At 34.9% G+C, this 140508-nt stretch overlaps 18 protein-coding genes across 33 annotated transcripts in view; 6 read left to right on the top strand and 12 right to left on the bottom strand.

The window, feature by feature from the left end:
• LOC133857011 (K(+) efflux antiporter 4-like) overlaps nt 1-878 on the bottom strand; it is an 8883-nt gene extending 8005 nt beyond the window's left edge. For all 3 annotated transcript variants that reach the window (XM_062292100.1, XM_062292102.1, XM_062292101.1), the window contains exon 1: nt 399-878. In XM_062292100.1, the coding sequence (XP_062148084.1) occupies nt 399-639 (241 nt within the window). In that variant the 5' untranslated portion in view covers nt 640-878. The remainder of the gene's footprint in view (nt 1-398) is intronic.
• Nucleotides 879-6664: 5786 nt separating this feature from the next.
• LOC133857014 (1-aminocyclopropane-1-carboxylate oxidase 1) lies at nt 6665-8122 on the top strand. The gene is made up of 3 exons (XM_062292104.1): nt 6665-6822; nt 6917-7137; nt 7245-8122. Exons 1-3 carry the CDS (start codon nt 6721-6723, stop codon nt 7837-7839), a joined length of 918 nt encoding a protein of 305 aa, XP_062148088.1. The 5' UTR covers nt 6665-6720; the 3' UTR covers nt 7840-8122.
• Nucleotides 8123-8169: 47 nt separating this feature from the next.
• LOC133857013 (uncharacterized) lies at nt 8170-9957 on the bottom strand. The gene is made up of 2 exons (XM_062292103.1): nt 9561-9957; nt 8170-9466 (listed from the first exon to the last, which is right to left on the bottom strand). Exons 1-2 carry the CDS (start codon nt 9773-9775, stop codon nt 8185-8187), a joined length of 1497 nt encoding a protein of 498 aa, XP_062148087.1. The 5' UTR covers nt 9776-9957; the 3' UTR covers nt 8170-8184.
• A 1514-nt stretch (nt 9958-11471) lies between these two features.
• On the top strand, nt 11472-13585 carry LOC133857207 (tetraspanin-2). 2 transcript variants are annotated; one of them, XM_062292386.1, is made up of 2 exons: nt 11472-12079; nt 12884-13585. In XM_062292386.1, the coding sequence occupies exons 1-2, from the start codon at nt 11578-11580 to the stop codon at nt 13189-13191; spliced, it is 810 nt and encodes a 269-aa protein (XP_062148370.1). In that variant the 5' UTR covers nt 11472-11577; the 3' UTR covers nt 13192-13585. The 2 variants fall into 2 exon arrangements, with proteins under 2 accessions (XP_062148370.1, XP_062148369.1); XM_062292385.1 differs by having other exon boundaries at nt 11475-12075; nt 12880-13585.
• Nucleotides 13586-14101: 516 nt separating this feature from the next.
• On the bottom strand, nt 14102-18807 carry LOC133857206 (uncharacterized). Its single transcript, XM_062292384.1, has 8 exons — nt 18443-18807; nt 17687-17754; nt 17115-17262; nt 16952-17032; nt 16390-16476; nt 15368-15453; nt 14975-15095; nt 14102-14388 (listed from the first exon to the last, which is right to left on the bottom strand). Exons 1-8 carry the CDS (start codon nt 18713-18715, stop codon nt 14311-14313), a joined length of 942 nt encoding a protein of 313 aa, XP_062148368.1. The 5' UTR covers nt 18716-18807; the 3' UTR covers nt 14102-14310.
• A 13353-nt stretch (nt 18808-32160) lies between these two features.
• On the top strand, nt 32161-33273 carry LOC133857979 (cytidine deaminase 1-like). The gene has a single exon (XM_062293377.1). The coding sequence runs from the start codon at nt 32261-32263 to the stop codon at nt 33149-33151; it is 891 nt and encodes a 296-aa protein (XP_062149361.1). The 5' UTR covers nt 32161-32260; the 3' UTR covers nt 33152-33273.
• An 8328-nt stretch (nt 33274-41601) lies between these two features.
• On the bottom strand, nt 41602-42732 carry LOC133858140 (PRA1 family protein F3). Its single transcript, XM_062293593.1, has one exon. The coding sequence runs from the start codon at nt 42343-42345 to the stop codon at nt 41731-41733; it is 615 nt and encodes a 204-aa protein (XP_062149577.1). The 5' UTR covers nt 42346-42732; the 3' UTR covers nt 41602-41730.
• Nucleotides 42733-44126: 1394 nt separating this feature from the next.
• On the bottom strand, nt 44127-45971 carry LOC133857763 (uncharacterized protein At4g29660). The gene is made up of 3 exons (XM_062293101.1): nt 45846-45971; nt 45364-45578; nt 44127-44353 (listed from the first exon to the last, which is right to left on the bottom strand). The coding sequence occupies exons 2-3, from the start codon at nt 45544-45546 to the stop codon at nt 44243-44245; spliced, it is 294 nt and encodes a 97-aa protein (XP_062149085.1). The 5' UTR covers nt 45547-45578; nt 45846-45971; the 3' UTR covers nt 44127-44242.
• Nucleotides 45972-49706: 3735 nt separating this feature from the next.
• LOC133858100 (thioredoxin-like 2, chloroplastic) lies at nt 49707-55322 on the bottom strand. 2 transcript variants are annotated; one of them, XM_062293547.1, is made up of 5 exons: nt 55164-55300; nt 54878-55125; nt 52222-52401; nt 50546-50710; nt 49707-49971 (listed from the first exon to the last, which is right to left on the bottom strand). In XM_062293547.1, exons 2-5 carry the CDS (start codon nt 55085-55087, stop codon nt 49834-49836), a joined length of 693 nt encoding a protein of 230 aa, XP_062149531.1. In that variant the 5' UTR covers nt 55088-55125; nt 55164-55300; the 3' UTR covers nt 49707-49833. The 2 variants fall into 2 exon arrangements, with proteins under 2 accessions (XP_062149531.1, XP_062149530.1); XM_062293546.1 differs by having other exon boundaries at nt 54878-55322.
• Nucleotides 55323-59550: 4228 nt separating this feature from the next.
• On the bottom strand, nt 59551-61719 carry LOC133857130 (uncharacterized). The gene has a single exon (XM_062292263.1). It carries the CDS (start codon nt 61436-61438, stop codon nt 59939-59941), a length of 1500 nt encoding a protein of 499 aa, XP_062148247.1. The 5' UTR covers nt 61439-61719; the 3' UTR covers nt 59551-59938.
• A 9091-nt stretch (nt 61720-70810) lies between these two features.
• On the top strand, nt 70811-75358 carry LOC133857311 (enhanced ethylene response protein 5). Its single transcript, XM_062292527.1, has 13 exons — nt 70811-71047; nt 71178-71314; nt 71415-71514; nt 71623-71712; nt 72238-72303; nt 72582-72671; nt 72785-72841; nt 73355-73416; nt 74028-74115; nt 74440-74516; nt 74606-74680; nt 74772-74877; nt 74993-75358. The coding sequence occupies exons 1-13, from the start codon at nt 70895-70897 to the stop codon at nt 75122-75124; spliced, it is 1233 nt and encodes a 410-aa protein (XP_062148511.1). The 5' UTR covers nt 70811-70894; the 3' UTR covers nt 75125-75358.
• A 649-nt stretch (nt 75359-76007) lies between these two features.
• LOC133858174 (protein HEAT STRESS TOLERANT DWD 1) lies at nt 76008-82195 on the bottom strand. Its single transcript, XM_062293652.1, has 13 exons — nt 82070-82195; nt 81561-81703; nt 81273-81436; nt 80501-80579; nt 79924-80106; nt 79714-79812; nt 78460-78625; nt 78214-78320; nt 77935-78074; nt 77764-77836; nt 76891-77006; nt 76641-76758; nt 76008-76529 (listed from the first exon to the last, which is right to left on the bottom strand). The coding sequence occupies exons 2-13, from the start codon at nt 81606-81608 to the stop codon at nt 76398-76400; spliced, it is 1425 nt and encodes a 474-aa protein (XP_062149636.1). The 5' UTR covers nt 81609-81703; nt 82070-82195; the 3' UTR covers nt 76008-76397.
• Nucleotides 82196-83209: 1014 nt separating this feature from the next.
• LOC133856918 (uncharacterized) lies at nt 83210-87639 on the bottom strand. 8 transcript variants are annotated; one of them, XM_062291972.1, is made up of 14 exons: nt 87497-87639; nt 87341-87397; nt 87172-87223; nt 86985-87058; nt 86772-86902; nt 86477-86600; nt 86238-86365; nt 85815-86135; nt 85663-85708; nt 85283-85564; nt 84951-85078; nt 83816-83938; nt 83658-83725; nt 83210-83289 (listed from the first exon to the last, which is right to left on the bottom strand). In XM_062291972.1, the coding sequence occupies exons 1-14, from the start codon at nt 87519-87521 to the stop codon at nt 83286-83288; spliced, it is 1563 nt and encodes a 520-aa protein (XP_062147956.1). In that variant the 5' UTR covers nt 87522-87639; the 3' UTR covers nt 83210-83285. The 8 variants fall into 8 exon arrangements, with proteins under 8 accessions (XP_062147956.1, XP_062147951.1, XP_062147955.1 ...); XM_062291967.1 differs by having other exon boundaries at nt 84951-85564; XM_062291971.1 differs by having other exon boundaries at nt 84951-85564; nt 85857-86135.
• Nucleotides 87640-89562: 1923 nt separating this feature from the next.
• Nucleotides 89563-92560, bottom strand: LOC133857819 (uncharacterized). The gene is made up of 2 exons (XM_062293169.1): nt 92299-92560; nt 89563-90115 (listed from the first exon to the last, which is right to left on the bottom strand). The coding sequence occupies exons 1-2, from the start codon at nt 92414-92416 to the stop codon at nt 89784-89786; spliced, it is 450 nt and encodes a 149-aa protein (XP_062149153.1). The 5' UTR covers nt 92417-92560; the 3' UTR covers nt 89563-89783.
• Nucleotides 92561-99070: 6510 nt separating this feature from the next.
• LOC133857700 (GATA transcription factor 21) lies at nt 99071-101241 on the bottom strand. Its single transcript, XM_062293019.1, has 3 exons — nt 100870-101241; nt 100334-100717; nt 99071-99701 (listed from the first exon to the last, which is right to left on the bottom strand). Exons 1-3 carry the CDS (start codon nt 101023-101025, stop codon nt 99360-99362), a joined length of 882 nt encoding a protein of 293 aa, XP_062149003.1. The 5' UTR covers nt 101026-101241; the 3' UTR covers nt 99071-99359.
• Nucleotides 101242-117561: 16320 nt separating this feature from the next.
• On the top strand, nt 117562-124057 carry LOC133858154 (beta-galactosidase-like). The gene is made up of 19 exons (XM_062293612.1): nt 117562-117946; nt 118114-118209; nt 118336-118448; nt 118570-118636; nt 118739-118831; nt 118971-119114; nt 119587-119675; nt 119767-119872; nt 119979-120066; nt 120737-120855; nt 120940-121104; nt 121383-121558; nt 121691-121800; nt 121879-121988; nt 122085-122195; nt 122530-122640; nt 122752-122957; nt 123037-123364; nt 123540-124057. Exons 1-19 carry the CDS (start codon nt 117764-117766, stop codon nt 123648-123650), a joined length of 2526 nt encoding a protein of 841 aa, XP_062149596.1. The 5' UTR covers nt 117562-117763; the 3' UTR covers nt 123651-124057.
• Nucleotides 124058-124821: 764 nt separating this feature from the next.
• On the bottom strand, nt 124822-128838 carry LOC133856657 (uncharacterized). The gene is made up of 6 exons (XM_062291719.1): nt 128548-128838; nt 128265-128451; nt 127886-128075; nt 127371-127574; nt 126277-126576; nt 124822-126144 (listed from the first exon to the last, which is right to left on the bottom strand). Exons 1-6 carry the CDS (start codon nt 128746-128748, stop codon nt 125139-125141), a joined length of 2088 nt encoding a protein of 695 aa, XP_062147703.1. The 5' UTR covers nt 128749-128838; the 3' UTR covers nt 124822-125138.
• Nucleotides 128839-131438: 2600 nt separating this feature from the next.
• On the top strand, nt 131439-137546 carry LOC133856942 (beta-galactosidase-like). Of its 5 annotated transcripts, none has more exons than XM_062292002.1 (18): nt 131439-131639; nt 131843-131938; nt 132030-132142; nt 132397-132463; nt 132604-132696; nt 133263-133406; nt 133596-133684; nt 133983-134088; nt 134179-134266; nt 134367-134485; nt 134638-134823; nt 135226-135374; nt 135773-135882; nt 136008-136117; nt 136217-136327; nt 136875-136985; nt 137099-137304; nt 137399-137546. In XM_062292002.1, the coding sequence occupies exons 1-18, from the start codon at nt 131445-131447 to the stop codon at nt 137505-137507; spliced, it is 2202 nt and encodes a 733-aa protein (XP_062147986.1). In that variant the 5' UTR covers nt 131439-131444; the 3' UTR covers nt 137508-137546. The 5 variants fall into 5 exon arrangements, with proteins under 5 accessions (XP_062147986.1, XP_062147988.1, XP_062147987.1 ...); XM_062292004.1 differs by having other exon boundaries at nt 131487-131639; nt 134638-134802; nt 135199-135374; XM_062292003.1 differs by lacking the exon at nt 131439-131639 and having other exon boundaries at nt 134638-134802; nt 135181-135374; nt 135773-135878; nt 135914-136117.
• The last annotated feature ends 2962 nt before the right edge of the window (nt 137547-140508 follow it).

Genomic DNA, 140508 nt, shown 5'->3' with positions numbered 1-140508 from the left:
AAATTTCCTAATTGGAAGGGGGAAAAACTAGGAACACTATGAACACTATGAACAGCTCCCAGAGCAAAAAGAGAAAACGAAAATGCACACAAAGATATAAAACAAAATTGAAAAATTGAACTGGTCAAAAGAACCAAACAAATAGTAACGAATTAAAAGAAAATTACAATGGGTAATTTTTCTGAAACTACTGCAAGGACAAGAAGAAAATGAAAATAATGCTAAGATTAACAATTAATACTCATAAATTCTAATTAAGAAAATTAGCTATTAACAAAAATTCAACACCATTTTTAAAAATCCAAAAGCCCTAGTCCAACCACCGCAAGAAGAACCCGAAGAAGCAAAATGCATAACCATTAGAACACAGATTGGGAGAGCTCAGATCTAAAACGGACCCTCGTTTTGCTCGTTCTCCGGGAACTCCCTCTCCAGAGCCCGATCGATCATGTCCGCGAAGCTGTCATCGTTAGATCTGCGCGACACGTTCGACTCGGCGCCGGTGGCATTGCTCCCCTCCACCACCGAGTCCGACTCGGAGAACTCCGTCACCAGAGAGCGAGGAGGCCCAGAACCGAAGCAGAGAAGAAGATCACAGAGCAAGAACAGCGCGGGAATCGCAGAGGATCGCACCCGCATTGCCGAGGCTCGGAGCGACCAATCGAGCCGTTAGTGCGTAGGTTAGCGCACAGGCGTCCTATAATGCGCCCTCCCTCTCTCTCTCTCTCTCTCTCTCTCACACACACACACACACAAACTGTGTAATTGTTTGCAGATAGAGAAAACGAGAGGGAAAGTTTTTGTAGTTCGCGTTAGGAACGAAGGTTGCTGAGAGTGATGAGTATTTTGCTGATCCCACACGCGACGTATCTGCGCGTGTGAACTGATACTTTGAATGTTTAGATCCTTAAGTAAATTTTAAACTTGTTTATTATATTGATTTTTCAAATATTATTTTTTATTATTTTAATATTTATTATAATTTATTAATTTTAAATACAAATATGATAAATATCTTAATTATTAAGTTTAAAATAATAGTTAACTTTTTTTCAAAAAAGATATATATATAATACATATATAATTTTTTTACAGCACTTAAATCTAAAACCGTATTAATTCATTTAAAAAAAAAAAAAAAACCGTATTAAATTAAGTTGTTGAATGAACAAAAGGTATACATTATACATAAGATTTAGGAGTAAGGAAAACAAGATACGGTTGAGGCGTAGTTATATTCCATTTAGAGTGTTTTTTTTTTCAAATTAAATTGAAAGAATTTTTAAAAATTTAATTTATAAAAATAATATACGTTATTAGAGAATGTAATTCTTATGCATTTTTAATAGAATAACAAAGCATGTGACGTGTGTCAATGTTGAACCATGTTATCTACAGAAACTGCGAGACTCACTAACAAACGATTGTTAGCCATGAGACTTAGCAAAATGTTGGAACATTTGGTGAGCTGTTGTAGTACTCACCAAATGTGAAAAGAAAAACATTAATAAATCTCTAACATTTTTTTTCCTATCAAAGAAAAGAAGAAAAAAAATGATTGAAAATGAATATTTAAATGAAATAGTTAAAGTTGATAACTAAAATAGAAAATTGAATGTATGTACTTTGAAAAAGTTAATAATTAAAATATAGATATGTGCTTTTAAAAAAAAAATATTCTAATATAGAGAATAAATTTTTTGAGTCAGTTGTGTGAGTGAAGAGTAATGCCGTACATAGGATTTATGTTTCCCTTTTATCCTCAAAAGTGACGTGACATTTAAAATTTTCATTAAATTTGTGATAGATTATCATTAAATTTTAATATAATTGTGATTTTAAAAGACACATCACATTTGAGAGATAAAAAAAGAAATGAAAAAAAAAAGAAAAGAAATGAATCCTACTTATATCATTACTCGTAAGTAGGGTTGTAAACCCGGAGCCGGTTCCCGGTTATTGGGCGAAACCGGGAACCGGCTCCGAAGTCCCCGATTACTGAATTTCAATAACCGGAACAAGAACTAGGTACCCCGGTTAACAGGGGCGGAGCCACACTATGGCTTGGGGGGCCCAAGCCAAAGGGCTCCCAAAAAAAAAAAAAAAAAAAAAATCTAAAAAAAAAAAAGAAAAAATATAATTTTTACCCCTCTTCTTTAAAAAATTTGTAGTTTTGGCCCCCCCCAAATTATTTTTTTTTCAATTTGGCCCCCCCAAAGCCTAAAAGTTGGCTCCGCCCCTGCCGATTAACCTGGGATTACCCGGTTATCCGGGGTGAAATCGGAGATTACCCGATTACCTCGGGTGAAACCGGTTATCTAGACCAGGTACTTTAAAAATAAAAAATAAAAAACAACCAAACAGCAACCAGAATTATAATTCCATTCATTTTCCACATTTTTCTCAGTAATCAAACAGCAAAAATTCACAACCAAATCCAATGTGGTAAACCGGGTGGAAGAAGACTGGTTCTTGTAGAGCACAAAGGAGGCTGCAGCGGAAGGAGCGTGGCCCATGCCGACGAAGGGCTGACTACTGCCGAAGCTGGCGTCAGAGTCTCGTTCAAACTAGCGAAAGTGCTCCAGAGAGGTTGACGGTGGTGGTGGGTTGAACGACTCATTTGGGCAGTGGCGCCCACCGCCTGTGGCTCTCATCATTTGTTAGGGGTCTAAGCAAAAAGGGAGCTTTTTTACAGTGATTTGAAAATGATCCGTTGACAAGAAGAAAGATGAAGGAAATAGACATTACATAAGAAGCTTAAGGGAGAAGAAGGAAGAAATGAAAAGTCAGAGTCAGTAAGAGATTCGTGCGTGAGTATATCGAGGTCACAGAAGGGTGAGGCTCGAGGTTAGTGTGTTTTACAGCTCTACAAGAACTCCTTATTTTGAACGATATTAGACCAGTCCTTTGCCTAGCCCAAAGAAAAAGCCCATGTTCAATATATATATATAGTCGGAGTCGGTTATCCAGTTATAACCGAGTGTCTAGGAAATAAATAATCGGCTCTGGCTCTGAGTACCCAGTTACAAATAACCGAGTACTGAACCAATTTCTTGATTTTTCAATTATTAGGAGTCAATTTTTCAACCAATTATAACCGGTACATAATTACACCACCTCTACTCGTAAGTAAATCCTCTTAAACAAAGGTTTTCTTCATGTAATCCTCCAATTGACTCTCCATTATTTACCACTAACTGCAAAAAGAATTATATTATAAAATTGGTCACTGTATTCAAAGCCTAGTCCAAGGCAAACCCCATGGCCAATTATAAGCCCAGCTTGTGGGGGAATCGACTCAAATGGGGTTTTGGACCTTCTTCATGCAGTTGGGCAGCCACATCTGATGGGCCGCTAACTTGTTTCTGTTTTTCTATTTGTTGGTTTTTCTCTAAGATTAATGCTAAATATTATATATTATCTCAATGGGCTGATTCAAGAAAATTAGATAGGAATGGATGAGAACATATATAGTATTTAATAGGAAAAAATATACATAACTTTCTTAAACGGATAAAATTTTTTTAGGTTTGTAGGAAGTTTCATACGACCCACATATAAGATTGACATGTGTCCCTTGACATGTTGTTTTAATAGAATGTGATTCTCACATGTTATTTTAATAACATTAATAGAAAAACAAATGTTTATCACATGTTTAAAGGATACATGTCACTCTTATATGTGAGTTGTACGAAATTTCCTACAAATCGATTTATAGGAAATTTCTGTCATTCTTAAATTATCATTTCATTGTCAATGTCCTCATTAAACTACCAATTGTGTCAATGTCTCCCCTAATGACAAAAATACCCTTCATAAAATTATTTTTTAAAAAAACTATAAAAACTATTAAAAAAAAAAATCTAAAATAACAAAAATTTATTCTAAAATATAAAAAATAAAGGTTTTTTTTTTCTTCGTTTTTTCATTAATTTTTTTAATATTGTTTTTTAAAGAATAATTTTTTAGTTTTTTTTTTTTTTTGAATTTATAAGGACATTTTTGTCTTATTGAAACAAAATTTAGGGTCATTTTTGTATTTTTGTTGGTCTTAGGAAAACACTGACATTTTTTTAGTAGTTTGAGGGAGACATTAACACAATTGGTAGTTTGAGAAGACATTGATAATTGAGTAGTAGTTTGATAGAGATATCTGTATTTTTTTCTATTTAATATTTTTTTTTTCTTTAATATATATTGTCACAAATAGGATTGAGATTTATTGTAATTGATTGTCCAAATTACAATTAATTCAAATAAACAATTGAGAGAGAACACCTATAGAATTCTCTGTCCCAACAAGTTCCAGGTTGCTTGAACAATGATTTTATAGACTTGACAAGCTTGTGGGGGTTCCATTCTTAAATCTTAGACCATCCTTCAAGGTTCCCTCTATGCATTATTGGGAATGATTTCAAACATTTTTTTAAGAGACAATTCAAAAGGTTAAAAATAAAATGGTAGATCTGTCTCTTTAATATGTTTTTTTTATAGAAATTTACCCCAAGTTTTTTTTTTTGGTTGGATGGACACCTTCTCCTCAGAATTGTTGCAAACTTTCACAGTTCTCACTTCTCATTGATAAAAGTGAAGTGTTGGAAGAAAAAATGTGAAACAAATTGCACAGTTAAGCATGTTATAATGAATAGCCCAGCTTGTAGATGTTCCATTTAACTCACATATAATTTAGGGCTTGTTTGAATGTGTGATGTTTTTAAAAAAATATTTTAAATTACGAATATCGAAAGAATCTATTTTTTGAAGTTATGTTTAAATGGTTTAGAAAACCTGAGACAAAATTTTTTTTTTTTTAAAAAAAAAAAAAAAAAAAAAGGATAAAACTTAAGTAGAATTTAAATTCTAAAAAATAATATTTGAAAAATAATTATTAGCCAAACTTGCCCTGCATTTCAAACAAGTGAGATATGTTTGCAATAGCAGTTTCAATGATTTATTTTCTACTTGAAGGCATCTCAAATTTTGAAAATCGTCTCTGTTATATATAGCCATATCTACTTATAATTTAAGGGAAAAATCAAATTTAGTCATTAAGTTTTTATGTGATTTTAATTTAGCACAAAGGTTTTCAACTTCGACAATTAAATCTTTAAGTGTTTCTTTAATTTTAAGTAGGTCACTCCGTCATCTTATTGTCTAATTAATTAATCACATGTCATGTCAAACCAATAAATTAATGCTTCGTAGCTCTCGTTTGACATGTCGTGTGTCAACTGTAAATGACACATGACACGATTACATTAAATTAAAGATATATTCTAAATAAAAAAAATTTAAAACTCTTCATTTATGGTAAATTTGTAATTTTAAATAATTGAGCCACATGACATGTACAGTTAGTATATTACGTATCAAACAAGAGTCATGTGGCATTAATTAATTGGTCTAACATGACATACTGTTAATTAATTGGACAATAGATTGATAGAGGAACCTATTTTAAACAAAGGAAAACCTAATGACCTGATTGTCAAAATTGAAAGTGTAATGACTAAATTAAAATCACATGTAAACCTAGGGACTGAATTTGTTTTTACCGTTTGTTAAACCATTCTCCTTCGCCTTTCTATTGTCAAAACAAAAACTTTGACAACCAACTCAAAATACAAAACGCTTAAAAGTCTTTTAACATTCACGTCATATCATAATACTTTTGTTTTTTTTTTTTAAAAAAAATACTAAACCCTGAAAAATATTAACAAACGGAGCTACTATGTTTACAATTTAGTCTTGCATATAGTTTTTTCAATTAAAGTTTGGCCAGGGGCTGAAATCTTAGACATATATAATTAAGACCACTGAGATGAATTGACATAAACCAGCAAATGCATGATGCAATCACAACTTCCAGCCAAAAGCGCCCACTGGCTAAGATTTTCGTACCTTGTTTCCATTTTTCTGTTGGAAATCAACATTTTCAGTGCCAACTGCCACACTGCCCCTAGTTTTGCGTAAACTGATGGCTCATAATACAAGAACGGCCATTGGAGTATGTTTCCCAAAAAATAATTCATAAAGTAAAGGCTAGTTGTCATTTTTCTATACACAGTGAACAAAGGGTGGTTGGGGGTTGGAGAGTCACAAAGAGAAACACGTGACGCTAATTACAAGAGGAGAAATAGAATCATCCAATCACCGAAAGTGTTTCTTAGAAGAATGAAAGAAGCAAAACTAACTTGGTTTACAAGAGAGAACTTGATTGACCAAGCAATTTAAAAATATAATAAAGCACACAGAATCACATGGTAATGGTAGTGGTAGTGGACTAGCGGTAGTGGGGGGAGTACAACTTGGACTTGTTTAGTAAACTAAGCTATTTTCAAAGCACACAAATAGTGATTTGAATCACCGACAATTTTGCTGTTTGAATTGCTAGGAAATCGGGTAGAAAATGTGAGATAGTTCATATGGAATCCATTCGTCCCAACAGGTGGGTTGGCTGTCCGAAATTTGTTAAGGCATGTGGGTCCATAGAGACTTTCACATTTACTACCTGAAAGATAAAAAAAAATTGCTGAAATCTTTATCCGCAATCAGTTTTAACTTTCAATAAGGAAATGGTTTATCAGTAACTACCATATCTTCAAATCTAACTACCTTCCAATTACAATATTGGTAAATACATCCTGTCTGAACCTATATATACCCCCCCCTTAAGTGATGTTTTGCAATCAGAACATCAGAAATAGATAGAAGGAGATGGAGATCCCTCTGATAGATTTTAATGAACTGAATGGTGAGAAGAGGAGCAAAACAATGGCGCTTCTTCATCAAGCCTGTGAAAAATGGGGCTTCTTTCAAGTAAACAGGATCTCTTCTTTTATATATTATTGTATAGTCTAAATTGAATATCTGATTTACTATTCATACTAATGAAAAAAAAATTCTTCTGCAGGTTGAGAACCATGGGATTGACAAAAAGTTGATGGAGAAAGTGAAGCATTTAATAAATACACACTATGAAGAAAACTTGAAGGAAAGCTTCTATGGGTCTGAGATAGCCAAAAGCTTAGAGAAAGGAAATACCTCTGATATAGACTGGGAAAGCAGCTTTTTCATTTGGCATCAACCAACATCTAACATCAACAAAATTGCAAACCTTTCGAAGGATCTCCGGTGAGTCAATAGTATGTCAAAGTTGCAATATGACTTGAACAATGTGGCATTTTTAATTGCATGCATGTATATATATGTATACGAACTGATATTTATGCATAATTCAGTGAAACAATGAATGAATACATAGCTCAACTGGTTGAGCTAGCAGAGAAGCTTTCTAAGCTCATGTGCGAGAATCTTGGTTTGGAGAAGGGTTACATAATGGAAGCATTCTCGGGGAGCAAAGGTCCTTCTGTGGGGACAAAAGTGGCAAAGTACCCTGAATGTCCTTATCCAGAACTTGTTAGAGGACTTCGAGAGCACACTGATGCTGGTGGAATTATACTCTTACTCCAAGATGACAAAGTCCCAGGTCTTGAATTCTTCAAAGACGGAGAATGGGTAGAGATTCCACCATCCAAGAATAACACCATCTTTGTGAACACAGGAGACCAAGTGGAAGTATTGAGTAATGGAAGGTATAGAAGTGCGTTGCACCGAGTCGTGGCTGACAAGAGTGGGAGCAGACTCTCTATTGCTACCTTCTACAATCCTGCTGGTGATGCCATTATCTCTCCAGCTTCAAAACTCTTATACCCCAATCACTTCCATTTTCAAGATTACCTGAAGCTTTATGCCACCACAAAGTTTTCAGACAAGGGTCCCAGATTCGAGTCCATGAAGAACATGGCTAATGGTCACCATAGTGTCGCTGCCTAGAAGTACCCATTACTTGGAATATATATGCATCACTCAATCATGGGCGTCTGTCGGTTTCTGTTATTGTTATGCTTTCTTCATGTTTTGTTTTTGGTCCAGCTAGCGCAAATGTTATGTTTTTCAATTCTCAAAAGAGGGAAGATATGATGCTTCTATCCCTTTACTCCACCCCATTTCCTTTCCTAGTTAGTTCTGAATGTCAACAAACCATTAATGTTGCACTGGTAAAGCAGCTATATATGCAGTTTTCTATAATAATAATAATAAGCACTCAGTTTGTATATAGTCAGAGAATGACTGAAGCTCACAGCAACAAACAAGAATACAGAGATTTTCATAGAATAGCTACAAGTTAGCCAATTTAGATAATATAGATTTGGTAACAAGAGTACTGGTTTTCTCAACAGCTTCAATCAATAAGAGCTTATGAGACTTCAACAATGGAGAACATTTGGTGACAAGACACAACAAAAAGTTTCCAAATTTTAAAGATTTGGAAAAATTTACAGCCAATTGCTGAGCTTGGTAAACAATATGATCAATGGAATCTTGAGTTAAATGAACATTATGATTTAAGATGATTTGGAACAGGTTAAACAATGATTCTGTCCATACCAACTCATTAGATAGCAAATGTCGATGGCAGGGAAGACAGATAACCCTCCTTTCATCTTTTTCTCCACAGAACAGCTTTTGGCAAAACGCGGATACATGAGCTGGGTGCAAACATTCCCTAATGATCCTCGTGATCACATCGCAGATGGGGTTGTTGATGCCTTCTCTCCGTAAAATCAATGGAAACAAGAGTGCATACACGGCTGCTTTCTGATGAAGCTTGCAATACTCTGTTATTGCAGCCACAAGCACACGAGAAGCTGGTTCTTCGAGAATCAACAACTTGGGAAGGATGACTGAGCATAGAACCTGGCTCGGCCAACTAAGCTCTTCTTCGCTTCCATTCCCAAGATGCGAAATTAAAACTGAAGCAGTCTCATCATCCGCCAGCCAAGGTTCTACGAGACCCAAAACCACAAAAGAATCTCTGCCCTTGCCCAAGCAAAGTTGGCGAAGTTCAGTAGCTAAACCCACGGCTTTTGAAGAAGATTCAAAATTCATAATCCTAGCTTTCAAACAAGTAGTCTTTTCCTGAACTTCAGGTTCAAGAGGTACATTTGCGGGCCGATCAATCTCCATTTCCTCCACAACTTCATTCAACTCTTGTCCTCCATTCTGTCCATCTTGCTTGGGAATATCTAAACTATCATCATCATTGCCAAGAAATGTTGAATCCAATTCGTCAGGCGAAATAGGAAGCCAAGGGAGAAGAATATCATTGGCACCCGCAGCCTCCTTAAGCCAACCCGGTACTGATTCAAACTCTTCAACCACGCCTTCTTCCCCAGAATCCATACCCAAGCAAGAAATCCATTCGTAATTCGACTCAGACAATGCATCGAGCAGATTGCGCGCAGCTCTCCTGACCCAAAAATCAAGGCCCTGATTCCCACTCAAAACGTTCCGAGCCAGCCTCGACAAGTCCCGCGCGCTAAACCTCTGGCGCTCATAAGCCAGAAAAGAGAGAACCCGAGCCTGAACTGTACTCGGTAAAGTCTCTATAAACATGACCCTGTTGATCAAAATTTGTAACAAGTCAAATAAAACCAAAAAAGTTCAATCAAAATGAAGATATAGGGTAATCGGGTTGTATAGATTTTGTCTACCGCTTTGTGCAGGGAGGCGAGGAAGGAGTAGAAGATGACGAGCACGCGATGACAACGGCGTCAGAGGGTTTTGTGAGCAACGAAAGGAAAGCGCTCGTGGTGATTGGGGTTGTAGACGATGAGGCGTTGAACGCTTGGTGTAACCATTGAGATGCTTCGGCCTCAGGTGCCGGGGATTTCAGGAAGATCTCGAAGAGTGCGACCCATGACTCCATTTTCGCTCTCTCTTCCTCTCAGGCGTGAGGCTGAAGGAGCTGGGTCTTAGGGAAGAGAAAACGCGGGAATGTTTTTAACTAAAAGAAATTGTTCAGAGAAGAGGATTCGGCTTTCCTTTCAAACAACATCAAAAGTTTATCAAACCAACAAAAAAATCTCCAAGAGAATGAGAGAGGAAGAGAAACATGACTCATTAATAGCTTGGGTTCGCAATTTAAAAAAGTACCGTTTAAAAATTATGATTTTAAAATTTGTGATTTTAAAAACATAATTATGCATTTTATAAAATTACAGTTTAATCTTTAAAATTATGCGTTTTAAAAAAATACACCTAGCCAATGATTTGAAAACGTAGAAAATTCCGTTTTCAAATCGTAATTTTTTTAAATGATTTTCATTTTCTACTATTTGGTTTAAAACCGTACTTTTTTACTACAAAATTGCAATCCTAAAAATGCACCCTAAGAGACGAAGATGATTGAAAAAGAAAAAAGAAAAAAGAAGCAAACTTTACATAATTTCTTAAATTGTAGCTGTTTTTGTAATTACTCTTACATTTTTTTAAAAAAATTATTCAGTGTATTCATATTTCAATTTACTTTGTAATTTTTTTTTTTTTCAGTTTTACTCTTCCATTATGATTTTTTATTAAATCATTTTTTTTAAAAAAAAAAAAATCAAAGATTCATACATCAATATTTTTACAAATTTCATTAAACCTTAATTAACGTCTAAATTTTTTTAATTTTTTTTTTTTAGAAATGTTAACACTCTTTCGTTAAGATTTAACGAGAAATTAAAAGATTGATATATTAAATTGATTTTTTTTTTAAATTTAAGAGAATAATTGAGATGTGAGTTAAACGAAGGTAAAAAAAAATAAAAATTAACAAAACAAAGTGATTCAGGGAAGGCGTGAAGCGTCAGAGAAAGAAAAAAAAAAGGACAGGTAGAGCTGTGCGAAATTGTATGGCACAACTGCACAAGGCAAGCACGGGCAGAGCTAGAATTTGAAATTTGAGGGGTCAAATGAAAAAATATATATATATATATTTGGGGCCAAAACTTAAAAATAAAAATTAAAAATTAAAAAAAAAAATGAACTTTTTTTGGGGATCACCTTGTGCCTTGGGGAATGATTTCTAGAAAAATCCCCTTGCTAAAACAGTGTCGATGATAAGTATACAGGAGGAATGCTACATATCATCTCCTTGTCTTTTTTTTGTCCTCCCAAAATTGATGTGGCTCTTAAAATCACCATTGGATCAAAATTCAACAATGATCTATCATAAATTCAATGGTGATTTTAAGAGCCACATCAATTTTGGAAGGACAAAAGGAGGACAAGGGGATGATATGTAACATTCCTCAGTATATAGATATAGGTAGGCCATAGGCGGGCGGGCAATATTATCCGTTTCCGCCTATTCATATTTCACTATCTGGCATCTGCTCATATATATGGGTTTTTGTCAAAGAAAAATGATATAAATGGGATTCACAACATAAATCTTACCCATGTAAATGAATTATAATAATTATTGTGTAAAATGTATTCCGGAAGGATCACTTCCATATGGCAGAATGGTATTGGCCGCTGGGTAGAAATCTGCCGGTAAAAAGTAGTAAAAAATATATCTTTGGTAAGAAAAAAGTTGCCCAAGCATTTTATTTTTGTAGGCTGAAAGTCAAAAGCAATCGCTTTTGTCTGCAATAGGAGCGCCCCAGCTACCTTACTTTGCACACCCACAAGATCCTCATCTATCACTCTGACTCTCAATTCCACGCCTTCCTCTGAGCCATGGGAGTGAGCAACAACGTAACAGCAATCCTCAACTTCGTGGCCTTCCTGGCCGCCATCCCCATCATCGCCTCTGGCATCTGGCTGGCCAACAAGCCCGACAACGAGTGCACCCACTACTTCCGGTGGCCCGTCGTCATCCTCGGCGCGCTTATCCTACTCGTTGCCCTGGCGGGCTTCGTCGGCGCCTATTGGAACCGCCCGGGCCTCCTCGCCTTCTACCTCTGTTGCATGGCCATCCTTATCGGCCTCCTCCTCATCCTCCTCGTCTTCGCCTTCATCGTCACGCGCCCCGACGGAGGCTACTCCGTCCCCGGCCGAGGCTACAAGGAGTACCGGCTCGACGGCTTCTCAGCGTGGCTCAGAGACCACGTCACCAACTCCGGGAACTGGGATAAGATTAGGACCTGTTTGGCTGAGTCTGACTTTTGTCCAAAGCTTAACCTCAATTACATCTCCGCTGATCAGTTCTTCGCGGCTCATATCTCTCCTCTTCAGGCAAGTCGTGTTTTTGTTCTCTGTTTCCTTCAATTGTACTTAGACCAGGCTATTTGGGTGCTGGCGTCGCCGGAAAAACCAAAAAAAAAAAAAAAAAAAAAAACAAAAATTCCAATTTAATTGTTGATTTCATAAGGAAACAATGATACCCTTTTTCTTCAATTTTGTTTCCGCGTTGAGAATTCTAAAGGGTAGCCATCAAAGAATCTCGAAGAAGTAGGATTTTGGTGTGTGTTCATCCAAACTGGGTCTTAGTTTTTCACTATACTAAAAATGCCGCGTTGTCGTTGACTGCCGCAACGACTTTCTGAGTCCCATGACATCCGTGTCTGTTCCTTATGGAGGTCTTACACTAACAAGTCTCTCGGCATGTCGGACCTTCGCTTTTGGCCTATCCGAGATGGTCGTTCGTATTCGCTCGTCAAATTTGAGTCGTGTTAAAACATAAATATAAAACATCTCGTGGTGCTGTGTGGGGTTTTCCCTGCGCTGTAATGGAAGGAAATTGTTCCCATTAGTTTTTGTGCCAATAGACAGAGGTACCTTCTAAAGCAATTATCATGAGAAATCATGGAATATAGACCTGGTTAAAGTAATAATCAACCTAGAATAATTGAGGTCACGATTTTGTCTTTGTTGCAGAAGATAAAAAGTAGAGTTGTTATGGTTGCCAGCTTTCGCATATAAAAGTGACATAGTTTGGTGGGGTGTCATCTTTTTATGCCCTTTTGTTGCTCCTTTATTGTTATCATTATTGCAATTATATTCTGCTTGAAGTGAAGTTCTGGTTCTGTTATCTTACAGTCAGGATGCTGTAAACCTCCAACAGCTTGTGGGTACGGTTATGTGAACCCAACATTGTGGGTAAACCCGGCAAACCCGGCGGTTGACCCGGACTGCCTCTTATGGAACAATGATCAAACCCTACTGTGCTACAATTGCAACTCTTGCAAGGCTGGTCTATTGGGGAACCTGAGAAAGGAATGGAGAAAAACCAATGTGATTCTCATTGTTGCAGTGGTGGTGCTCATATGGGTCTACCTCATTGCCTGCAGTGCCTTCAAGAATGCACAAACAGAGGACCTCTTCCGCCGCTACAAACAGGGCTGGGTTTGATCTTGTTACTGTCTCGTGACTTGTCACATTGGTGGTAATGGTTTGATTCGGATCTCCGGCAATTTGATGTCCGAATTACTAAGAGTTCTTTCACATTTACTGTCCGAATTGTTAGCATCTGGACAGCAAAATTACTGAAGATCTCTATCCGTATTGGTTTGCGTTCTTTTTTATCCTTTGATGGGAGTGTCTTTGTCACTAGTGTATATACATTTCTCTGTTGTTTTCTATCTAGAATGAACACAGACGGTACTTCTGAAAGCAATTGCTGCAAAAAAGGAGTTTTCGGATGCTGACTAGTGGGTAGTATTTAATTTTGTGTGAAGATGAGAATAGAGAATCCCAATAATGAGGTTTCCATCCATGAGTATAAGATTCTTCTATTTCAGTGGTAGTTGTTGCTTCCCAGACAAATCCATTTTCCTTAAATGCTTGACTTTTTCTTGCAGGCATCCTCACATGCACACCTGCACTCACACCCGTAAAAGCTTTGTTTTTATATGCGTGCTTTGGTAAAAGCCACCGACATCGCCGGCTGGGAGGAAAGAAGGAAGCACTTTCCAATGTTTCAACATCTCCCATAATCATATCTTAATACATGATTATAATACAAGAAATGATAAGCTCGGTAGTGTAAACAAGTTTTGAGTAGGTTTTTTTGGGAAACATCCACGTTTTGTTTAATATTTCAAGTTCTTGAATGACTACTGATTGTAATACAAGAAACAAGAAATCAAGCCTTTTTAACAGCTCACATGCAAATTGATGTCGGTTAATAAATCCAATCCATCTGGTCTATTAAACTGATTATTAAACTGATATCTGTCCTTAGAATATTTAATTCTCACATGCATTTTTAATAACCGGCATGCATGCTCTAAAGACATATGTCGGTTTAATAGATCCAACCTAGTTTAGAAGACACCTCTAAGCTTATTTAGACTGCAGAATTTTCAGCTCTAATACAAAAAGTGGAATCATCACCATTAAATTACATGCACATTGGGAGAAAAATGCACAATACACAATATGCTCAGTACAAAACTTACAGTATGAATCATTGCTCCCAGAATTAGGCTATTAATTAGAAGTATAGAACCACAAATCTGTTCACCTCTCTTAAGCCGTAGATAATTTTCTAGAGTATACAATGTACATAGGATCTGAGCGTCCAGGGTTGGGAGAGATATCTGCAGCCTGCAGGATGCAATGTATCAGCAAGTCTCCAGCAGTGGCTTATACTCAATCTAGGGGAATATTAAAGGGTACATAAGCGTGTGTACGAGCAGAATATATATATATATATATATACACACACACGGACACGCAAGTGTTATAACATACTACGTCCATGACAGCACAAGAGAATTCATTGATATCAGCTGAACTAAACGATATTAATTATCTTACAAATCCCCCCAAAAAGGGTTCGATTGGCAGTTCCAGCACCTTGGGGAGGTACTGAATAAATGAATACTGAATTGGGGGCTAAGATCTTTAAGTTTCTATCAATAATTGTTAAATATAATTATAAAAAACCTATGGTGTGTGTATTACACGGATAAATTGTTTGAAGACGAATATGGCTTTGGTTGCTCAGTGAAATGGCGGGCGTCCAGACCAGTTCTACGGGTAAGGAAATTTTTTTGAATATGGATGAAGAAGTCAGGAAAGAGTATTGTCTGATCAACAGGAAAGCAACGTGATGCAATTATCCAAGAATTATGGCAATTCTCCACTAACTACTTGCTTTAGAGAAAAAGAGAACTCTGAGGTCACTTACCTGAGGAGGTTCAAATCCTCCAGCATAATGGAAATACGAGCCGACAATCAAAGCATGATCAGCATCACCAGTTGATGTCCATATAGAAATGGCTTTTGTCCAAAAGCAACGGTTGGAAAAGCTGGTTTATTTAAAAAATATCACGAACTTAGAATTGCTGAAAAGATTGTAAAAAGATAGGAAAAGAAAGATGGTCTAAAGGTTTGTTTGTTTTGGTAAATGAAGCGAGATTTTTGTTCATGCTGATAGATCGGGCCATACATTAGCAAGGTTGTAAAATTATTCAACTCTATATTGTTTAAAATTTCTATGAACATGGAAACAATTATTTGCGACTGATTACAGTAATTTTAATTACTATCGCTTTTAACCCAAAACTGACAAAATTATCACCTCATTATAGCCAGTCCACCCGGCTTAAGAATCCGGCGCATCTCCTTGAAAACATCTAAAGGCTTCGTTAGATAATCAACACTGACCTGCAGAATTCAAAGAATTTAGGCACCTGAGAATGTCAGAAAATAGGGCTCGTTTGCTAATGCCATTTAGAATGTGCTTTTTGCTTTTTGGTTGTGACATAACATAAAGGTGAAAGTAGTTTCGATTTTTTTGTAAATTTTTTATGTGTTGAGTTGTTTGGCAATGCTTTTGTTTTTGTGCTAAAAAGCATTAGCAAATGAGCTAAATCTTTAACAGCATACGTACTTAGGAGTTATTTGGACATATTTCTCACTTCAAAAATTTAAAGACAAAACTTAGCACAGATTGGACAGGGACGGGGAGCAAATTTCTAAGTTGAGAAATCATAGCACAAGCATCACAAGTTCTATGCTTGAAAATAATAAAGGCCTTAAGTTGTCATTAAGATGAGGAAATTAACAAATTTGCTTCTAACCTCAGCTGCAGGAGACTGCGTTGAGATTATACAAAAAGAAACGTGCATAATAAATTCCTTAGTAAATCAAATGAGTTCATATCTAAAAAGTCATCATTTCGGGTCAATTACTGTGCTTTCAATCGGCTGATAAGGAATTCCAGATTATAAGTTTTCTAAACTTTGCACATAAAGATATTACTCTATTTTTTTAATATTACATGGAAACCACAAAATCATTACACAATTATATCATTGAAGTCTACAGTTCTTGTAGAAGTGAAGTCTGCATTCCTAATTCTAAATATCCCCAATAATTTTCAGATACAGGGAGGCCAAACACCTATAGGATCACAACTAATGAAGCCTAAGCTTTAACAAGAAGTTTGACATAATAAAAAAAAAAAAAAAAAACTTGGTTAACTGCAGAAATACTACAATCCTAAAGGAAAATTTAAAAAATGAGATGGTAAAGATGCAGACTTGCACTTGTTACAGCAGAGAATAAATAATGTGATAGATAGGAAAATGTTGTACATACCACATTAGTAATAATGTCGAAGGAATTGTCTTCAAAAGGGAGTTTAGGGTTCAGATTTAAGTCTTGAACAACATACTCAGTCAGAACCTGCAGAGTGAATAATTTAAATTATTCATGGGTCTATCTCTTCAGTGCAATGCAAGTTCATAATTAAAATTTCCACAGAAGCAAATATGAAAGGCACACAAATCAAAATTTAATATGTAAGACCTCTCACTTTTAGTCCATAAATACATGTGCATGCTTTATTTTGTATCTTACCCATGAATGCATGCTATCAATGTTTCTACGGACCATGATCATACGGGCATCTGAATTTCATACAGGGAATTACTATATAGGAGTTAGATTCAATTTCGATACTAAATCTCACCTACTAATTAAATTCAGCAATAGGACCTCTAAATTTTGGGTAGATATGTCTATCCAACTGCAGCCATCAAAGTCAGTCTATAGGGGCACAGAGTTAAAATTTTGGAAAGTTTAATTATAAGCCAGTCATTAAAAAATGTCTACACCAATGGTTACCAAAGGGATATAACAAACAAAAGTGTGATCTCACCGGATTCCGCTTCAGCTCTTCTTCATTCAAACCTGATCCAACTACTCGATCTTGCCTGTATCCTGGTGGAAAATGGCTGACCTAAATATAAGGTTGATAACAAGTTACGGTAACATACATATGCAACAGAGAGAGGCATACTAAAAATTAAGAAATTTCTTACCCAACTGCTACACATATCCAAGATGCTTACTCCTGGAGTGTTGCTAGGAGGAAAAACCTTTGAGTAATACTTGGTCAGTGCAGCAATGGCAGGATCATCAATGTGTGTCACAAAGCGTGGGCTTTCATAGAACAATGTATCTGGTGACCTACAAAAATCAATTATTATGTTTTAGGTATACACAATTTAAACATAGTTCTTAACCCAAGCAATACAAATACAGTATTGGAATTTCAATTTGGTTGCAGCTCCTTTAGAAACCAAAAACCAACTCTAACAGTCCTACTAGATTCCAATTCCTTATTATATAACTTCTACAACAAAAATAAATTGCAGCATACCATTCGCGTTACCAGGCCTACATCAGGAATTGAAAATTCTCCCAATTTAGCTCCCCTAGGTCTAGTGATTATGACATATGAGTTTTTATAGATGGTCAAGTAAATGAAGCCACTTCAGGATTTAAACAAACAACAACCAAAAGCATAAAGCAAATAAAAAACCACAAGAAATAAAAAGGAATGAAAAACAGACATAGATGTAGACAAATAAATTTAGGTTAGAGTCTTTACTCATCAAAACGCTGGAAATCCTCCTCCTTGAAGGGGAATTGCTCTGGCCATTCGACATTCTTCAATATCTTCGAGAGGGAAGTAAAACAATAGTGCGAAATGTCAATAGGAATGAAAAGTAACCAAACTTCAAGCAACAAGTGAAGCAATTCAGAATTTAGAGCACTATGGTTTGGCAAACACTGAATTGGCACTGCATAAATTTTATTTGCAAAATAGGATCCAAATAGTCGAGAGTCGAGATAACCTTTATACAATTGGGTTGACTGAAACAAATATCGATATATCTTCTGCTGAATAGAATTAAGAACTAGTTTACTTCACAATTTTTTATTTCATGTGTAGAATCCTAGTATGCATTAGCTTTTATCCCATTTATTCAGCAGAATCACTCACCATAATTCTAAAAGGGGGGGAAAAAAACCAGTACAATAACAGAACAAATAAACAATGAGCCCAAATCCACTGGATTAATGGTTTTCTCTACATGGGAATCTGTCAATTCTCAAAATAATCCAAATAATACCACTCAGAAGCTAAACAAACACAATTAATCAAATTCCCAGAACGCCAACAAAAAATGTGGATCACTCTTTGAAAATTCAAGTTTATCCTAACGTTTCACCAATATAGCAGCAACCAATCTTCAAAATTCAACATGCAAGGATACCCAGAAACTAAACCAACATTTTTTTTTAGAGAAAAACTCATGAATGTAGCTTCAAGCCTTCAAGTAATTAAGGACTGGAAGATTACCTCTTCAACAGCACCTTTTTGCCTAGCAGATGCAATGAAAGAATTCCCTCCAACTGCACCACCCATGCTCATTAACTGCGCCCAAAATGAAACACCCAGACCCAATATCAGGCGGCGAGGCGCTGTCCCTCCGATTTTCCACTTCTTCACTGCTCTTGATAGACTAGGAATGGGACCGACAGCACAAGTCACTGAATACGAGGATGAGCAAGGATATACACCAGCTAGGAGTGGCAGCTTCTGTTGGATTGTCCCTCCGAGACGATTGGCCATCTTTGACCTTCACCGTGGCATGTTAATATGTTTGCGTACGTGCTTGTACATGAACAAAGTTGTATCACCGGCTACCGTGCGATGAGCGCAAAGTTCGGTCATCGCTTGGAATCTTATCACATGTGATTGGTGATATACATGCAGTTTACGTGGCTATGTTCAGTCTCAATCGTCGTATATGGATTATGGGCTTTATAAATACAATTATACAAAATTGCTGAATTAGCATCCTACAATTGGGTCCGAATTGCAAAGTTCGATCGGCCCATAAAGGGGGGTTAGGCTGCTGGCAATCTGGATTGGTGGGTTAGGTTCTAGTTGACCCGCTTGACCCAACAATCTGTTATTGGTCAATCTGGAAACGACTTATATAGTTAAACGGGTCACAATCTTTAACCCGAACACAACACGTGAGTGACCCGACCCTACTCGCTTGACCCGTTTAGACCCAAAAGCGACATGTTTTACCCGTCATGACACGTTTGACCCGTTTCGACCTAAATATGTCATGTTTGACCGTTTCAACTTGTATTATATATATATATATATATATATATATATATATTTATGAGCTCCATTGCCTCTCTCTCCATGAGGGATACGGATCCTTTCCATTTTATTACTATCTATTTCATTGTTATAATTTAAAGTTGATGACTTAGCAGTATACATGATGCTATATTGTTTAATTTTTTTAAAATGATTTGCAAACATTGATATCATGTAAACCGTTAAAACTTAATTAGAAATATCAACTTTAAATTCTGACCATAAAATATATATTATCCATTTCATTTGAAATATAAATAACCGTCTAAGAGTTGCCTGAATTACAATGCAATTGGAACACTCCAGTTATAGAGAATTTCGATCCAAACTTGCTTGTGTTAGGATATAGTAGCTTTTAGTTTTTATGCTTTTTTGGTAAGAGATATGTTAGCTGCACAACAATCACACAACAATACTGATGTGTCCAACATTTTCATTTTTTTTTTTTTTTAAAAAAAAAAAATGTAGCATTGTTGTGTAAGAGTTGTGCAAATAACATATCTATTTTGGTAAATCAGTAAGAGATATATTAGTTGCACAACTTTTACACAACAATGCTGACGTATAAGTGAGTTTAATTTTTAATTTTTTTAAAAAAATAATAATAACAAAATGCTAGATAATATTCGGAGAGGGAAAAACTCAATTACACGTCAGTATTGTTGTGCAATTGTTGTATAAAAGTTATGCAGCTAACATATCTCAATCACTAAACTGATAAATCCCTCGCACTATGATTAAAAAAAAAAATCTATTTTTAGCAAAATATTATTTGGAACTTTGGATGCATCATTCCTCTTTTCTTTTCTTTTTTCAAAAATAACTATTACCTAAACATAATTTTTTAATTTTGATTTTATTCTTCAAACCAATCAAAATAATTCTTCTATTTTTCTTTTCTCGGTATCCGTCATTTTGAGAAAAGTTAAAAAGAATACAAAACAATTCAAAAAAATCGCAAGCCCAAACATTTCAGCTTCTCAGCATTTTCTCTTAGCATGGCTAGTAATTCGGGTAAAAAATATAAGAGAGTTTTTATAGAGTTTATCTGTCACAGAAGATGGGTGAGTTATCCAAAACTTGTTCGAACATATAGATTCTATAAGAGTTCTTTCATATTTTCTGCCCGAATAACAAAATTGTTGAATTCTCCGTCCGGCTTTTGAAGCTTTACCAACGCTCGGTTCACAAGTAATATTTATTTTAACACTTATGATACATGTACATAAAATAGATTAACGAACTAATCAGACAGTGTGAACATATTATGGTTGTCTAATTGGGTTAATTTCTAAGAGTTTGATTCCGAAACTTTCTTGGCATAAAAAAAATAAAAAATGGAAAAATGTTTAGAAAAACAATTTAAATATGACTCATCTGACCACATTTAGATTCTTACGTTTGGGATGTGCTCAAGGTCGGATCTGTATTTTCCAAGGTTTTACTTCGTATACGCAACGAAAGGCATTCACCGTGGGACACGGCACTGTGATATGACCAATTCAAATTTGTCTAATCTATATTTCGTGGTCAATCTTGCTCTTAAACCACTGCCAATTCAAGCTGCTAACCATATATTTCTTGACTATATTTTATATAGATTGTTACTGTAACACCCCAGTCCCATATTGGGAAGAGATAAATAGTTCACAGAATGAGTAGTTTATAAAGATATTCATGGGTGCTAAGTCTCACATTGCCTAGTTACTAGGTGAAACTGGGCTTTATAATGGATTCTAAGGAAGTTTCAAATTGACTATTCCTTTTGGAGTGATAGCGCAGATGTGGCTACCCACCCCAATGACACAATATTGTCCGCTTTTGGCTCCCCATACCAGACTTCCCAGGAGGTCACCCATCCTGGAATTGCTCTCGCAGAAGCACGCTTAACTGCGGAGTTCTGATAGGTTCATGACCATCACGGCTTTAAAACGCGTTGTGTCATAAATGATGCATTTATACATATAAACACATCCTCATTCCCAGGCGATGTGGGACGTCACAGTTACGTTATAATTTAGCCGTTAATGACGAACTTGGTAAGTGTCAAGTCAATATATAAGGGTGGTAAGTATCACGCAGACAGTCACATGCATGCCAAAAGAATATTATATATATATATATATATATATCCCTATCAATATTAAAAATGACAGAATTTTTCTCCAAATTGTCCCATTAAAAATACCAATTTGGTGTTCATCTGGTTAGTGCTATGAGGTCTGAGCTGTAGAGAGAAGAGTCGAGAATGACAGAGGTCTAGTCATGAATCCGAGTTAGGCTAGTTTACCTTAGTGGGAGGTGCACCACTCATCTGACAAGGCCCAATATATGGAAGTTCCTAAGATCAATGATTGAATCTTTATAACCTGTTCGAGATTGCATCGAGAAATATAACTTTTTAAGAAAAGAAAAAATCTCAATTTTAGGCATATCTCAAAACACAGTTATGAAATTTTTTAGAGAATATATATATATATATATTAAAGTTTTTTTTTACTAAACTGACCAATTTGTGCTTGACATAACTTTTTATGTACTAAAAGCATTTCTTAAGCTTCTTAAAGTAATCTCGAACAAGCTTTTAGTGATTCTGACAGGAATATCATTGACGATGCCACAAAGCTCATCCTTACGCTGATGTTTTTGTTGGCAAAGCTCATATTGCATTGTCAGCTGCTCAACTTGCAGCCTCTGGTGGGTGCAACTCCCTCATCTTAGAAGGTTCAATGATCCTTATCAATAGTCTCAACTTGTTCATAGATTGGAATTTTGCTAGCATTGCTTTGGATATTCACTTAAATATGCCTTCTTTTCAAAGTTTGCAGGCTTTGAAAACTTCTCATGCTATTAATTTTAAAGCATATTGTTAATTGTTTAACTAAGCGGGTTGCTTTCTATCTTATGTTTGCAAGCATTTTTAATTGGTCTTCAATTCTTTTTTCCATTGAAATCAAAGGTGGAAAAGTCGGAAAGACTCTCCCTTGCAGCCCTTTTCCCCTCATTGAATAGAAAAAATTAAAGAAATATATATATATATTTTCTCTTGAATTTTGAAAGGTACGAATTTATGAGCTTATAATATATTGGAATATTACTTATAAGTTTGATTTAAGTTGGAATATATATATATTTTCTAACCAACATGATGCAACTAGGATTGAGATTTGGTGAATGAAGTTATTTATTGTACCCGCTTAAGCAAGTGAATTTATAAGTGGAGCCCAAACAACCTCTCAGATGACTCGTTGCACCGGATCTCAATCCATGCAACTAAACTAACTTAGTCGTCATAGATGGGTAGGTAAGGAATGGGCAGCCATGAAAGAATAGGCTGGAGAAGGAAGTTTCATATCTAGTGACAAAGAAAGTGTATGGTACAATATTTAAGAGAATAATGAATAGCTTGCAGCAACTACATATAAAATTCCCCCTAAAAAAAAACTACATATAAAATTCGAAGCCGGTGAATGTGAATCCAATGCCATGACTGGCTGGCAGAGGCATATGTTCTGGGTTAGGTTGCATGAGGTGAGGTGGAACTTCTGTTTCCCATGTCCTTCATGGATCATATAAAAGTAATGGTAAACCTGCCACAGAAAGAGACCCAAAAGAGCACTAGCCTAGCCTAGCCTATCTTTAAAAAGTAGCCTAAAATATCTTTATCACTGTTTTACCAAAGTGCAAAGTGCTAACAACTCTTTCTAAAATAATAATAATCAAAATAATCAAAAAAAATAAATAAATAAAAAATGCAAACACACCTTTAAGAGGCGTGTGGAATGCTGTAAGAACATAAAGCTTATAAGACATGAAAGAACACATAATCTAGCAACGATATAAAAATGAGAAAAAGAGACACATAAAATTAAGGTGGTTCAGCTTATGGTATACGTTCATACGTTAATTTTTTTTTTTTTTGCTACATCTGATTAGGCAGCAAACTCGGCACAAGACCTTCTCCATTTCACGTAAAATACGAATCATCTATTTTATGGTCATGATTCAAAGAGAAAAGATAAGGAATAAAAAACCCATCATCCATCATATTCTTGAAAAACTTTGTTTTCACTCTTCCTTGATTAGATGGATCTTGCCAATGCATCTCCATACCTTCGTTTTTAGTCTTTTTGAATGGCAACCCTTGCAATAAATTCAAATCTTGCTGGGGTCTCTGTCAGGGTGATCCACTCTCCCCCTTTCTCTTTATCAATGGGGTTAAAATTTTGTCTAGACATTTCTTAAAGGAAGAACAACATTCTCAATCTGCCTTGATTCTTTTGCAGTGATCCTTGCTCTCAAGCACAACTACCTTGCTTCAGATCAGAAGATCACCATGGTGTTCAAACATCCTTGGCTCGCTTGCCTCCTTCCAAAACTGGTTAGCTTCCAAGGTTCACAAGAGCACTTACTTCCGCGCTTATAATTTAGCAAAATGAGCCACTTTAACCAAATTTTATAATAGCATATCTCTTATATTTTATTATTATTATTATTTTTTGTTTATTGGACCTTTCTCTTTATAGTGGGAGTGATCTTCTTTGTAACGTCTTTTCCTTTTTCTCATTTAAAAAAACAAAAGCTCAAGGTGGTAAACTTGCTTTAGAGAAAGTTCAATTATTCCTTCTAAAAAATAGTACGATTAACTCTGTTTGTTAATGCTTTTTAAATAATTCTTTTTTTTTTAATTTTTATTTTGCTTTGTTTAAAAAAGTGTTATGATGTGCCGTAATTATGAAGTAAGTTTTGAAAAGGGAAAACAAAAAGAATAAAAAAAAAATGTTATTGACAGAACAAAATTGAATATAAAATTGAATAAACTAATTCAATTTTCATTAGACAAATAATTGCACCACAATGAGAAAAGGAAAGTCATGCAATGATGATACAAATTATTATAGAGAAATCGCTTGGGACACTCTTGTTGGGTTGCATCTGGCATCGAAACTGACTTCACTTTTGTACCATACCAATAATTTTACATGCAAAGGAAAATGACAAAGGAGATGGATCCCCTTATAATATTTATTTTAATATAAAAAAAAAAAAATGAAGATTTGTGCAATAAGATTGTCCTTTAATTTATAATAAGGTAGGCTCACCTTTTTGAAATCTGACTATTTGAATAGGTATTCTGACTCTGTGATGGGTCAATGCTTCAAAATTTATATAATTTCAAAATCTGTGGGTTTAAATTGTTGAATTAGAACAATGTTTAGCATGCACTTAATTCAATTGTTCCCACATGTTTTAATTCAACAATTTAAATCCATAGATTTTAAGTTTTGTTGGTTAATGGTTTTTGGAGTGTCTGTTTGAAAAAGTGTTTTGATATGACGTGTAGATAATGTTAGAAATAATCAACATATTATTTAATCTAACATGCGCAGCGGAAAACAAATAAACAGGATTCAGGCTTACCTCTAGCCATGTTTGCTCAAGCGTCTCCACGATCCATCTGAAGAACAAGAAAGATTATTTGAGGGATCTTCTAACCTATGCCTATTGCTTGATGGCTGTACTGATGGTGTACACAGGCGCTCTATTTATAGGCTAGGTTAGGGACCCTCAAAAATGGTAAACACCGTATTTGTTTCCTTCCATCAAGGAAACAATATCGTTAATTGATTTTAAAATCAATTAACCGATTCCATATTTACGGTAATATAAATTAATAGAAATAACCATAATACCGATTCCATATTTACGGTAATCTAAATTAATGGAAATATCCATAATGCCGTATATGTTTATTGAAAAAATAATAAACATAGTAAATACCGTAAATGTGATATAAAGGCCACAACCAAAAAGGAATAATATATTACATTCTCCCACTTGGACTTTATAACACATGACCATATGGTATTAGGTTCTTTAGTTTTGGCCAATCTTTTATGGAATCCTCCAACTCAGTTAAGAAATGTTTCACACGAATCATGGCGGTAAAACCATTATAAAATTAGGTCGTCCCTTCCATGTATCACGATGTAAAACACTCCTTACATGAGTACCTTATGGATAATCAAGCTTTATGAATGAACTTCCTATAAGTCATTCGGGTCCAACTTTATTTATCCTCATGGATAAAATAACAAATGTGCACAAAAAATCTTTATTACAATAACTTTATGTCTATAGACCAAAAAGAGACAAACCAAGTGAAAATGAATTAATGAGTCTCATATATTCCGCATGACTTTATTCTTTCTTTACCGGTAAACTTTAAGTCATGGGATCCGCAATCATTAATCCAGTACTTATATGCTCAATAGACCCTTTATGTCTCTTAATGTTATCTCTCGTACTGAGATACTTAATGTCGATTTATTTCTGCTTCTACTCTTTATTCTTATAAAAGAAGATTATAGTAGAATTACCGCAGAGTATCTTTATGGTCTAACTGTAAAATCGACAAGATTGAGACTTTCAACAAATGTCTCAACCATCATGCCTGTGTACCAAATTCATAGCACGCTAGACTTTTAGCTTTCTTGGTAGACGTAGCAACTATAGTCTGCAAACTGCATCTCTAGGATATATCCTTCAATAAAAAGATATATACCTTAGAGTAGACTTTCTACTATCTACACAATCAGCAAACTCAAATCTGAACAACTAACCACCTTCAAATGGAAAGTGTATCCTTAGGTTAAGTTGTTCTTCTTGGTTCCTTGCATATACTGCAAGGCTTTATTTGCAGCACTTTATTGACTCAATATACTTATTGTCAGTCATATGGTTATGTATAATGCAGACGCTTAAAACTTTTCATCTGCCCTTATTCCAATACCTTTTGGGACATTAATCTGTATTTAATTAGTCCCTCTTAATTGCTACTGAAGGTACATAATCCTTCATTCTAAATCTTCCCAAAACTTTTTCAATGTAGGCCTTCCGAGACAATGTTAATATTCTTTATGTCTCTGTGAATCTCTATGCCAAAAGACATAAGAGGTTTCACCCAAATCCTTCATTTCAAAGTTTTGTGAAATGAACCTTATGTAGCAAACCTAAATCACCACTTGCAAAAACAATATCTACATATAGGATTAGAAAGATTACTGTACTCCCACTGACCTTAAGGTATACATACTAATTAACAAGGTTTTCAGTAAACAATAAAACAAATACCTTGTAAAAAGTATATCACCGGTGAGAGATCTATCACAGCCCATAAATAGAATTCTTTAATTTGCAAGTATTCTGACTGTTATTTTATAAAACGTTTAGGTTGTGTCATGTAAACCTCATCTTTAAGATCCTCATTCATAAATGTTGTTTTCGCATCAATTTGATGCAGCTCTAGATCAAAATGAGCTACTAATGCTATGATTATCTTGATGAACCATTCTTAGACACTGGAGAGAATGTTTCACGATAATCAATGCCTTCCTTATGAGTAAAACCATTGGCTACGAGTCTAGCTCGACCCTTCAGCCATGGACTTAACTCTCACTTCATGGCACTGAATCTCAATGTGGAGTTTTCTCCACTCATAGCATGTGAAAACAAATTTGGATCATCTTTATGTCCAATGTTAATATCAGACTCTGGGAGATATACAACATGATCACTAAGAATTGTTGATCTCCTTATTCTATAGGATTTTCTTAATTCTACTTCCTCTGCATTTTTGCAATGGGAGAATAGACTTTTGAACCTGTTCTGTATGAGTTGGTTGTTCTAGAAATGATTGTGGCTCAGGATAATCAATCTGATTTTCCCTGAATACAATCAATCATCCTCTATGAGAAGGAGATTTGGCCAACTCTAGTGCTTCCTCAAATTCCAATTTGTGTGAATGAGCACTCCCACTAGGTTCTACATCCTTTAGAAATTTTACAATCAACAACTCTATGATCATATGAAGGATAATTAAACATTATAACCCCTTAAAGTTTACTAGATAGCTTATAAAGATCCGCTGGTTGTCCTTGAATCTAATTTTCTAAGGTGAGGATTATAAATCCTCTCTTTAGCAAGGCAACCCCATATGTGTAAATAATGTAAACAAGCTTCCATCTATTTCATATTTTAAAAGGTGTCATAAAGACAACCTTAGATGAAATCCTGTTTAACATATACACAACGGTCTTCAAAGCTTTACTCTATAAGGGTAATAGCAGATTAGTATTACTAATCATTTCCCCTTGGTGTGTACCTACCTTAATACTCTATGCCTATATTAGATCTAATGATCTTCACATTGTTTCTCTTCTTCTTCCTTATAGATATTGAAAGCATTCAATACCCCAGCTTTAATATTTAGAAGATAGAGATACATAAACTTTATATGGTCATCACTAAAAGAGATCAAAATATCTCTGACCATTTAGGCAATGAGTATGAAAAAGTCAACACATTTTAATGTACATGATCTCAAGAATCTCAAAATGCTCTCTTTGGCACCTCTAGTGGTCTTGTTGGTATGCTTTCCCTTATGCAGCCCACACAAGAACTAAAGTCAATAAATTACCGACTTTTATTTACTGTATGGAGATATATTTCAATCTCCAAAGCCATAACCAGAGCATTTTAAATTCTCAAAGACTCTACTTTACGTCAACATCACAAAGACTCTACTTTACGTCAACATCACTATGCAGAAATAAACAAATAATTTTGTTTAAAAATTGGGACGTAGGTCAATTTTAAATAGACTTTAAATAAACCCCAACCAATATTCCACCAAAGATAAGAAAAACTTCAAGTTTAAAATAAAATTGAAATTTTTAACAAGCCAAACTAAAAAATAAATTTCTAAAAATTATGGAATATAAATCATTTTTGAGGTCAAAAATTATGACTGAATTTTAAAATTAACCTATAGATCCCAACAACCTCAAGTTATAAACACGTGTTATTTAAAAAGGACTCTGCATTTGTATTGACAACGTGGATTGTTAAACCATAATCAATCCACAACATATTTGAATGAGTCACTAAAAGAGATTCACGACATACTAAATGTATGAGATTATCTTTATTTTAAGTCATTTCTTATACTTCATGCAATCTTTCTTTATATGCCCTTAATTTTCCTTATTTCATGAGAAATAGGTATCTTGATTGCCATAATACTTTATTGGCACCTTATTCTCATGCTTTAAGTGTTGGACATGATTGCATTTATTGGTCTTTCCTTTAATATGAGTAATCATGTGAACACTTTATAAATTCTCTCATATCCTTGAACACACATGGTTAGAAGTTTATTTACTAACCATTTTTCCTTACGTGTGTTACAAGACAAAAATTCTACACTTAGAATAGAGAATTCAAAATAAAATGACCAATAATGACTTAAAAAATCTCAATCTTTAGGGACTTAAGCTAAACTATAATATCCTTCATTCCCATAATGGGATTATAAACACTTTAGAAACTGTAAAAGGTTTGTCTTTAAAGCATTTTCTATTAGGGTGCTGGCCAAGTTTTGTTTGAACTTACTAAATGTTCATAAACAACCTTTATAAAACTTTGGCTCTAAAACATTCAGGAATAAATCCCTGATGACTTTAGTGACATGAGATTTCATGAACATCTAACTTAAGTGATTAAATCACTCCCACCGTTCATGCTTAATAATCTCACGTGGCGTACTTAATTCCGCGGGAGTAGGTGGTTTGTCCACACGGAGCACCAAATTTTGAACACCCCAAATAAAAAAGCATATTAATATTTTTTTCAGTCAGAAAAAATATTACCTTAAAGTATTGGAATATAAAACTACCAAGGTAGAGTAATATGAATAGCTGCAATAACAAAAATAAAAATGCTTTAATGCTATGAAGTAACTTTATTTTAAATTGGCCAATGCCAATTTAAATAATAAATAGTAAATTTCAACCTACCTGTGGGCAAAGGTTGCATCATGCATGAAATTTACTCTTTATTAATAAGACTAAAGCAAATTTAAATATTAATAAATAAAATTCTTCGTACCTTTGGGCAACCGAAAGAAATTTTACTTTTAATACTAAATTTGTTATCTTATTCTAATTAAGTCATAAAAATAAAAACTTCCCTTTGGGGATAAGTAATTAAATTTATGAATTAACTACAAGACGATATCAACTTTATTTTAAATTAGCCAATGCCAATTTAAATAGTAAATTTCAACCTACCTTTGGGCAAAGGTTGCATCACGCATGAAATTTACTCTTTATTAATAAGACTAAAGCAAATTTAAATATTAAAAAATAAAATTCTTCGTACCTTTGGGCAACCGAAAGAAATTTTACTTTTAATACTAAATTTGTTATCTTATTCTAATTAAGTCACAAAAATAAAAAACTTCCCTTTGGGGATAGGTAATTAAATTTATGAGTTAATTACAATACGATGTTAATTTTTCTATATGAAGTTCATGTGTACGATCCTTATGCAATTATTACAAAATTAGGATGCTTTGGCTCTCCCAAAATCATAATAATCACGCTGTAATTCATGAACATCTAATAAATCTTTATGAGGTTCATGCGTGTGATCCTGATGTAATTATCATACAAAAATGGGATGCTTTGGCTCTCCCATAATTATTATGATAATTACGTGTGTGTAATCTTGATGCAATTGTCATTCAAAATTGGGATGCTGTGGCTCTCCCAAAATTATCATGATAATTGCTACTTCATTAACATCTAACAACTTTATATATGCCCCCTTAATGGCCTTAGGAATATAACAAACCAATACTTAAATGGGATAAACAACATTTTCCAAGGTGCAAGCAGATGAGCTCCCAGGAAAGTGAGGGGGGTCACACCGGACACACTTAAATCCCAAGACTTTCCTTGCCAGAACTTTCCCCGACATTGCATTCTTAGATATTACTGTAAACACACCAGTATATATGGTATTGTTAATTATTCTTAGGTCTAGGCATCAAACAATTTATATTTAAACAATATAAATTTAAAATATATATTCCTCAATTCATGTATTAAATAAACAATAATTTTAATACACAGTACTGTAAATAATAAAGGGAATAAAACTTTAATATGAAGACATAATAAAACACATGGCCTAATGGTTTAGTAAGTGGCCAAGGCTCTTTACACCTGGTGAACCCAGGTTCTAAACACCATAAAGCCTAAATTCCCCTTTTAAAAAGAACTTGATGGGTTACTGAAAAATGGTTGCTGTATTGGGCTGACCCAATTGGGTTAACCCACTTAATTTGGGTTGGGTATCTGTATTGGGCTACTATATTGGGTTGGACTTTTGGGTCACAAGACTCCAAATGGGCTACTGTATTTGGCAATTAGGTCAACCCACTTAATCGGGTCAGGCCTCTGGGTCTATGTATAGTGCTGGCCCAAACTAGGTCAGCCCACTTAAATGGCCCAAAACTGCATGGGTTTTAAAAAACCCTACCCGAAAATATATCAAACCCAAAAACTTTAATGGGTCGAAACCCTACCCAGTCACCAACCAACCCGACCCGTAATGTTCCAGATGGGTTGAAAACCCTAAAAATGGAACCCTAGCCGCCACCCCTTTATGAAAATACCCATATCAAGATTACAACTCAAAATTAGGCAGTATATCACAATATACAGAATAGTGATAAAAAAAAGTTATATCAAATATATGGGTTTTCACAAACAGTACGTGAACAACAAATATTCACAAAATAATCGCTAATGCGTTTCTATCATGTCACAAAAGACGAAATATTGCTCAAACAATATTAACAAACAGAAGTGAACAATACCAAATAGAATATACTTGATTCAATATTGATAACAAATAAAAATACTTGATTCAATATTGATAACACATAGTAAAATTATATGCTAAGCAAAATAGCATAGAGGCTGGCTCTGATACCACATGTTAGAAATAATCAACATATTATTTAATCTAACATGCGCAGCGGAAAACAAATAAACAGGATTCAGGCTTACCTCTAGCCATGTTTGCTCAAGCGTCTCCACGATCCATCTGAAGAACAAGAAAGATTATTTGAGGGATCTTCTAACCTATGCCTATTGCTTGATGGCTGTACTGATGGTGTACACAGGCGCTCTATTTATAGGCTAGGTTAGGGACCCTCAAAAATGGTAAACACCGTATTTGTTTCCTTCCATCAAGGAAACAATATCGTTAATTGATTTTAAAATCAATTAACCGATTCCATATTTACGGTAATATAAATTAATAGAAATAACCATAATACCGATTCCATATTTACGGTAATCTAAATTAATGGAAATATCCATAATGCCGTATATGTTTATTGAAAAAATAATAAACATAGTAAATACCGTAAATGTGATATAAAGGCCACAACCAAAAAGGAATAATATATTACAGATAAAATAAGTTTTAAGTGTTTACGAATATTTTGTATTTTAAGTTGTTTATTAATATTTTATTTTATTTTATTTTTTAAAAAAAAGCTTTAGCAATGTTAGCTTGTAGTTTTTGAGTTCCCTTAATATTTTTTATTTGTTTATTAGGAAAAATAGTAATGTTAGAAATTATATTTTTATCTTATAATAATCTCACAATGCTAATATGTCTGTCTCAATCAACTATTTGAAACTTATTTATTAGAGATAATCAGAACAAAAATTAATAAAAAAATAAGCTAGCTTCACGTTATCTTAATATTCATCTCTTGGTGAAAGATTTGATAATTCTAACATTTTTCAAATAAGTATGGCATAATTGTGACTAACAATTTTCTACACGACTCTTGAATTTAATATAAACAAAACACAAAATTAATAAATTAGAACAAAAAGATATGACCTATTTAATTAAATTAATCAAATTAAAATATTATATAATCTTATATTATGTAAGGATTCCACATTTTATTCGTGATGTCTGAAAACAGAGGCTCACACACAAGCCCAACTATAAATCACCCCCCGCACCCCCCCTGTCTGTTCCCCCTCCCTCCTTCCCTCTTCTCCTCGTTTCCAGGAAGAAGTCTCTCGTCCGCCTCAATCCCAAAGAATCCCCACCCCCACCAAAATGGACAAACCCAGATTCGTAATCCCAGCCTCAGAAGTCGAATCCATGGCCCAAGACTCCAAACTCACCGTCCTCCAGCTCCTCCCCACGCTCGTTCCCTCCGCCCAGCGCCTCGCCCGCCCGCCCATCTCCCGATACCACGTTGGCGCCGTGGGGCTCGGCTCCTCCGGCCGCGTCTTCTTCGGCGTCAACCTCGAGTTCCCCAACCTCCCCCTCCACCATTCCGTCCACGCCGAGCAGTTCCTACTCACCAATCTCTCCCTCAATGCCGAGCCCCGCCTACACTACCTCGCCGTGTCCTCCGCCCCCTGCGGCCACTGCCGCCAGTTTCTCCAGGAGATCCGCGACGCCCCCAACATCAACCTCCTCATAACCTCCGAACCCAACTCCGCCTCCGATCAATTTACGCCGCTGTCAAACTTTCTCTCCCACCCTTTTGGACCCCATGACTTGTTGCCGGAGGACGTGCCTTTGCTCCTAGAGCCACACCATAATAAATTGTCGTTTTTGAGCGAGACCCAGATAAAATTGTGCAATGGGGTTTGTGGGGTTGGCGGTGAATTACGATACGCGGCTCTGGAGGCTGCGAACAGGTCCCGTGCGCCGTACAGTGGGTGCCCGTCCGGCGTGGCTCTTGTGGATTGCGAAGGGAAGGTGTATCCAGGGTCGTATATGGAATCTGCGGCGTTTAACCCGAGCATGGGACCGGTGCAGGCGGCTCTGGTGGCGTATGTTGCAAACGGAGGCGGTGGTGGGTATGAGAGGATTGTTGGGGCGGTGTTGGTGGAGAAGGAGGGAGCTGTGGTGAAGCAGGAGCAGACGGCGAGGCTGCTGTTGCAGGCGATTTCGCCTAAGTGTGAGTTTAAGGTCTTCCATTGTAGATCGGCTTAGAATCAATGGCTGTAAAAAAAGAGTCGAAATCGATGCATGGATGGAGGATATTAAAAGAAGTCTCTGTTAAGCCTTTTGTAATTTGTAATTTTAATATTAATATAATCACAGGGTTTCGAATCTTTTTTCTTGTAGCATTTACTATTTAGATTCAATGCTTCTTTTTTCTATTGGACTTTTAGATTAACAGGAAGAAGACAGCTATGCTATGCAAACAGGTTTGACTGCATATTGGGTGGCATGCAAATAATTGTTATATGCAGGAAGCGGATCTTCGGCGGCATCTTCTACAATTACTTATCTGAATTTAAAAAAATTTGAATAGATAATTATGAAAGACCACTTGTGAGACTTACTTAACCAGATAAATGATTCAATAAACTAATTTTTATTTGGTTAATCAGGTCTCATAAGTGGTGTCTCACAATTACTTGAACGATTTCTTTCAAATCTGAACAGATAATTATAAAGGATCTTCATTCGTAAATCTTGGCCCATTTCCACTCTTCCCATCAATCCATTGAGATTCACATCATTAGGCCATTCAAATAATGCAAAAATTTGGATAGATTAAGCGACGGTTGTACGGGACTTACATGCTTGAGGAACATGTGAATTTCGTATTTTAGATTGTTTGAGACTGGTGTCTCAAAATTCCTTTAAACAAACTAATAATATAGAATTTAGAAATTGGAGTTAGTTAAACAGTCGACGGATTCCGTCCGGTTATCGACAATACCTCCCCCTCAACACATTTCATAATGGTTATTGTCTTTTCCTCTTTGGGCTCCTCACCTTGTCTCGTTGTCATTTGTTAACGCTTTGTGCGACCTTTAGAAAGGCTAGGATAGTTAAAGGTCTTTCTAGGATCTTTAATGAATCTATTGCTTATTGCTTCGATCTGTTTTTGATTTTTTTAAATTTTTTTTTCGTTTGGACTTTGTTATTGGGGCGGACCCTCTACAATTATTCGTACATCAATTAACTTTTATGGCTTTTTTTTTTTTTTTTTTTTTTTTTTTTAACTCCCAACTTTTCTAGTCTTTATTTTATTTGTTTATAAGCAAATACAAGGGAAAAGATGAAGAGGATTTCTCATATATACTTTTATTAATTAATGAAATCTTATGTTATCAAAAAAAAGAAAAGAAAAGTGCCTGATGAGGTCTTATTTCAGAGTTGAAGTTTTTAAGTGACGCATTGATGTGACAATGATACTGTATTAGATTGGTTGAAGTGTAGTGGGTTGATTTGACAAGGCTTTTTAAGAAAGTAATTTTTTTAAAAATAATTAGGAGGTGACATAAAGATTAATAAAATTTTAATGTTTTGAGTTAATAGTTAATATTTTTGTTAAAAAAAAAAAAAAAAAAAAATTCCCCAAAAAACGTTACCAAACAAGCCTAACTGTCCTTACTCTACTGGGAAGGCCATTCTAATTTTGAAAGTTTAGATTGCCATCAGTTTTGATATCATTTAATTTTGTTGGTCCCGACGTGTGACCCACCTGCTTGTCAGATGTCCGGACGCCTCGAAGTGCAAGATCCACCTCCTCAAGCAATAGAAGCTTGATTCCCCACCATCAAGATGATTATCAGAGGAATTGATGGTATTTAGTTGTTTTGGTTGCGACGATGCCCACTTGAACATTTTGTTCGAACAATTCAAAGAGCAAGATTCACCTGCTGAAGCAACAAGAGCCTTGATAACCCCACCACCAGGATGGTTGTCGAAGGAATTGGCAGTATTTAGTTTTGTTGTTGTTGCTGCGGTTCATTGCCTGAATTGCAGCTTATCTGAATTCGATTTTTGATGAGGCTCATCTGTTCGGACACGACGAGTCCACCTAAAAGAAACAGGGTAGGTTGCTCCCTGCCAGTTGCACCTTTGATTGGTGGCTGGTGGAGCTTCCTGAGGTGGAGTTCCAATCTTCCAACATCTTTAACATCTTTAACACACTTTTGTTGCATCAAGATTAATGTCAATATCGACAGTCAGAAACACGAGTATACGCCAAAAATAAAAGTAGTACAAAATAGTTGTCGACCACTTGCTCTTTTATTTATCTAATTATATTAGTATTTAGCAATTTTTTTATCAAAAAAATCCTGTTGAAGTCAATGAACAATCATGCATTCTAGTGATTTTAGATAAAAAGATCGAGATGAGTGAAAGTTGCTTTTTATCTGGATTGGATCTTGTCATATAAATTGATAAGAGAAACAGGGATTAATGGATTATAATCTTTATTATATTTGCATTTTGTTGCTTAAACTCATCTTAACCCTCCATTGAAAGTAATTGGTAGGATAATTAGATAGGATCTTCTGTTAAAATCAATTATGTGTGGTGAAGGAAATCTACCAAGAATGTATCTTGGACTATGATTTAATGACGAACACCAGCAAGAACCGGCTAGAACAGAAGGAAAACATAATGCTAAAATAAAATAAAACGGAATAATAGAAAAGAGAAAAAAATTTAACGTGGTTCATCTATGGTCTACATTCACATAATAAAACTCAAAGAGTTACATTTTACTCTTATTTCTCTTGATATTTTTACAATATAATAGACTACTAATTATAGGAGGGTTTAGGTAGATAATTATGGTAATCAATCAATGTGATTTGATTTGATTGATTATAATTACAATATATTTCTCAAACCAAATCCTTCAATATATGGAGATTGAGTATATTCTCTAACATCTCTTGCAAACTCATGGTGGAAGATTCTAAAATTTGGAGTTTGAATTTTTATTTATTTATTTTTTCTTCCTTCGTTTTCCTCCTCCTTCTTCGAGCCAACTAGGGGCTAAATGGGCATGCGCTTAAAATAAGACCACAAATGCCAAAATACAAATAATGGGCAAAATATAAAAGCCAGCAATAGACTAAAATGAGTCTGGGTTTTAAACAATACCACAAGAGCCAAAAATATATAGGGTCAACTATGAGCTGAAATGGACATGGGTTTAAACAATATCAATTACCACATGCCAAAATAATATGGGCCAACTATGGGCCAAAACAAGAGCCAACAATAGACTGAAATGAGCCTGGGTTTTTAAACAGTTCCACAAAGGCCAAAAGATGGGTATACCAAAATAATGAGCAAACAAAGGGCCAAAATAATATGGGCATCTTTGGCCCTTTTTTTTTTTTTTTTCCTCATTTTTTTTCTTCACAAATCTCCACTTTTAAAACAAGAACCAACAATGAGCTGAAATGGGCTTGAATTTTTAAACACTACCACAAATGCCAAAAGATAGGTCTAGGTGTTGAATTTAACCAACGATGGCCAAAATAATGAGCCAATAAATGGCCAAAATAATATAGGCAACTTTGCCCCCCCACCCCACCCCACCCAACCAATTTTTTTTTTCCCAGCTATTCTTATTCAGGATAGAGATCAGAGAAGATCCAAACAAGACTCCAACTATCCTTCTTCAACATAGGACCAAGCAAGCAACCATAACCAAACAGTAACAATCTTCTCCAACAAACTCGTCGGAGACCAGCAGAACCTGCCAGAAGATTGCCGGTACGATTAGATCTCACCGGATAACATCACAGATCGCCAAGAACGTTGCCGAAAAACTCAAAAGTTGGTGAAAAATACCACAACAGTTGCTGACAACCATGAAAACCATCATTAATAGCCAAACGTCGCTGGTGAACACAACAGAACCGCTAGAAACTTGATTGAGACAAGTAGACGTTGCCACAAACGATTTGAAATTGCTTAGAACTCGCCGGTGACACCAACTAGGATTGCCAAAGGGCCAATCGACAACCACCCATCGAGAACCGCCGTGAAAAACGCATGGTAAAGGATTTTTTTTTTTTAGATTGCAAAGACATCCAAAGGAGACATAGGTCACTAGGGATGTAAATAAACTAGTCCGTTTGACAGCCCGCTCGATACCCGCTCGGTTTAGCCCGATCCGAACTCAAGCTCAATACTGTAGAAACTCGATCGTTACTGTAGAAACCCGCTCGATTAATAAGTGATACATACCCGACTCGCTCGACAAAACTCGATAGGGTTTCGCGAGCTCAGCTCGTTTAAAGCTCAACCGGATCGCTCGCCCGGCTCGTTAGTTCAACTCGTTAGCTTGTTCATATCTTACATATATATTAGTAAATAGTAAATATAGTATAATATATATAGTATTATATATTAATTATAATACTTTGATAACAATATTTAGTATGTTAAATTAACATATTAAGTTATTAATAGTTAGTATATAACAATATAACAATATTAAATAGTTGGCATATACATATATAAACACATATATCACATCACACATGGTTAACAATAGTTATATATTATACTTATATTTTAGTTACTTAATTATATAGAATATATTAGACTTACTATTTGTTCACGTTATACATATACCATAGTTTATACTCTCTACTTATATATAATAACATATTGTTAATTTGTTACTTATAAACTATAGTTATGTACTATATTTTATAATATGCCTTATATAGTTATATATTATATATTTTTGTTATTAATAAATGCATAGAAGTTGTTCATAAACTTGAGCTTGAATTATGCTTTAATTACTCATTGAAAAATTTAATAGTCTACATCGAGCTCTAATTGAGCCGAGCTTGTCCAGTAACTCGGCTCGGCTCGAATGTCATTTTCAACGAACTCGAGCTTGAGCTCGAGCTCGCCCGAGTTTTAAACGAGCCAAGCTTGAACATGCAATTTATAGCTCGGCTCAAATTCAAGTTCGACTATTTAGGCTCGACTCATAAATGAGCCAATCTTAAAATCTTCAAACTCGACTAACCAAAAGGAAAAGAAAACTTGATAACAAGTTGAACATCTTATTTTATTATTTTTTCGTTAGATACACTACAATATCTATGGTGATAAGATTTGCAAGAGTATTGACTATCAAGAACATAACAAAAATAATAATAATAATAATAATTCACAGGACCATTGAATCGAACATTGGCGTTAGCCTATAGCTCTGATACCATGAAGGAAAACCGAAAACATAATGCTAAAATAAAATAAAGCGAAATAATAGAAAAGAAACAAGAGATTTTATGTGGTTCGGTCTATGGCCTACGTTCACAGGATAAAGCCATTACATTTTACTCTTATTTTTCTTGATATTTTTACAATATAATAGACTCCTATTTATAGGAGGGTAGTATGGTAATCAATCAATGTAATTTGATTACCATCAAATCTACTACAAATAAATCAATCAAATCAATCAGATTTGATTGATTATAATTACAATATATTTTTCAAACCAAATCCCTCAATATATGAAGATCGAGTATATTCTCTAACAAGAACGACTAGAATGTTTCCTAATAACCACGTTAATGGGATAATTTGAATAGGTTTTTAGAGGGAATATAGACCTTCTAACAATGTATGCAGTCTGCTATAAACCATTTATAGTTACCAAATGTAGAATATGTTACTCAAGGCCAAGGGTGTGAGCATCTAATTCTCCTTTAGATTCTGTATGCCCATGCCACATTTCAGCATCAACCCATTTGAATTAGCTCTTTTTTTTTCTTCTATATTTTCATTGAAAAGTTAATTTGAACATTCTGTCAAACATTGGGATAGTTTCAGAATTTAGCCCAATATATTACCCATGAGAACTGTTATTCTCTGTGCAGTAACAGCAACTATTGGCCAAATAGTATATGACTGCCGGAAATGTGTCAATTACTATTTTCATAATAGTAATGCCAAAAATCATATTTTTATTCTATCATATTGACATAGCAGTGCCGATTAGCCCTTAGATCGAAAGACTGATTGATACTGAAATATTAGTAAAGTGAAATGGTAGCGGTATGAAAGAGTGATTTATAACATTACTCTTTTAAGATATATGGGCCAAACCCTATGTCATTCATTAAGAAGTATCAATATTTCTCCAAATTTGCAAACCATTGTTGTATTTATTCCTTTTTGGGTAGACTAACATAGTCATTCTATTTATTATAGGCCCATAATGGGTTTGGTTCAATTGTGGACGCTTGAAGAAGCCTGTACTCTAGCTCTATATATATATATATATATATATATATGAATGGAGTTGGCCCATTGAATTTCATGGTGAATTAGGGTAGACAGTACCAAACTACTTTAATTCCTACACAACACTACTTTTGCTCAACGGCCATCGATGCACACAAGCAGAAGAGGTGCTTGTCTTATCCACCATTAATTTACACATGCTATGAAGAAAGGGCCTAACATTTTAGTTTAATTCTAACAACAATCAGTGAGCTAGCTTTCATTATGCTCAAAAGGAATGTCAGAAGCCTAGCTGTGGTGGCTGCTAGTCATTGTTAGAAATTGAGAGTTGAGTTTTCCTGGCATAAAAGCAAGCAGGATATTTACAACTTTGAAGCAAATCATGTTGAAGCTAACAAGTTGAAAACTGACACGTGGCAAAATTAAAGACAGAGACCAGAAAGTTTAGGGACTTGATTGACTCACAACCTCATCACAACTTCATCACAACCCACTCACAATGGTGTGGAGCCCACGTGTGCGGGCTCCATACCATTATGAGGGCGGTTGTGAGGGAATTATGCAAAAGGGTTGTAGTTTTATCATTTTCCGAAAGTTTATGACTAATCCTGGCAACGATTAAGACACTGGCTTCAAAAAGATGCCAAGAGTCCAAGCATGTAGAAACATCTGTCATGCCTTGGACGATTCGAGTCAAAGAATGACAGTCAAATTGGCCCTCTAATTAAGCTTAGTCGTAGTGTTGGAGAATTTGTCAAAGAGAAACTTCCTAGGATCTTTTCGTGGCCTACTAAAAAGATTTTGTCTTCAAACAATCTAATCAACAGCTAGCAAAAGTTAACACCGCTTTGGCACTGTAGATATGACCGTCTTATCACACGTGCGATATGACCGTCGTTCCAATGCCCAAGAGGACTGCATTTTGATTATGTTAACTTGTATGATAAGCTAAGAAGAGTAATCAAATCTACAGACAGACAACTATGGTGAATACTAATAAATAAAATTAATATAAAAACATTTCTTATATTATATATTCTAACAGTCCTGAACCTGTGCAAGAATATAAAAGGAATTCCTTATGATTCTTAGACTATAAACTGAAGGAACAAGGAAGAAGATCAATCCTACATACATACATCCAAGCATATATATGCAACATGTAGCCGATGGAGCAGGTTGTCTTTGCTCAACCTTTGATAACATATATCCTTCTCCTATCTTTGAAATTTGAAGGAGAACAGATGCATTCTATGCACACAAATTCGAAGAGGAGAACTACTGTTACTGTTGAAGAATGCATTTGTCCTCCTCCAAATTCCAGAGAGAGAAGAACCCGAGATTTTCTCTTGCTCTGTTTGGCTCTCTCTCTCTCTGATATCTGAATATATATTTATTGAATGTGTATGGGGCCCAATTTAGCAAGGAAGACTTACTTTTGGATCTGACCCTTTCCTGGAGATGACCGACTTTGATTTGAACGTTGAACTTTGAATTAGTAATTAGAATTCACACGATTAACTTTCTTCTCTCTCTCTCTGTTTATGATTTCTTAAAGAAATCTTTGTGGTGTTTACTTCTTTTATGCTTTTCTTTGTAAGGTGACTAGCCAACTTTTACCTTTGATTTTATTCCCATTAATTTCAACATAATCTAGAAGAACAAAGAGAGAGAGAGATGTTAGAAAATAATTGATAATTGCACTGATACGATGTTAGAGAAATGAGCCCTTCTACACATCCTCCACTCATCCTCCCCTCATCATCCTTTTATAATAAAAAAAATTGATTTTTATTAAAAAGTTGTCTCTAATGTCACATCAGAAACAACTTTTTAATAAAAATCAATTATTTTAAGGAAAAGAGGGTGATGAGGGGATGATGAGTGGAGGATCTTTAGCATTTCCCTAGAGAAATTGAGATGAAAAAGAAAACTACCTATAATATATGGACGTCTATACAAAAGATAACAAGGATGGTAATATAACAAATCATTGTAGTCCATGCTATTATACAAAATCACATTAATCCATAGTGTGTTTTATAAAGTGGAAAAAGCTTTCCTCTAAACTAAAGAAATTTCTGCAATTCAGTCTGTTAATCGGATATATGTTCTTTGAGCAAATAATTCTCACACGTATTTTAAGTAAAATCAATAGAACAAGTGATTCTCACATGAATTAATAAATTATGTTGAAGAAAAGTTCGAAAACAAACTTCGTCCTTATAAAATTATGGTGCATAGTATTTGCAATATTCACAGTATTCTAACAAATGGTTATGGGATCTAATCAATTCTCCGTGACATCATTTATTATTTGTTTTGGGAAGGCTTGTAATGGGGAGTGGCTAAGGGATTAAATCGAACAAGATTTTTTAAAATAAAAAGAAGCTAAGGGGAAGTCTCCATTTTGGAGGATTAATATACTAAACACCACAATAATCAATCATAAAATAAATAAATAAACCCTAAAAGATTCCTGGGTTTTTGTGAAATTAGAGCATCATCAACATGAGTCACATGACAAAGCATTAAGACAAGGTAAAAGAAGAGGAGGCAGCGTTTTTGAGAGGCATTTTGGCATCATCTCCACCAGCCGATTCACGCCCTTCTTCATTCGCAAAGAACGGATCATCATCGTCTGTCTCCCTCAATGCTCCATGAACCACCACGACCACAAGCCCAACGGCGAGCGCAACAATGATATTAACCTTGGCATTGGTAAGAAATAGCGCGACGACGGTGACCAGCGACAACGCCATCATCACCGTTCGATCATCGATGACAGAGCCCGAAACCACCAACGGGTCATCGCGTAGGAAGTATAGGAACAGCCACGCAAACATCATGACGATGAAGACGATGAGGGAGACGGGGTGCCAGAGCAAGCTGAGGAAGAGAATGAACAATACGACAATGGCGTAGTTCATGCGAAAGAATGTAAGGTTTGTTATGATTCTTTGGAAACATTGCTTGAAGGTGGTGGGAAGGTTGTGAGCATGAGGTAAAGGTTGAATCATCTCCTTCCATGGTCTTCGTGTCGAGAGCCCCCCTTTGATCCTTTCTTTTGCAAGTGAAACATACTTCAGGTTTGAATCGTTTGATGATGTTTGGGTCTCTGATGGGATCGTTCCATACGTAGTCATTTTCCTGCACACACACACACAGAGAGAGAGAGAGAGAGAGAGGCAATGCTAAAGGGAAGGGGAGTGAAGAACGTACGTATCGGGAGGGGGGTTCTAATTTTGAGCAACAAAAAGCTGGTGCAATCCATTTTGGGTAAATTCTTATGGCTAATTTTGCACCAGAAAATTAGGTTCCGTTTTTATCTTTTTCAAAAAAAATATATCAACAAGCAACCTAAGGATTCGTTTGGATTTGCGATTTAAAAATGTGCGATTTGAAAAAGTAATTTTTGAAAATGTAGTTAAGCGTTTGGCAAAATCGCAGTTTAACCTTTAAAATCGCAAGTTATCCTTTAAAATCTTGTGTTTTAAAAAAAAATATATATTTGGCTGCGATTTAAAAAAGCATTTTTCTGTGTGTTTCAAATCAAACCGCAATTTTTTTAAAAACGCAATTCTCAAACGATTCATCTTCTGCAATTTAGTTTAAAATCTCAGTTTTCATCTACGAAATCGTTCTACGAAATCGTAATCCTAAATGCATCCTAAACATAAAACGCTACTAAAAACATCATAACCATTTTTCAAATAAAAACAAGGATTCGGTTTGGGTGCTATATAAAAGCCAAACAAGCATGTGTGCTGTAATTTTTTCAAAGGTCTAAACCCTCCCCCCAAAAGAAAACCCAATTAATAGAGTTTCTCAAAACACAAAACACTCGATATTATTTTCACCTTCATGTCACAATCGAACACTTTCAAACCAAAAAAAAAAAAAAAAAATACTCTCCAAAACACGTCAACATGTTTAGTTAGGTGTTTGATGGATGATTGATCACTGTTTTTGACCGAGTTAAAGACCCCCCTTAGTTGATGGCATGGTGGATATTGAGGACAATGTGTGTGAATGCACTGAATGACCTTTCTGCCAAAACAAACAAATAGTGTAAGAACAATGATTACAAAATTGTTCTTACACCAAATCTATTGCAATTATAAATAGGTTTATTTTTTATTTATTTTTTCAATTTATTAAAAAAAACCCATTTATTATGAGTTTCTACCAATTATAAAAAAAAAGGCAGAAACTGTCTATTGCAATCAAGCAAATTAATACACATAGTTGTCATCATTTGACATGGTAAAAATTGCATCAGTATGCAGCTCGGGAAGGAAAGTACAAATGAACAGGTAAGAGCTGCACTCAAAATCTCCATGCTGTTCATATATCAGACGAGAAATGATATAACTACATTTTTACGCATTTCATTTTCAAATCTACTATTGGAATTTGGATTTATGAGACTCTTGCATGTGTATCATTTCTCATATCAGAAACCATTGCGGGATAGTTCCTTGGCTGCTGCAGGCAGCTTCTCTTAGATGCAGAATAAGTGAAAACGATAAATCACGTGTTGGTGATTGATAACAATTTTCAAAGAAAGGGAGAGCATCAAATGCAATAAAGGTGAATAAACCAAAAGAAAACCTACTTTTCATGGATCAATCTTGAAGGAGGAGGAAAGACAATTTTGGGGTTTAATATAAATCACAAAATAACTATACCAGTCAGGAACGAAGTGAAATGGTTTGAAATGGAAGATGTTGAAAAAAATATTAAAATAAGAGGGATTGCAGGGCCTTTTTGACTTTAACGTCCTTGTTTACTGTAGCTTGATGGGCAAAAAAGGCAAATACGAATAGTGGAAAGCTTTGCCAAACAAGCTCCTAAAAACTCCAACATATATAATTGTTTCTCAATAAAAAGCATCATCACATCTAGGTTTTTCTCCAAAAAAAAATTTCCCAGGCAACAGCAAATTCTTATTCAACCATCAAACCTTATCATTTATACAATAAAATAAAAAGTAAAAATGGCAGAAACTCTAACACTGTTCTCCAACTGGAGTTGTGCCTTTCACAGATCGGGTGAAAGGGCCTCGCCCTTCAGTATCTTCCAAGGTCCACCATAGAACTTTGGCTTCATTAGAGGGACAGCTTCCCCAGGATGATCTTCCCAATACTTCTCCTGCACAATGTCACAAGGTACACTTCTTAAATAAGATCCTAGAAAATTTTGATGCTCCGAATTATTAACAATAATAGTAGAAATTTCTACAAATCTTAAAATGACAGCTGTCTCACTTATTTAATGAAAAATTAAAGCCTACTCACTCATATTTCTATTTCAAACTGATACAACAAAGAAATCTATTCAACGCCATCTAGACCTCAATTATTTGAAAAGGCTTGCCATGAAACTCAATCTGAAACTCACTTAATAAGCCATCTAGACCTCAATCATTATTCATGATGAGATTTGTGAAAAAGGATGATGAAACACATATAGCAACAAATATGTACTGACAGTAAACAAGACAATAACCAGGGGTAAAGTTTACTCCCCAATCTAGCAACAAAGCCAATCCCTCTAAGCTCAACATCTAATGCAATTTGGGTCGGTGTTCACCATTCAAGCGTCTTAGCAACCAAAGATACAATAACAATCAAGGCTCTGACACCCACGAGCAAAAGCAATAAAACAAAAGCAACATCTTGAATGACCTCCCCACAACAACAAAATACAAATAGTTCCACTGAGTTCTATAAGTTCACAGTAGGTTTCAATATGTTAAAAAGAAACAAGCAGCCGTTTTCAAGCACTTGTTTGAACTCTAAGCTCCCAATCAGGTTCCTATGCTCTATTTTCAAACTTTCCCAATTGAATAAAATTTCTACTTCCCTGATCAATAATTACTGAAATATTATTCCTCTAATTATCAATTTCTACTTGATGTGCACTAGTTGATACGAAGATTCAATTTCTTTCTCACCAAATTTAGACACACAAACACAGTTGCACGCACACACATTTTGTTAGGCCGCATTACAAAGAAACAGCATAACAAAAGCTTACTAATAATAAAAATATAACAATACAAAGGAAAAATCTTTGGTCTACCAAATCAAATATATATGACATAATTGAACAATGAAAAAAGAGACTTGGCAAAGTGTTTCCAGCGGTGAATGGTTTACCTTGTGGAGTTGCTCGGTGATAGCAGAACCAATGACCCCAGTATAGAAAGCAGCAATATAGATTGTGACCAGAGGTTTAAACGATTTGGGTCGCCTGTACGGATCGATCATGTCCCAAAGTATCGTCCTTTCCCACTTTGTGTACACATAGTCTGCGTATTTCCTCCACAGATAGCTAGCCATTTCCACTGGATTTGCTTGGTTCTCTTGCTCTACTGCAAATTGGCATTCACGCTTTTCTTTGTTACAACAAAAAACACATTCAAACAAATTCTGGGTCTTGTATATGGGAATGGCCAAAATGAGGATTTTGATGATATGGGGTCGTTGTCAGCAAAATTGGAAGAAACCCAATTCAGAATAAACGGTTTTTTGAGCTTTGGCAAATGGCTTATGCCCACTTTAATGAGATTCGAATAGTATGATCAACACAGAAACCAATATGCCTAGTTTTTATGACATCTTCGGACTGAAATTCTTACCTCGGATTTGAGCGGCATGGGGGCATATGTCTCCTCACTTCAGCTGCAGAGTTTTCTTCATCTCTCTCTCTCACTCTCTCCGTCTCTCTGCGATTTTTTCGAAAGCGAGAAACGAATATAAAAAATAGTCCATAATAAAAGAGAGAAACAGACCCCTAAATCCCTAATAAGTCGACATGTTCTCCTCTCCTCAGACTGTTTTCGCAACGACTGTGTTTATTGGGTCGAAAGGTTAGAACTCGTTTAAGTGTGCCATTTTTTTTATTGTATTTTTTTTATTTTTTATTATATTTAAAATTATGAATACCAAGAATTTTTTTAAAAAAAAGTTATGTTAAAATAATTTAGAAAACTTGAGATAAAATTAAAAAAATTTGGATAAAACTTGAGTAAAATTTGGATTTCAAAAATCAACTTAACACATGTTTTTTTTAAAAAAAAAAAAAAAAAAAAAAAGAGTTACCCATACATGTCCTAAATTTTCAATGTTGGCAAATCATAGGTCAAAATTAATTTTTAAATAAAATTGAGGAAAGAATTCGGTTCGGAAGTGAGTTTACAAAAGAAATGAAGGTATATATATATATATATATATATATATATATATATATATATATATATATATATATATATATATATATATTATTTATTTATTTATTTATTTATTTTTTTGATGGAAGGGTAATCTTTCATTAAAACAACCAAACAGTACAACATCAAATATCACGGAGGTGAACATAATCAGACACCCTAAATATGTACATACATCTTAAAACAATACTGACAGTTGCTACTAAAATAACCCAGCCAACAAAATGATGCCTCTACGTTGACATACACCTTTACTTGATTAGGGAATCGGTCACACATTATGGATGACTGTCAAATACTAAGTTAAAATGCACACAAAGCTGTCTGCCCTTTACTTGATCAGAGAGTCGGTCACACATTATGAGCGACTGTCAAAAACTAAGTTAAAATGCGCACAAAGCAGACTGTCCAAGGAAACACAAACAACAACAACACAGGAAAAGCTCAACATAAAAGCTGTCTGCCGGAAAAGCCACCGCCTGTGACGGCGCGTGCAGCACACACGCTGCCACCAGAAACAAACCCATCAACCCTCAAACGTCAAAAACCTCCGATCACCACCAGAACCACCAGCCATGGCGAAAAACCCGGGTTGTGGCCATCACGGGCAGTCCCAATCCGAAAACCACACAGGTGCGTGAAGACCACGCGCCGACCATCGAGAGACCGCACAACCGTGGGAAGTGGCTGGAGCACCAGAGACTGACGGCGAACAAGGATGAAGGGCGCGTGTCCAACAGAAGATGACGGAAACTCGTAAATCTGACCTCCAAAAATCTGACAGTGAACAAACTCGACCACGATCTCCGCCATCAACACGCCATGGATGGCAAGTTCCCGCCGGCACCTTCACCAGAGAACTCTCCTGCCTTTACAAACTAAACAACATAAAAACTAACCTCCCACCAGATCTACACCAGGGAGACTAAACATCTACAACCCAAACAGTTGGGAGACTCAAAACTTAAACAAAAAACCAACTTGCCAAAACCAGGGAGGAGGGAGGCGTGGAAGCTTCCCTCCCCCAAACACAAAATCAAACTGACGGTTCTCTCTCTCACTGGAAACGAGAGCTTCTCTCACTAGAATGAGCCCTCGTTGGAAGCTTCGAGGATCTATTAAAATTAAAGGTAAATAAATGGATTTTTAAAAATGCACAATTTTAAAAGTCGAACAACTATTTTACTAAATGTTTAATTGCATTTTTAAAAATCATTAATTATATTTTGAAAAATCGCTTTTTTTTTTTTGAAAAAAAATGCACACTTTGAAACGGCTAAACAAAAGATCTGGTCTTATGGGTCTTAAAAAGTAATCAATTCTGCATATTATAATTTGAGCTTAGTTGTGAGTTTAAGATGATTTAAAATATATATATATATATATATATATATATTGTAATATTTTTTATATCCACCCAATGAAAGACTTCCAAAAATGGTTTTGCACTTTGTTTTTTATTTTTTTATTTTTTTTCTTTCAAATAATAAGAGAATATGGAAGGCGATACTTATGAATATCAAATAGTAAACTTTCATTCCAATCATCATAAACCACGTCAATCTAAAAAGATGATAAACCCAACTTGCGAACAGTTGGGTTGGACTTCAAAAATATTTTAAGTTAAAAAAAAAAAAAAATGATTATTGTTGATGTTGCAGTGGACTGAACGATGGATCCCTGCAAAATAAGAAGAAGATTATTGAAAAGACGCCGGCCTTATGGCATCGAAGAATATGAAATAGAGAGAATTTTTAGGTGGAAGAATCCATTAAATGTTACACATACTTTTAAGTGTTCACACCTTGATATTAAATGTTACATATATTTTTATTTATTATTTCACCTAATAATAATTTTTAGATCCACGTCAAATATGGAGTACTTAGTAGTAAAATGCTTGGAGTATGTCTAACACTCCTCATTATGTAAAGCTCTTTAAAAGTTGGCATGTGGTGGGCTTGTTTGAGTGGGGGCCCTTGGTGGTTTATGTCCTCAATTATAATATATATATATTTTTTTTAAAAAAAAAAAAAATCAATTCTAGTATTTTTAATTATGAAATTTTTCTAATTGAAGGATTTGGAAATTAGGGTTTCAAGGTTTTCCGGGGCCACGATTTAAGGTGAGAGCTTAGAGTTAAGGGTGTTGGATTTTCTAAAATTTTAAGGTTTAGGGATCTTTTAAAGATTTTTTTTTTAGGTGAAAAGAGCATGCACTCAAATAAATAATTTCAAATGTAATGCCCAATACACGAAAAAATCCATGGATATATAGGACCTTTTCCTTTTTCCTATTGCTGTCATTTATTTATTTGTTTTTAGTTTTCCGAGTTCATCAGATTCCTTTTCTTTTTTCTTTTCCTTTTCTTTTCTTTTCTCTAAAGTTTCTCCGACAATGATATATGGTTCTAGTCTTCTAGACATTTCATAGATGAGTGTGTAACCTTGATTATGGTTATTAATTGAGTAGAATTGTTCCCAATCAAATGAATACTTTGTGCTATGTCCATGTCTACATCCATAATGCATCTTTTTGGATTACCACCAAAAAAAAAAAAAAAAAACAGCTCCTTACGTATAGCTAATCATAAAATTATACTATGTTAACGTGCGAATAAATCTTCAACACTTAAAATTGTTCCTAACCCCCGAATACTAGGTCGTCAGGAGATTCGAACCTCGACACTTCTTGAGTTTTGTTCTGCATGCAGAATTTTTTCTTTTTCCTAAGCAAATGAAATGCATTGAAACAAAAAGGAAGAACAAACAAAATTAAGGATGGGAAGTTACATTTGAGAAGGAAGAATTTTGTGTATAGACTAAAATCCAAAACAAGGGAAAAACTGAATCAATATTCAGCCTGGTGGGGGTGCATTGAGAATGACCTCAACCACAATCTGCATGCAGCAGAATTCAGTGGCCATGACCATGAGTGCCAACCCATTATTTAGCAGTTGTTTCCAGGGAAATAAATGGTGCTCCACCCCTGGAACTTGTTAAAGATGGTTTCAGCAGCGTTTTCCATTAATCACAGACCCCCTTTTCAGCCCAAAAGGCAAAAAGCTGCATAACCAATTGTTGATCCAAGTGACAGAAAATTTTCAGCTTATTATTCTCAATATAAACGATTTGAATATGAGAAGTCTTGTGATCAAGCATGGCAAACTTGGGAGAGAAAAACTATCACTTGCATAAATTCAGAATTTCACTTAGTTTAGAGGTACATATATAACGGGCAGACCATGAATGGCAAAGAATGTGGTAGTATTCTTGTACAATGGAAAACGCAAATATACAGAATATGAGTAGATAGATAGCTGACCCATGAGGTTTATTTGGTGTGCCTCATATACAGCGATGGAAATTAACACCAAAATGCCTGAATTGAGGAAGCTTTACACTGATGTTGATTCTGCTGATTTGTCCTTTGGGGCGAAGGAGGGTTCTAGTTCAAGATCTCCAACCCCCTTGGGTGGGCCAATGCTGCAACGGGCCGTGTTGTGTGTTACAATGGCATCCTTTATCTTCTGAAACTGCAAATAGATTTAGGACAATCAGGGGAATTTACCACATGAAAGATTTGGGCACTGATCAAGGGCTTCTTAATAATGACTAATAAAAGATTAAACTGATGATCAGCATTGCTTTCATGCTATACAATTCTAAAGAATAAAGATACTGAAAAGCATCAATTTCACGATTTAACTAGATAGCTATGCAACCACTTTAGCTTATCAAAAAAAAAAACAAAAGTTATGCAACCACTTTATACTATACTCGTAATCTTTCATAATTTTTATAAATTGATCTAAGTCTTTCAGCCATTCCCCATCAGAAACTTGGTATGAGATTAATTCGATGATGGGGTCCTAAAACATAAAATTTTAGAAATGTCAACCTGCATTTAATACATCAAAATACAGTTGGTAAGATGTTTGTACCTCACCCTTTTTCTTTCAAGAGTATGTTTTATTTACCAAGGAGAAAAAGTGAAATTTCCATGTAGTTCTTGTAGGATGCTCCCAATAATCCATCGGAGATTTCTATTTATGGGGCTTGACACCGGTTTCAATAGAAGCAAGCTACGATTGAAGTTAGAATACTTACCTTTGCAAGTGAACAAGAAAAGGATTCCAGTTGTCCATCAGCTCCACGATAGAAGTGGAAATAAGGAAGCACCTTCACATTCATACTTTTGCACATCGGCTTATTCTCATCAAAATTGACTTTCAGGAATAAAATTTCAGGGTGTTCTTCAGCTGTTCTGCGGAGCTGACAGATCCATTACACAAAAATATCAGGACACAAACATCTCAAAACACCAAAAGTATTTCCAGAAACAGCATGAGAAATTGCTAATTATATCCACATTTTTCTCAAGTCTCAATAGGAAGACGATCTAAAATTTTCCTCAAACAATAACTTCTTCTATTAAAGGCTTCCTCTGAACCAGGGGAAAAAATATCATCTCCCTTCAGTACGCTTTGCGAGGTTTATATCTAATTATGCCTGAAAGCTGTTTTATCTCAGGAAAAAGTATCTACCACACTATTATTCTGCAAGGGACTGGGGACATTTGGGTGTACCAAATTAATCCACCATGTCAATGTATATACCAAGTTCACAAAAGTTAACTTCCTAATACATTTCGACTTTTGAGAACTATAGTCAGTTGCTTAGACACTATCCTATTTGAATTGCTTAATTCATTCAAGGAAACCAAAACACCAAGACACCAAAACCATTGCATTTCAAATCTATGAAAAACCACCAATTTCCATCATCCAAATTCGAATACACGTAACAAATTTCAGAATTGATGCTTCCTTTTACTATTTATATTCGGGAAGGTGGAATATCATACTAAAAAGAAAAGGAGAGAAGAAGAAACACATGCTGCTGATCACTAACACTTCTGAATTCAGATAGTACCACAACCATGATTCTTTCATTTACATAGACTCCAAATGATGCAGTTCAGGTTACCAAGAATGAATTTGCATATCAGCGGCATACCTGCAGTTTGGACTAATCTGACAATCTCATACTTCATGTGATCATTAGTGATAAAATATTCGGCAAGATTACTTAAGATATATAGCTGGTAGTTCACCAGCAATTCGACTCTAACATGCACAGAGATCCTGTGACATGCTGGATTCAGTATAATTGTGTAGACTAGAAGTGAAAACATAATGCTATATTCATTTGGTCCTTCAAGACCTGACAAGCACACTAACACAAGTGACGGTCTCCAACATGGCAACCTCACAGAAGAATTAACTTCAAAAAAAAAAAAAAAACCTCAGTGCCAGTTTCACGTCCAAGATGCAAAGTCCAGTTGAGCTTGACTTTGACAAGGCATAGAATGCAATGCACAATTTTAACTCCCCTTGTTCCACAACCCAAGACAGATCAAACACATATGCAGCTGCAAATTAGATCCATTAAATATGATCTCAGTCTTATATTCCCATATCGATGCTTCGATCAAGGGTGGAAAACCTGTCCTCCCCGATCAAAGAATAGTATTTTTCTTCGGATAGGAATATGAGTCACCTGAAGATTTAAGTATACAATATTTTACTCACAGTTTCCATTAATTACTAACACATCATAGTTTCATGTATCATACTCCGGAATTATTTAAAAGTTGTTGGAAGCAGGATGCTTAGAATGTCAGTAGGAGCATATTTTTGTCAACATTGAAGGTTTGAGATAATCTCAAAAAGGAACAATACACTGATATAATGAACACTCAGTAGACTGGCAACGGGAGTTACCTTAGGGAATAATGCCCGGCAAGAAGCGCACCAGGTTCCGTAAAATTCTACAATAACTAATCTATCTCCAGCATGACCTAGAGCACCCAAAAATTCTTGTGTAGAATGAATGTCAACCATATTTGGTGCATTCTTTTCCCACCATTTTGGTTGGTCAGTTTCAGTCACAGTTGCTTGAACCTGTAGTCAAGCAAACAAAACAAACATTAGAAACCATAATATTATATATATATATATATATATATATATATTAACATAGTTCTATAGTAGGAAAACTAACAAATATATAAACTTCAAAATAATGTCAAAGGAATCGTGAATTTTCCTGCCCTGCTAATATCTCATGCCAGACTTGAGTAATTCATGAAACTGGCAGATACCAGAGGATCTTGTAATAAAAAGAAAGCAACAATGAAGAATGTGACAATGCTTTTCAAGGGACTATCAATTTGCAAGTTGAAGGCTTTTCAAGGGAAGGGAAACTGAAATTTTACATAAATAGTATATAAAAGAACTTGCAAGTAAGTTCCATGAAATACCATTTATACATAATTCATGATAAGATTTTTTACAGAATTACATGTATGATAGTTTTACAAGTCGCAATAAGTACACATACACAAAGATAAGTACACATACACACACTATCAGTTAGCTTTTGCCAAGCTCTAGCTCACAATTCCTGTCCAGAAGGAACAGAAGTAAGCAAGCCTGCATCTTTGAGGTTGCTTCTCAGTGCCATGCAAGATATAAAAAGCATTTTAGAGGTAACAACAGGACTCAAGAAAATGGTAGTTGTTGGGTAGACGATCATCCAATTGTAACTTTAGAGAGGTGATGATTCTAATAACCATGTCAGAATTTGTGTTCATTGTATTAGCCAAAAATTGATTACTACAGAAGTTACTGTGCAAATAAGATACCATATGAAACCCATGAGGTGAAAATACAACCCCACCCCCCCCCCCCCAACCAAAAAAGAAAAGAAAAAGACTGATGCGTGGGAGCATTAACATATAAGTGGTTTCATTTATGACTACGTCGTTTCTTGCAGGCAGGTTCACATTGATCGGCATCAAAGGACTCCCGAGAGCGGCATTTTTGTTAGAGGGTTGAAACCTTCTTAAGGCCAACGAAGAGTAGGAAAAATGCCAATAGAGCATTTAGTTACAGAAACTAAACTTTTAGCCCATACTGCACATCCATTCAAATAAAAGCATAAGGATCAAAATATAAGAATTGAGTGAAAATTCCCATTATATGAATTTTTTTAGTGAGTTGAAATTCTATGATCAGTGAAGTCTTTCTTTGGCTTGATAAATGGCATCCGGATGGAATCTTGTATGAGAAGAATGGACACAGGATCATTTATGATTCTGCTAGTAAAATTGATGCTAAGGTGGCTTCTATGATCAAAGGGCTGAGTTGGTGCTGGCCTCCTGCTGGTTCTGAGGAGCTGGTGCATATACAAAGCCATCTTTCGCTGGTTAATATTGGAGCAAAAGACCAACCTGTTTGGAGTATTTCAAGGAGAGGTGTGTATAATTTGACTGAAACTTGGGAAACTATTTGAATGAGGGGCCCTTTTGCTCCATGGTGGAAGCTGGTCTGGTTTAGCTTGTGCATTCCGCAACATGCGTTTATTTTCTGGCTTGCAATGCGGGATAGCTTGATTACAGGGGAAAAAAAGACAAGGTGGGGCTATGGAGGGGATGTGCCGTGTGTTTTTTGTAAGGCGTGTGTTGAAGGAAGAGAGCATTTATTCTTCCTTTGTGGCTTGAGCAAGCGTATATGAAGGAAGATTTTGGAGAATTGTTTGATTGTGGATATGCAGGAAAGCTGGGATGATATTCTGGCATGGGTTTGCGGGATCTTGTCAATGATAGTATGCAAGTTGTGTTGTGTGGTCGGGACGTGGGGCAGCTGTATATCATATATGGCGGCTTCAAAATGATATTAAGCATGCTAATCCCCTCAGATCAGAAGACAGAGTGCTGATGCCGATAAAATGGGAAATTAGATCTCGGGTCTTATCAAAAAGCCATTTTCGAAGAACTAGTGTGAATGAACAATTGTGTTTGAATTGGGGAATTGCTCCTAGTATTCTTGGTACATAATCTAGGTTGCTGATTTGTTTGTTTTAGTTTGTCTTGTACAGATTGGTTGGATTGCGAGTTTTGTTAGTATAGATTTACTGATTCATCCAAAAGAAGAAGAAGAAATTCTATGATCATGGTAGGCAAGCTGAGGTTCAGCAAATTAGCACAAACTCATCAAGACCAAAGTAAGCATCCTTAAGCAAGAGCAACAATGAAAAAAAAAAATCTGCCATGCAAACATCAAAATTCCAACTTTTCTTTAGTGGGTCAAGTCTAGATTTCAACTCCGACTGCAAATGGAAGTCCTAATTGCAGCACATTATATCATCACCAAACAAATTTAACAGATGGGTTCTCTTAAATTCCCTTTCATGTGCATAACAAAAAAAATAAATAAATAAATAACAATTTTCCAATAATTACACAATTATTAATCAAAGTTCTAACTAAACACCCAATTGAAATACAACATGGCACAATCCAACAATTGCAGCCAATGGGTCATCGTAAATTCAATCAGTTTTCGAAAATATACAAAAGAAAGGACAAGTGTTCACCTTGAAAGAGACCAACTGCTTTCTGGGTCTGAAAGCAGGGCGGGGAAAATCGGCAGCAGAAGAACACAAAAGAGGATAAACAACCCTCTTATCTGAGTTCAGAATGGGTGGGAGACCCGGTTGCAGACTATTCAATGAGGACGCGAAGGAGGTGAGCAGAGAAGAAGAGAAACGCAGTGAATGGAATGATAATCGAACAACATCAGCCATTTACAAATAATAAAGAAACAGAAAGCGAGAGAGAGAGAGAGAGAGAGAGAGAGAGAGAGAGAGAGAGAGAGAGAGAAGAGCTTTGAAATCAAACTCCAAAAGTATTTTAATTGGATTGAACTACTACATAAGGTCAAAGGCACACACGAGACGAGACGCCATGAAGAATCTCTGGGGCTTTGCAGGTTCTTGTGTGTGTATAAAAGACTATCTCGTGGCCTCGTGTGCGCGCGCGTGTGAACCATATATATCGTACCAAGGGAAAGCTTTCCACGATTTTCCTTCTTCTTTAGTTAGTTTTCTAGCGGTTGGCCGGTTACCCACCGGATAGTGCTCTGTTTGGATGCCCACCTTTTTATTTTTTATTTTTATTTTTTTTTAAGGTATTTAACGTGTTTTCCTGTAACGTTACATACCAATTACCACACAAATGTTCTACAAAGAGTAATTAATGATACGCACACTTTTATTTTTATATTCTCCCTCTCTTAGTCTTTCAAGTAATTTTTAAAATAATTATTTGATCAAAATTTAATAATAATTCATCTCTAATTTAATAGTAATTTTAAAACAGACGCAAGAAAATATGATAGCTTGTGTAGCACTACTCTTCCACAAATACTCTCATTCTACTCTAACCTCATTGGCTAGTGTGACAGTATTCATAAGCTATCTTTTTATATATATATATATATTGAAGTGCCGATCCATCATCCTAGTGAAACGGGGTGAATTATTTAGTATTTCTCACCTCACAAAGCTGACATGTCAAGGTTTAATAGTCATTAGATCAACTATTGTTAAAATAAAATATACAATGGCTATTATTTTTTGTTAAGTCAACTTTATAAAATATTTGTGGAATGCTTATTTTTATTTTTATTTTTTTGAAAGGAAAATACATTATATTCATTAGAATCAATTTGAACAATCTTCCTCAGCAAATACAATATTTCGAATAAAGATGGAATATCCTCAATCCAAACTTGTTCTAAAGATGGATGGAGAGCTGCTTTCGCCAGACGATGAGCTACTTCATTGGCTTCCCTTTGAATATGTCATACAAATCATGATTGAAGGCTATTTAGACTGACTTGGATATTGTCAATCAATTGTCCGTATCGACTCTAACTGGATAATTCTTGGTGTAAACCATGCATAATTTATAGCGCATCTCCTTTCAGAATTATTTGTTGGAGTCATAAATCTCTACAGAAAGCTATTACCTTCCAAGCTACCACCGCATTTCTTATTGGGATGCTTATTTGGTATGTAGCATTATTTATATCGATCAAGATAAAAAAAAAAAATATAAAAAAAAAAAAAGGAAAAAAGATTATGTGGCTATTGATTATGACTACTCATTTAGGAGTCTTTTAAGCATTTTTAATTACTTTATCGAGTAGATTTCTTTAAATTGTAGCCGTTATTTTGGCATATCAGCAATTATTTATGACTTTTACAACTCCACTCGTCAGTATCACCTCGGACAAAATCACAATCTTTTAAATATCTTAAGAATTTGGAAAAAAATTAAAATTAGTCCTTAAGTTTTTAAGTAGTTTCAATTTGATCCTTCAGATTTTAATTTTACTAATTAGGCCTTTAGATTTCTCTCGATGTCAAATAGGCCCATTCGTTAACTTACCATCAAATCAATTAATAGTATATCATAATCTGACACATTAGGTGCCAATTGTACGTGCCATGTGATAAAGTTAGCCAACCACGATTTTTAAAAAAAAAAAATAATAAATAATTTTGATTTTATATGTAGAATATATTTATAATTTAAAGTAATTATATCTCGTGGCACGTATAATTAGCACATGAAAAGTTAAACGAGAGCCACGTAAAATTATTGTTTGTTTAATGTGACATGCTGTTAATTAATTGAGTAGTAAGTTAAAGGATGGACCTATTTATAAATGATTTGAAATCAAAGTTAATAGATGTGGATATTGGATAAAAAAACGGGAGATGTGTATAAGAAATAAAGAGTAGAGATATGTAAATAAAATTATTGTGTCCTATGTTATTCAAACTAGTTATTCTTGGTAGAGTTTGGGAATGATTTTTGTTTAAAGCCCATTGTTTATACTCAAAAATTGGCTGCCTCTTTAAACCGAAATATAGCTAAAAATGATGAAAAATTCTTGGGATTTTACAATTTTCACTAAAATTCCTTACGAACTCGCATAACAATTTTTATTATAGAATTGCCACGTATTTTTTAAGCATGTAAGAAACACATGATTTTTCAAGAAACTATTAAAAAAGCAGGTACTTCTCACTAGTGGCGGACCCAGGCTTGTAAAAATGGAGGGGCCAAATTGAAAAAAAAAAAAAAATTGAAGGGGTAAAACTAAAAAAATTAAAAAAATTAGGGGGTAAAATTTTATTTTAATATTTTTTTTTTTGTGCAAAAAAAAAAAATTTTGGGGAAAATTTTGGGGCTTGGGGGGCCAGGCCCCCCCTAGCCCCAATGTAGGACCGCCCGGCTTCTCACATGCAAAAAGAAACCATAACTGTAGAAATATATAACAAATATATAAAATATAAGAAAAAGAGCAGAAGCAAAGAAAGAAAACAAGAATTAGGGCTACATCTAGTTGTATTGAACTATATTGAATTGTGATACAATATGTGATATTTATGGAGGAATTAAGGTATAGTAATCAAGAAAAGGTAGACTAAATAAGGTAGAAAATTGATGGTAGACCTAGAAGGAAACTAAATCATAGCTAATAATGAAAATTATTCTAACAATACCCATTTGAAAAGGAAAAAAAATTGGAGAGAGTTTGGGCCATCCATATCAAGTTATCAACCGTGTGTGCTGACCCAACGTTGATAAAGCCAGTCGCCTATATATAGTTACCTTTCATTTTAAGCAATCATTGACGAATGGAACATCTACTTTGTTAAAATTTTAAAATCCCCTTAATTTTATTATCAGCATCGCTTTAAATCCAAGGTTATAGAAGATTGCAATCAAGGAAGATCCAAGATAGCTGCATCACATTGTTTCAAAAAAAAGATAGCTGCATCACAGCCGCACAAACCAATGCAAGAAATTAGCAACATGTAGCATCTAATGTAATCCATGTAAATAGATCAACAGAAGTACATAACAATTCTTTATAGAGAAATGGAACACAAACTCTCAAGTTTACACTTCAAAATATTTTCTCCTTGACGTGACAATGAAAATCACCATTAAATTTTGAATGGATCACCATTGAATTTTGGAATGTAATAACGTAGCGAAACTTGAGAATTTGTGTAGCATTTCTCTTCTTTATAACCCATGATTGACATGTTGGCTTCCAACTCAACTTAAATGCCTATTCAACAGACTTATGACACAAAAGAAGTCTTAATAGGGAGTAACATCAGTGGAAATGCCTTTAACAAGTAGCCGATAAGTTGACGGCACGTACAACCTGGAATGGAACGGGCCGGGGGCGGGGGGCATGACCCCTCATTCATGCTTTGGCCCTCCCAATAAAAAATCTTGGTTCCGTCCCTGCACAGTACACTCGGTGCAAATTGAGTGCAAGAACTAGCATGGTCTCACCAGGAAATAATGGGCACAAGCACAACCAGAAAGGCCAACTCAAAGAAAAGATATTCAAATTTGGCCTTGTAACTGCAGTTGCATACCAGTAGACCATAGTAACAAAAAGTTAGAAACCGATTAATTGGTTTTGGTGCCAATAGGGATGTCTATCACAATAGGAGTTTTATAATGTCCTCTAAATCAAGCATGCTAATAATTCCATATTATGATTATGCAACTAAGAAGCAACCCTGATGATTCTGAGGCTAAAATATCTTTGTTAGTAAGAAAAAATTTGTTGAAAGTGAAGAGGCAATGACCTGCAGCCCAGATAACCTAGAATCAGATGTCAATTCAATATCATGAAAACAAAACTCAGTCACAGATGTTTATCCAGTGCTTTGAAGGATCAAATGTTACAGTCCAGGATCTAAGCAGATAGCAAGGAGATCCTACAAATTAAAATCCACCAATTTTCTCCTTTTATCTACCATGTGAGGCTGAACACAGTTACAAGACTGCAAAGTTAACTATAATCTGTCCTCTGCTGATACCAACACAAGCACACTATGACACGGCAAAAAATTGAACATCGCTGCAAATGGAGCTAAGGCTAACTTGGTAGACAGGTTTATTTAAATTATAGTTGTTGCGAACATCACCAAACAGCACTAATCAGGTATATATGTGTGTGTGTGTGTGTATTTTCCTTTGTCCAATTTATTTCTACAGCATGTACCTCAATCCACATTCATAGGATACAAGAAGACATGCATTTGTTGGAACCCTTCTACAGTTAGCGAACTGAATTAATGAAAAGTTTTATAAATTTAAACAACTGCAAACTCCAAGCAAATGAAAATAAATGCTACAATCAGATACCAAATATGCATCAAGAAGGTATGAAAAATGCAAAATGAGATACGTATATCCAAATGCTACTGGCATTTTACATCAAGGAAATCCTTAATAGCACTACACAAAAATATAGTAAATATTTTTTTTTTTTTTGCCAGGTTCTGTTTTCACGTGTGCGGCTCCTAATAGTTGAAAATCAGACCATAGGAAGCAGATGGAATACCATTATTTATGTTACCAAGTATGAACAAACAAGCAGCTCGTGGGTTTCTAAGACAACTGATACAGTTACCTTTGGATGCTATTCATAACCATCCATCTTTGTGAGCACATAATCCCGTTGCTTCATGTTACAAAGATTCTTGCTGACAACTGGTCCAACCTTGGGATTTAGTAGCTGCCTCTACTTAATAAATGTTTACCATTGGACTTTAGGGACTAGGCAAAAGAATGGACTTTTGAAACACTGCAGATCCATTATTGGGAGCACCCTGAATCTGGAGAATCGAAGTGACCAAGTTATATATCTGAATGTTCTCAAAGGACGGAACTTTCCGTCCCCTTGCAAACTGAGGACCATGGCCAATGAAAATGGTCCTCATGGAGAAAACTGCATTGTCATAACCATGTGCTCCACCGCATTCTTTCCGCTTTGTTCTCTTCTGCTCCACCTTAAACCCCTCTTCTATCAACCCTATAACCGGTGGAATCCGGTCACTGGCCACATAGTGAAGCCTACCAGGCAGCTCCTCCTTGAGATAGACTCTCACATTCTTCCCATTCTCAACCTTCCCTGACTTCAATCCTTCATTCATCTTTGCAACAACATCCGCTGGCTGAACATCTGGAGGCGGACGAATCGCTAGCAACGGGGAATGGGACAGGACCCAATCAGCCGGAATCTCAATCCAAGGATTCAAATCATCTAGAAAAATCAGCTTCTTATCACACGTACCAACCATCCCGTGATCACCAACCATAATTATACTAACATCTTCAAAAACACCTCTTTTTTCTAAACCGTCAATCAACCTTCCAATCATCCTATCAATCCTAGCAACAGCTTCGGTTATCTCCGGATCATCAGGCCCCACCTGATGACCCTGATGATCGGGGTCCTCAAAATACAGTGTCATAAATTGGGGAATTTCACTACCAGGCAGATCAAAATAACTTAAAACGGTATCAACCCGTTCCTCAAAAGGAACAGAGCTATTATAATTCATACAAAACTTAGCAGGACAAGTCCAAGAACCTTTCTTTACCTCAGAACCAGGCCAGAAATATGTGGCAGCCTTCAACCCATTATTGACGACGGTCTCCCACAGAGGTTCACCTAACCACCACTTAGGCTGATGGCTCCCCATGGTAAAAGCATCACCGGTGTGTGGATCCAAGAAATGATTGTTAATTATTCCATGATAAGCGGGATAAAGACCAGTAACAATGGAATAATGGTTAGGAAAAGTCAAGGTCGGGAAAACCGGGATCAAACCAGTCTCGGCCTCGGTACCGTTACTGATTAATCGGCCGATATTCGGCGTGGAAGTTTTGAACTGGTACCCAAATCGGAACCCATCTGAGGAAACCAGCAAAACCACAGGATGTTTGAGCTTAGTGAGCGGACGGGCTTGAGACTCGATGGAAGAGGAGGTGTGTGAGGTGGCAGGTGGAGCGGAGGAGGAGGAGGCGGAGGAGGAGAAGAAGAGGAAAGCGAAGGCGGTGGCAGCGGAGAGAGCAATGCATGTGATGAGGAGGAGTGAGATAAAAAGGATGGTGGTTGTGGTGGGTTTGTGAGGTGGGTCTGTTGGTGAAGAAGAAGAGGAAGAGTCGGTGTTGAAAGAGAGCAGCGCCGTGGATGGGTTCGATGGATCTTCTTCTTGGGTTGGTACTGCTACTGGTGTAGGCTTTGTTGGAGAATCAGAACCCATGTTCCAAAAATTGGTCTTTCTCTTCCAACTCTTTCTGGGTTGCGTGTTCTGTTCTTGTTTGTAGAGAACCAGAGAGAGAGAGAGAGAGAGATTGGAGTGAGATGCAAGGGTTTGGTTTGGTCTGGTTTGGCTGCTTGATTGTTGCAAAGTTGCTATCTGAGATGGGTGACTTTCCTTGAATAATGCCAGTGGACTAGAGTTGGAAACAAGGTGGGTGGAGCCTGGAGGGAGGGAGGGAGAGAGAGAGAGAGAGCGAGAGATAGGAGAATGAGATATTTCCTCAGCATAATTGTCATTCGCTCATGACTATTATTAGTCTATTCTACACATTTGTTTGCATATTTTAAGTTTAAATGTAATGTAAATCCGATTATTTATTTTAAACTCTATATTATTTTTTTTTATTTTTAATTTATTTATTTTATTATAGTATTTTTTTTCACGTGGGTCCCACTTTATAACTCCACTACTTTGCACACTTTCTTTTAAATCTCCACTATAAAGGAAGAAAAAAAAAAAAAAAAAAGAACGTGGAGTGATGGAGAGAAAAAGGAAAAAAGCAAAGCTAAAAAAATGGAGATAAAGAATAAAAAAATAGATAAGTGAATAGTATAACTCTACATGTAGAGTTCCACTATTTATGAAATTAAGGAAAATCTATTATAGAGTTGAAATACATAAGCTGATGGAGTCTCTTTTTAACACTTTTATTATCTATTCTAACTTAAAGTTACAAATAGATAATCCATTGGGAGTGTTGGTTAATTAACTATTATCTAAGAGCACTCCCAATGAATTATCTATTTGTAACTTTAAGCTATAATAGATAATAAAAGTGTTAAAAAGAGACTCCATCAGCTTATGTATTCCAACTCTATAATAGATTTTCCTTAATTCCATAAATAGTGGAACTTTACATGTAGAGTTATACTATTCACTTATCTATTTTTTTTATTCTTTATCTCCACTTTTTTAGCTTTGCTTTTTTCCTTTTTCCCTCCACCACTCCACATTCTTCTTTTTTTGTTTCTTCCTTTATAGTGGAGATTTAAGAGAAAGTGTGCAAAGTAGTGGAGTTATAAAGCGGGACCCACGTGAAAAAAAAAATACTATAATGAAATAAATAAATTAAAAATAATAAAAAAAATAATATAGAGTTAAGAATAGATAATCGGATGTATAGTGCATTTAAAATTCATTAGCTAAACTAGATAAAATAGATTTTGATTAGCTATTCTAGATTGAAAAATACATAAACCATTGGGAATGCTGACTGATATAAAAAAATTATTTAAAACATGTAAATTAATGTGATAATTAAATGTTAGACAGAAATTTCCTACAAACTGGTTTATAGGAAATTTCCTACAACCCATACATAAAAAGGACATGTATCCTTTAAACATGTGAGAAGTACATATATTTTTTTATTAATGCTATTAAAAAAGCACGTAAGAAACACAAGCTATTTAAATAGGGACACATGTCAATTTTATTTGTGAATTGTAGAAAATTTCCTACAAACTTTGTAGGAAATTTCTGTCCTTAAATGTTTTAGTAGCGATTGAGTTTAATTAGGATAAAAATAAACCATTTCCGCCTATAAAAATGTCTTGTTTATTTGCATGCCCGTCTCACATGTATTTTTAATAACATTAATAAAGTTGGAAGAAAATTTATTAAAAATGCATGTGAAATGTACATGTAAATTGATACATGACATTTTTATAAATTGAGATTAGAGGAATTCTATTTGAATGAAAACTTTGTATGTTTAATAATGCTAATTTTTACATTTATTTTATATTAGTTGATGCGACATATTTTAAATGATTTCGGTCAATATTTCAAAAACAAATTCATTTAATATTTGTTATACCCATTTTATATTTATTGGTTGATGCGATTTGTTTTAATTTTTTTTTTTGACAAAGCGTCGTCTTCATTACTGAGGAACCACCCCAAAGTGGTAATACAATCTAGACACAATACAGAGAAAACAAAGCATCAAATACAAAGCTACAAACGCCCATTGGCGAATAACAATAAAGCCCGAAGGTCATAGGAGTGATTAGAGAAAAAGATTATCTACCCACAAAGCTGGAAAACCTAACTTAAAGCAGCTACCATTATGGTAGACTGTAATTAAAGACAAGAATATACAACTAAATATAGAAAACCCCTGGAAACAAGCACCGAAAAAACCGCCGCCAAAGCCGGCGCGTGTAGTGTAAGAATTTAATGTCCCACATGACCTAGCACATAAGACAACTTATTAGACTCAATCTTAATGTTGGTTAATTAATCATCCTTAATTAATTGTTGGTTAATAGTTAATTAATACACCTTAATAAAGTGTTGGTTAATTAACTACGAGAAATTAATGTTTCTTATTAATTAATTCTAACTTTGATGGGAAGTATAATTAATGGTGATAAAAGAACAAAGGAAACCGACCATCTCTCTACCCTATAAATATGTACAATATCCATCAGCCTTGTATATCTTAAGAGGGTAAAGTGAGATAAATTATTTCCTAGTGTTTGAGCTTTGAATAAGACTTTTTTATGGATTCTAGTATGTTTCTTTTATTCTATTTATTGTGAAAATCATGATAGTTAAGATCTTGGAAGTTATAAATATTATGTGCATTACATTTAACATGTGGTATCGGAGCTTGAATTGTAACTTTCATGATTTTGCATACAATGTTTTGTGAATTTAATTTATGACAAAATTTTGTCTTTTAACGACAATTCGTACGTACAGTTAAGTTTTGCATATAACAAATTATTGTGTATTAATATGCACAATTTATGAAGATCTTTTATAGTAAGTAACGAACAATTGTAGATGTTATAAAACTTTTACATAAACATACTTGTTATTTACAAGATTTAATGCAACTTTAAATGATCGAGATAATGTTTTGACAATAAATATTCTGTCTTTAAAACATTGATCGTTTCATTTTAGTTTAAATGTTATTTTCTTATTGATTAGATACATTAATATTTTTATAATCAATGTTAAAGGCATATTATGACTATTTGCTTTGCGGTATCATTATTTCGAATTGAGATCTATATTATGAAATAGTTTGGTAGTCACCAAACTAACCCAACTAGAAGGATTCATAGATTTCAAGTTGTATGTTTTGAAACTTAATACCCAAATCCCAGGTATTAAGATAATGACATTGTAAATTTTTTTACAGTTTTTCAAATCACAATAATATTTTCTATTGACCCAAAAGTGCACCATTTTTCAAGTGATTGATAAACTGAGATAGGATAATTAATGTGTATCTTAATTGAGAGTTGAAACTAGATACCCAAAGGTAACGGACCTATCGAATTACAGATGCATTATTAATTATTCCTAATAGGTGAATGGAAATCACCATAATGATTGTATTTTTAGTATATTATAATTTCCACCCAAAGGTGAATTGCAATAGTACTACTTACTATTTCTTAAAATATTTTATGTTTGATAACTCAAAGCATTAATATAGTGAGTATTAATTTGATTGCAGTGTCAGTTCTTATTTCGCTACACTCGCATGCTTCATTTGTTCCGATTCTTAATAGAACAAATTTTTCAGACTGGGCTGAACAAGTTCAGTTTCACCTTGGTGTTCTGGATCTTGATTTGGCACTCAGGACTGAGAAACCGCCTGCTATTACTGATTCAAGTAGTGCGAAAGAAGTTGCTATATACATGTCTTGGGAAAGATCGAATAGATTAAGCATTATGTTTATGCGAATGAGTATAGCGAGTAATATTAAGTCAACGCTTCCTAAATGTGACAGTGCTAAAGAATTCCTTACAATTGTGGAAGAACGTTTTCGTTCAGCTGACAAGTCTCTTGCTGGGACTTTGATGGCTGAACTTACCACCATGAAATTTGATGGTACACGTGGAATGCATGAGCATATCATTGAAATGACAAATCTAGCTGGTAAGTTAAAGGCTCTTGGGACGAATGTGGATGAGTTCTTTCTCATGCAATTTATCTTGAATTCCTTGTCTCCTCAATATGAGCCATTTCAAATTCATTACAACACTATTAAGGATAAGTGGAATGTAAATGAATTATCCAGCATGCTTGTTCAAGAAGAGGCAAGGCTTAAGCAACAAGGACATCATTCAGTTCATCTTGTAAGTTATGGAGCCAAAAAGAAGTGGAAGAAGCCTAAAAAAAGCAAAATGATGAAGCCATATAAAGTTAATGGACCTCCTCAAGCAATTGAGGTTCATGATAAAGGATTAAACAATATCAAGCGTCATTTCTGCATAAAGTTTGGGCATGTTCAGAAAGATTGTCACAAACGTAAGGCATGGTTCAAAAAGAAATGTCAGCATTTAGCTTGCGTATGTTTCGAATCAAATCTTACTGTAGTTCCTTCCAATACTTGATGGATTGACTCATGTTCTATGTTCATGTTTCTAATTCAATGCAGGGCTTCCTTACAATCCAAACTTTAAACCTAAATGAAAATTTCATAGTCATGGGAAATGGGGTTAAAGTTCAAGTTGTTGCCATCGGAACCTTTCGTTTGTTTCAAGAAACTGGTTGTTACTTAGATTTGTTTCAAACACTTTATGTTCCTTCAATTTCTCACAATTTGATTTCTTTATCTAAACTTGATATTGATGGCTATTACTTCACATTCCTCAATAAAAAATTCAATTTGTTTAAAAATACCCTTTTTGTTGGTTCTGTGAATCTATGTGATGGTTTGTATAAATTGAATCTTAATAGTCATTTTGCTAAAAGCCTTATAACCCTGCATCATAATGTTGGAACTAAGCGTAGCTTGATTAATGAAAATCCATCCATCTTGTGGCACATACGATTGGGTTATATATCCAAAGAAAGATTAGAGAGATTAGTAAAAGATGGGATTCTTCCAAATCTATATTTTATTGATTTCGATGTGTGTGTGGATTGTATTAAGGGAAAACAAACCAAACACACAAAGAAATGTGCTACAAAAAGTGGCAGACTTCTAGAAATTGTCCATATAGACATTTGTGGACCTTTTGACTCACCATCTTTTGGTAGAGAAAAGTATTTTATCACTTTTATTGATGACTTTGCACGTTACTGTTATATCTATTTATTGCATGAAAAATCTCAAGCAGTGGATGCCTTAGAGGTCTACATTACTGAGGTTGAAAAACAACTAGATAGAAAAGTGAAAATTGTCAAATTAGATAGAGGTTGTGAGTATTATGGAAGGTATGATGGATTGGGTAAATGCACTGGCCCATTTGCTAAATTCCTTGAAAAACATGGCATATGTGTACAATACACTATGCCAAGTACGCCTCAGCAGAATGGTGTAGCTGAAAGGCGTAATCGTACTTTAATGGATATGATTAGAAGTATGTTAAGTAATTCATCTCTACCCATTTCATTATGGATGGAAGTTCTTAAGACCACTGTATAATTACCGAATAGAGTTCATTCTAAAGCAGTTGCAAAGACTCCTTTTGAACTGTGGACTGGAAGGAAACCAAGTTTGAGACACCTGCATGTTTGGGGTTGTCCCGCAAAAGCTAGAATTTATAATTCACATGAAAGGAAATTGGATTTTAAAGCCATTAGTGGTTACTTTATCGGTTATCCAGCAAAATCCAAAGGGTATAGGTTTTACTGTCTTACACATAGTATGAAAATTGCTAAAACCGGTAATGCTAGATTCCTTGAAAATGGTGAAATCAGTGGGAGTGATAAACCACAAAACACGGTTATTCAAGAAGTTAAGGTACATGTCCCACTACCCATAACTTCTAAAGAAAATGTTGTTCCTACAGTTGTACAATCATTTGACAACGTTTAACAAGTTATTGATCAATCACTCCATGATGAGATTGTCACCAATAAACCAATTATAGAAGAATCACAAAGAATAGCATTAAGGAGATCTCAAAGAGAACGTATATATGCTATTTCAGATGATTATGTAGTTTATTTACAAGAATCTGATTTTGATATAGGAACAAGTAAGGACCCGATTTCGTTTTCACAAGCCATTGAAGGTAATAATTCTGTTAAATGGATTGATGCCATGAATGATGAGTTGAAATCAATGGACCAAAATAAAGTCTGGGATATCGTTGAATTGCCTGGAGGATATAAGATAGTCGGGTGTAAATGGGTCTTCAAGACCAAGTGCTACTCAAAATGCAATATCGAACGATATAAAGTTAGATTTGTGACCAAAGGTTTTACTAAAAAATGAGGCATTGATTATAAGGAGACATTCTTTCCTGTATATAAGAATGACTCACTTATAATTATTATGACTTTGGTAGCTCATTATGATTTAGAGTTGCATCAAATGGATGTGAAAACTGTTTTTCTGAATGGGAATTTAGAAGAGGAAGTATATATGGATCAGCCTGAAAGTTTTTCATTAAAGGAAAAAGAGCACATGGTTTGCAAATTAAATAAGTCAATATATGGACTTAAACAAGCTTCCAGACAATGGTATCTTAAGTTTAATGATACTATTACTTCATTCGGTTTTAAGGAAAATATTGTTGATCGGTGTATATACTTGAAGGTTAGTGGGAGCAAGTTTCTATTTCTGATTCTATATGTCGACGACATATTGCTTGCCAGTAGTGATCTTGGTTTGTAGCATGAAACTAAGGAATTTCACTTTAAAAACTTTGAAATGGAATATATGGGTGAGACAACTTATGTGATAAGAATAGAAATATTCCGAGATCGATCATGTGGGCTGTTAGGATTGTCTCAAAAACAATATATTGAAAGAGTTTTAGAGAGATTTGGCATGGAGAACTGTTCAACTAGTGTTGCTCCACTTAAAAAAGGGGATAAGTTTAGTCTCATGCAATGCCCTCAGAATGAATGTGAACGTAAACAGATGGAAATAATTCCTTATGCTTCTGCTGTAGGAAGCTTGATGTATGCACAGACATGCACTATGCCAGACATTGGTTTTGCAGTTGGTATGCTGGGCAGATACCAAAGCAATCCTGAAATGGATCATTGGAAAGCTGCGAAGAAAGTGATGAGATACTTGCGAGGAACAAAAGATTATATGCTTACTTTTAAAATGTCTGATCATTTAGACAGTGGTGGAGCCACTAAGGGGCTTGGGGGGACCCAGGCCCAGGCCCAGGCCCCCCCAAGCCCCAAGGTTCTCCCAAAAAAAAATTAAAAAAATTAAAATTTTACCCCAATTTTTGTTATTTTTTCTAATTTTGGCCCCCCCCAAAACTTTTTTTTTTCAATTTGGCCCCCCCAACTTGGAGGGGCTAGCTCCGCCCCTGCATTTAGAAGTGATTGGCTACTCCGATTCAAACTTTGCAGATGTATTGATAGTAGAAAATCAACTTTTGGTTATATATTTTTATTAGCTGGAGGAGCAATTTCATAGAAAAGTGCAAAGCAGATCATCATTGCTTCATCCTCAATGGAAGCTGAATTTGTGGCATGCTTTGAGGCCACAATTCATGGTTTATGGTTGCGAAACTTTATTTCAGGACTTGGAATTGTCGACATTGTTGCCAAGTCGCTGAAAATTTATTGTGATAATTATGCAGCTGTGTTTTTCTCAAAGAACGACATATATTCTAATGGTGCTAAGCATATGGAGCTTAAATATTTTGCCGTTAAGGAAGAAGTTCATAAACAACGAGTGTCTATAGAACATATTATTACAACGCTTATGATTGCAGATCCAAGGGTTACCACCAAAGACCTTTAAGGAACATGTTAACAAAATTGGTCTTGCTTGTAACCCATTGTGCCCGTAATATTTATGGATTGCATAATGTTTGTTTATGTTATTAGACACTTCTGAGATCTCATTAAATATGCTTATGATTTTTCCTGTTATCCATTTTGTACGTACATATAAGATTGGATGAATGACAACAGGAATAGTCTTTGACAAAAGACATTTTCGTTTGACCATTTAGGACACTTTTCATTTATGAACCATGATTGAACAAGTTGCTAGTGTTGTAGTACATGGAATGGACTATGTCGCCTTTGATGTACAACCACCATGACTCATACTAGTAGGTTGTTTAATTATGGTATTTATGTTAATCAAATTGAAGTAGGGATAGATTAAATTTTTGCGCGCATAATGTTAACCTTATTGAGTCTAAAATAGTATTAGTCATATAGGCTAAGTGAGATAATGTAAGAATTTAATGTCCCACATGACCTGGCACATAAGACAACTTATTAGACTCGATCTTAATGTTGGTTAATTAATCATCCTTAATTAATTGTTGGTTAATGGTTAATTAATACACCTTAATAAAGTGTTGGTTAATTAACTACGAGAAGTTAATGTTTCTTATTAATTAATTCTAATTTTGATGGGAAATAGAATTAATGGTGATAAAAGAACAAGGAAACCGGTCCTCTCTCTACCCTATAAATATGTATAATATCCATCAGCTTTGTATATCTTAAGAGAGTCAAGTGAGATAAACTATTTCTTAGTGTTTGAGCTTTGAAGAAGACTTTTTTTTTTTTTTTTTTTTTTTTTGGATTCTGGTATGTTTATTTTATTCTATTTATTGTGAAAATCATGATAGTTAAGATCTTGGAAGTTATAAATATTATGTACATTAAATTTAACATGTAGAGCACGCGCCTCCTCTGGGAACCTTCATTGCGTCGGACGACTTTCAGGAGTCCAGATTGTCACCTTCCATTCGGGCTTCCAAGACCGGAGAAGCAAACGGCGACCCACACGCGCAAGGCCAGGGAAAGATAACCCCCGGTGCGTGCTGGTCATGCGTCGAATAGGAGCGAACCACACGGATTCATCGAATGACTACCATGACTGGAGAAGGCCGGCAATCGCAACAGAAAGGTCCTTGTCGAAGAAATTCCAGCCGAGTCTTGTAGATCTAGCTTTGACAACATCTTTGTCGGAAACTACCAACACCCGCAATTCTCCATGGACCTAGACCAAAAAATATCTTATTTGCACCGACACACAACAATAAAAAAAAGAAAAACCAACAACCACCACCAGATATAGCTCCGGGGGCACAAAAATCACCCTTGGTGATTTGTTTTAATTGACTTTTATCAATATTTTAAAAAACAACCATTTAAAAAAAAAGTTATTTTAAAAAATAAAAAAATAAGTTACTTAAAATAAGTTCACGATATGTTCATATCGTCTAATATATAAGGCATGAATGAGTGTAATAAATAAGGCACAAAGTCTCTTCAATAGAACAAGTTGAGCAAGAGTATGGTGGATAACTATCCATACTGGAAATAAATACCGCCTCAACAAATGGAACGTCGTCGTTCTACCTCTAAATTCCGCAGAACCTTTACAGCGACACAAACCCCCTTAAAACATATTTTCCTTGAAAGATCTTTGCTTTACTATCCGTTTGGGTTTTTGTTGGATCCTCAACTTTGAAGAACTGAGCATGGAAGAGGCATACAGACAAATCACAGAGTACCTGAACAGCTTCTCCGACGCCGTTTCTTCTCAGGACGGCGCTTCCCTCAGCCTCCTCCTCTCCCTCTCCTCCAACCACTCATTCCTCCTCTCTCTCGCCGACTCTCTCATCCTCTTCCAGGTGCTCCCCCCTCTCTCACTCTATATATATATATGTGTGTGTGTGTGTGTGTGTGTGTGTGTGTGTGTGTGTGTGTGTTTATTGAAGAATTAGGGTTTTTTTTTTTTGTTTTATGAAATTGTTGTTACAGGACGCGAGTAGAGTGTTCAAGCAGTCCGATAATTACTCTCAGTACAGCGAAATCCTCAGCCATCTCTTTCGCTCTCTGCAAAATTACCGGCTTGGAAACCTCGTCGATGCCTACCAAGCCTTCGAAAAATCTGCCAAGTAAGTTTTTCCCCAAAATCCCTTTCACTGTCAAGTCACTCAAATTTCGTTTAGGTTTTGGGGAATGATTTTGATCGATAAAATTTTGAATTGAATGCAGTGCTTTCATTCAGGAGTTTCGGAATTGGGAATCGGCGTCGGCCTGGGCTTTGGAGGCTCTGTATGTGCTCGCTTATGAAATTAGGGTTCTTGCGGATAGAGTAAGATATTCTTTTTCTTTGAAAAAAAAAATGCTAACTTGTAGTTATGTGGTTCTGTTTGAAATTTTGTGTTTTGGGTAGAGCTAAAATAAGAGTTGTGTTTTATAGGCTGATAGGGAATTGGCTTCGAATGGGAAAGCTCCGGAGAAGTTGAAGGCCGCCGGCTCGTTCCTCATGAAAGTGTTTGGGGTTCTTGCGGTATGATTCTCTTTTCAAAATCTCTTAACAAGCATACAAAAAACACAAGTATTCCATAAGATGAGAACAAATTGTTATTGTTCTGATTTTTTTTTTACTTGTCTTGTCTACTTGTTTCATTTACTATGTGTGTTCCATTGATTATTGATAATAGAGTTAGTGTCGGTCTGGTTTAGCGATTTCAAAACATGCGGTTTGAAAAAAATGGCATTTCGAAATGCAATTAATGAAATTGTAATTTTTAAAAATGCAGTTAATCATTTGATAAAACTATAAAAGAGTATCTGCACCCATATCTATGTTTTAAAATCATGCATTTTTAAAAATGCACTCCTTGCCCGCCGCGTGAAAACGTGAATTTTTTTTCTTCATGTTTTCATACTGTCATTTTTTTCAAACGCATTCCCAAAATCTGCAGCTCTATAAATTTGTTTAGACTTCAAGAAATTCACAGCATAATATGTATCTGTTTGGTTTTATGAGTTGGGTATCCTCTAATTCTTTGAAAGGATGTGTATATTGTAGGGAAAAGGCCCAAAACGTGTTGGAGCATTATATGTTACTTGCCAGTTGTTCAAAGTTTACTTCAAGGTGATATTTATGTTTTATTTGGCTTAGCTTGTTGTTCCCTTGGTGTTTGGTTCTACCTTATGATTTGTTTTTGGTAGCATGGCGAGTTAAAATTTAATTAAATGAGGATTTATTTTGAGTTCATGGCTAGTAATGTTATATTAAGACCTCAAGAAAAAATCAATGTGAAAGATATGCATGATTTAACTGTTAAAGATGTCTCGACTCTTCTTAAGTGCTGAAGGAAGAACAAGTTAGCTGAGATTCACAACGGTAACCTTTTTTTCATTACTTTGCAGCTTGGTACAGTTCACCTTTGCCGCAGTGTGATAAGAAGCATTGAAACTGCTCGTATATTTGATTTTGAGGAGTTTCCTAAAAGAGACAAGGTTAGAGTTTAGTTTTGGTTGCAAAACAAATGCATTTACTTTCTTACAATGTTGATCTCAAGTTGCAACTATTTGCTGCTAAGAGGTTGTGACTATCATGGTATTCTATTCAGGTCACCTACATGTATTATACTGGTCGGCTGGAAGTGTTCAATGAAAATTTCCCTTCTGTAAGTGGATTAAACTCCTCTTAAGTTAATGAGATGAAGTTTTATGTTTAGATGTCACTTGATATAGTTAATGAGATTAGTAAGAATATTAGTTGATTTCTTGGGATCAAACAAAATCTAAAAAAACAAAAATAAAGGATGCACGTGGTGCAACGGGATGCTAACACAGTTTGGAGACCCAATGTGTGTCTATATATATTCATATACAATAAGAGAGAAGCTTCAATGTGCAGTTGGTGCTTTTTCTAGAAAGTTGACATAAAGCAAGGAACGCTTAATTAGCATCTTTCTGACACCTAATTAAGTATTCCTTGCTTTATTTCAACTTTCTACAAGTACACATTGAAGCTCTGTTATGATGTCAGCTTGAACGGGGCTGCTTACTAGTTATGATTTTTTTATCTCATTGGATCAATTGTCCTTGCACCTTGTGAATTGGACTCATTTCTTGCATGCAAATTTTCTGAAATTAAGGTCTACTATTCACAGAGTCTACTTTTCTGACCTTGGCAGGCTGATCATAAATTGTCATATGCCTTAATGCATTGCAACCCTCGCAGGGAAGCAAATATAAGGTTTGGTTCTGGATGCTTTTGCTGCATATATATTATATCTGCATTATAAGTATAATTCGATGGGTTTCTTCATGATTTATATTGAGTGTTATATACATACATACATAAATACTTGCTTATGGCTGGGTAAGTCTTGATCAAGATACCTGTTTTAGGATTTATGATTGGCAAATTACCCGTGAGTATTCTTCTTAAATTTAGAAAGTTCACTGAATATGAAGGTTATTAAAATTGGGAAAGACAACATTGAAATTAAGAACTCATAATAGCTTTGAAATTATGACCTAGATGATGGCAATTTAGAAAAGAACATAGTGCATCCACGATAACTGTATCTCATTTCCTGAAAAATGATGGCGTTACTTGAATTTTAAATTGACTGGTATCTTAGACACATTTTTTTACTTGGTTATGTCTCTCATCAAGATGTAAAATCATCGAAATGTAAAATGATTTGCTGTTTGTACTACTGTGGTTTTTAAGTATATGCTTTTGCTGTGTAACATCTTGGCGTTTAATAGTCTTGGATAATATAAAAGTCAAACATGAGATTTACAAGAATATAATTTTCTCATCCCTTACATTTTTTTTTTCTGTGTCCTTTGGAATAGGATGATACTGAAATATCTGATACCTGTGAAGCTTTCAATGGGCATCTTACCTAAAGATTGGCTCCTTGAGAAGTATAACCTGGTTGAGGTATGACATGCCTATTGACTTTTTATTTTTTATAACAATTCTATGAGACATTTTTTAATGCTCGGTTGTTCTTTCCAGTAGACATAAGATATTTTGGTGTTGCCTAGTTTTTGTCACATGTCTAATGAGTAATAACAGCATTGACCAGTTACCTTTTCTAGAGAAAGAACTATATTGAAGGAACCATTCTGGCCATGTGCTTGTTTGAATTAGTAGTTTGAACTTGGATTAACAAGCTTTTAAATGTCTTACAAGCATCCATATCCCTAAAGCTTTTGTGATTGGGTTTTACATATCTAATAAACATTGTTTTTACTTTCACAGTACAGGGATGTTGTGCGAGCTCTAAAAAGGGGAGATCTCCGGCTTCTTCGCCATGCTCTTCAAGAGCATGAAGACCGGTATGTTTGCTTTCATTTTTGCAAATTTGGAGAATTGGTGCATAGAAAAAATTTCTCGACAGTTAAAACTGAGTTGTTTATTTTATCAGTTTCTTAAGATCAGGTGTATATCTTGTCCTAGAGAAGCTAGAACTCCAAGTTTACCAAAGATTGGTAAAGAAAATGTAAGTTATTGTCTCACGTACATGTATTTCTGAATTGGCTTTAGCGTTAGTCGGAAGATTTATTCATGATTACAACATGCTTCTCATGCAGCTACATCATCCAAAAGCAGAAGGACCCTACCAAAGCTCACCAGGTGAAGTTGGAAGTAATTGTTAAAGCATTGAAATGGCTTGAGATGGACATGGATGTGGATGAGGTACTTATTTCTCCATTCACTCTTATTTTTGGTTTCCGGCAACTTACTGACTCTCTCTCTAGCTGGTTGTTTTTCTTGGTGGGAAATCTGATCAGATATCTGTTGGAATTTGTAGGTGGAATGTATAATGGCCATACTAATATACAAGAATCTTGTGAAAGGGTACTTTGCTCACAAGAGCAAAGTGGTGGTTTTAAGCAAGCAAGATCCTTTCCCTAAATTAAATGGAAAGCCCATCGAGTCATAGTAGCAGAGCGGATGTTATTTTATGCTTAAAGCATGGTACTTTTATTTGTTTACCATGTGGTTTCTGTTATATTTGGTGTAAAGTTGCTTTAAGAATAATTCTCTCTTTTAGCCATGTGGCTTCTATTGTAGTTGATGTAACATAGTTGATAGAACTCAATAATTCTGATCATTTGTGTATTTTTGACGGCCCAAATTTTCTATATATATTGATTATTCAGTGAAAATTTTATAATTCGCTTGATTATTGTCCAATATATTTGGCCGAGTCTTTTGCCCTTGCTTTCTTAGATCATGCTACCAACTCGAAAAATCAAAAGCATTATTAAGTGTAAAGAGAAAATGCTTTTGTCCTGATGTCTCCCTCTCAAGGACGAGGATCTCTTCATTTTAAGTGAAATAAAAAGTTAATTTTGTTCACATCTAACATTTTATATGATGTCACATCATTTTAAATATTTTTAAATAACATAACATATTCATTATAAGGCATCTCACCGACAAGAAGAAAATATTCTTCAAGAAAAAAAAAAAAAAAAAAAAAAAACAGAGCATGCCTTTATATTGGCTAAGTTTAAAGTGCTCTTCAAGTAAAATGAAGTTGCAATTAGGTCTAATAAGTAATTTTTCACAATTACTTGCCTGAACTTTTTTAAATTCAAACTCTCAAATCGTAAGCCAAAGGCAAAAGAACAAAGCAAAAAGAGAGATGAATTTAGTTTACTTAAATAACACCGGTAATGTGGTACGTCTTTATTGGCCTAGAATGGAGCGAGATACGATGAGCAACTATCACTGATTGCTTGAAAGGAGTGTATCATGATATCATGCACGCTCCATTCTAGGCCAATAAAAAAATGTTCATGGGGAACCTACAGTCTATATTTGTAACTGCCAGTTTCTCTATTATTAACAAGAATCAGTAATCATAGACACGAGAAGAGTTCCTCAAAACATGTCGGACAATCCATACTAAATAGCTGGTCATGACAAGTACTTTAAAACTTACAAAATTGAAGCAACTCGAGGTTTCGCCGAACTTTTGGGACCAACTGTAAATCTTATCACCAACATCCACCCAAAAAAGAAAAAAAAGAAAAAAAAAAGGGGGATTCAGAAATATATATATATATATATTACCCTTGATTCTTAATTGATTCAAGATGTGTGCATCAGATCAACAGCTGATGCCTGCCATCACAACAATGCCACTTGAGAAACATGAAGCTGACGCTTGCCATCACAGCAATACTTTGGAAAAATATACTGGATGTTCAAGCACCATCTGAGGGGAGGGTACTCTGTATGTTTGAAGGCATCAGGATGTTAAAACCATCTGCTGCAGTAGATACGATCATTCCTGGAATCTGAGCATGCCAATGGAGTTCTTTCAAGTCCTTCTGACCCTGTTTAAAGCCAAAGCAATGTTGAGCTAACATGCTGAACTAGTAAGGAATTTTCAAGATGAATCATCTCCCTGAGAGGAAAGTTTGAAAAGAGGAGAGGAAGGGGATCACCTGATGAACAAACAAAAGTTGTGGAGGTAGATCTTCAGGGGCATTTACTTGCTCTTTTGTTTTAGCTCTGAACTCTGCCTCCTCTTCCTCATCTTTTTCTAATGAGAGGTCCCATATTCTAGTCAAGGAAGCCAAACGAGAATTTAGAGTTCAGCAATAAAAACTTCCATACAAAGAAAAACTACAAACTTATGTTTGGATGAACCCTTCTATCAGTTTTTGCATGCTTCCGTCCTACATGTTAACTTACGTTAGCTGATTGTCAGATGATGAAACAGCCAAAGTGGAGGCTTCGTGCTGACTCCATTCAATGGATGTGATAGGGTGTTTATGGTATTCAAAACGTGCTACTACAGAATCCCCTTCCTGCCACAGAAAAAATCACATTTAACATCAGCATTATCAAGAACAAAAAAACCCATTTTATCACCTATTATCCTTCTTTGGTAGAATAAAACCTTGCAGACAAATGAATAAAACAATGAACTTCAGACGATTTAAAACAAACACCAAGAGAGAGAGAGAGAGAGAGAGAGAGAGCAACCATTTCTACAACTCCAAAATATACACATGTATGTACATATAAACATAAATACACAAATGCATACATGCATACATGTATAATATTATTGGGTGTATACATGTAAAAGGACCATTAAATAAGAGGGGGGAAAATGCAGATTTTCCTGAAAAAATTGAGCACAATAACTTCCAAAAAAGTTTGTCGTACACAGATGGAAGGATATAAAACAAAAGAAAAGGCATTAACTTCAATTATAGAGGAAGATTGTAACGCAAAGCAGAATGAGGAAAGAAAAAATAGAGAGCACTAAGGTATGCAGGGAAACAGAATAAAAAAAAAAGTGACGGATCAACTTGGCCGGCTTTATCAAGACTAAGAAATGTGCTTTTGACAGATCTGAATGGATACATGTAGCAATACAATTTATACAAAAGATGTAGAAGAATGAGAAATTGAAGTTATTACTGATGTGGCACATGAAAAATCAATAAGATTGAGGACGTAATCCATTAACAAGGGTCCTTACTCTGAGAATTAATCAAAGATTACATATTTTCTCAAAAAAATATGATACAATATCTTAGATCAGACAAGGGATACCTTGAGCAATCTGAGATCGCGAATAGAAAATGTGCCATCATCACATCCAGATGCCAACATACAGCTAGCCAGCCTAATCAGAATCAAGGAAGTGCCAAAAGAGGTCACTACATAAAATTTGAGACATGTAAGGATTTCTAAATAGAGGAAAAAACCAGAACTATTAGACACCTGTTCCATGAAATGACATTCACATCTGCATTATGTGCCTTGAAAGATGCTGCTGCTGACTTCCCTAAACGTGTATCCCAAATTGCAATAGTTCCATCCACAGAACAAGAGGCGAACACATTGGCTTCTGTAGGGCTCCACTGCACGGAAGAGTTGGAACAAGCATGGTTACAGGATTGAATAGATACCGGAAAATCGTTCAGATTGAATCATAAGTTTCAACTATATGTAGTTGAAATCAAAACAGATCAACTATCGATTCACAGGTTGAATATATACTTGTAGATCTTCAACACTCGCAGCATGACCAATAAACGGAGTAGTATCAACATTCCATGTTGCACCAGATGTAGGCTCCCACAAATGAATAAAACTCTTGCAGTCCCCTTCAGACATAAAGAACATCATCAAAGCATTAGACCATTTTACACAAGTAAAGAAACTAGAAATTGAAGTTCCTTTAGGGAGAAAAAATACATAAACAATACAAAAATAAGAATAAAAATAAAATAATGTTAACTGTACCAGATACAAGCCTTCCTGGGACAAGAGGATTCCAATCTATAGCAAAGCCTTCATCTTTGTGCTTAAACTTAACTAGTGGAGGCTGACTGAAAACTGAAGAAGCTCCCTGAGCACCTTGCGTTTCTGATTCTGCTAAAGTACTCAAATGGGAGCTGAAGTCCCATATCTGCATTATACATTATCCATTCTTATGATAAACAAAATTTACCAATTCAATTTTCAAGTTCAAATAATATATGTATTAAATGCTATAGCTTCCTAAGACTGCTGTAACTCATTAAACTATTTTGCCTTATCTTGAATACTTCTTCCATCCCAAAATAAATGTCTTGGTTCGAAAAGACAAGATTATGAACAAGGATGTAAGAATATAGTGGTCTTACTAAAACGTTCTTTACTTCATATTAGGGCGGTATGACTTTTAATATCATCTTGTTTACAAAAACAGAAAAAAGAAAAAAAAGAAAAAAAGAAAGAAGGGGAAACTATAGGAAATTAAAGTAAAAATTTTTGACTTTCAGAAAATAGACATGTATTTTGGGAAGTCCTAGAAAGAGAAGTAAAACATTTGAATTTGGGATGGACGGAGTATCTTTTTTGGTCACTGACACATATATTACTATTCATTGCTTTCTAAGGCACCAATGTCACTTATAATTGTATATTGCTAAAAAAAAATTTTTGATAAGTAAATTACTAAAAATGAATACCCAGTTTATTTCCCAGACTCTATTTTATAAATAAAGTTATAATGACCTATTCACATAATTGTGCACACATGCTTATTATAAACACAAGTCCTTTATCGATAATCTAATTCATCAGTTTCTAACCATAACTTATACATTTTCTTTAATTAGCATCTTTCTTTTGAGAAGGGGGGAGAAAGGGAGGATCCAGTGAGCTTCAGCTCAAATGGTACTCCCTTTGTAGCAAGGTGGAGGGTGAAGTTGTAGGTTCAAGTCCCATCAGATGCATGTGTAACTTTGGGGAGAGGGAGAGAGAGAGAGAGAGAAAGGGGTTAAGTTCATAATTTCCAACCTCAACAACAATGTAAATATGCAATGCAAACTGCAAAAAATGTTTTTTCTTTCATACCATAAACCTGAAATTCCAGAATCTAAAGTTTTATTGTCACATTCCACGATGTCTTATGCTACATAGCCTACATTGACAGAAAAAGGGAAAAACAAAATACCCAAACAGGTATGCAACTCATGAAGAAACCCACAATATATGGATATGAAATATTACCTGCACATGACCAGCATCTTCCCAAGATGCACATATATGGGGATTTTGTGCCATAGCACGTATCCGATTAATACATCCTTCATGAGCTACCTTGCGCAACTGTAAAGACAAACAAGATAAACCAAAAATGTAAATAGCTTAGGTAAAGAAGCAGCACATATAAAGGTTAGTCAAGAAATTAACAAAATGACAAAAGAAACAAGACATTGCCTGCAAAATTGGAGTCCCAGATCCTTGAACCTCCTCTTCTTCACCATCTTCATCACTATCACTACCATCACTCTCCATATCAGAGTTATCAGCTGCAGGTTTGGAAGGCACTAGCTCGCGTCTTTTCCCAGTGATGTTAGATACTTTAAATATTCCTATAGAGTTCCAAGAAGCTTTCTCAGCCTGCAGAACAAGAACAGCGATGTCAAGATGGTATGGGTAAAATGCGACAAGAAAAAATCAAAGGAATAAAACACAAGTTCAAACAAACTTAAATGCGCCTGTCCCAAATATTCAGACAATTTTGAATTCTTATTTTTCTTCCTCAGAAAACAAAAGGTTGCCCATGTCTGATATGCATAAAAATCACATTTTGATCCTATGATATTCTTAGAAAATCTGTATGCAATATTGGAGTAACAAAATCCTTATGTTTCTCAAGGAAAAATGTATAAATCCTGATGCACCGATAAATTGGACAGCCCAAGCATACATTTCCATATGTGGTTGATTACACTGAAAATATATTTATGTTCACTCCGTAACCATGCATAAAGGCTAAAGATATAAAGCTCACCTGAGTCCCTGCAACGAAATACACTGTGTGTGGGAACTCCGTTCGAACCAAACCCAATGTATCACGTAAAATATCAAAGCTGTAAAAAAAAAATGGTTTTAACAGCAAATGGGACTTCTTAGACGAATGAAATAAACAAGTTTTAATATATATTAAAAAAAAAAAAATCTTAAACCTCCTATCCACCCACAAAACCTAAGTCAATGACCTTTATTAGCTTCATTGGAGAGGAAGTTTAATTGAACCCAAAAATGAAAATATCAATATTTAAAAAGAATTCAAATTCTTTTCACTTTCTGCAATCAGTAAGCAATCAAACAAGCCTGAAGGTACGAAAACAATGTCTGGATTAATCCCAGCAAATCAAATATAAACCTACAGTTTGAAAATAAATCTTTTTAAAAAAAAAAAAAAATTGTAAGTAATTCAATCTCATTAAAAATGGTAGAGGGGCCCTAGTTAACAGGAATTATACAAGAAAGACCCTAATAGGAATATTTTTTTTAAAATAATAATAACAATAATAATAATCTAATTATAATAGCAAATAGTAACTCACTAAAATTTTCATATCAAGACCAAAAAAAAGTTCCTCAACCCACCAGAAACCAACAAAAAGACCACGTTTTTATGTTTATTTAAACTTGGGTTCCAATTGACACTTTCTGGGTTCCCCAATTTATCAACAACCCCCAATCCAAAGTCCAAAGTCCCAACCTCTTCCCTTTACTTTCCCGGAAACCAAATAGAAAGCAAATAGAATTCACAGCACCTGAGACAGGGCCACCCAATATGGAAGGCGTGGAGAGAATTGTAGGCAGAAGGGTCACACTGAAGCTCCTCGTCTTCCTCCAGTTTGTCCACACCCGGTTGCCACACCTTCGCCGGAATCGAAGGTCCCGAAGAAGACGAAGACCCATCTTCTCCTTTCGAGGCCTGCACCCAAAAAAAAAAAATCAGATGGTTGTGAAAAAAAAAAAAAAAAAAGAAAGAAAGAAGGAAAACCCCTAAATTAATTGTAGTAACTGACAGACTAACGGTCAAAAAAGGGACTTGGAACCTTGTTCTTTCTCTTGGCTTTCTTCGGGTTTTTGATGCTGCGAACCATTTTTGGGTCTTTGAGGTTTGAGCTACACAGTGGAACGAGGGTTTTTGTTTGAGCTAGGGTTTTAGTGTGCCACGTCGGATATTGACACGTTTCACCTATAATAATAAATAAATAAATAAATAACATATAAATAAAAATAAATAAAATAAAAAAGCAGCTGGAAGAGGGGTGGGGTGGCCTTTGGCCAAGATCATATGGTGGGTGGCCGAACCACCCCCTTCTCAGCGAGTAGTCTCCCACAAGCTCTCGCAACGCCACGAGTCCGTACAGTCTAGGGTTTTAGCGTTCGATAATCGATCGCCACCACCATGTACCGAGTCGCAGCCTCGCGGCTCAGGGATCTCAAGGTCAGTGTCAGTCCCAGCTTCTCTTCTCAGTCCCGAGTGAGAAAAAAACCCTAATCCCAACTCTTTGAATGTGACCACGCTGTCACAGTCACGTTCATGATCTCGTACACATACCGGAAAAATCTCTGCTTGATGCTGCGAGTCTCTCTCTTTCAATTCCTTGATGGGGATAACTTAGCCAATAGGGGTTACTCTATGTTTTAACCTCAATATTTGATAAACATTTGCGTAGAAGTCCTAAAAACTGGAGCAATATTAATAATCACACATATTATATATATATATATATTATAATAATCAATTTAACCAATTAATGTGAAAGCTATAATTTTAATAATAAATAATTAACATACATTTATGGATAACTCATACTGATTATAACCATAGTGATAACTAATAAGCGAATAAAACTATTCAGTATCTCAGTAGTAATTAAATGGCTTTTTAACTCCTCCACTGCAAAATATAAGCAGTAATGCAAGCATAGTCCCATTTCAAAAGCTAAAACATTCTTAAGCAGCAGTAATTCAGGAGTGATGGTGGCTGCAATGAGATGTAGGTTGGACGGAAAGTCGTCTCTCTATGCTTAGGACTTAATGTTCATTCGTCTCTCTGCCTCTCAAGTATTTGAGTTACAAGTACAAGTCTTTGCGTCCATAATAATTTAAGAGTTTTTTAAGTTTTAGGCAATATGAGTCAATAGTTATGATTGCAGATTCTTTGTTTGAAGGTAATTCGGATTCTCTTTAAGAAACTTATCCTAAATTACTCCGTTACGGACTTGGTATTCAGGGTCGTAACCCACTAGTATGATGTTTCAGCATTTTAACTCATTGTTGGTTTCTTTGACATTGTCTGATTGTCAACCTCAGCATGTTAGATAGGGCCGATGTTTAATCTCTTGTACTCAAGAATATTCAGTGACCTTCAAGAAAAGTCCAGATGCAACAATTTAGTACAGTTGCTAGAAATTGCCTATGTTGTTCTGGTTTATTGCTGGCTCTTTAAGAGTCATGAAGTGTTGTTGGGCTTATATTAGCTCATTCTTGCTTTCTTGAGACAGAGTCACATACAAGTTGCTCAAAGATTATCATGTGGTTGTATTGCTCTAGAGAAATTTGTACTAAAAGTTGATAATTACATTGAGAGATTTACATCTGGAGTAAAGAACAGCGGATCCTCATCGATAACCATCTGGGTTCCAACTGAAAATAATTGGAGAATAATTTTTTATTTTTATTTTTTTAAAAAAGAAAAAAGAAAAAAAGAAAATCATGGATACAAGAAAGTTCCTCAGCATGATGGCCTTTAGATCCATCAACAGCAACTTCTATCTGCAGTTCCAGAATCAAGCAACCTATGTTAGCATAACATAATGTGAGGGGCCAATATGGTGTTACAATGATTGCAAGAACCCTAATTAGCTCATCTCCGGGTTTTGACAAATGATATCGGTGTAAAGACCTGGAGATTTACTAGTCACATCTAGAGGATATCACAAAAAAAAGACAAGATATGGTTAAGCTTACACTCACTCTAAAAAGAAACATGAATGACTCAACAATTTGTTTATCCAATTTCTTAGTGGAGATGACACTGAATGACATACAGTTTGGAGGAACCACACACAGTACAAGAAGAGTAGAACAGATGATTAACATAGTTGAGACAAATTCAATTTGAATGACAAGAACATGCATACCTGTTATTTCTTTGTCTAGTAAGGAGAACAAGTATTCCAAATCCGACCATGATTGCAACTTTTATTGCCTAAAAAAAGAACAGCAAAATCTTAACGTATTTCAATTATGGTCTAGAGAGGAAGTCATTGAAGAGCAGTTCAAATAAAAATTATATAACCTGTCCCAAGGGTCCTCCAGAAGTGTCCATATCCTCCGAACTCTCAGGTTTTAATTTTCTTATTTTGTGGCAATTCTTCTCATCTTTATCCACCTTGATAACATTTCCAGCATCCACAGTATGCTGAAGATGATGTAAACGCATTAATCAGATTATCTTATACCAGTATAAATAAAAGGAACCATCTCAAATATGTCAGATCAAAGGTTCTGATTTGATGGAAATGTTTCAAAATATCTCACAGAAATGCAGACGTAGACAATTTCGATCAACAGCCTTGTCGTGTGCCGACCCATATGATGCGGATAAAATGCAGACATGCAACTGACACATTAAGAGTTTATTATATATGAAAATATGTTTTGATCTTAATGCTGCAACTATATGTGAAAGCAAGAAGGAAGATCTGGCTGCAGCATCTGGAACCTGGATAGAGTGTTATAGGGCTATGGTTCATAATATGTATGAAAATATGTGGACTAGGTTTCTTAATTAGAAGGTTGTTTCTACTTCTAGTCCCATGAGACATCTCTCCTGACAGTTGAAATATTTATCATAGGCTTCCCAGGCTTCCATTAAGGAAATAATTAAGCTTACAGAAGTGGACTTCTATTTAATCAAGATTTAGTGCTAATAATTGTTAACATCTTGACAATGTTCATAAAATAGTATTTTCAAGATATTTAACATCTTTGGCAAGTTTGGAATCAATTCTCCACTTAGATGGGGAGTTTTATAACACGATTAACTCTCTTCTGACAAAGAAATTATATAAACATTCCTAGTCCTATGACAAAACGAACAAAGATCATTCACTTTATTTACATTTTCATGATTTTTGTACTTCTATTCATTACACTCTGACACCAGCAAGATCAGAACTTTTTCGCTATGTTTAATATCTATCGAATCTCCCTTTGCCCTCCCTTGGGGCCAATTACTTATGAAGAAAATGTTTAATATCTATCTTCTCCTTTTTAAAGCATAGATTTATACATGGTAAAAGATTTATCAATAAAAAAAAAAATCATAAAATGGGAAGTGTTAAATGCTATTATTTGATCTCATAGAATTTGAATGAACTTATGCACAGAAGTAACAAGAAACCAAAAGGCTTGGAGGAAAATTCAGATACCTCTTCCATATTTTCTTGCATAGAGAGATTCAGCTTTCCTTCCTGGAGCTTTGGCTTAATACTGCTACCTCCCATCAGAATCATGACTTTCTTACCACCAGTTGTTACACAAAAGCGTCTTGCTTCATCTGGAAATATCCAGGCATCAGAGCTTTCAAATGAGGAATGCTTAGCTTCACAACACTCTAATGATTCGAATTTATGGCATGAGGCTCCTCCAACATTGATTTCTTGTAAATTTTTAAATTGAATTCCCCTTCTACTTTCCACTGTAACTGTATTGCCACAAGAATCTTGCTTATCAGGAAACAAATTACAAGGAGGCTGCCTACCTGAATGCTCATCAAGCATCCTTCCTGATACTGTAGGTGTTTCAAATGTGGGTAATCTCATCAAATCTTGATGAGATTTCTCTTCCTCTCTATCTACTTCTTTATTCACTACATTGAATTCATCCCTAAGATTTGAATTTGTTCCTTTAATCTGAAATTTCTTTGTGTTAGACTCCTCCAGCTTCCCAGTGTCCCGAGATGATTTACTCCCATCTAAAGCTCCAAGTGAATTAATTTTCTCTCCTCTTTTTCTGATAAATGTTGGGCCATGCTGCAACTCCTCTGCAAGAAAAAGATTATTGACTGTACTGGCTTAGTAATTTGTGTCTTGCATTCATTTAAGTGCTGGCTTTTCGAATGAGATTCTATTCCACACTTACTTGACTGAGATTGTGTTGGTGGTGGTTTGATGGAAGGCCTCATATCCTGCTTGAAATCAAGCAATACGAATCATGGTTGTATAAAAACAAGATATTAATTCGTGACAACATGTTGAGAATGTTATTGAATTTGCACACCATGCCAGCTATACCTGAGCTAGACCACTTTCAAAGGCACTTATCATTTTCCTTACTTTGCTAGGAGTTTTCCCTAGCTGACTCTGCTTCTGAGGGTTGTGAGCCCTATCTTCCTCCAGATTGTGAGGTATTGAATCACTCGTGGCAGCACGGTCTAATCCCGAACCTCCCAAAAGTAATGAACTTTCATTGGATCTTATAGGAAATTCAGCAGGGAGTGACTTGCTCTCATTCTTCTCAAATAGTTCCCCTTGACTTTCTTCAGTTAGATGGACATCAACTCCTTGTGGCACAGGAATTGCTGATGAAACCTCTTCATATTGATCTGCATCATTCTAAAACAGGTGAAATTACCATTAAAAATAGTCAAGAGTACTTTACAATTCTCTTTTGAAAAAAGAACTAAAAGATTACACTGCAAAGTGGTAATGCTTAACTGAAGTCAATTGCTTCTGATCAGGATGAATTCCTTTAATGCTCTCGGTACCAGATTTTTCACTCTTGCAGAAAATAACAGGACTTGATACCAGACAACCTTTGGAGGTTATCTCTTCAACACTTACTGCTTCAATTTGAAGAAGGCATTTCTAAGAATCTTGAGAAGATGGAATGCTCAAAACATTGAGGTTCATAATTTCTCTGCTCGAAGGTTTCAATTGGGTAAGCAAGATCTAACCTGAGACCTCATGGCTGAAGCCCAAAGATGATGTAACAGTACTACCTTCCATTGTTGCAGTCCGTGAACTTCTAATACTGCGATTGAGAAGCTCATCATGTTTAATTTTCAATGCAGAAGCTCTCTACAAAAAGGTGTAAAAAACACATACTAAATAACAGCAACAACAAAAATTCCCACATTGAAAAACATACATGAAGGACAGGTACTACAATTCCAAGTAAAACATCATAAGATAGACTGGCTGTCCATAAACACATTCATTAAAATGAGAATTAGGAAAAAGAAACAATACCATCATACGGATCCGGTCACGCTCTTCTTCACTGAGAACAAACTGCAACTTCATATGCACATGACCGCCTCCTTCAAGGAGAAAAAGATCATCCCAAATACCTTTTTCCACTATAGACGTGGTCTCAACCCCTGCCCCAAAACATATTTTATCCCAATCAGCCTTCATTCTAGAATGAATAATTGAATTCAAATGGGATATGTTTCTATAAACCTGCATGTGATATTTCTTTCCCATCAGCATCCAGAAGTGCAACAATCAAATTGTCGCGGAGGGTTGTTAATGGGCTGTGAAAATCAGCACAAACTTGGATATATATATATATATATATATATATGTATATAACATGGCCAAGAATAACAAGTAACAAATATAAAAACCAGAATGCAGTAATCATTACAAAGAGAAGTCTCCCTTGTCCCAAGTTTGGAACTCTATTTTCCCCATGGAAACTGCATTTACAATACAGAACTTTATTAATTTTCTTTCTGAAAAAGGGTCATTGTAGACATCTACGAAGGAAGAGATCGAAGATTAGAGTAAGCTAAAAAGAGGTGACAAGTGCCAACCTTTAAACGATATTGATGAAGAAGGCGAGGAAGATGGGAGCCCCATGAATTCTAGAACTGGAGTTAATTAAACACGCAAATTAGATACACAAGTTAATGCAGAAGTAGCTGCCATGTTTGAACTATTACAGTTACCAGCCATGCAGCTGTTAATACCTGAAACTTGGATGTTTCCTGGCATGGCAAGAAATTTGCAATATGGGAGTTGACCCAAGCACAGAAAACTTTTTGTTTCAATCGGGGTTCAGTGATATTGTTCAAGGAAATGCAGAATATGGGTTGTGTAAGCAAGACAGGGAAGTGGGATTGGATTGGAAAGTGTGGACGTGGTTGGAGTTGAGGGAAGACTGTAGGCATAGTGGGGTCCTCTGTCATAACACAAATTTTCTAAATTTTTATGAACCACCACAAACGCTGGGCAGCTAAGTATCTGTCTTTGTCTCACTCATGCGTCATCAGTCCTTTTCTTCTTTTGGTAATTTATTCATGCAGAACTCAAAAGTTCAGGCTCTTCACTCTCTTCCACTCTCCCATTGTTATGAGGGGAAAGGATACACTACTATCATCTCCCTTTAATTATTATCTTGTTTGCAAATGTTTTACTTTTTGTAATCATATCTCCAATCTACTATTAGAGTTGCAATGCTCCCTCTCATGATCCAAAATGATAAATACCCTGCCTAAAATTAATATATATATATATATAGAAGAAGAAGAAAAGAAAAGAAAAGTGAGAACTTTTTTTTAAAAAAAAAAAAAAATTCGAAAAAATAATAATTTATTTTTGTCATTTTAAGTGCAAAAGAGGACATTGCAAAAATTGGTCATAACCCTCCTTTTCATGGGTCGTGATTAGATTTTGACGTGATCCAAATCAACGCAATCAAATTTTTATCAAAGGGCTCCGAGCCACCAATAATGCTAGATCCACGGCCCCCTTTCATTAATATGATTAATTATACCAATTATTCTTCGTTTTCTTAAGGACTGTTTGGGTTTACCATTTCAAAATGTGCGATTTGAAAATGTAATTTTTAAAAATACATTTACGCGTTTGGCAAAATCACAGTTTGACATTTAAAATCGCAATTTGGCCTTTAAAATTATGCGTTAAAAATTAAAATAAAATAAAAATAATAATAAAAACACCACATTGCCTACTATTTGAAAATGCTGATTTTCTGCGTTTTCAAATTGCAATTTTTTAAAAAATGCAGTTTCAAACGAATATTTTTTACGATTTAATTTAAAATCGCACTTTTTATCTATGAAATCGCAATGCCAAATGCACCCTTATAAAACAAGAGGAATTTGAATATGGCATGCCAAAACAGAAGGTGGGAATAACGTGATGACCTCTTGTTTCATTACGCAAAACGTTATTTTATTTTATGGATGTTGCATCCGGAATACCACAAATGTGATATATTTAAACAATATGGAGTGGCAAAGGTATTGCATGGTACAATAATTATTGAATGGACGGTTCATTTTAAATGATCGGTCCAAAATTTGTCACATTATATATCATGTGAAAAAAAAAAAAAAAAAAATTGCATCTAATTTTCACTCACCACCGGCTCTCCCTCTACAACTCCACCACCTCCCACCATCGTTGAGTTCATATCCCACTGCCTCCATCCTTGTCGTGTCGGGTGGACAAACCATTACAGTGGCCAAATGGGATGGTTCGACCATACCCAACCTGATATTTGGAAGAGGTTGAACTATCTAATGGCCAAATAGGTGGTTTGGACACCCCAAACCTAGCCTTTGGAGGGGGCCGAACCATCCCCCCCAATCAAACACCCCCAAATGTGATTCAGCCACCCAGCATAAGGAGATCAATGATGAAGGAGGTGACGAAATATGAGCTCAATGGAGGTAGGGAGGTGGTAGAGGAGCAAAGAGAGGCAGCAATGAACAAAGAAAGTAGCACAAATTGTGAAAAAGTATTTTATGGGCATCAACCAAAAGTAGTCCTAAACGACAAACCTTCATGAAAGGTCATATTTTGCCCTGCACAATATCTGTCTTTTATCAATGTAATATAGGGCAACACGACTTTTCAATAGAAAGGCCATATTTTGCCTTGCAAAACGTCTATCTTTTATCAGTCTAATATGGAGGAATTATGATTTTTCATTCAACATAGCTTTGTTATCTAATATAGCACAACTAATTGGTCTGGCTGAAGACATGTTTAGTTCGGCAGGACTTGGTTTGCTTTCAATGAAAAAGTAAATTACTTTTTATAGAGGAAAAATCGGTATCATAATCAGTATTTAAATCAGTAGCTATAGCCTAAACCATATAAAGCCACTGTCATCTAACTGAAAGTTCAAAATGAATCCCACAATGGGAGCACCTAAATCCGGGAGCCTGTCCCTTGTAAGTTGTCACATGTTATCTATAACAGATATTGACTGAAGAGAAGCATCAACTAAAGACTTGGAACAGATTTTGCTCGAATAAACTGCTTGAGAATTGCCTTCTCTTCATCAATTTGTTTCTGCTCTTGACGATCCTTGGGTTTGATTTTTCTTTTCTCCTCCAACATCCACTGGAAAAGTTCAAGCTGCTGATCTCCAGGGATGGGCTGCTGTATCTTCACAGGCTCCAGTACTGGTGAAGGAAGAGATGGAATCTCAGAAATTGGGATAGCAGTACTTGTAATAGGATCGGAGGGGACTTCCGCTTTAGCTTTGCGATGACTCACACTTTTTTCTGCAGCTTTGCTTACATCTTTTTTTCTTGCTCCCGCAAAAATGTAAGCTGCAAGAGATGCATATCAGTGAATAGCCGTGTTTCTTGTTAATGAAGTGAATTTTCTGTCAAGTGGTTGAATAGGAAGTTTCATGATATATATGGAGTGTATTATTGCTTCAAAAAGTCACGAACTCTACAAAGGAATCAGGAACAGAGTAGGTATTTAACCAACCATTTTGACCCTCAGAAATAATCAAAAGAAATATTGGTCAGGACATTCACCAAAAAAACACACCTTAGAGAAGAAACGAATTTGATTCCAAACTTTTAAAATTTGTCATAAAGATTGAACCACACGGATGTATATTGTGTCATAGCTCAGACAGTTACAAGAATTTCACAGCTTTAACCATAGAAATTCAAGGAATATATATATTTATATATATAAAAGAGAGGTGTAAATTATCAACTCCTCACGTGTAAATAATCTTTAACATTATTACTTGACCTCAACATCAGTTACATCACCAGTATGACAACAGCATTTAAGCAAGTCAGCACTACACATCAACAGACACAATGATAGTTCTTTTTGTACTATAATTTGAGTGATTATTAAGTCATGCTTCCATCCAACGATCCAGATAATACCAACTTGAACTAGGACATTATTAAGTTTAATGCTTCTAAGCAGTCAAAATCAAGAAGTTCGACATTTAATATTTTGATCCCATGAACATCAACGTAAGAAAACAGCCCCCTCATTACCAACATTGTGTGGATGATGGGAAGTAGATGACTGCATCTTATGGCCCATTTAAAAAAAAAAAAGAAAGAAAGTAAGAAACAAAATTTTGAAAAAGAAAAACACCAACTTGGTGGCATAGTAAACAGCGAACTTAGTTAAGAAACATAAATATTTGGAGGTTGTTGAAATGCATAGCTTTTGAAGTTAACTGCAAATTTGGAGAATCCATCTTTCTATCCTTGAAATGTCCATCCACCATTCTGTGCTTTGACTCCATTACTAAAGACCCTTAAAAGGGATAGGATTGAAAGTGTATTCTACTTTTTACAATGGGCTATAAAAGGCTACACTTCTTTTCCTCTCTTTACAGAGGTGGCCTGAAGGAGGTGGGATTTTTGGTCCAGTCTACTCTCTCTAGCTATGGAGTTTGTGATGACTAGTTTGCAGCTCAGTTATTGGGGTTGCATTTTCTGACTCAATTGTAAGCAACAGCTAGCATTCTTGCATATGGAAGCATGAAAATTTAGGCCATCCTCTAGAGTAATATATGTGAAAATGCCTAAAGGAGTCGGATTCCAAATTGATGGATGAAGCCTAAATCCAAGTTATTACTTCACAAGGAAATGCTTCCAAACTGGTTTCAGTCAAGTCTCACTCTATTATCTCTCTTCCTGCCTTAACAGCTCTATTATCAATACATATCTAGTTCTACTTAGCTGCTTTTGTTGACATCACTTGCCCCTCTTGCTCCATACATTGACCATAACCAGGGCTGGTGGCTGGCAATTCTTCAATCGAACTGAACCCATGAACATACATATTTACTATTTACTACAGTCAAACAAGAGAGGAAAGCCTTGTCTTTAATCCTCCCCCAACTCAGCACCCCCCCCCCCCCCCCCCCCCACCCCGGGGCCGCGGCAGGGGCATGGCGGGAGTTAACTCCACCAATAACAGGAGAAAATATCACCCCAGCCGTTAATGCTACTAGTAGGGAGCTTACAATGCTAATAACGAGCCTAAACTTTATAAAAAAAATGAAAAATAATTAGTCTGATAAATATCTCAAGTTCTTTACTAACATACCTTACTATGTTAGACGCTCTCATGCATTTCCGCATTGGTCGCGTTTTCCTTCCCAATATATATTTTTCTTTTCGGGGAAAAAAAAAATCCTCCTTACCTCTAAGTAACTTCCACAAAAATCAATCAAAATGGTCATAATCATACTTCAAATCAACACTAAATCAAAAACCAATGCAGCACCAGCTAGAAAACTCATCCTAGCCAATACGTCAAACACATCATAGGCCAAAATGAAAACCACCCAAAACCCATATCACTACAACAAATCTTCTGATTATATTGACAAGTGACAACCCATTACTCAGTATACAACAATGACTCCAAAACCCTAGGGTTTTAACAACCAATGAGCCACATTTCCAATGCCCGAAGCCCACACATGGACATAAAAGAGAGAGGAAAGATAGTTGCTGACCTCCAAGAGCGAGATTGAAGATCAAGAAGAAACGCCAAACGGGCTTGTACCGCCTAATGAGCGACTCTGTTGAAGGTAAAGGTGGTGGAGGCGGTGGCGGTGGCGGTGGCTCCGTCATTGATGGTAGTGCTGGTCTACGTGTATGCGAGTGAGTGAATAGAATAAGAAGGCTTATTTGCTTGGCGGATTTAGTGTATACCAAGCAATTGTTGAACGCCAATTTTGACACTTTAATCACTCTCTCTGTCTCTTGATTATCATTAATTAACTGCCTAATATAAGGCAGATGAGGAGGTACTATTTGTTGGATTATTATTTATAAATTAAATATATTTTTTTTTTATTCTTTACCTCAATATTTGCCAATAAGAAAAGGGTAAGTTTGATTTTTTATTTTTTTTTTGAGAAAGTGTTTTAACGTAATATAAAGGGTAAGAAGTAATTTTTTTTTTTTCTCATAGGATCCACACTTGAAAAAAAAATGTTTTATATGGAGTCCAATTAAGAAAATTGTTTTGTTGTGTTTTCAAATAAACAACTAATAAACATGATTATTTTGATAAAACAAAAATAGGTGTAAAGCTGCTTTCTTACTTATAAAAAATTATTCAAAAAAAAAAAAAAAAAACAAAGGAAGAGTGTTCATGTGACCACCCTCAACAAACGTGGGCCACACTTACCTATTAGGGTCGTTGTGCGGCCATCTCTAATTAGGATAGAGGTAAGCGCACGCCCACCCTCCTCTAGTTGAGCGGCAACATGAGCACCTTTAACTTTAGGGTGGCCTTCTCTCTCTAATCTTATTATTAATAATAAGTAAAAAGTTAACTCCTACATTCAAAAAAAAAATTAAGCACATATTTTTTTCATAATATTTATTTAAAGTGTAAAAAGTTTTTTAAAAAGTAGTTTTTGTTTTGAAATGTGTATTTTTTTTTTTTTGAATTGTTGTTTAATGAAAAGTGTCTTTTTAATTTTTAAAACAGGAAAAAAAAATGTTTTCAAAATTGTTAACAAACAAGGCCAATTTATTTTTTAATTTATTATCTCTATGATAATGATAAATATTGAAATAAGAAAATTTAAATGATTTAATTTAACAAGTAGAACTTCAAAAACTTCAATTATCCTTCTCTGTTAAATTAGTTGTATTAAAGTTATTTTTCGAGGTTTTTTTTTTTTTTTTTTGGGGGGGGGGGGGGGTATGGGATTTATAAAAATTCATTGGGTTTGACCCTTTCCTTAGTCTGGGTCCTATTGGGTAAAAGCCCAAAATTAGACCCACGTCACCTATGGATCCTACTCGGCCCATTAAAAATCCTCCGCAGGCCTACCTTTACTTTTAAGCCACGCTTCACAGGCAACTCTTTTTTTTTTTTTTTTTTTTATTCAAAAAAAATTAAAAAATTAAAAAAGTAAATAAACAAAGTAATAATAATAGAATAAAACCCTAATTAGTATAACTGCGAGGTAGTGTGTCAAAAGATTTGGATTAAGGTTTTTTTCACTATTATGCCAGAAAGGAGGTAGGTGTATGTACGATTCGAATCTCATGCAATAAGGTAGGTTGATGAGTGCAAAATATTATATAATTGAGCTCCTTAATTTATATTTGTTAAACCCTGAGTTTTGTTATATTCTAATACTTTTTGTTAGTTTTGGTATTTTAGTGTTTTGCAGGTTTTTGAGAAATAATGTCGTTATTTTTGTGGAATTGACATAAAGATGTAAGGAAGGTCCAAATCAATTTTATCTCTAGACTTGTGGAGACCAAATCAATCACATATCTCCCTCCATAATGGGCAGCAGCTCTACACGTTATTGGCAAAAAGGTTTTGAAAGAAAATCCTTCAAATTCCAAGATTTTAATGAAGTGGCAAAATCCTTTATTTATGGAAACAATTCAGATTGAACACGCCACTTTATTTTCATCATAACTTTCATCTCAAGAATCGGATTGCGTTGAATTTGGTGGCATTGGAAAGCTAATGAAAAATGAAACAAATAAGTCAGAAATATGTTTTTCCTATTTCGGACTTTTATTATGCCCAAATTGCCCCGCAATAAAAGAGCGCAAATCTGTGCGGATATGGAGTCTTTTTCCTACTTGGATTGAAATTTTAAAGGATATGTATGAGTAGGGGACCATATCATGCAGATTTTCTTTTCAAAGCAAATGTCTTTCATGCACAAGTTGTTTTTCTTTCCATATACTCCTGGTGATGGACGTGTGGAGCACAAATCAGATTGACATGTCATGATTTCTTTCCATAATTTTTACCAAGACACATGGATTCAAGATCTGATTTATTTCCATCTTTGGGCTGCTGTGCAATTAATGCAAGATGTGATTCTTTCCTTAGCTAGACCACCAAGAAAGTACCAAACAGACCTTGCAAGCTCTTTAAATACCATGCTTTGTTCTTCCGAAAAAGTGGAGAGGAGCGAAGGAGCACAGAAGAGCATAGAGACGCCAAGTTGGAATTTTATTTTCTTTGTTTTTAATTTATGTTAAGTACTTTGATTATGGAATTTATTTTCATAAACATGAGTGGTTAAACCTCTAGCTAGGGTTAGAGGTGAAGCCTAGTATTTTTATTATGTGTTCTTGAGACCATGTTATTTGTTCTTCATAGATGAATGATTAAATTTTGGGGATGATTTTTTATTTGAGAGTAATTTAATGGGACAAGTTTATTTTGATTCCTTATGATTTTTGTTTATATCAAATGCTTACTTTGTTTGATTTGATATGATTCGAAAATATATGGAATGCTTAATTTATTGTTTCATGTTTTTGAAATCAAATTCTCAATAAAACCCATGTTTAATCTATTTTATATTTTTTTTATGTCTCATGAATATATAATAAAATACTAGGTGGATCCTTGAAACCCTAGTCTTTTCCAATATTATCTTCAAAATCAAATTTATTTATTTTAGTTTTATAGTTTACTTTTTAATTTAAATTATATTCCTCTGCTCCACTTTCGAGTGGTAACCAAAAGCAAAAATTCATATATATATATATTTATTTTTTTTTTTTCTTTTATGCAAAATAGTAAGAATTATTGTCTCGTGTCTAATTATTCCTTGTGGATTGACCTCAAACTTATCGTGATTTATTACTTGCGAAAACTTACACTTGGGTTTGCAGCCTTTGTGGTCCAACATAGGTCATATGAGAATTTGTTCAAGTCTCAATCTAAGCAAAAAGGATTTTGTGCAGCTCAGGTGCAGGTAGCTTGGATCCTGCCTATTCGGATTACTTGAATACTTGTCTGAACAAGTGATCGAGAGATTCGAACAAATTCTCATATGAAACTGGCATATTGTACATGATCTTCGTTGATACTGTTTAAAGTTATAGAATCCTATGTGAACAGAGACGGAATAATAATAATAATAAAACAATTATTAACGAGAGGCTAACATGATTTTTGTAGGGCCAAATCGAATTTTTAGGCTCCCATGAAACATAATTTCATCATCTACTATACTGATTTTATTTCAAGCAGTCCCAAAAAAAATGACATAGTAAACAAAAATATCAATTAAGGATTTTTCTTTGACTATGATTTGATAATAAAAAATATATATTATTATCGACGTTGTTAGCATTACTATTGCTTTATTATATTCTATAATAGTGTCTCTTTACCAACATTTTGATCCCATACAGATTATACAATCCAATCTCACAATGTCGAGATGGCAATTCCAACTAATTTTTTATTTTTTATTTTTTATTTTTATTGAGAATTGATTTAAAGATTGGTTAGAACTGCCACACTAGTAATATTATAAGATAACTATTAAATATTGCTCATTATTATAATATAGGCAAATCCACAATTAGAATACAATTCTCAGTATAATTCTTTATTCTCTTTTTTCTTTTTCTTTTTGACCCTTGTACTTTACATTTTTATTAGTTCAAAGTGTTAAAAATGGTCCCTATACTTTCACCCCTTATGGTTTTACTCCCTTTGTTCATATAAAAAAAAAAATAGATTTATCCCAAGTGTTCAAGCTCCACTTATGAACCATTAAACATTTGCCACATTAGCATATCACTTAAAAAATAATAAAAGGGGGGGGGGGGGGGGGGAAGGAGGTATTTTGGAGAAAGAAACACCCCATAGTTAGTGATGGGTTTTCTAAAGACCTAACCCCAACCTCGAGGCTCCAGGTGGTTCATGGAGGACTCCTACTCTGCAAAGGGGGTCGCGGGAATGGGGAAATCTCCCTTAACCCACCTTAAAGGGTGGAAGAGGCCAGGTGGTTCGCGGGGATAGGTAAGCCCCTTGCAAGTCCTCATCTCTTCTCCTGCATTAGGTGGGTTGTAGTGGATACACTACCCGCCGATGGAACCACCCCACCTCCTTGGGGTGGTTTTAGGGTCTCTCATCCCAACGACCCACCCATGGGGCAAGGAAGTGGTTGTGGGGGTAGGGGAGTCCCCCACGACCCACTACATAGGTTAGAGAGGGTGGGTCATTGGGACTCCCCTCTACAACCACCTCGACTAAGCTGGAAGAGGTGGTCGCTAGGATGGGGTCCCATGCAACCACCTTCGCAAGAAGGGTGGGTTGCAAGCAACTTTCCTACAAGCATGAGTCGCTACGCGACTACCTCTATAACCTGTAGGGTAGGGGTCTCCCGTTAACCATCTCCTTAAGGGTGGGGTTAGGTCACTATAAAAGCTTACCACCACCCATATATGGATCATATGTTTTTGCCCCCACAGCCAACCTTTCCTTTTGCTATTTTTTAATTTTTTTTTAAAAATGATATGTTGACATGATGAACATTTAATGGCTCATACATGACAGCAGGGGCGGAGCCAGCATTTAGGTTTTGGGGGGGTCAAATTGAAAAAAAATAATTTGGGAGGGTCAAAACTATAAATTTTTTAAAAAATAGGGGTAAAATTATTATTATTATTATTATTATTTAGATTTTTTTTGGGGCCAAAGTGTGGCTCCTCCTCTGCATGGCAGCATAAACACATAGCACACAATCCGTTAATTTCTTTACGAAATATGGATGAAGAGAGTAAAATGATAAGGGGAGAAAGCGCATGGATCAATAATATTTATGACACTTTTAAAAACATAGGGAGAAATTGATAAAAATGCAAAACATATGGACAAAAAACTATTTAACCCTAAATAAAATTTAAATAGTTAGAACGTCTGCCTTGTAAATGTAATCATAGACTAAATTTAGTGTTTCAATGACTAATAAAAAAATAGGGCTTGTGCGTCATATAATACTCGTTTAATATTTAATTCAGTTCGCTCGTTTGCCAATGTTTTTTAAGATTTTTTTTAATAATAAAAAAAAATATCAAAAGCATTAACATACAACTCAAAATATAAAATATGTAAAATTATTTTTATATTTATGTTAAATTAAAACCAAAAAACACTATATAAAATATTTTGTCAATGAACCCTAGCTATTTCACACAATTTCAAGCTAGTTTTCTAACTAATAATTTGAGTGCCCATTTGAAGTTTCATTGTTGTCGGTTGCCACCATTTAACAATTTAAGTTGGGGTTTAAGTACCATTTTAGTTCTTGAACTAGGATTGGAATCTGGACAAATTTATGTCCAAATTGCTAACTTGCATGTCATGCTCAAATAAATTTTAAGTTGTTCGGCCGAATATACGGATTACTCATTCTTCCATGTGCTTATCTCGTTTGGGTGAGTGAATTTTTTGTATTATATTTTAAATTACGAATATTGAGAGAATTTGTTTTTTGAAATTATATTTTGATGGTTTAAAAAACTTGAGATAAAATTAAATAAATTTTTTGATAAAATCTTAATAGAATTTGAATTCTAAAATAAAATCAAACATATTTTTAAAAAATAATAAAAAAAGAAAAAAACATAAGGGGTAATTACCTTTTCCCCTCATGAACTACCGGCCTATGTCATTTTGCCCCTACGAACTACCACATCGATAAAAAAAGAGCATCAAACTACCATCTTTACATACTTTGCCCCCTTCCGTCAGTTTAATTCATGCAAAGACTTAAATGCCTAACTCAATTTAAAAAATTACCTAAATATCCTAATTTTAAACAAAAAAAAAAAAGAAATCGAAGGAAAAGGGGGTGGCGGCAGCCACCTTCTGAGGTGGCCGGAGCCACCTCTGGGGGTGGCTCGCAGGCCACCCGGCCACCTCAGGGATGGCTGCCGCCACCTATTTTCCTTCAGTTTTTTTTTTTCATATATTAATTTTAATATTTTTTATTAATTACTGTAGGGGCATTTTGGTCTTTAAATCAAACTTAACAGTAAAAAATGCCATATTCCATCCAAATTAACGGGATTCCCTGACGGAAGGGGGCAAACCAGTAAAATGGTAGTTTGATGTTCTTTTTTGGTCGAAGTGATAGTTTGTAGAGGTAAAATGACCTAGGCTGGTAGTTTATAGTGAAAAATGTAATTACCCCACAACATAATTATCCTTTGACCTGCTGCCATGCAGACAAAATCTGAGACGAAGTAAGTACTACACCCTAGGAACACAAAAAGCTGAACCCTACTGTATGAATCATCACCATCATTAAAGAAAGTGTTGTTGCTTTATTTGGCTGGAGCCATACATGTTCTGAAGCTGGGCTACAGGTATTAGGTAGCCCTACCACTCGCTTCAGCCACCATCACTATGTGCTTTAGACGGTTTTTGAGACAACTGGGATCATACATAGAATAACAGGAAAACTAATGAAAAGAACATAAGATCGAGCATGAAAATAAAAACTTGGATATTTTATTAATATAGTAGGACTAGCTAGGATATAGATGAACAAGAGACCCATAATTTGGTTATCAACCTGTTCATATCCACCATAGCCTCCTAATTAGGAAAACCCCATTACTTTATTTGTTGTTTTTTTGTCTCACTCACACAAATCGATCGATCACAGATGCTCCCTAGCTAGTTCTAATATTATAGCTTGAAGTAATATTACTAGCTAATTAAGAAAACATTAATCTAAAACTCAGGAAAGATATAAAGATGATCTTGAGAATTAAGTCAACCATGAACAAGGCCATAAGATAGAGCCATGAGCAAGATGGCAGCTTCCTTCTCGTCTTGTGGGAAAACTCGTTGAAAGGCTGAATTTTTACTCAAGCTTAATGTGAAGTCCTCGAAACAAAGTTTCTTCTTTCTGCCATGAGAAGGGGTAGTGATCTGGCACTTTTTCTTGAATTTTGGAACATAACTACCATTGCTGGATCTCTTATCCTTGTGTTGCACCTTACTCTTCATAGATGGTGGGTTTGCTGCCAGAATCGTTCCATTTGCTGCTGCCGCAGCTGCTGCCATGGCCCGTCTCGCCTTCCTTTGACGAATCCCACAGGCGTTGCACAGAGACTACACCCATATTAATTGTACAAAAATCAGCAACTTAATTTTCTTGATCAGCTATATATAATCACTTAAATCAGGACGTTCTAATTTAGTGCTTAATTAATTAATATCTCTACGTACGTACACAACCGGTCACTAACCCAGACTGTTAAACAACATCCATATATAGGAGTAATTTTATAAATTGTCTCTTCAAAAAATTATATGACTTTTAAAATTATCATTTGATTAAAATTTAATAATGACTTATCGCAAATCAAATGATAATTTTAAGAGCAATACCAGTTTTAAAGCAACACAAAGAGTACCTCTAGCATTAAAATCTTGAAATATTGATGTGGCAGTGAAAATTAGCTATTGATTTTTCATTTTTATAAACCCTTGTTGATTTTCACCGTCAAAACATCTCAATTATATGACAGTCGTAAATTAAATCAGTCTATTAAATAAACTTACTCTCTTTCTTTTTACAAAGTCCTTCTTAATCCAAAGACTGATTTTTCACTAACTATCATATCATATCATGAGTTATATATCAATTGTAAAACAGTTTATTAAATAGCTTAGAGAACTTTTATTCGCACTCTATTTGTTAAGATGAATCCTTAGATATATAAACGAAGGAACATATATACCTTGGGGCCTCTAGGACCACTCCTCCAAAGAGGTGTCTTAGTTGTATTACAATCAGCACAAACTCTAACCGCGGTGTTGCTAATGTTGTTCAAAGAATTGCTGCTGCTGCTGTTATCAGTCGTCTCTGCAGAAGGAGGCATTATTCGTCGCTTCTGATCGTCAAACTTCTGCATAGAGTTAACTGGTGTAGTACTACTACTCTCTGAAGTAGTAGTCATCATCTTCCGCATCATTCTCATCTTTGAAGGCATCCACTTAACCGAACTAGTCTCGCTTTGGTCTTCATTTTTCTTCCAGATACTTAATTTGAGCCCATCCCCACCTTCATTCTTTGGTGTTTGATCATGATCACACCATCCGCCATGCGAAACAAGTTCGTCAACCTAAATCAAGAAAGATGTTAGCTAGGATTAATATATTTTCCTTTTTCTTTTTTTCTTTTTGATTTTTAATTTTTATAACACACAAATAATACAGTGTGTATATATATATATATATAGAAGTGAACAAATTAAATCATTCATTTATCCCTTACCTCTTGATCTTTTGGGAAGTACTGCTTCAATTCACTACTATAGTAACCTCCTCCTTGATCTTGAGCATGGTGAAAGAAAATAGGGTTTGAAAAAGAAGAAGCTTGATGGTGTTCATGATAATCTTCGTTGAGCTCTAAAGGAGAAGGAGTCGTCATATATGGAGAGAGATTGGAAAGAGAAGAAGGCAAAAGGGCCTGTGTGATAGAGTGGTAAAACTCTTTTAAAAGAGAGCTGGGGAAGCAGATCGGGCCTATAGACAATCACGTGAATTCATAACAGCCAAACCTTAAAAAAAGACAAATAAACTAAGAGGAGGAGATCGATGTACGTACGTGTGGAATGCCACTATACACAGCCTCAGATGCCAAAACCCTATCTCCAAAAAGTAAATTTCAACCCACGAAACCCTAGTTGATCTGATTAATTGTATAAAAATAATGATTGAGACAAGATTGGATGGTAGCCACACAAAACTTGATCATGTCCTTATGCATCCCACACCAGGCATCTAGTTCTGAAGGTCGTCAACCTAGAAAGTAAACTATGGCTATTAGGCAGGACACTGATCGATGAGAGAGTTTGGGCCGCTTAAAACGTTTTCCCCGTTTCTTAAAAAATTCTTGTGGTCATGTTTTGTTGCATTAATCAATAATCATACGGGGGAGGTAATTATTAATGTGTCTGTGTCGGTTCAGATCTTGTCTCCAGTGTGAGTATATAAAACAATATAAGATTATATAAGGTTAATTTTAACCGAATTCGATCAAATAAATTAGACATTTCAACTTTAATTCATTAATTTTGTATTGAAGTCATAGATTATCAAAAATTGTCAGTTCTAAATTAATGTTCCGTATTTAGTTCACAAATCATGTAAAAAATTTACAATATCGGCAAACATTATTGCCAAAACATACTATATTCTATGCTTTTAGAGGTACTTCAAGCATTTGAAGTTTTTTTAGAGTGTTCTGTGTCGGGTTCGGATTAGGTTAATGTTGTTACCACGCATAATAATGATGAATAATATATATGGAATCGAAAAGAGAGAACAAGAGAAAATCGAGACACAGATATACATGCATGCTATGGAAATGTGTTTACGTCTACAAGACTGCAGCTATATTTCAGTATATGATTTAGGGTTACAGCATAACATATTTATATGAAAACTCTACTATATCGACGTATTTTGGAAAACTTCAAAATATCATATACTGTATCGTATCCTAATTCGCTGATTTCCTGTGTCGGGTTCACAAATTATGTAAAAAATTTACATTATTGGCAAACATTATTGCCAAAACTATATTCTAAAAGCGCTTTTAGAATTAATTACTTCAAGCATTTGAAAATCTTTTAGAGTAACAGTGCGAGCATATATACGTGACTAATTCTTTGTTTTTTTATTCATTATTACAAATGTTAATGTGAGTAACAGGAAGTATATATATTTGAAATTTTGAATGTTCTGATTCAAGAGAAAAACCTGGGGTCGGTGGAGGGACTTCCGCCGATTGATATATAGTTTTACTGCATTGCAAATTTTCTTCACCATATATACATAGATGATGATGCATAGTTTTTGACATTTTGTAGTTATCGAAGGAATATTGAAGAATTGTCCACATTAGAATGGCATGGAACACAACAAATCCTGATCACCGTAGTATTGCCAAAAGACAATGAATGCTTTTGCAGGCAAGGAGACACGTTCAGCTCGCAAGCACCGCGCCACCATGCATGCAGTACCCCCCAGGCCTCTGCCATCAATCCGGCTGTCTTACTTTTATGAGATTTGATTCTTGTACTACATCATAGATCACATCAACTGCACAATAACTTCTCACATGAGGATGAGCCCAGTGTGTGTGGGCCCACCCTCATGTGAAGGATTGTTGTGCAGTTGTTGTATTGGTGTTGTAAATCTAACATTTTCCTACTTTTATATATATATATATATATATATATATATATATATATATATATATATATATATTCTAGGTTGTGATTCATGCACAACCTCATTGTGCTTTGAGATTGTGCATTAGTTGTGCTAAGGTTGTCTTTTTAGCATTTCTCATATGTCCTTCAGTACTATATCTGCTTCATTTATTTAATTATATAATTTGGATGAAGTTTATTTTTTATTTTTTATAAAAAAAAAAAGGCTTAGAGTAATACTGGTAAATTTCATTGTTTAGTGATTAATGCAGTAAGTGTCACATGAATTAAATATGACTACGTCAATTTCTAAGGTGTTAATTGTACTAAAAGTTATAGTACCCCTTAATAAAACAATTTTTTTTTTTCTTTATAATTTATAAGAGGAGTTGGCCAGCTAGCTCTTTTTTTCTTTTTTCTTTTTTCTTTTCAAAAAAAGGTTAACTACAATATTTAATTATCATTACCATAATTTTTGCAATTGTCATCCGAATTTACCATTGGGGTTGCAATGTCCTCCTTCCGTGATTCAAAATGACAAAAATATTTCTCCATAAGATATAAAAAAATAAAAAATAAAAATGACTTGCTCTTTTTATTTTATTTTAAATTTTGTGTAATGTATTTTTGTTATTTGAATCACAAAAGGAGCACTGCAACTCCAATAATAAATGGAAAAACATTGTAAAAATTAAAATATTTGGAGGACATTAGAATAAAAGGTAGTAGTTAAAAAAGAGAAAATGATGAGTTTTTTTTTTAAAAAAAAAAAATTAAAAAATAAACAAATAAATAAGAACAAACAGAGGGTAGTGGTTGACTAAAAAGAAATAAGACAAAGGAAATCATCAAGCCACATGCGAGCCAAAGTCAGATCGACGTAAATATATGTATGAAGAAGCCACAAAGAGTTTTTTTGACTGTTGGTGGGAATTTGGTATTAGCTCGGTTTGGATTTTTCTTAGAATTAGCCTTTCCCTATATACAATATTCAATTCTAGCTATTTCTGCATAAATAAATATATGATTACGATCGAGCAGCAATTTTTTCACTCAAAGGGAATATCTTTCTCTACCTACACATATATGTTAAAATAATGATAAAATGATTTAAATTCATTTCTTCATATTAATTGTAAAGGTTTTTTTTTAGTAAGTAATCATTTAGGGTTTAAGGAAAATTCAAACTAGTGACTTTCGCTTCATGAAATGTGGTCCTTAGACACTAATATCCATGTGTCTTATGTATTAATTATCAAATATAAAGGTTATAAAATTAACTCTCTTTTTTTCTTCTAAAATCATTAAATTTGACATATGGGTTTTTGTCTTCTTTTTTTTATTCATGATTTTAATTTTCTCCTTAAAGCATGTTTAGTATACGAAATAATCATTCTTTTAAGAAAAAGAATGGCATCGTACGTGGTTTCTCTATAGTCTATTGTTACAATAAACAAAAATATCATGTAGGAAGAAAAAAATGAATAATTAACAATTACTTAAGAGAAAGAAAGATAATTTAAGCAAAAACACCTAAATAAAGATAGAACCCTATTTGTTTCAATATTCAAAAACCGTACCCAACAATGATCCTCTCCATTTTGAAATAGTCATTTATTATCAATTTTTTTTTTTTTTACATGTCCACATAAGAGGGGGAGGTGGGATTTGAACTAGTGACCTCCGTTTCATGAGGCGTGGTCCCTAGCCGAAATTTGAAAATTTTTGCCTAATTCCTGCCAAACTAGGCCAAAATTCCGACGAAACTAACCGAATTCCGACCGTACTAGTCAAATTCCGGCCAGTTTGGCCAGAATTTAGCTCCCCAGAATCTCGCGACGGCGATCGGTCGTCACCAGATTCCGGAGGCGGTTGCCGGATTATATTTTACGCTGTTGGTAATTTTTTTGTACGAACCAAACTTCGGAAAATATTTTCAAAAAAATCATTTTTGTTGAAAATATTTTGCGACGAAAAACATTTTACGTCGAAACAAATGGAACATTAATTTACATGATCCGATGCTATATCTTTGAAATTTTGGCATGTGATTTTCAGTATTTGTTTGAGTTTTTGTATTGAATTGCTTTTGCTCGTTTTCTCTAAAATCCATTATGAGTTTTGAGTTTATATAGTTTCGTTTGTTGCTTTCGGATTTTAAGCTCAATATATATGACGGTTGGGAAAGGAAAAAAAAATGTTGGAAAGAAAATAATAAAAAAAGAATAAGAAATATTATTTAATTAATTTTACTGCACATATATACAGCTCCACCTCCCATTATCATACCCACATTAATTTTACTTGATAAACTGAATATCTTTGGACTTACACTTATTACTTAGGGTTAAATAACTAATTGGTACTTGAATTTTACGTGTTTTTAAATTTAGTACTGTAGTTTTGTTTTGTATCATAGGTGATACCTAAATTAAGGGTAAAAACCTATTTGGTACTTTTATTAAATTTTTCATCTAAATTTTAACGCATCGCCACGTGTCAACGGCTAAGGTTGACATGTGGCACTATATTAAAAAAAAAATAAAAAATATATCTTAAAAAAAAAATTAAAATTAAAAAAATTGAAAAAAAAAAAGAAAAGAAAAAAGATGAGGGCCCTTGGCCGGTTATGAGATGGCCGAACCATCCCACCACCCCATGGTAGAGAAAAAAAAAATTGATGAGTTTTGGTCCTTGAGAGTGGCCAAACCACTTCCATGGGCCACGGGGGTGGTTCGGCCACCCCAAGCTGGCCAGTCTGAGGGTGGCCAAACCACCCCCACGAACCATAGGTCGGCTTCCATGAGGTGGTTCGGCCAAAACCCATAAATTTTTTTTTTTTTTTTTTTTTTCCTCTCATAGGGTGGGGTAGTTCGACCACCCCAAACCGGCCAAGGCCAGGGGTGGCTCACCCACCCCCCTTCTTCTTCTCTTTTTTTTTTTTCAATTTTTTTTAATTTTAATTATTTTCTAAAGATTTTTTTTTTAAAAAAAAATTTAGTGTCACCTGTCAACCTCAGCGGTTGACACGTGGCGAATCGTTAAAATTTGGACGAAAAATTAAACAGAAGTACTAAATGAGTTTTTACTCATAATTCAAATATTATCTATAATACTAAACAAAACTGAAGTACTAAATTTAAAAACACGTAAAACTCAAATACCAATGAGATATTTAACCATATTAATCAAGCAATCAGATAAGATAATCAATCCTTTTGAATTTCGTAGCATGATTTTGAAAAATATCCATTTTCAATCATAATCGATTGGCCACAAGTACTGCCTCTGTCAGTCTGTCTGATCGATCAGCATGCAGGAGAGAGAGAGAGAGAGAGAGAGAGAGAACTATGATCCAAAAGTCAAAATAACGTAAAACAGAAGTGGATTCCATTTTTTTTTTAAAAAAAAAAATAATAATAATTATGCGTGTGTTTGGGTGGGCGAGAGGGAAATGTGGCGAGCAACTTAAGTCTTATGCAGAGAATATAAGGAGGGTATATTTGTAAAGGACTTGGACACAATTCGTAAATTCGAGCTAATCCACATTTGGAGGACTGTTGTGCTTAAATAATTGAGATTAGTAACAGCAAAAATATCCGGTAGAGCAAGAAGAGAAAGGCAGACCAGTTTTATCCGAAGCTGACTCGAAAACAATATGGGACATATGAAGAACGTCTGTCTTGTCTATACACCGCAACATGAAAATATCCACACCGAAAACAAAAAGAAAAAAAAAAAAAAAAAACAGAAAATGAAAAGGTAATTTTTACGATGGGGAAGGTGGCTACGTAGGCTGTTTTCCAGTCACTCCTGTGGGATGTTTAAAGGAAGAGACATGGATGGGGACGTGGGGAGAGAGGATGGTGTAGATGCTGTCAGTAATAAGAGTAAGTCCAAAGATATTCAGTTTTCATATCCCTGCCTTGCAATTCTGGGGGGCCATGTCCTTTGAGCTACATGACACTCCCCTCAATTACAAATGGCCACACTCTCTGTCCCTCTCTCCCTCTCTCTCTCTCTCTCTCTCTCTCTCTCTCTCTAGACATATATATATATATATATATATAATCATATCTGTTAAGGTGGTGACGGCAATTAATTCTTCACAGGCAGGCATGCTGGATATTGAAGAGATAACATATATACATATATATATATGGTGTGGACCAAGTTTATATATATCTATATGGTGTGGACCAAGTTTTCTTATTTATGTTTTTAGAGTATGTGTGATTATCATTGATTAAATACATGTATTTTTTAACATATATATATATATATATATATATATATATATATATATATATATATATATATATATATATATATATATATATATATATATATATATATATATATATATATGCCAGATTGATGTGTATTTAATGGACTGAATTTGGAGAAAATCTCTGTAAAACACTTAGAGAATAGTGAATTAGGGTTGTCAATTTTTGACATGACCCGCGAATTCGACACAAACACGACACAAAATTATAGAGTTAGGGTTTAGGCTAAACGAGTTGACTGGTTGACCCGTTTAGTGACACGTTTATAAACGGGTTGACTCTCCAACTCGTTTATGACCTCGTTTAGCTAATCGTGTAGGGTTCGGATTGGCCTAAACGAGTTGACCCGTGCGAACTCGACACGATAACTCGTTTTACCAACCCTAGACTACTGAATGAGTGTTTTCTCAATAATCACAACAAATTTAAATCTTGCAACCACACAAAACATAAAATAAAGAAGCTAAGACGCAATAATTCGGGAACAAAGTGAAATATGTGTAAAACTACTTACTAACATGGGACAACCAACCATAGGAAACTTATCATCTATAGAAGAAACAGTTATAATCGGTTTATACATACTTGCAAAACTTTTGTAAGCATATCATCTCGTAATGAATGATTGCCTGTATTATAAATGAAGAGGTTGTTAAGACAACGCGCGCCTACTATTATATGTCAAACTACAGCACCTTAATAGCAAGATCTTATTATATTTTATGCTTGGTTATTATTTTGAGATGGATTCATTTGGGTATCCGATTTTTTGAAAAATTGCGAATACGTGAGAATTTCTTTTTTTTTTAAAAAAAATATATATATTATATTTGGATGGTTTAGAAAACCTGAAACAAAATTAAAAAAAGTTTGATAAAATCTAAATAAAATTTGATATTTGAAAAACAATATTCGAAAAAAAAACTCTCAACCAAACATGCCCCTAAGCAGGTACCTCAATTTATAGCTCATTTTATATAAATAATTGTGGTCTTTCAAATATTCCCATCCAACATTAATATTCCATACCTCCACCAAAATCATTAGTCGATGTTTAATTGTTATGTAAAAATATAAAAGACTGATTTGAGGTCGAATTGAGAAGGGAAAAGCCCAAAAGTTTAAAGAGTAGCCCAACCCACCCCAAAACCGTACAGACACAGGCCGGCCCATAATGTGATAAAGATCTCTAAAAACCCACCACCAAGATCCATTGAAAATGTCAAAGAACAAATGTATTATATTATCACATTTTTACAAGTTGCATGTGTTAGCTCCTCCTTTTTCTTTTTAATATTAAACATAAAAATAAAATTACAAAATTACAAAAAAAATTACAAAAAGAAAAAGAAAAGGAAAGCCTCCGACTAACACCCATTTGTAATCATGACACCAAACTTTAAAAAGTGACAATCAGTCTCTTCAAACTATCTGGTACGTTCCGTTAATTTGGACAAAAATATATCACATTATCCACATGCAATTAAAATTGTCAATTATATCCCTTATTATGAGACACACCTTCCATAGTTTTTTCTTTTTTATTTTTTTTAAATTATTATTTTAAATTATTATTTTGAGTCACGTGTAGCTCACGTGATGTATTTTTCGTCTAAATTAACAGAAAATGCTTATGGAGGGAATAAATTAAAAGAGTCTAGTAATTTGATATGTCAATTGTCACTTTTTCAAAATTTAGTGGGATTGAAGATAATTGCAAAAAAAGAAAAAGAAAAAAGAAGAAAGATATTAGCTAAGGCTTATCCACTCTTGCAAAGGATTATCACCTGATTAAACATAGATAGATAGATAGAAAGATAAGATTCTCTTTCGGCATGACTTGGAATGATGAAATGTAGTGCTTAATTTGCTTCTTCTTATCCTCTTAATTAAATGATCATTTGCAAAGAGGATGCTTAGTATCTGTCGTGTAACGGCTGATCTTGTCCCCTTAACAACAATGACAGACTGCTTTGTTTCAATAATCCAGTGTATCATATGTTTATGTTTCACTCAAGTTGTTCTTAGCAGTATTACGTACACATTTCTTACAAACTGATTTAATAGTTTATCAGGTTGTCAGCCGATAAATGATACGTTTACAATATTATTATATTTGTTTTCCTACGTATGAATATTACATATCCAATAGTTTGATTTTTTTTTTAAAAAGGTTATTGAAATTGGACAGAAATTATAAACATATCATATCTCGTTATCAACTGCTAAAAATTAAATTTATTTGTCAAATTTTTTCCTAATGGATTTCTAAGAACTTCTTTTCTTTTTTCTTTTTGTTTTTTTTTGTTTTTTTTGTTTTTTTTTTCTTGTTCTTCAATGAGTTTGAAAGATTTGCTGATCACAAAGGTTGAAACTTAAAACAGAAAAAGAAAAACACAAGCATACACACAAGATCACGAATCTATTATGCAATATCTTTCTGGTCAAATTATTATTATTTTAGTAATATTATTTATATTATTATTATTAGGGATAAATATATTTTAGCCTCCCAAACTACCACCCTTTCTCCGGATGACCCCCCAAACTACCACTTTCTGATTTTTTGGCCCCATCCGTCCATTTATGCCGTCAATTTTAAACAGAAATCCGAAAATGCCTCTCTTACACTTTAAAATTCACAGGGTTAAGGGAAGGGTATTTTCGAGTTTTTAGCTAATTTTTATTAGAATTGATGGCATAAATAGACGGATGGAGCCAAAAAATCAGAAAGTGGTAGTTTGGGAGGCCAGAATCTAAGCATTGGTAATTTGGGGGGCCATCTGAAGAAATGGTGGTAGTATGAGGGGCTAAAATATATTTAACCCTTATTATTATTAGCATTAAAGAGAGACTCAAGTAGTCAACTCATGGAGATGTGAGTTATCTTGAATGAGTTGGAAAGATGTGGTTGATCCCGATGACTACTTTGCTTGAACCCATTTTTTCTCTTCTTTTTTTTTTTTTGTCTTTTTATTTTCCCATTTTAAAACAAAAACAATTCAAAACACAAAATAATCAAAACTGTTCTAACTTTAATATTACTTCGGAACACTTTTTTAAACAAAAACAACCCTTTTAAAAAGAACTAACAAGCCAAACCGAAGGGAGTTGGTGATATATGAGCCATTTGCAACAGACACTAGGAGATGGGTCTGGTCCCAACTCACCAACTATTGGATAAATGGGTTGGATAGGCAGGTTTTGAGCCAACTTCTCCTATAAACTGGAAATATTAATGCATTTTGGTTGAGAAGGTGGGTAGGTGGAAGGCTGCTGCCATTAACCCCCGCAGTTGTTTTGTCAAATGTGAGCCCAAAACTTTGACAAATGGTGGGGGCATTGGTGGACGCCCGCAGTTGTTGAACAAATCACAAATATTGCACTAGTTTCAATGTTAAGTAAGCGCCAGTCCTGCTGGGATGGAAAGAGATATTTAGTTGGACATTTTAATTGTCCAACAAATCATATGTTGTCTATCTAAGAAAGCTGATTAAGTTCGTTAAGGCTTCAATTACCATACCTAATGCTAACAAAAATATGGTCGAGTCAAATGATTATGTCATTGGCTGCGTACATGCAGATGGATTCATCGGACTCTGTTCCCATTACCTCGATCCCATGAAGTCTTTATACGTTTGTCTCGACCAACCATGAAACAAAAGGCATATAACGACCAGTGCAACTGGCCAGGTAGCCATTTGCAATAAAGGGACAAGAGGGTAATTGAGTTTTCATTGTTTTATCACCCGACCCATGTGATATTTAATTAAAATGAGAAATAAATGAAACATGTTGACGAAGATGATGGCCCCGGTCCAAACCTATCATGATCACTTGAAGTCGATGGCTTGCCCGATGTGACGGATGAAACCAACAATGGTCTCTCTTGGGTAGAAATATCCGATAGATATTCTTGTTCATTTGAGTTAAGGATTCCGCCGTAACAAAATAAAAATGCCACATATGATGGGATGCCTCATAATTTGCTGAGAATACAAGAAGTGAGTGATAAAAAAATAATAAATTTTATCATTTAATTAAATGATATTTCAAGAGACATGCTAGCCGAACTTCCACCTAAAATCTTAAATGGATAAGTGGATAGTAGCTTTCTTAGCACCCAAAATAATTAGGATAAATTAGTCTTCAAAAAGCTCTTTCTTTATAATTATAAAAGATTCTCATGAGAAACATGAATCATTTTTAGATAGTTTAGGTCGAAATTGATTACGACGTGCACGTTGGAAAGCTTGTCAGAAAAGTCCTAACATTGACGATTTCATTCATGCAGTCCATATTCAAACATATAATATTATTTTCATGTATTCTTTTTTGTTATTGGGAATTAATTAATTAAGTTGTTCTTTTTCTTCTTCTTTTCCCTTTTTTTCTTGAGCACATTACTCTCAATTCTTGAAACTAATGAAAGCGATAATAAGACTTATAAATCTTCTAGATCGATGCTGTCGCCTTACTCCCAAAAAGAATATTTTTATTATTATTATTATTATTTCCTTGAAAAAGAAAACAAAAAAAAAAAAAATCATCTTAGAGATATATACTTGAAAATTGATGGATTCCTCCTTATCTTTAGGCCTTGATATTCAATCATGTGTTATGGCATATACCTTCACGCATGCATTGCATCTATACTACGTTATAATATTCCAGCAAACTAATTAACCTAATTAAAGACTAGAAAAACTTATCAAGACATATATATTGATTAGAATATATCAAAAAAGAGACAATATTAATTATATCAATGCATGTATTTGATCAGTCTTAATCCCTGCTGTCGCCCTTTTGTCAAAATGGGTTGGCTGATGGAGCGGGTTATCCATTTGTTTCCCACCGGCCTATTTCCTAGGGATATATAATATCATAATGACAATGAAAATTGATTGGATCCGTGATGGATATATACATCATAGTTACGTTATACTTGTCCCAAGTTCTATCTAATACAAATTTATTAAAATATTAATTTAAATAATTAATCAAGCCCATTATTTTCTGTTGGTTTAAACACGATCGATCGGGAATAAATGATTGTTAAATATCCTACCCCACAATCTCAACTAAATATTCTAAATATTAGTTCTTACTTGTTGAGGAAGTAAGTGGAGGGGGGTGAGTGGGTTTAAGTCATTGCATTTGAATATTATATCATGATAGAAAATAAACATTTATGCTATTTTGGTGCGCGCACAATTTTTATTATCAATTCTTTACAAACTAATTTACCATATCAATTACGACTAAATAATTGAATTAATTGTGATTGATGCGACACTGTTATTTAAATTGTCACGTTTATTTATAAGTTTACGTATCACTTATCATTTTATTATAAACCGCGCGATCGTGCCACTTGACGGGTTAAGTTAGTTTGTATGGATATCATGACCCGCACCAACATTCTTTCATCAAGATCCGAGTGAGGACCCACCCATCTAGTACTATATACCGCTCGGCCACTTGGGGTCCACTCAATCAAGGGATTCGGATATGGGTTGCAAAATCAGGTGCACATGTGTACAACGTGGCACACTCATCCACAACCAAAAATAAAAATAAAAAAATAAACCAAATGAAAACATCCAACTCCTTTTTCTCTTATAGTCTATGTTGCATGAAAACAAATAAAAAATAATTAAAATTTTATTATATCTTGACGTGACACTGAAAGTTCATGCATCACTTATATTAAGTCGAATATTAAATAATTTAATTTAATTATAATTGACGTAATAATAGTACGATTATAACCTTTCACAAAAGTCCAATCACAATACTAGTTGGGGTCCCACTCAATTAAGGGAAATCGGATATCGGTTGCAAATTAGATGCCCATGTGTGTAGCGTGGCGCACTCATCCACAAGAAAACCATGTAAAAATCCTTAACTTTTCTTTTTTTGTTTTGTTATTTTAAAAATTGTTATTTTAAAATATGGGATTTCATTAAGTAAATTTTAAAAATTTAATTAAATATTTGACAAAATTTCAGTTTACCTTTTAAAGTTATTGATTAACTTTTAAAATCATGCATTTTTAAAAAAATATCTATTACCTGAGATTTGAAAACGCTTAAGTTTTACATATTCAAATCATAGTTTTTAGGGAAAAATATATATTAGCCCCTCAAACTACTACCCTTTTTCTGGATAGCCCCCAAACTACCAAGCTTAGATTTTGGCCTTCCAAACTACCACTTTCTGATTTTTTGACCCCATCCGTCCATTTATGCCGTCAATTCTAAACAGAATTTCAAAAATACCCCTCCTACACTTTGAAATTCTCACAGTTAAAAGATGGGTATTTTCGAGTTTTTGGCCAATTTCTATTAGAATTAACAGTATAAATAGACGGATGAGGCTAAAAAATCAGAAAGTGGTAATTTGGGGGGTCGGAGTGCAAGTGTTAATAGTTCAAGGTGCCATCCAAAAAAAAAGTGGTAATTTGAGGGGCTAATATATATTTTTCCCTAATTTTTAAAAAACGTAACTTTTAAATGATTTATTTTTTACGAATTAATTTTTTTTTCAATCTCAAAATAAGATATGTTGCATTGAAGCAACAGAAAGCAACGTGGGCCCCATTAAGCTGACGTGGGATTCACATCGAGGAAAGTATTATCGGAAAGATGTCATGTCATGCATTACTTTATGCTATTTTTCCCAAAAGGCGTTTTAATTGCTTTTACGTATTGACGTATCACACTACCTTTGTTTGGGCTGCGGAGTGCATGAGGCGTGAGGTTCTGAACTTTCTTCACGCCATGATGGGCCCAACCCAACAAGTGCCAAATGGATTGAGAGGACCCTACATTGATTTTAAAAATAAAATAATAATAAAATAAAAAACATTTTCCCTCCTAAATGATTTAAGAACACAATCCTAATAACTCATGTTTTGGATAAACTTCCTTCCAATCACATCATTCTTTTTTTTTTCTTTTTTTTTTTTTTGATAAAAAAGATAGATCGGATGTACTCCCTCAAAATGAATTGAGTCATACCCTAATTTTGATCTCACCAAAATTAAAATATAATCTCTTCATAGATTTTGCTTAGGTATATTGAAATTTAACTCGTTCGAAGGATAATATCCTAATCCCGATGCATTAAGTTTCAACTGAAGCTGAACTCAAACCAAATTATCTTATTATGCTTAAAAATGACATAAAATGAAAACTTAGTGTCGGTGTACATGTCCAATCCCTTAATTTAATAATACTTAACCATAAAGTCATCGGTAAAAGTAGACTAATCAATTATTGATTAGTCTACTTTTACTAATGACTTTGTGGGACCCTCGATACTTCTTTTACTTTTAGGTAATTATATATATATGTTGCATGATAAGTTTAAAAAACAAAAATTAGGGAAGAATAAAAGCTCAAAAGACTGAATGATAAAATACAAAACATTTAAAACAAAAAATACTTTACAAAACACATTAATAAATTACTAAAAAAAAAAAATTAATATTCCACATCACTTAGTTAAGCGACAATTATTCCGAGAATGACCTTTTTGCAACTTTAGATTGGGCAAAGTATCATGCATGCACTAAAGCCCCTTCTCTTTAGTTCTGCCAATAAAATAGTTCAAAATAAAGGCAGGATTCTTTTGTCAAATCAAATTAATGTAACCGCCTAAATATGAAACTAAGAATCCTATTTATTTATTTATTTTATTTTTAAATGAATGATGTTTGAATTATCTTGTAATTTTATGTTTGTAATCAGCATATTACATTAACAAAAACATGTACTAAATAATAAAAGGAATTACAGTAAAATAAATACTCTAAATTCAACATTTTGTCAGGGGGGTATTTTGGGACACACATAACTCCGTACTGCAAATAAATTATGAGATTTAATCGAATTTTAAAGGTTTGTTAATTAAGTTGATATGGAGATTAATTAATTATGGGTAGGTACTGGGTCACCTACTCATAATTTCTCTAACAACCCCCCATGATTATTTTCTTTATTCTCTATTATTTTCAAAAAAATTGTTCTAGCATGATGTAAAGATAAAAGCAGTTTTAAATATTTTATAATTTTAATTGTTTGTTAATGCTTTTATTTTGAAAATAAAAAACAAATACGATAATAATAATAATAATTTAACAAACAAAGCCTATGACATGCCAACAAATTGTTAACAATTTTGATTATGGTTCTTAAATATGAATGCCTTGTACTTCAAGCTATGATTTTGACACAACAACTGTTGTTTTATAATGCATTATTGGAGTTGGATGCTTTCACATAAAATCTAGTTATAAGATAATGAGATATTTTCACTGAAAATTATGTTATAACCTACCAATTAAGCAAACCTTGGTACTAACTCTTCCCTAGTGTAATATTTTGATCATTAGTGTTAGTGTGTTGTCTAATTAGGTATACATTAGAAAACACTTTTAACATTCAAACTACAACCACAACTATGGCATGGCGTGTCTCTTGTTGGTTGAATGGATTGTCTCGACCCGAGTTTAATTTTTAATGGTCATAATGCCGTTTGATGGCCACATGTCACACTCGTCAACGTTAAAATGTTAACAGAAAGGTATAGAGGGAATCATTTAGTAAATAAAAAATGATTTGATAAAAGACGAAACATCGAGAATTACGTATTAACGGTCCGTTTGAGTTTATAATTTCAAAATGTATAATTTAAAAATAACGATTTCAAACATGTAATTTTTAAAAACGCAGTTATATGTTTGGTAAAATTGTAATTTGACATTTAAAATTATAAGTTTAACCTTTAAAATAATACATTTTAAAAAAAACGCACCCATTGCCTAAGATTCAAAATCACATATTTTTCTACGTTTTCACTTTTCAAAAAGCAATTTTAACGTGGTTTGAAAGTTGAAACTATTCCGTTAAAAAAAAAAAAAAAAAAAAAAACTATCTCTCGTTATCATCCAATGTCCAATGGCAGCGTGCCACGCGATGTACGGAAGGTGATATTTCAAAGGGAAAGCCGAAAGGTGGAATGGGATGGGATAACGTTTAAAATAAACTACGTCACGGCGTACACTTTATATACGCGGCAACTTGACTTTACTCCTCTTAACATGGGTGAGATATACGACATTGAGCCTTAATGGTTTTAACTTCTTCTTCTTCTTCCTCTTTTTTTTTTTTTTCTTTTTCTTTTTTTCCATGTAAATTGGAGAAGAGATAAAAAAAAATTATTAAATATGTTTTGAGATTTATTTCCAAAGAAAAAATATTATAATATTTTTATTTTATTTTATTTTATCTACATAAATATAAAAACCTTGATTGTATTTGTTACAATATTAATTAAATAATTAATATTATTATTTCTTATCAACTTAAATTTTGTAGACAATTAGTAATTTAATATGGAATCAAAGTAGATATAATGAGTACAAATCGTGTCTTCATAATTTATCTTAAATTTTAATTAAATCTTCAACATGTTGGAACTTCATTTATTAAAAAAAATTTAAGCCTACGTGTTAAAATGAGTGTTAAAATATTAATTAAATAATTAAATTCTCATTCAAGAACCCATTGTGTTTAGTTTTCTTTTGTTGATTCACTTGTTCAACTTTTTTTTTTCTTTTTTTTTTTGAAAAAAAAAAAGAAAAAAGGACAACTTGGGTAATCCAAACCCATTACCAAGGAGTCGTGTCTCATGGCAACATACAAAAAGATGGTGTAAGCGTAACCAACAAGAAAGAGGTCTCTTTCTGTTTGTTAACTATTTTGAAGGTGTTTTTTGTTTTTATTTTTAGAAAGTATTTTGATGCGATAAAAATGTGAAATATGTTTTTGTATTCTTTAAAATTATTTTGTATTTAGATTGTTTGTTAATGTTTTTATTTTGAAAAAAAAAAAAAAAAAAAAATTATAACAAACAAAGCGTGTGAATATTATAATCTCTCTCATATCTTTCTCCTACCGTTTGAGGTATTAAATGTGAGCGGTATTATTAGGCCAACAAAATCACTTCCTTTCGAACTATTTTACGAAAAATATTTTATTTTGTTTCATCTAATGTGGTATATGATGTCATATTATTTAAATTTTTTAAATAAAATATCATATATAAAATGATTCTCCCTCTCCATGTTTCACTTGAAATGATCCCTAAACTAAACTAGAGAGTGTAAGAAGAAAGTACACACCAAAACTTGACTTTGAACTTTTTATTTGGGCAAAACTAGAGGGATTGAGGAAATCTTTCTGTAAGTAGGAACAGTTGCAGTAAAAGGCACTTCAGAGCTTCTAATTCTTAGACATTTTGTCTTAATTTGATCAAATACATTTACCAAAGCAAAAGCCAAAGGAGTAGTGCCGGGTCAGAGAGGGTGAACCCCCCCCCCCCCTTAAGGCAAGAAGTGGCCCCCTCAAACGCCATTCTTAAATGTTTATAAAGCAGTTGGGAGAGCCTCCCATTCTATGCAGTCTACACAAGCCAAGCCAAAACTTTCACATATCCCATGCACTCGCTTTCTCTCTTTTCAATCTCGAAAGAATCGAAAAGAAAGTGTGCCAGAAACCAAAACAAAAATCTCTCTCTCTCTCTCCAAAGTTATGAAGAATTAAATCTGCCCCACTCTTAAAGGCCATTGCTTTGAGGATCAGAGAGGGATATGGGTTTAAGAGTTTTGGGGGGGAACATGGTGAGACCGGACATTTTGATGTTATTGCTACTGTTTTCTTTGGTTTCTTCTGCTGCAGCTTCTGTGACTTATGACCACAGAGCTATTATGATTAATGGGCAGAGAAGGATTCTAATTTCTGGGTCCATTCACTATCCAAGAAGCACTCCCGAGGTACTTTGTAATGCCAATGTCGTTCACGGGTTCTTTCTGTTTTTGTCTCTTGTTTCTGCAGATTCCTCATAACTTTTTTACTGATGGGTGTCTGTGGTTTTGCATGTTTTAGTGGATTCTGGGCTCAAATCTTTTAACTTTTTGTGGGTTTCTTTGGGTGGTTGCAGATGTGGCCTGATCTTATACAAAAGGCCAAAGAAGGAGGTTTGGATGTCATACAGACGTATGTGTTTTGGAATGGGCATGAGCCTTCTCAAGGAAAAGTAATGCAAATGCATTTTATTTAATTTTCATTCTGTATATATATATATATATATATAGATATATATATATTTTCCTCCTGGTTGATGAAATACTCATTGGCATTTTCATTGATATTTTATTTTCAGTATTATTTTGAGGATAGGTATGATTTGGTTAAGTTCATCAAGCTGGTACAACAAGCAGGCCTATATGTTCATCTCCGGATTGGCCCATATATTTGTGCTGAATGGAACTTTGGGTAATAATATTGATAACAATTATGTATTTTTTATCTTTAAAACCGAAATTTTTTTAAAATTTTATTCCATTATAAGACCTCTTTATTCACATGCTCTGCTTCTGTTCTGTTTCTGATTCAGGGGATTTCCTGTTTGGCTGAAATACGTTCCAGGCATTTCTTTTAGAACAGATAACGGACCTTTCAAGGTTGGCACTTTGACTTTTCCATTACTTAATTGTTTACTATTAACTTTATTTAATATAATTTTTGTAATTGATTTAATTGATTTCTAATTGTCCGTAATGAAGGCGGCAATGCAAAAATTTACAGAGAAGATTGTCAGTATGATGAAGGCAGAAAAGTTGTTTGAAACTCAAGGAGGTCCTATCATTCTGTCTCAGGTAAGAAAATGAGCTCAATTAGTCTTTGCCATCTTCCTAGAAGTGGGTTTGATTATTTTTTTGAAGTCCGGTCTTGGTTTTCTCAGAAGCTGGCCGGTCAATTTTGTTAGTATATCATTTCTTTATTGAATTTCGACAGATAGAGAATGAATATGGGCCGGTGGAATGGGAAATCAAAGACCCTGGTAAAGCTTATACTAAATGGGCAGCACAAATGGCTGTAGGTCTTGACACCGGTGTCCCATGGATTATGTGCAAACAAGAGGACGCCCCTGACCCGGTTGTAAGTTAATCTGCCCATATTTTCCACACTTCACTTTTCTTTTTCTTTTTTTTTAAGGATTCTAGTTGTCTTCCATTTATTGTCGCCCAACACTCCCAACTTTTTTAGTGGGGCTTAACAGTACATTATCAACTTAGGTGGCTTTTAAGTGATATGGCCAGGCTTACCCCTTTTCCTGTACACATATTTTGGGACCTACCCATCTCTATATTTTTGTCTTTTCTTGCATTTCTCTAGGATTTGGGTTTTGTAATAAAAAAAGATGCAATGATGAGCACGTTTCCTTTGAAATGGTCATGTTTTACTGTGAGAATCCAGTTAAAAAGGTTTACTGTTTCTTCTAAGGTTAATTTTGTTATCATGCACTTAGAATTTATTTCTATTATCAACTACTTGAGCTATTATTTTCAATTAACAAAGCTTGCAGACATTTCTCCTTAACTTGAACTTGTAATTGTTGATCATGGGACAGATTGATACCTGCAACGGTTTCTACTGTGAAAACTTTAAGCCAAACAAGGACTATAAACCCAAAATGTGGACTGAAAACTGGACTGGTTGGTAAGTCACATGTATAACTTGTGTAGGCAAAAACTTTTTTGCTTTCTCTTTTCTCTGTTTAACCCTTCATACTTTTTTGCTATATCCCCAGGTATACCGAGTTCGGTGGTCCAGTTCCTCATAGACCAGCTGAAGACTTGGCACTTTCAGTTGTGAGGTTCATTCAGAATGGTGGTTCTTTTGTTAATTATTATATGGTACATAATCTTTCCTTATGTTTCCATGATATTCTAATTTACCTGGGGTATAATCACCTGAGAGTAAATATACATTTGTTTATTCTTTTTGAACTTTTGGTCACAGTACCATGGAGGAACTAACTTTGGCCGGACAGCTGGCGGTCCCTTCATTGCAACCAGCTACGACTATGATGCTCCTATTGATGAATATGGTATATGCATGTTGATTAGCTTTCTGGAGTAGTTTGTGCTAAAGTTGTTTACCTGCCTCATTTATTTCTTTCAAGGGTTTACCTGCCTCATTTATTTCTTTCAAGGGTGGCAGCTAATTAATGAGCTTGTTTGGTAACCAATCCAAACAATTTCAATTCCCATTTCACTTCTCCCAAAAAAATCAAATCAAAAACATTCTAACTTTTTTACACTTTTTACATCACATCAATAATTTTTTATTACTATTCAAATAAAAAAACTCACTACAAAACAAAAATTTTTCACTTTTCTATAAAACATTCTCAAATTCTATATCACATCAATCATTTATTACTACTATTCAAATAAAACATCCCATTTTCCACAGCTTACCAAACAGCTTCAATATCATATGAGAGGCAGGGCCGGACCTAGGTGTAAGCCCCCCTAACATTTTAAAAGTTCCCTTAAAATACATATTTTTATAAGGTAAACCCCCCAAAACTAATTGTTTCCCCCCCAAAAAAAAGTCTTTTTTATGGTTTTGCCCCCTCCCCCCACCACAGATCAAAATCTCTGGTTCCACCCCTGAATGGAGGAAGATTGGCTAGTATTGTTCCCTTTATACTTGGAAACAAAAAAAAAATAAAAATGCCATAATAATCTTAACAAGGTTCTACTATGTACCAGGACTACCACGGGAACCAAAATGGGGACATTTGAGAGATCTGCATAAGGCTATCAAATTATGTGAATCAGCTTTAGTTTCTGTAGATCCCACAGTGACCTCACTTGGAAATAATCAAGAGGTGATTTTTCATCTAGCCAAAAGCAACTACCTATTGACTGTATTCTCTTTTCAACATTTTCTCATCTTCACTGTTATATTCTAGGCTCATGTATTCAAGTCAAAATCTGGTGCTTGTTCTGCATTTCTTGCAAATTATGACACAAAATCCTCCGCAAAGGTGTCCTTTGGGAATGCACAATATGACCTGCCACCTTGGTCCATTAGCATTCTTCCTGACTGCAAAACTGCAGTTTACAACACTGCAAGGGTAAGAGAAAACTCTTGGCTATGTCGAAAAATCTCGTTCCTGTCTCAGTTAAAGTCTGATGCACGTCCAAATCATTTTCACATGTCATTTTGTTTACAAAAATGATCAATTTCTTGTTTATCTTCTGGATGCCTTTTAGGGTGTCTTAACAAAAATTTGAAGTTTACATTTTAATTTGAAAAGTAAACTTCAGTTCTGCTTTATATTGTATCCCTATATGAAAAATGCCAAGGATGAAGTTTAATATCTCTGATTTTAAATTACAATTTTATATACAGCTTGGTGCCCAAAGCTCACAGATAAAGATGACGCCTGTAAATAGCGCATTTCCATGGCAGTCATACAACGAAGAAACTGCCTCTGCTGATGATGATGATGCAACTACAATGAATGGGCTCTGGGAACAAGTAAATGTCACTAGAGATGTTACAGACTATTTGTGGTACATGACAGAGTAAGTACTTTATAACCAATCACTGCACTGCCTTCTTTGAGACAACTAAGAACAAATGAAGTCCTTGCAATCATTTTGGTATTGTATTGATATATTTTATCCCTAATCATTTTTAAATATTCTCTTGCTCAGTATCAATATAGATCCTGGTGAAGGGTTTCTAAAGAATGGACAGTCTCCTCTTCTCACAATATATTCAGCAGGCCATGCTTTACATGTTTTCATCAATGGTCAACTATCAGGTAAGCATGGTTCTTGCAAAATTATGTCAATAACAACTTCGATTTGATTAATTCATCAGCTTCTTTTTCTTAAAGCAGGAACTGTTTATGGGGGGCTGGAGAATCCTAAATTAACTTTTAGTGACTATATCAAGCTGGGGGCTGGCATCAACAAGATTTCTTTATTAAGTGTTGCCGTGGGTCTTCCAGTAAGTTTTTTCACATGCATTCATTTTCTTTACACTATTAATTGCAGAACAATATGATGCTTATGATCTCTGCATTGTCATATTGATATGCATCAGAATGTTGGCTTGCATTTTGAGACATGGAATGCTGGGGTTTTGGGCCCAGTCACTTTGAAGGGTCTCAATGAGGGGACAAAAGATCTGTCAAGGCAGAAATGGTCATACAAGGTATGTTGTCTATATGATTTCTGTTCCACTCGCTTCAACACACTGGAAAAAAAAATGTATTGGTACTATTCTAAATTGAAAGAGCCCTAGCCAAATCTTGGCAAGCACTTTTGATATTATTCGCAAATAAACATTAAAAGAAACTAATGCTGAACATCAATAACTAATGGAACTTTTAAACTATCCAATATGTGAACATCAATAACAATTGTAAATTATATATAGAACTGGGGTATGTAGAAAAAGTTGACAGATTTCACATGGATTTTTTGTCACTATGATATTCACAACTCACAAGAGGCTTAGAGACTTATTTTTGCATGTTCCTGAGCAGATAGGTATGAAGGGTGAAGCTTTAAGCCTTCATACTGTTAGTGGGAGTTCCTCTGTTGAATGGGTGGAGGGATCAGTACTGGCTAGAAAACAACCTTTGACATGGTACAAGGTAAGAACAACTTCAATACTCAATTATCACGTTCCTATTGCTCTTATGGATTCCAATAAACGGATTTGAGAAAGTAGTACAAGAACTAAATGAATGTTGTTATATCTCCAGACTACTTTTAGTGCACCAGGAGGCAATGAACCATTAGCTTTAGATATGAACAGCATGGGAAAAGGTCAAATATGGATAAATGGTCAGAGCATCGGACGCCACTGGCCTGCATATACAGCACATGGTGGTTGTGGCGATTGTAGTTATGCCGGGACTTATAATGATAAGAAATGCCGAACTAATTGTGGAGAGGCCTCTCAAAGATGGTGAGAAAAGTTCTTCTACTTTATTTGTTTTAACTGTTTCATGCATTTCAATATTTATGATAAAGCTTTTATTTTTCAGGTACCATGTTCCACGCTCATGGCTGAATCCGAGTGCGAACCTACTGGTTGTGTTTGATGAATGGGGCGGTGACCCAACTGGGATTTCTTTGGTAAAAAGAAAAACAGGAAGTGTCTGTGCTGATATCTTTGAAGGGCAGCCGACAATGAAGAACTGGGGCATGCTAACCTCTGGCAAAGTCAATAGACCAAAAGCCCATTTATGGTGCCCACCTGGGCAGAAAATCTCTCAAATTAAGTTTGCTAGCTATGGATTGCCTCAGGGAACATGTGGAAGCTTTAGAGAAGGGAGCTGTCATGCGCACAAGTCCTATGATGCTGCTGAAAAGGTATTGAACGACTTCAATTATTATAGCTTTGCTTCAGCCTAGAACATGGGTACTCACTGTTTCTCTGTTTGGTCTGATTTTAGAAGATCCTTCAAGTCCCCCAGCAGATTCTGTATTCTTAGTAAACATCTTTTATTATGCTTATCTTACAATCAACCTGGATCCTCCCTTGCAGAACTGCATTGGACAGCAATCATGTTCAGTAACTGTAGCTCCTGAAGTCTTTGGAGGGGATCCATGTCCAGGTAACACGAAGAAGCTTTCTATTGAGGCCGTCTGCAGTTAAATATAGCAGCTTCCGTAACCTACAAAATAAATGATGAGCCACTGGCTCATCTCAGTACATAAATACACATACATCCCAGATTGCCAAGGCAACTGATTCGACTCTGCCCAAGGACACAAGCGTAGAGCCGTGCCACACACCACACGGCCAAAGCCAATTGTAGATAGTGAAGTTGATTCTAAACATGCATCAAAGATGCTTTGTGTGTATAGGCAAGCTGTCATTTGTCAAATATAGCTTCATACGTTATACATAGGGCTTATTACCAGATGAGAGTCTAGCCATTTAGACAGACAAGCCTTTAACTTGCTTGTAGAATGTTATGTAATCTTCTGTGAAAGCAATTTCCTAAGAATAAATTGGAAAGTAATAAATACCACCTGGTGAATTGCAGTTTGTCTTGTTAATTTGTACTACTGAACTCAAAAATAATCTCTTTTTCCTAGCTATACTGGAATGTGGGCGAGGAACAAGTGAAATGGAAATGATCTATGTCATGTTCAAGATTTTTTTTTTTATTGTATCTAACTATTTACATAGTGCCATGTCATTTAAAAAATTTAATGAAGTGACAATATATACACCTTTAGATATATAAAATCTGATCTGGAAAATGAGATCCTGATCGGTGAATTCTTTTTTGCTATCTAATTAATGATCTTGTATCATCATTTACCCCCTTGAATTGTCACCCATTTTGTAATGTAAAAGTTTGATACTCTAAATTGAGAGAAATTGAACTTTAGGGAAGACATTGCAAAAGAGGTGACAATTCAAGGGACCGGTTACTGAAGTTTCCTCATAATTTAATGAGCAATACTAACGTGCAACATGTTGGCAATATCAAAAGAAAAATGCTACATACACTTCCAAGTACTATATCCAATGGTGATCCTCTGGAATCTAATGATAGGGTGTATACACTTGAAGTGTATGTAGCATTTATATTATCAAAACTATTGATCTCCTTTCCTTCTAGAAACATTTAGTGCAAAGCTTAACGCTACTTCCTGACAAGGAAATACTTTTTTAAGGAGTAATACTACTATTCACATCCATTTCAAGCTAGTTGATGTGACGTGTTTTAAGTGACTTCACATGTTAGCCACTTAAAAAAAAACAAAAGATCAAATATTTTAAATACGCAACATCAACCAATATGAAATAGATGTGAAGAATAATATTACTCTTGTATAAATATTTACAAGTTTTCAGAAGATGTATATGGTAATATGCATAGTGAAATTTAATACACTATAGGAGCTTGAAGTTGCTGAAAGTATGAGGTTGTATCAGCCATCTTTATAGCTATTCATTAACAAACAGAATATTCAACCATTTTCTTACACCTTCAAGGTTCTCATAGAACAACCGAAGAATACCTGTGTTTTTACACCTTACTCATCTCTCTAACTGGATAAAAATGGTTAGGAACTCACAGAACAACTTCTGCATAAACAAGTGGCTATTCCTTTACAAAACCTCCTCTCAAAGTGAAGATAATTTATGAGTCAAGCTATTAATTATATCATCTATATCTTTGTCAACTGGTGATGCTTGTTGCCCTTGATGCTTCCACTTTACCAATCTACTGCTGAGATCAATTAGCATCGTGACTCCATCTTCATCAATTCCGAGCTGGATTAGCCTCTTGATACACTTAATCAAGTACTTGCAAGCCCTTAACTTCATCCGGAAAATAAATTGCAATCCACTCTCTTCAGTTTCAAACAATAAAACAGACATGCTCTCAACGGTATCTGTTAAACTGAAGACAAGACAGGCACCTGCTACAGCCTCCCTTTTATCACATTTATCACTCCACCTAACAGATCCTTCCCACCCTACAGAGCTCCATTTTACATGCTTCAATTTAGTGTTATTATGTTCTATTGACTGAAGTATTCTACCCGTTGCAGCATAATGTAGCAGCATCTGACATCCATCTTCATCTATATGATTCAAGCACCCTATCAAGATGCCCAATGGGATTCTTCTGAACAACTGATTTTGCTGAAAATTAAGATCACAGGATGATTTGGCCTCACAAGATGCATTAGTGTTGAGAGTGTAATTCCAATACCACATGGATATGTCCTGGAATTCTTTGAGCCAGAGTCCGGTGGTTTGAAAATCATGCTCCTTTTTGAGAGTGTAATCCTTGTTGTGACAAAAATTTGGTTTCTTCAGTTTCTTATTGTAACCGGCTGCTTCTTTGTCATGTGAAACTGAACACTTGAGCATCCAGGACTCTGATATTTTAGTTAAAGAATCAACGAGCAAATCCTGATGAGATTTACTAATGGGGCTCAGAATCCATGCTATGTACCTTGCTGCAGCAGCACGATAAGAAGGTGGTTCCATGTCATGTGTTCGTTCAACTCTGGCCATCCCCAATTTGAACTTTGAATGAAAATTGTCTGGAAGGCTTTCCCCAGAGAAGAGTAAAATAGAAGCAAAATAGAACCAATCTGGGAAGTTGATCGCCAGAGCCCTGCAATGTAATGATTTTTTTTTTTTTTGATAAACAGTAAACAGAAAAAAAGAAAAAAGAAAAAGGGGGATTGAATCAAGATGCTGTAAAAGCCCTGTTGCTTTCATGTGGACCAATGGGGTAAGAATTTACCAAGAAGATTTGTGATCGATTGTTCTAATATTCAGAACAGCTGGTTTGGTTGTCGAATCAAGATATTTCCTAGCACAAGAAACTGGTTCACTTACAGAAGAAGTTAACTGCAGAAGACTTTCGGATGAGAGCGGTCCAGCCAAGGTTCTTAATAAGTGGTGGTTGTACGGAAAATATGCACTAGAAAAAGGCAGCTTCGATCCCAATTCCACTGATATGCCCCACCATGTTGGTATGGAGATTACATCTACTATTACTGAGACAAACTTGGTTAGAAACTCTTGTATAGAGGCCAGACCCCTGATGGACAAGTAAATTAGAAAAACAGATTAGATACGCTGGTTAAAATAAGGTAGCTATGACACATTTTAAAATAAGGTACAGATGTCATTATCAGCTTTATCTGTAAGAAATTATGATAATTTTCTTCGGCGTTAAACTCATGAAACCCAAATGACATAATTTCAGAACGTTGGCATTCATTAACAATATGAATATTTATTCCCAAAATCAAGCCTCGTTTTAAGACGTAGTACGTCTACAAAACCATCAAACATTTTTTTGAAGTTCATATACAAGCAAAATTAGTTGGAAAAAGAAAAACCCTGACAGTGAAGCTCCAAATCATTTAGTCAGAAGGCTGGGCTTTATCAGCAAAAATTGAAGGAAAAAATAAATAAATAATAAGTCCATGTAGTTCCACTAAATTGCAAATAGCTCTTTGGGGTTTAAAAAGTGACTTGAAAACTCCATGTCGTAAGCAAAAAAACACAAATAGGTCTTTAGAACCAACTTCCGTCCAAAATTTTGACAAAATCATTAGGGTGCCACGCCTGCACCAATTATAATGGGACACGTGTCACGTACAATAAAAAATAGAAAGCATGGTTATAGCTTGAAAAAGTTAATCTACTTATCAGAGCCATCAAAACAAGACAGTCAAGGAAATCATGAGGTGAAGGTATAAAGCACACATGAGGCATGACGCATTTAGAACCAACTTAACCTAAAAGCTAAATTCCTTCAAGGATGAAAGAGAAAACAATCAACGACGCAAAGAGCCGAAGCATTGTGATCAAGAAATTTGTACTCACGTCACTAGAAGCCATCTATGTAACAAAGCTCTGGTCTCAATAAACATAGTGGGAGAAAGTACCAAGCAAACGATTGTAGAGCGCCAGTCCATCCTCTCATGAAATTCCTCATTCAAGCAAATGAAAGGCCTCCCCATAGTGTCTTGCAAAATTTTCAAAACATCATGCTTTAGTGTTAATGGGTCAAGATACCATGACAGCAACCTGCAAAAGGATAACATATAAATGCCAATTCACAAACTTACAAATGCTGACGAACATATAGCAGCTTGCCAATATTAAGAGAGCTAAACAAACAATAAAGATTTATGCAAACTTAACGGCTAAAATTTCTTCAACTTTCTCATTGGATAAGAGCACTTTGCTGAGAATGGAAATCTAATGGTAAAACTCATCACAACCCAAATGAAAAGGGTATTGACAGCTGGATAAGTTAGAAAATTAAGATCACGAATGTGAAACATGCTCGAATGTACAAAAATTGGCAGAGCTCTCTATGACTATCCACAACAAACCTGAAAGGTATTTCATGGTTGTTAAGGGAGAACTCTCTGGGCAAATGGCAGAGGAGCTGTGAAATTGCCGTGCTTCTTCCATCAATTGATTTCGCATCAAGAACAAGAGCTGTTGGTAACAAATATCGATAGCAAGATGCTGAAATCACTACTCTTACAACAGCACCCGATAAGATCTGTGCAAGAACCCCTGCATTACATGAAAATTATGTTCTCAATTTTTTTAAAAAAATAAAATAAAAAAACAAAAACGTGTTTGCAAACTTAAAAATGACTAAAATTCCAAATAACATAAAACTATTCTTTGTAATTCTGTACAATGATAAGCACTAAATCATAGTCTCAACCCTTATCCCTAATAATAATTCAACAAACCCACCATGTCCCTCCAATTTCACGACAATATCGGCGCATGCTTCGATCAATTTCGTGCAATTTTGGCGTGAAAACGAGCTACCGACCTGCAAAACCTCGTCTTTCTGAAACCTAAACGCCTGGCAAGAAATCGACGAGGACAAAACAGTGACAATCGTCTGGACCAAACATTCAAGCACCGAATTTAAAACCTAAACAAGAACGAAACACACAATTAGACAAAGGGGAGGTCACAATAGAACGCTGTGTCCAAAAACCCTAAGCTAGGAGCTTCGAAAGAGCTAAACCTGGGGTGCTCTGAAGCACATTAGGGATAGTACCGTGTCCAAAACCCTAACCCTAGAGTCTTCGTTGTTGAGGTTCAGAGATTGGTTGAACATTGAAATTGAGAGGTTAAGATCTTCTTCTTGTTCTTGTTCTTGATTTAGGGTTTTGAGGTGCGAAGCGAGCATCGCGAAGAGATCGGTCACTTCTGGTACTGTGGTCATGGTCGCAGAGAATCGGAGACGGTGATCCAGAGTTCGCGCCAAAATTCGCAGTATTTAATTAAGCTTTACTCGGTGTTTGGGCTTCTTGTGAAATATACGGACCCTCCACTTCATTTGAATCGGAGAGGACCCAAATATACAATTAATTTCACAAGCCCAAAAAAAAATAAACAACTTTACACTTTTTCAATTAACTTTCATTATTTATCTCTTCACCCATTTAGCAACTTTACACTTTTTCAGGCCTTTGGCCTTTGGAGATAAGGCATAAGCTCTAACTACCCACTTATCGTACTTACTTTTTCTTTGTTTTTTTATGGCTTGAGTCTATACAATAACTGTTTATGATCCTTACCTCCACCTTCCACCAAGTTTTTTATAATTTTTGGCAAGGGGTTTCGTTTAAATTTTTCGGATCTAGATCTACACTCCTCCAACAACAATTACAAGACACACACCTCACCAACGGGTTCACCGGTGTCTTCGAATTCCACTGACAATTGCCACTCACTCCACTGACATCTGCTCCACCGCGCGTGGCACACACACTCCAGAGAGCTCTCTGCTCTCATCGGCGTGTGGATGCCATGTTTGCTCTCCCTGCTTTCTTCCTCATCAACCACCGGTGTTTCTGGGCTTCGCAGGCGAATTCGGCTGCTGAGAGGCCTCCCATTGGCAGCGCGTGTAACCCATGTTCCGTCATGGAATGCTCCCACCCCGCCTTCCTCTAGACCTCTGCTGTTTATTTTATTGTTTTTGTGTTCTTGTATTTTTAGGCTTATTTGTTGTTTCCCTCTCCCCATGTTCACCCCTATTATGGTGATTGGGTCCTTGTGACTCATGCTCCGTTTGTTTCGATGTAAAATGGTTTCTGTCGTAAAATATTTTCGAGGAAATTATTTTCAGAAAAAATGATTTTCTCAAAAATATTTTCCAGCGTTTGGTTTGCACGAAAAAAATTACGAAATGCGAAAATGCAACTGTTGCCGGAATCCGACAACGTCCGATCGCCGTTCCCAGATTCCGGCGAGCATGTTTGGCCGGATTCCAGTTGGACTCCTTCGGATCCGGTCAGATCATGCCAGATCCCGGCCATTTTGGCAAGATTCGGCTGGCTTCTGACCATGGTCGGATTCCGACCAATTTCGGCATGAATCTGCCGGGGGTCGGATGTTGCCGGATTCCGGCGCTGCCTGGATTCCGACGACCGATCATTGCCGGATTCCGACAATCAAATATCAAACGTGCGTGCAAGGACAAAGAGTTTAATTTCGGAAAACGATTTACGGTTTTTAAAATCGTAAAGCGTTTTCCAAAAATTAAAAAAGCTTTTACGGTCAAACCGAAAACAATTTTCGTTGACCATTATTTTTGCCCATACCAAACACCGTAAAATGCCGAAATTATTTTCCAAAAATCATTTTACGCCGAAACAAACGGAGCATCAATACACTTTTCAAATCACCTTCATTGGTGACCCCAGCTTTGTGGCATCAATGCCTCGAGCTATTGGGCCTGCATTTTTGGAAGCATTACCCCCACGTAATTTCGTTCTTAAAATTGTTTTTAAGTTGCTCTACCCGTTTTTTATTTTTTGTTGTAATCTGTAAAGGCGTAAACTCTTACCGAAGAGTACAAACAAAAGGTAAATGTAATTCACGCACAGAGAAATAAAATAGTTTTTTTTTTTTTTTTTTAGGTAAAATGAAATTATTTTAAGTGTTTTATATTTTCGGTTGTTTGTTGATTTTTTATTTAACAAACAAAAAAAGAGAGAGTCATCAAACAAGAAGGAAAAAAAAAAAAATTATCAAAGCCTATTCAGATCCAATAAGATCACTCAAAGAAAAAAAATTATGATCCCATGGATATGGCCTGGTAGCCTAAATAACTTATCAATATCACAAATAGAATAGATTTCATCATCAGTGTAAGAGCAAATTAAAAAGAGCGATTTTAAAATAGCAATTTGAAAAATTGATTTTTAAAATCACAATTTGACATTTAAAATCGTAGATTAATCTTTAAAATTTTACGTTTTCAAAAAAACACTTCTTTTTGTGCGATTTGAAAAAAAATAATTTTTTACGTTTTCAAATTGTAATTTCCAAACGATTCTTTTTTCGCAATTGAGTTTAATATCGCACTTTTTACCTACGAAATCGCAATCTCAAACGTACTCTAAGTTGATTAGCAAACGAATTTTATATATATATATTTCAAGGAATGGGCATGACATTTATTAGGTAATTCAACTTCTATTCACTAATTTCAGGGAAGAAAAAAGAAAAAGAAAAAAAAAAAAAAAAAAAAAAAGGGCAAATAAAAACGCCAGATGTATGATGAACAGGTAAATGCTTCTGGCAGCCAATTAGTCTTCGATTCAGTTTGTGTGGGAATGGGATTGAGTGGAGGATTTTAAGGCCAGTGGAGAAAAGCTTTCCCTTTGACTGGGTACGTAATTAATTAGGCTGCTACCCGAATTTAGCATAAAAGGAAAAAAGACCCATAAAAAAAAAAAAAAAAAAAAAAAAAAAAAAAAAAAAAAAAACCAATGGACAAGGAATACTAGCTACACGGGCATGATCCACGTCAACGAGGGTTCTATTTATAAAAGGAGAACAAGGTTATTCTTTTATTACTTTTCTCTACCAACGCAGACAAACAGAAGGTTTGTCTGTCAGGGAATTATCATCATGGATTCAAAAGTTACTGCGCCGTCGTCGGAAACATTAAGAACGACCAACGTACTGTTTTGCATGCTAATCTTTCTCTCATGGGTTTTTGCCGCGACAGCCTCTGTATCTTACGACAACAAGGCCGTCCTCATTAATGGAAGAAGAAGAGTTCTCATATCAGGCTCCATTCATTACCCTCGAAGCACTCCTGAGGTACGTACGTACCAATTGCTAGCTTGTACCGATCGATCGATCACGGCCTTTTTTTCTTCTTCTGCTTAATTCTTCCATGTTGTTAATTAGAATATATGTATATATCTATTATATGAACATATTCTTTCACAAATATAACAATAATATACGAACACATGCATCTTAATTTATATATGGTTTCTTTGGTGATTAATTGATTGCAGATGTGGCCTGAGATTATTCAGAGGGCTAAATATGGAGGCTTGGATGTCATCCAGACCTATGTCTTCTGGAATGGCCATGAGCCTTCTCGAGGACAGGTAATCTATATATATATATATATATATAAATTTACATATAATATAAAAGTTATTCCTTTCTTCATCTTTTTCTATGTTTTTTGCCGGCCAGTATAATTTCCAAGGGAGGTATGATCTAGTTCGCTTCATAAAACTAGTCCACCAAGCAGGTCTTTACGTAACTCTTCGAATTGGTCCTTACGTATGTGCTGAATGGAATTTGGGGTAAGATATATTGTTACAATATGATTAAATCCATCAATATTAATTTCTTACAAGGTTAAGCTTTTGGGACGAACAAAATTTCTATGTTCAAATATTGTTGAATGATATGTCAGAGTTTAGAGCTCTCACACGTGCAGAGGGGTGTGTTAGCTATATATATATATAAAAGCATAGAACAAATTAAATTTTGTGACAAGGCTTAATTAGTTTAAGTATTATTGTTCTAACCAAGTTGTTATATATGGTATATATAGAGGCTTTCCTGTTTGGCTGAAGTACGTTCCAGGCATTGCATTTAGAACTGACAATGAGCCATTCAAGGTTAGGCGGTGCAAATTGTAACGCTTTAATATTAATACATGCATGCGAAAATCGTTATGATTATTAATCTATTCGATCATAATTGTCTATATATAATTAATGATTTTGTTTATGACATATATAACATTGCATTGATCAAGTGGGAGATGCAAAGGTTTACCTATAAGATTGTCGATCTAATGAAGGCAGAAAGGTTGTTTGAACCTCAAGGAGGCCCCATAATTCTATCTCAGGTATGTGTAAAAGGCATGCATCTCGATCATCACGTGAACAAAATATATATATATATATACACACACACATATACATGTATGTATATGTATATATGTACATGTTAAGTCACATGTGAGATGGAGTATTAAAGTATGAAATAAATAATTAAATTTATCTTTTTCTAATATTAAATTTAATTTTTGGAATAAGTGGTAATTTAACATTAATGAATAATGCTATTTAGTAGACTTATAACTTGATTACGTGACAGTGAAAATTAACATTTGGATCAGCACTTGTAAAAGAAATTAAAAAAAAAAAAAAAAAAAGTTAAGAAAACTGATTTTCACTGTCATATTATCTCAATTGTATATCAGTAGTATAACAGCCTACTAATATAGCATTATTCTTTAACAATGAATCTCAAGTTAGATATATACCTCCTTAATTTTAGGCCTCAATTACAAGCTAAATAAATTATTTGACTAGTTCTGGGTTTTTATTTTGTTTGGAATATATATATATATAGCTCTTTGATACAAAGCTAATTTAATAGGCTTGTGATGAATTACATTTTGTGTGGCAGATAGAGAATGAATATGAAATAGTGGAATATGAAATAGGTCATCCTGGAGTAGCTTATACGCAATGGGCAGCCGGAATGGCTGTTGGTACACACACTGGGGTCCCATGGATCATGTGCAAGCAGGGTGATGCACCCGATCCAATTGTGAGAATTTCCTATAGCCATGTTTCTTTCTTCTTTTCGTCGGCCTATTAAATTGACATGTATTCTTACGGAATGTGATTCTCACATACATTTTTAATTCTTACGTGCATTTCTAATTGATGGGGTTATTTAGAGGAAACTGTATGTTCTTTTTCTCTCTTAAGCTTATTTTGATTATTGGTGTTACAGATAAACACCTGCAATGGGTTCTACTGTGAGAACTTTATTCCAAATAGAAACTATAAACCCAAAATGTGGACAGAAGTCTGGGGCGGCTGGTAAGTCACCAAAATGTCTCAATTTGATAGAAATTTTTTTCAAACTAGGTTCGAAGAATTTCGTTCAATCCTATCTATAAAACTGTCAGTATCTTTTAAACATGAAAGAAATATGTGTATTTTTAGTAGGATATTTGTCCACCAAACAGTTTGGAGGACATTTCTGTCCATCTCCAATAGAGGACAACTATTTCTTAAATTCTTATTTTGTTATAGTGCTCATTGTTTGCAAACCCATCTAGAAATTGTAACCTTATAATTTGATTGAAGCCCTTAAATCTAATTTACATGCACCCAGGTTAATGAAATTTGGTGGTCCAACTCCATATAGACTGGCAGAAGACGTGGCATTTGCAGTCACGAAGTTCATACAAAATAATGGTACATATTTTAATTACTATATGGTAAGTCAATCCTTCCTAATCTAATTTTTTTGAATCAAATGAAATCATGCATAGAATTAGTTTTAATATTTGTTCATTTGTTCATTATAGTATCATGGAGGAACAAACTTCGGCAGGACTTCTGGGGGTCCATTTATTACCACTAGTTACGATTATGATGCTCCAATCGATGAATACGGTGAGTTTTCAGGACTATTCCTGCAAAGTTTCTGCATTTGGGTGAGGTTTCCTGCAAAATTATACTATATTTCATGTTGATCATGATCTCTGATTTACAGGACTACCTAGGGAACCAAAATACACCCATTTGAAAGACTTGCATAACGCTATCAAGCAGTCTGAAGAAGCTTTGGTCTCCACTAATCCCATAATTGCATCACTTGGGCAAAAACAGGAGGTTTTCTTCTATTCAGATTGATAAACTCTCATGAATATATAAAACACTTTTGTTCTTTTTGTGTGTGTTCAAGCAACCACTTGTATTACAGTAGTGTTCTGAATCTAAAAGTTAATTAATTTTGGTTCTCATTTTTGTTTATTACAAGCTAGGTTCATGTTTTCAAGTCAAAATCTGGTGTTTGTGCTGCATTCCTAACAAACTACGACCAGCAATATTCTGTAAAAGTTCGATTCGGAAATGGCCAATATGATCTGCCTCCTTGGTCTATCAGCATTCTTCCTGACTGCAAAACTGAAGCCTTTAACACTGCAAAGGTAAGAAAAAAGACTCTTTCAGCTCTTGGTTACATAATAACTTCCTTTTTTAACAAAACTTACATCAGTTTGCGATTTTAAACAAAATTGTGGAAAGTAGATTGTTTGGGAGTCCGTTTTAAAAATATTCCAGTTTGAAAACGTAGAAAAATCGTTATTTTTTGGATCACACGTTTTGAAACCGCAAATCCGAGCGGGCTAGTAATTAGTGATCATCTACAGTTATAGCTTGCGGGTGTTTCTGCAATATGAAGGTGCAGCCATTGACTCTACACCTTCCACATTGCAAAAGACAGATTTCTAGCTATTCTTCTCGGATAATAATCCTCTTTTATGTTTACGTTTCCAAGTATATATAGCTCTTGAAATCATGAGAAGATCAAAGTTTGTATTCAGGTCCGTTTGAACGGCATGCATATGAAGATGGTGCCATGGAGTTGGGGATTCTCGTGGGAGTCATACAATGAATGGGTTGGCACTGCTTCTGATGAAGGTTCATTCGTAGTAAAAGGGTTGAAGGAGCAAGTTAGTGTCACCTGGGACACCACGGATTACTTGTGGTACATGACAGAGTGAGTATAATTATAGAACGTGTTAGAATATAATTTAAATGATTAAGTTTATCATTTCTATTGGCTTAAGCTTTTAGGATGATGAGTGATTTAACAAGTTAATTATCATATTAAATGTCTTGAATTCGAACATTGTCTTCGTCATTCACCCCTCTATTTCAGTTAAAAATTTCACAAGTTGGGTCTTACTTGTTGACGGGAAATTTAAACCCACACCTGAGAAAGAGGTTTAGAATATAATTAAAATGATTAAGTCTGGAATGAATGTGATTTAAAAGTACGTACCTATCATGGTACTCTTTGGAATTTTAGTCAAAATGCTTTTTGAGAGCTTCTAAACCATCATTGTTCTTACTTCACTTTTGGATTTTTTATTTTATTTTTTGTTGTTGCAACAGCATCACTATAGGAGGAGATGAAGAATTTCTAGAGACTGGACGGCTTCCTTTCCTCACTGTTGCATCAGCAGGCCATGCTTTGCAAGTTTTTGTCAACGGTCAATCAGTTGGTAGACATTCTGGCTAGCTATACAAGCAGAGTTTTGGGAAATAAAGCTCAGTGAATCTGAGTTGATCTTAATTATTGTCATCCTTTTAACTCATGGATTTTTTTTTTTTTTTTTAACTTTGCCAGGAAATGCTTATGGGAGTTATGAAACTCCAAAACTAACATTTAGTGGCAGGGTGGCCCTGAAACCTGGTGTCAACAAGCTTGCTTTGTTAAGCTCTACTGTTGGTCTCCCGGTCAGTGTTTTGATCATCCCTGATCAGTCTACTCTTTTACAAAACATTCTTGTTGGCAGGGGAACCTCACATTTTGTTCTCATATTTGATTGATTTCAGAATATTGGCCTGCATTTTGAGACATGGAATGCTGGGGTTCTTGGCCCAGTCACATTGGAGGGAGTCAATGATGGAAAATGGGACTTGACAAAATGGGAATGGTCTCACAAGGTTTGTTTCCTCAACACCCTGTTGTACTGATCTCAAATGAAATGGCAATTTCTCATCGCACTGAAAAAGAATTCAAAAGTTACCAGCAGCATGAATCGTAGGGGTTGCAATTCGTATTCGCGTGTCTGGTTCGGATTTTGTCAAAGCATGGGTATAAGACTATATAGGTCAAATCCTAACCCAACCCATTTATTTAAACGGGTCAGAACCCGCAACATTTACCTGCTAATTTCATGTTGAGTTCATTTAGGATTTACAGGACGTGTCAAAAATTTTTAGCCCTAACAGAGTCCGAGTCAGTAATTAAGTTCATCGGGCTTTAAGTGAGTCAAATCACACCGGAGTCGTAGAGAAAACATTATTATGCAGTAACTTTTGGAATGATTTATCCAATAATAAAACTTAAAGTACCCAATGCATGCTAAGATGAAAGCAATGCACAGTGTCATTCAACAAACAGTTAGGAACAGTTTCTTGATCGACATCATATTAGGTATGATTGATGAAGTTGGCATATAATCTAACTTCTGTGCATGGTTCTGAGCAGAAAGGTCTAGAAGGTGAAGCTTTAAGTGTTTTTTCATTCAAAGGAAGCAGCTCTGTGAAGTGGACAGGAGGATCATCACTGGCCATAAAGAGGCCTCTGACTTGGTACAAGGTGAGAACCATCCTGCTAACCAACTAAATTTTTTCCCCAATTCTCTTCAAGAATCTGAGACAAAAGTATGGTAGTTTTTGTACAGAAGTTGATTTCATGGTTGGTTTTTGCAGACTACTTTTGATGCACCAGAAGGAAATGAACCATTGGCTGTAGATATGATTAGCATGGGAAAAGGTGAGATATGGATAAATGGCCAAAGCATTGGGCGCCACTGGGCTGCAAACAAAGCAACTGGTGGCTGTGGCAAATGCAGTTACATTGGATATTACCATGAAACCAAATGCCAAAGTGGTTGTGGGGAGGCCTCTCAAAGATGGTGAGACGAATTTTGCTTGTTTTCATACCATCCCTCATTGCATCCCCACATCAGATATTTGAAACAGGATTTCTGACAAGATTCTTAATTCCAGGTACCATGTTCCACGCTCTTGGCTGTATCCAAAGGGGAACTTAATGGTCGTGTTTGAAGAATGGGGTGGTGACCCAAGGGGGATTTCTTTGGTCAAAAGAACAACATAAACCAAGTTTTTTGGGAAGATAATTGTCTGGATGCGTAAGAGAAGCAATGTTTGTGAATGTGTTTTGAGATTTAAAAAAAAAAAACACATCATTTACATGTCTCTAGAAAAAGAGTGAAAAAGGTTAATCAACTATTACAGAACAAGCTAAGTGGCATTCAACAAAATTTAAAGTTCCCAATGGCAGTTTTACCCTTGCCCCAAAATAGGAATTAAAAAGTCTTAAATATCTTAAAAGCTTAATAATCAATTAATTAACATCTAATCACCGGTTATCTCAAAAGCTTAAGTTAATAACAAATCGTGAATTTAATCATTTAATTAATACCTAACGGAAAGGTAAAACTAAAGAGTGAATTAAAGCACAACCCTTTAGTATTAATCAGTAAAGGAAAGTACTTTAAGTATTACAACTTTTACTATAATCTCTTTACAAATTCACTATAAGCATGTTAATGGGATTTTGGTATTATCTTACTAATTAGCTGAAGATCTTGCTCAAAACGACTCATTAGTCAGTTATCCGACAATGGGTCACATTTGGGTTCATATTGGGCCAAAGCATTATTGGGTTGAGGACACTAGCAATTAATCAACTCACATCCTTTTGATTTTTGATTTTTGATTTTTTTTTTTTTTTTTTGACAACACATCCTTTCAAAATTCAAATCATTAATTTAAGTAACTTAGTTGATAAAGCTTCATTATCTAGAAAAGCTGGGAAAGATTGTTTCAAATCATTGTTCAATCTCTAATCTACACCAAGTGATGGCAACCTAAGGAATTTGCTAATAAATTTAATTATAAAAAAAAAAAAAAAAAAAAAAAAAAAAAACACACACACACACACACACACACAAGTTTAGTCCCTAGATTTTCATGCGATATCAATTTAATCCATATATTTTTAATTTTGAAAATTAGGTTCTTCTCTGGTTTTAAATATGCCACTTTATCAACCTACAGTATAATTAATTAATGACATGTCATTTACCAACAGTATTTGACATTTGATACAATTACTATAAATTACAAATATACTTTAAAAAAATTAAAAAAAAAAGTTTAAAACATAATTTTAACAGAGAAGTGGCCAACCACCCCCAACCACCCTGGTGAGGGGAGGCTGGCTACTACTAACTGGTGAGAGGTTATGATCCTCACCGGTTAAACCACAAAATATAGCATTGGTTCATGATCCTCCAATCCCAGCCGTGAGATGTAAAAAAAACCATCCAATCATATTTAAAATAAGGTTAAGCTTAGTAAAGACGTTGGATGAGTAATTCACTCTTCGCATCCGTTTTATATCGGTTGATGTGATGTATTTTAAGTGAATTTTTATATCAATTACTTAAAACACACAATGGCAATTAGTATGAAAAAAATATATTATTTAAAATACGTCACGTTAATCGATATGAAATGGACGTGGACAGTGAAGAATGACATTGATTGAATTATAGATGAGCTAATACGATCTTTTATTGATTTAATAAGATACACAACTTTGCTGACCCGAATAAAGAGAAAAAGTATCAAATTTTGGCACCCTATTCTCTGCCTTTTTTTTCTCATATTTTGCTAGAACATGTTCCATGCACTTATGTCTGTTGTCATGTCAAGGAGTATTTTCACAAATCACAACTTCGATTTGGTGTATCACATCAAATTGGAACTTTTTTCATGCAAATTCCTTGTCTAAGTAAGAATATAAATTTCCTACAAATTTGGTCGGAGGAATCTTCTTACAACATAATTTATAACAAAATAACCTTTAATATACACTAATCATACTTATAACCTCTAAAAATTACTCATTCACATGAATAAGTGCACCAACAAATGATGGTACTGGGACAAGCACTTCAAAGAGGAGTGAAACATCTTCTTCAGTGACAGACACAAAATTAGGGGGCGGGGGCATGGCCCCGATAAAAAACATTCTGGTTCCGTCCCCGTTTGCTAATTCTCACCGGCCAGTCGGGGGGATAGGTTAATTACTAGACTCTGTAACCAAAAGAAAAAGACAAGAACCCCACCTTTGTAGTTATTACTTTTACAATTACCTCAAGTCCCTAGTTGCGAAGATGAATACAAATCATAATTTTTGTTCTCTACGGATAGTTGCCCCAAATGGTTTGACATTATTGGACCATCTATTAACAGGACAAATCCACGAAGATACTGCTTTTAAATGTTGTGAAGGTACAGATCTACAAAAATATGATTGCATTTGCATCATCAGAGATGTCTTTGTAGGTAAAAGATAGCATCAATAGGACCATAATTCTCAATGATCAGTTTGTGAGTATTTGGGAGTTGGGAACCATCCAAACACCCAATAATCCGTAGGACTACACCTCTAGATTCCCTCCCCACAAGTTTATAGACATGCTGGTTTTTTCTTTTGGCTAAAGGGTCTCCTTCTAGCCATCTCTATCTATCATCACAAATGGGTTTTTAAAGCAAAGGGTTAGATCCCAAGATGATAACTTAACTTAAATCAGTTATCTTGGCTGCTTTGGTCCTTTTGACATAATTGGCTCTCCAAGGATAGAAAAGTTGATCTGATTTTTGAAAGATTAAAGCAGACAGACAGCTCCTTATACATATAGATGTATCATCAAACTTTTAATCTAAGATTTGCGTAAAAGCAAGCATCGATCATTAGGATAAAAAAGTTGGACTCGTAAAGGAAAAGAAATGTTGTTCAAAGGTGTAAGATGATGCTCAAGCCTCGAGCCCCCCCACTCTCTATAATTGAGTTAATTGTAAGCTTTCGTTAAACAGGATTAGGGGAAAACCTTTTTGTCCATAATAACTATTAATTAACCTCGGTCGCCCTCAAAGCGAAAATAATTGGTCCAAATGTGTGAGTAGGAAGGGAAGATGCAAACAGCTTACAAATATAAGATGTAACGTCTTGCATTCTCTCAACCGTTGATTTTGCACGTGTTGTCTATTAAATTGTCCCGAGCTTTGTAGCCCAAGTGGTCAAA

This window comes from Alnus glutinosa, chromosome 14, assembly GCF_958979055.1.
Source record: "Alnus glutinosa chromosome 14, dhAlnGlut1.1, whole genome shotgun sequence".
NCBI classification, from domain to species: Eukaryota; Viridiplantae; Streptophyta; class Magnoliopsida; order Fagales; family Betulaceae; genus Alnus; species Alnus glutinosa.
This window is presented reverse-complemented; position numbering and strand designations above follow the sequence as displayed.

Excerpts from the sequence above, each read along its gene's own strand:
- LOC133857014 (XM_062292104.1), top strand. The coding sequence starts at position 6,721 with ATGGAGATCCCTCTGATAGATTTTAATGAACTGAATGGTGAGAAGAGG. Across the intron at positions 6,823-6,916 it reads AAAAATGGGGCTTCTTTCAA|GTTGAGAACCATGGGATTGA; the intron begins GTAAACAGGATC and ends ATTCTTCTGCAG. Across the intron at positions 7,138-7,244 it reads AACCTTTCGAAGGATCTCCG|TGAAACAATGAATGAATACA; the intron begins GTGAGTCAATAG and ends TGCATAATTCAG.
- LOC133857013 (XM_062292103.1), bottom strand. The coding sequence starts at position 9,775 with ATGGAGTCATGGGTCGCACTCTTCGAGATCTTCCTGAAATCCCCGGCA. Across the intron at positions 9,467-9,560 it reads TCGCCTCCCTGCACAAAGCG|GGTCATGTTTATAGAGACTT; the intron begins GTAGACAAAATC and ends TTTGATCAACAG.
- LOC133857207 (XM_062292386.1), top strand. The coding sequence starts at position 11,578 with ATGGGAGTGAGCAACAACGTAACAGCAATCCTCAACTTCGTGGCCTTC. Across the intron at positions 12,080-12,883 it reads TATCTCTCCTCTTCAGGCAA|GATGCTGTAAACCTCCAACA; the intron begins GTCGTGTTTTTG and ends TCTTACAGTCAG.
- LOC133857206 (XM_062292384.1), bottom strand. The coding sequence starts at position 18,715 with ATGGCCAATCGTCTCGGAGGGACAATCCAACAGAAGCTGCCACTCCTA. Across the intron at positions 16,477-16,951 it reads AAGAGCTGAAGCGGAATCCG|GTTCTGACTGAGTATGTTGT; the intron begins GTGAGATCACAC and ends TTCACTCTGCAG. Across the intron at positions 15,454-16,389 it reads TCGACATTATTACTAATGTG|GTCAGTGTTGATTATCTAAC; the intron begins GTATGTACAACA and ends TGAATTCTGCAG.
- LOC133857979 (XM_062293377.1), top strand. The coding sequence starts at position 32,261 with ATGGACAAACCCAGATTCGTAATCCCAGCCTCAGAAGTCGAATCCATG.
- LOC133858140 (XM_062293593.1), bottom strand. The coding sequence starts at position 42,345 with ATGACTACGTATGGAACGATCCCATCAGAGACCCAAACATCATCAAAC.
- LOC133857763 (XM_062293101.1), bottom strand. The coding sequence starts at position 45,546 with ATGGCTAGCTATCTGTGGAGGAAATACGCAGACTATGTGTACACAAAG. Across the intron at positions 44,354-45,363 it reads TCACCGAGCAACTCCACAAG|GAGAAGTATTGGGAAGATCA; the intron begins GTAAACCATTCA and ends GACATTGTGCAG.
- LOC133858100 (XM_062293546.1), bottom strand. The coding sequence starts at position 55,087 with ATGGCTGATGTTGTTCGATTATCATTCCATTCACTGCGTTTCTCTTCT. Across the intron at positions 52,402-54,877 it reads AGCAGTTGGTCTCTTTCAAG|GTTCAAGCAACTGTGACTGA; the intron begins GTGAACACTTGT and ends GCTTGACTACAG. Across the intron at positions 49,972-50,545 it reads TTTCTTGTTCACTTGCAAAG|TTTCAGAAGATAAAGGATGC; the intron begins GTAAGTATTCTA and ends ATCTATTTGCAG.
- LOC133857130 (XM_062292263.1), bottom strand. The coding sequence starts at position 61,438 with ATGGGTTCTGATTCTCCAACAAAGCCTACACCAGTAGCAGTACCAACC.
- LOC133857311 (XM_062292527.1), top strand. The coding sequence starts at position 70,895 with ATGGAAGAGGCATACAGACAAATCACAGAGTACCTGAACAGCTTCTCC. Across the intron at positions 72,304-72,581 it reads TGTTCAAAGTTTACTTCAAG|CTTGGTACAGTTCACCTTTG; the intron begins GTGATATTTATG and ends ATTACTTTGCAG. Across the intron at positions 74,517-74,605 it reads CTTCAAGAGCATGAAGACCG|TTTCTTAAGATCAGGTGTAT; the intron begins GTATGTTTGCTT and ends TTATTTTATCAG.
- LOC133858174 (XM_062293652.1), bottom strand. The coding sequence starts at position 81,608 with ATGGTTCGCAGCATCAAAAACCCGAAGAAAGCCAAGAGAAAGAACAAG. Across the intron at positions 79,813-79,923 it reads CTGGGACTCCAATTTTGCAG|TTGCGCAAGGTAGCTCATGA; the intron begins GCAATGTCTTGT and ends TTGTCTTTACAG. Across the intron at positions 77,837-77,934 it reads AATGTCATTTCATGGAACAG|GCTGGCTAGCTGTATGTTGG; the intron begins GTGTCTAATAGT and ends GATTCTGATTAG.
- LOC133856918 (XM_062291967.1), bottom strand. The coding sequence starts at position 87,521 with ATGCCAGGAAACATCCAAGTTTCAG. Across the intron at positions 85,709-85,814 it reads TTGAAAGTGGTCTAGCTCAG|GATATGAGGCCTTCCATCAA; the intron begins GTATAGCTGGCA and ends GATTTCAAGCAG. Across the intron at positions 83,939-84,950 it reads TGCAAGAAAATATGGAAGAG|CATACTGTGGATGCTGGAAA; the intron begins GTATCTGAATTT and ends CATCATCTTCAG.
- LOC133857819 (XM_062293169.1), bottom strand. The coding sequence starts at position 92,416 with ATGACGGAGCCACCGCCACCGCCACCGCCTCCACCACCTTTACCTTCA. Across the intron at positions 90,116-92,298 it reads CTTCAATCTCGCTCTTGGAG|CTTACATTTTTGCGGGAGCA; the intron begins GTCAGCAACTAT and ends CATCTCTTGCAG.
- LOC133857700 (XM_062293019.1), bottom strand. The coding sequence starts at position 101,025 with ATGACGACTCCTTCTCCTTTAGAGCTCAACGAAGATTATCATGAACAC. Across the intron at positions 100,718-100,869 it reads ACTTCCCAAAAGATCAAGAG|GTTGACGAACTTGTTTCGCA; the intron begins GTAAGGGATAAA and ends TTCTTGATTTAG. Across the intron at positions 99,702-100,333 it reads GTGGTCCTAGAGGCCCCAAG|TCTCTGTGCAACGCCTGTGG; the intron begins GTATATATGTTC and ends ATATGGGTGTAG.
- LOC133858154 (XM_062293612.1), top strand. The coding sequence starts at position 117,764 with ATGGGTTTAAGAGTTTTGGGGGGGAACATGGTGAGACCGGACATTTTG. Across the intron at positions 118,449-118,569 it reads TGTGCTGAATGGAACTTTGG|GGGATTTCCTGTTTGGCTGA; the intron begins GTAATAATATTG and ends TTTCTGATTCAG. Across the intron at positions 119,873-119,978 it reads CTTTTGTTAATTATTATATG|TACCATGGAGGAACTAACTT; the intron begins GTACATAATCTT and ends TTTTGGTCACAG.
- LOC133856657 (XM_062291719.1), bottom strand. The coding sequence starts at position 128,748 with ATGACCACAGTACCAGAAGTGACCGATCTCTTCGCGATGCTCGCTTCG. Across the intron at positions 127,575-127,885 it reads AACCATGAAATACCTTTCAG|GTTGCTGTCATGGTATCTTG; the intron begins GTTTGTTGTGGA and ends ATCCTTTTGCAG. Across the intron at positions 126,577-127,370 it reads CATAGATGGCTTCTAGTGAC|GGGTCTGGCCTCTATACAAG; the intron begins GTGAGTACAAAT and ends CTTGTCCATCAG.
- LOC133856942 (XM_062292002.1), top strand. The coding sequence starts at position 131,445 with ATGGATTCAAAAGTTACTGCGCCGTCGTCGGAAACATTAAGAACGACC. Across the intron at positions 134,824-135,225 it reads TAAGAAAAAAGACTCTTTCA|ATGGTGCCATGGAGTTGGGG; the intron begins GCTCTTGGTTAC and ends ATGCATATGAAG. Across the intron at positions 135,883-136,007 it reads TGTCAACGGTCAATCAGTTG|GAAATGCTTATGGGAGTTAT; the intron begins GTAGACATTCTG and ends TAACTTTGCCAG.